The sequence below is a fragment of the Lacerta agilis genome, chromosome 13 (assembly GCF_009819535.1).
Source record: "Lacerta agilis isolate rLacAgi1 chromosome 13, rLacAgi1.pri, whole genome shotgun sequence".
NCBI lineage: Eukaryota > Metazoa > Chordata > Lepidosauria > Squamata > Lacertidae > Lacerta > Lacerta agilis.
In genome coordinates this window covers 17,283,844-17,427,519 of record NC_046324.1, presented here as the reverse complement: position 1 = coordinate 17,427,519, position 143,676 = coordinate 17,283,844, and the positions used below count along the sequence as shown (strand labels likewise).

Sequence of the window (143,676 nt, the reverse complement as noted above, 5' to 3'; positions counted from 1 at the left end):
AGGTTTTGAGGAGATATGGGAGCATTTGTAGAATTTGTACTGTTAAAATGGAAAGGTGTCAAACCATTGCATGAGGTGTTGAAAGAGGTTGGATAGTTACAATGGCATGGTCTCTGTGGTGGAGTGCACATTTTTATTCTTATTTATTTTTGATTATTACTTTGTCCAAAAATAATAATAATAAAGAGTAACAAAAATAAAAAAATAAAAAATCTCCACTCAGCCATAAAACTCTCTGGGAAACCTTGGGTCATTCGCTGCCTCTTAGCCTAACCTACCTCACAGGGTTGTTGTGAAATGAAGGGGGCAACAATGCACACCATTCTGAGCTCCTTAGAGAAAAGTTGGGATACACTGTAAATGCAATAGAAGAAATACATCAATAGAAGAGGACAAAGATGGCAGCCATTGCAACCACTCCCTGGAGTGGTTTTAAGTCAGGAATGAGGAAAGTGAGGACTGGCTGAGAGCAGCTTGAGCTGGGTGGGACACTGCCGCATTCACACATATGGACCAGCCTCCCCTGGTTTTTACATAGTTTGTTATTTACTGCATTTGTGTCCCATCTTTTTCTCCAAGTAGCTCAAGGTGGTGTGCGATTCATCCCCACAAAAACCCTGTGAGGTAGGCTAGGTTGAAAGGCAGTGATTGGCCCAAGGTTACCCAGGGTGCTTCATGGCCAGGTGGGGATTTGAACCCTGGTCTCCCAGGTCCTAGTCCAACACCCTGACCACTACACCACAGTAGCTCCCCATGTCATTGCTCCATTCAAAAGGCATGTGGTAATTTATATGCTTAGGCACACACTTGGAAGCAATCGTCGCCATTTAAACAGCAATGCAATACATCTCACTGGGGATAGGGGGCAGGACTGTGAACAGCCAAGTTGAGGGTTTCTCCTCTGTCATCAGGGTCTGGCTAAATGAAGATGGAAGGCACTAGCCGGTGAATCCCCAAGGAAAACCCCAGAGGAGGAAGGCTCAGAACCAAGGGATAGGTGGTGGGACACCGAGGAGAGGTCAGAGGGAGAAGACTGGGAAGAGGTGCCGGGTGCCAAAGGGGCAGCAGGGTTTAGTGAGCAGGTGGAGCCTGTGACAGACAGCAGTTCAGACTCTGAGGCTGAAGCAGAGGAAGGGGGTCAAAAGGCTGCTGAAGGATCCAGGGGGTCTCCCCCTTCTGCTGTGACAAGCTCCCCTCCCCACTGGTCTCCAAGAAATTGCAGAGTAATGCAAAGAGCAGAACAGAGGTCAGAGGTATGCAGATGCAGCTGGCTTGGAAAACATCTAGGAGAGGAGCAGTCTTAGAAAGGGTAGAAGGCAGGGACATTCAGTCCTCCTGGCAAGTGCTCCATAGGGGCAAGACCTGCTGGGAAGTACCGGTATTACTGAGACCACTAGGCCAAGTTGTGTGTTTGTTTCCCTGGAAAAAAGACAGAGAGTTAACTTCACTGACAACTGAGATCTGCTTCCTTTCTTGCTGACCTCCAGCCGTTACATCGGTGTAGTCTAGCCATTGCTAAGAGCTGATGGGGGAACCTGCTGCTCTCCTTCCTTGATGGTTCTTGATCTTTTAAAGCAAGCTTGGACTGGACAGGACTCAGAGGACACTTTCAAACAGAGGACTGCCCTCTGTAAAGTAGGACACATGAGCACTCTCTGAAAGACTCCACATTCTTCAGTAGCCAACTTCTTTCTTTCTCGCCCACCCCCTATCAGAAGAAATCTTGCAAATTAAGCAATCTCATGCTAATGGGCACCAATTTGCATACATTCCTGCAATTTGCTCTGATTGCAATATGAGGGGGTGGGCGCATATTACCGCCTTGACTCTTTTCTCGCCCCCCCCCTCCCCTTCAAATCCAGAAACCTGCCCTACCCCCTGGGTAACTCTGCATGAAGCGCTCTCTCCATCGCACCAGGAGAACCCCCAACCACGGCACGCAATCAGTCCCCTGGGGGTTCCTAGACAATGAATCCCTTCTTACCAGGCCATGGGTTAAAAGAGAGAGGGAAGGAGAGAGAAACAGGCAGAGACAGTGTAAGAAAGCGTCAGCTATAAAGTGGCAGCAATTTCTAAGCTGAGAGCTCTTGAAAAATCTCTCTGACCCACTCCCCATAAGTGGTGCTTGGCAGACCTCTCTAATGCACCCTTCTTACGAGCTCTCTCCATTCTGAGAAAGGAAAGCGGTCAGGCCAAGGGGGAATCTCTCAGCCTGCAAAAAAAACAAAAAAAAAACTACAGTAAGTCTGCCAAGGATCAACTAAGATGCCTGTAAAGATCCAGGCGTTGACATTCCCACACGCGTTAATAAAGCAAATTGAAAAGCTCTATAGCTGGTAGCTCTCGCTCTTCTACCCCCTCGCCCGTCAGGACCAATCGCTAGGGAATCTCTTAGTTATGAGGACTTTTGGTAACAGCCCTGAGCTAAGTTTCAGAGGATGGAGATGCAGAAAAGGCTATAAGAAGGGCATGGTCAAAGGGCACAGTCTAAGGGATGGGTAGTAGGTAAAGATAGGGCAAACATTTTATTTAGTTCATATTTAAAGGCAAATCGACCAAATTCGCAAATATGCAAAGCAATAGGCAGCCATCTCCAGAATTTGCACTTCTCCCAATTTTGCAATCAATACTCCGTCCAAGTAATGTGTACAAACATGTTTATACTAGAGTAAAATGTATATAATATGCATGCAATGGTGGGGTGGGAACTTCCCAAAGAAAATGAAGATAGCTCCAGTACTTGCAAATCAGCACTTCCCTGAGTAGACTGATTAGAAATGGAGAGATTTTGAGAGAGAACACCAAATTTGATAAAGTACTAGAATCAAACAAATCAGGGTGATGCTCAAAGATATAGCAAACAATCATCATCTGACCGCTCTAGATCAGGAGTGAGCAGACTTGCAGGATCTATTTGTTTTTCACCAGAACCTCGAGATCTACCAACCATAGCCTGGTGCAAAATAGATACTCTTAAAACAAGAGAATTCTGAGTCTGGGGATCTGTTTTGAGTACCAGAGCTGAAGAGAACGCATGGAACTTCCATACAAACAAAATGATCCCTGGTTACCTCAAGGTGTCTTCATTTCAAAATAACTGAGGACAGGGAAACGACATGTTGCTGCTTTTATTTTTAAACAATTGGGAATCTGAAATCCTTTATGATTAACTGGGGTAGATCCAGATCCAGGCCAGTGTAGGGAGGGTACACTTGACTGGGTACACTTGTCCAAGGCTTTGGAGAGCTAAAGGGGGGCTGCCAGGAGCCTGCTGGACTTACACTGTCATGCCAAGAATACCCTGTGCCTCCCAGATGACTGGGAGCTCCCACCTGGGCCCCAGAAAAGCTCCACACCAGTGGTGTGCAGTCAGTGAACTGGGGGACTAGGCTAGTGCCCTAAATGTTCCTGGTAAATGAGAGTATTAAGGTATTAACATCTGGTACCTCCCTCTCACTGGGACCCAGGGGGCGCTGTGGGTTAAACCACAGAGCCTAGGGCTTGCTGATCAGAAGGTCGGTGGTTCGAATCCCTGCCACGGGGTGAGCTCCCGTTGCTCGGTCCTAGCTCCTGCCCACCTAGCAGTTCGAAAGCACGTCAAAGTGCAAGTAGATAAATAGGGACCGCTCCAGCGGGAAGGTAAACGGCATTTCCGTGCAATGCTCTGGTTCGCCAGAAGCGGCTTTGTCATGCTGGCCACATGACCCGGAAGCTGTCTGCGGACAAACGCCGGCTCCCTCAGCCTATAGAGCGAGATGAGCGCTGCAACCCTAGAGTCGGACACGACTGGACCTGATGGTCAGGGGTCCCTTTACCTTTACCTTTACCTCCCTCTCAAAGCCCAGGAAGCTTCTCCCTGGCTTAGAGAGGGAGCCACGCTGCTCTGATGAGTCCAAGAGCCCTCCCTCCACCTTCCCAAAACCTGCCCAGCTAGATGAAGGAGGCAGGAAGGCTCCAGCCTGGCAACTCCTTCCCAAAGCCCAGGAAGGTGCTGCCTGGCTTAGGGAGGGATGCACGATGCTCATGCATGGGACGTTAAGGCATCACAATGTCACAAACTATGTCCCTCTCGCCATCGCACCTCTGGCCCTAACTGTTCCCCTACAAACAATTTGTCCACATGCCACTGCTCTACACGGGCCTGTCCAGATCTACCTTAGGCTGACCTCTACCTTAGATTATTAAGCGCAGATGCATCTAATGAACGACTGGTTGGCCCACAGCCGTAAACTACATATAAAGAATGATATATAAATACAGCTGGTTTGTTTTAAAGCACAAGCAACAGCCAAGCTTTGATCTAGAAGAAATTAGCAAGTTGTGAAGATGAAAGCATCCCACTGATTGCATTCTTGTGCTGGAGAAATCTACACCTGTTGGTGTTTTGCCTGTCAAGAGCACAGATGTTTAAACAAGGGATGGGGAACCTCAAGCCCAGGGTCTAAATGTGGCCCTTGCAGCTCGGCCTCCACCACACATTGTCCTGGGCCGTATCTCTCGCCAGCCCAGCTCTGTGCCCTCCTTGAGCATATTCGCCTGGCTGGGATGTGTCATTTCTCTGGCATGAGAAAGAACCTTCACCTGTGGGATTTAAGAACATACGAAGAACCTGCTGGATCAGGCCAGGAGCCAGCCAGATGTCCACGTGAGGCTTGTAAGCAGGATCTGAGCTCAATAGTGTTCTCCCCTCCTGAGGTTTCCCGCAATATATTCAGGGGCATATGACCCCAACAGTGGCTGTAGAACACAGCGGTCATGGTTAGTCACCATTAATAGCCTTATTAGTGGGGTAGGAGAGCTGGAAAAAGAATCACATCTGGTAACCAATGCACCCCTTTCATTTCAGATAGTACATGGGTACCATGCTTCATTGCTATTGTTTGAAATATCCCCGTGCCCTCCTGCATCTAAGCCTGTATCCAAGCCAAAGCACATGGTATTGAGACTATTGCATAGTGTTTCACTGTTTACCCCCCAATTCCACATCCCTTCTTCTTTTTCCCTCTGGACCCATCTGCACTATACATTTAAAGCAGTATTACACCACTTTAAACAATCATACCTTTCCTCAAAGAAGTGTAGTTTGTTAAGGACACTGAGAATAACTAGGAGACCCCTATTCCCCCCACGGAAGTTCAGTTTCCAGAGTGGTTTAATAATCAATCCCTAGGAGAGCTGGGGGGGGGGGGTTCCGCATCTGGCAACCCATGCACCCCTTTGGTTTCAAATAGTACATGGGTAGGCGAATTTTAAAAAGCCTGGAACACACATTTTCATGGTCCTTTAGCGGCTATGGTGGCTCATTTAACAGAAATAATGTATTTAGCATTAACTCTGGATGTGTAGACTCGATTCTGACCAAACTAAGCCTCCTGGTGTATATTTTGCTCTAATAAGTTTAGTTTGGTCAGAATCGAGGGTACTCTGCCAGAGTTAACACTAAATACATCACTTCCGGTAAATGAGCCAACATAGAGGGCCGTGAAAATTTGTGTCTCAGGCTTTTCAAACTCGTCTACCCAAAAGGGAGCATTGGTTGCCAGATGTGAAATACATTGGCGTTGTTTTCAGCTCTCCTGCCCTTCTATATCCTCCATGAACTTGTCTAATCCTCTTTTAAAGCCATCTAAGGGCCCATCACCTGTGGGAGCAAAGTCCATGGTTGAACAATGCAATGTGTGGAGAGTCTTGTCTTGCCTACCTTCCAACATCTGGCTTCAGGGGGTGTCAACAAATTAAAGTGTTATGAAAGAGGGAGAACTATTTTTTCTATCCACGTTCTCCATCCTTGCCACTTTTGTCTATCCAAACTTCTAACATGTCACCTGAAATATACTCGGAGTCAAATGTGGATTTCATGCTCTTTATTCAGCTCATAGTAGCGAGGAATGGAAGTTTCCCCAAAACGTCTGCTTTATATACATTATTTACACAATGGGCCCCATGTGATTGGCTAGTTCCGGGATTCTCCTGTAGGCCAATCAGGTTGCGGATTCACTTCCATCTGGAGCTGGATTGGGTGGCTCCTGCGGACCAATCAGACTGCTGCATTCTGAATCCTATTGTTCTAGGACCAATCAGACTGCTGCATTTTGGATCGTATTCAACTCAGTACATAACATCACCTCTTGCTAAGTTTTCTCTAAATTAAAAAGGTTCCCATGTACGTTGGAACAGTTGTCAAAGGGCTGGCACAGGCCAGAGCTTTGTTTTGTTTTTAAGCTAGGCTCCCCCTGCCCACAAAAAGAAACCCTCCACAGAATGGACATTATCTGGATTAGCCAGTTCTGCATAGAGGCACAGACCGCCTGCTGCTTTACCATTTTCCTTCCTCCTTGGCAGGAGATTTGCAGACCTTTTGAAGTCAGGTTCCTTCCGACCGAAGCAACATGCTCAGCCTGGGTTCTGAGTCTCCCTCAGACCCAACCGCCTCTCCAGAAGAACCTATTAATTGGCATCTATTCATGGCAACAATTATAAGGATATTAAATGTGTATTTATATCCCGTCACCTCCGTTCTGAAGCCACAGGGGGTTCCTCATCAAGAGGTAATTGAAAGGGAAGAGAAGAGGCACAGGGGCTCCCTCTTAGGGGGCCGACACGAGCGACAGGGAGAGGGAAACGTCGTTGGGTGTTGCTGCCATTTATAATTGTAATGGATTTTACCCCTCTTCTCTCTTCGCTGCCGAACACAAGTGTAAAAGGCAGATCTGGTAGCAAATGTGATGCAAAGCAGGGAGGGGAGCGATTCCATTAACTTTGCTACTGACACTTAACGGATGGCCTTATGATATGCCATCATAACATATCAATCCTCATCTTGCCTTTGGGAGCGACTGGAGAAGGCTGGCGACAGAGGAAGAGTTTAGAGGAACATCTCATAACTTCCAACATGACGCAGCCCAAATCGGGGACGCCATCTTCTGGGTCTGCACTCCAGCCTAGAGTCACATGACCCGTGTGAAAACACGGCCCTCCAAAAGGTGCTTTTTTCAGACACAGCACCCAAAAACATGTGTTTTGGGGCACCTTTCTAGATTGCTGCCTCATATAAAATGCCTTTGGGGGCAGCAATCTTGCATGGCACCCGAAAACACACGTTTTCAGGCGCCATGCCTGAGAAGAGTGCAGCCCAGAATCATGTGAGATTGTGGTGGCTATTTTGGCCCCTGTCCTCTTGCAAGAAAAACTGGAATGTCCTGTTTTCTTCCAGGGCAGTTGTCAGGTATGACTTTTCTGGGTGAAAACAACGATGAGAAAACATAGATCCATGGGATTAAGGTGCTCTTCCAGGCCTCTCCCTCTGCCCCAGGACACTCTTTTGGAGAAGTGTAATGTGCTGGTGAGTGTGTGTGTGTGTGTGTGTGTGTGTGTGTAATCACAAACGGATGTGGAAATGTGATTTAAGAAGAAAACTGAAAGCAACCCAAATGGAGAGATTAGTGCATCCCTAGTCTCACACACAACTTGGCCTTTGCTTGAATGTACAGAACTGCTCTTCAAAAACAAACACAGATCTGGTGTTGCTCCTTCAGGTACTGCCCTGCTTGAGGGAAGTTGCACTTTTGAGAAGAGATGAAGGACCTCTTTCTTGGTCAGCAGTACTCACCTGAGGCAGTCCTGAGCAGAAGAACGGGGAAGGGGAAAATGAGATCAATTTAGCGGCGCTCTAGATCAGTGTTTTTCAACCACTGTTCCGTGGCACACTAGTGTGCCGCGAGATGTTGCCTGGTGTGCCGTGGGAAAAATTGGAAAGTAATTATAAAATACTTTCTTTGTGTTTATTTGATTCCTATTCAAGAGAATTACTTTATATATAGTCAATATAGGCACAGAGTTAAATTTTTTAACATTTTCTAATGGTGGTGTGCCTCGTGATTTTTTTCATGAAACAAGTGTGCCTTTGCCCAAAAAAGGTTGAAAAACACTGCTCTAGATAGCTAGTAACTGAGATTTGTGCTGTAACAAGTCACCTCTGAAGCGAGCATTAAAATTAAAAAATGAGAGCTACGAGAAGAGGCTGGAGAAGGGGGAAAGGAAGACTTAAACCTAGGTCCTACCTGTACTATAAATTTAAAGCAGTATTATACTACTTTGTCAGTCATGGATTCCCTCCAAAGAATCCTGGGAACTACAGTTAAGGGTGCTGAGAATTGTTAGGAAACCCCCTATTTCCCTCAGAGAGCTTCCGTGGGAAGAGGGATTGACTCTTAAACCACTCTGCAAATTGTAGCTCTAAATGGGGGGGGGGGGGGGAATAGGGGTCTCTTTACAACTCTCAGCACTCTTAACAAACCACAGTTCCCAGAACTCACTGAGGGACGCCATGCCTGTTTAAAGTGGTATGACACTGCCTTAAATGTATAGTGCAGATGAGGCCTTAAGCCCGCATTGCCTGAAGCGGCAGAGGAAATTGTTGCCATGGTCTTCTGCCTTAACTTTGGTTAAGATTCTATACCCTAAAACTACTATTTAACTTGCCAGTTCAAGTCTTTCCTCCAGAGGATGTGTTCCACGGTGACAACACCGAAATCTGCTTGTCATATGAGATAAATCTGCTTGTCATATGAGAAAGGTTCACAAAATGGAGAAAGGGATTGACCATAGTTTCCTCTATGAAGGTTCTATGCTTAACCATGGTTAGCACAAATTACAATTTGCAACACACACACCCTTCTAATAAATCAATTTCATATCTTAGTTTGTGTCCAGTCCATAGTCAGTGTGGAATAGTGATTAGGGGGTGATCCAGATTCCACAAGGCAGGCTTAAGCAGTACGTGGACCGAGAACTCCCAGAAGTGCAAGCTGGATTTCGAAGGGGCAGAGGAACCAGAGACCAAATTGCAAACATGCGCTGGATTATGGAGAAAGCTAGAGAGTTCCAGAAAAACATCTACTTCTGCTTCATTGACTACGCAAAAGCATTTGACTGTGTCGACCACAGCAAACTATGGAAAGTTCTTAAAGAAATGGGAGTGCCTGATCACCTCATCCGTCTCCTGAGAAATCTGTATGTGGGACAAGAAGCTACAGTTAGAACTGGATATGGAATAACTGATTGGTTCAAAATTGGGAAAGGAGTACGACAAGGCTGTATATTGTCTCCCGGCTTATTTAACTTATATGCAGAATTCATCATGCGAAAGGCTGGGCTGGATGAATCCCAAACCGGAATTAAGATTGCCGGAAAAAATATCAACAACCTCAGATATGCTGATGATACAACCTTGATGGCAGAAAGTGAGGAGGAATTGAAGAACCTTTTAATGAGGGTAAAAGAGGAGAGCGCAAAATATGGTCTGAAGCTCAACATCAAAAAAACTAAGATCATGGCCACTGGTCCCATCACCTCCTGGCAAATAGAAGGGGAAGAAATGGAAGCAGTAAGAGATTTCACTTTCTTGGGTTCCATGATCACTGCAGATGGTGACAGCAGTCACGAAATTAGAAGACGCCTGCTTCTTGGGAGAAAAGCAATGACAAACCTAGACAGCATCTTAAAAAGCAAAGACATCACCTTGCCAACAAAGGTCCGTATAGTTAAAGCTATGGTTTTCCCAGTAGTATTGTACGGAAGCGAGAGCTGGACCATCAAGAAGGCTGATTGCCGAAGAATTGATGCTTTTGAATTATGGTGCTGGAGGAGACTCTTGAGAGTCCCATGGACTGCAAGAAGATCAAACCTATCCATTCTCAAGGAAATCGGCCCTGAGTGCTCACTAGAAGGACAGATCCTGAAGTTGAGGCTCCAGTACTTTGGCCACCTCATGAGAAGAGAAGACTCCCTGGAAAAGACCCTGATGTTGGGAAAGATGGAGGGCACAAAGAGAAGGGGACGACAGAGGATGAGATGGTTGGACAGTGTTCTCGAAGCTACTAACATGAGTTTGGCCAAACTGCGGGAGGCAGTGAAGGATAGGCGTGCCTGGCGTGCTCTGGTCCATGGGGTCACGAAGAGTCGGACACGACTGAACGACTGAACAACAACAACAACAACCAGATTCCAAACCGCACTTGGCCATGAAGCTCGCCAAGTGAACCAGGGCTGATGAATATCTTTCAGCCAAGCCTGCTTCACAGGGTTGTTGGGAGAAAAAGGGAAGGACAGAAAGAACTGCTTTGGCCTCTTTGAAAAAAGGCAGGACATCAATGCGATAAGGAAAGAAATAAAACCATGGTTTCAGTATTCATGTATCACACTTGCGTCATGATGGGAAAGTTTAGGAAACCATGGTTGTATCATTAGGAAACCATGATTGTCTCATGCTATTTATGGACAAAGAAAAGGAGCCTGAATGTTGTTACAAGGGGGTATTTCTATACAGAAAAATATCTCTGCCTAATAGTCTATTTGGTTTTAACACCGCGTGCTGGTTTTCATAATTCAGCTCTAAGTGCCAAGCACTGTAAATGAGCCCATTAATGACCCTTTAATTTACTTCGCTGGGGCTGAATTCATAAAACATTCATGTTCCATTTATGCAGGATTTTCCCCAATAACTCCTCAGGGCAAGTCATTGTCGAGGAACGGCCGAGATGGCCAAAAGGATGCTTTCAGATACCATCCAGTTAATGCTCTTCCTTTCCCTCTCTGCCTCTCTGCCCCTTTCCATAAACTCAGCATGCAGCTCCCCCCCCCCCCAAGAAGCTGTCTTCCTAACAAGGGTAGCAAAGAGTAGAGGAGCCTTTGCGGAGGTCAGTTGCTCTACAAATGATGTAAACAGACTGCTGCATCCTAAGCTGTAGCATAATTGAGGCTAAGCAGCTGCAGACCTTTGGTCAGTTCCTAGGTGGGAGACCACAGAGAGCTCCACATGAGATGCAGAGCTTTCAAAAAGAAGAGAGGAATGTACATCATAAATAATACCTAGAGAAGGATGGGAAATATTTTTCACCTTGAGAGCCACATTCCCTTCCAAGGTCCACATGTTAGTGGTGGGTGGGGCCAGCTTCAAAAGTGGGTGGAGCAACCAAGGTTAATTTGACCTTTGTACAGTAGAATATATTCTACACAAGCTCCTCTATATCCTCCATCCAGGCAAGCAAGAGGCATTGTCAGAGTTCAAAGATATAATCCAGGCAGGCAGAAACACTCTTTTGCGAGGACAGGCAGAGTCCCCCAAACCTCGGGCGACCCCTGAGTGGAATAAAGACACAAGACAACGTGCTTTGGGATTAAAATGGGCACGGTTGATAGGCAAATTCGGGGCCTCTGCTCTCCCTTCTTAAGGTTGTAGCTCACTGGCAGAGTGTCTCTTTGCATGCAAAAAGTCCCAGGCTCGACAAACACACACACACACACACACACACACACACACACACGGCATCTCCAGTTGGGACTGGGAATGTCCCCTGCCTAAAACCCTTGAAAAACATGTCCAATCAAGATTGCTGAACTAGATGGACCAACGGTCTGAGATGGTACAAGGTAGCTTCCTATGCTCCTACATTTAAAACACAGAGTCCACCAAATGGAGCAGCCTTTTCCAACCTTGGGTTCCCAGATGATGCTGGACTACAGCTACCAGCCAGAAGAGCCCGATGGTCAGGGATGATGGGAACTGCAGTACAGGAACATCTAGGGACCTAATGTTACAAAAAATGGAATAGGGGATTCCTTCAAATAGAGGACCGACACACAGCTGCCCTAGTTCTTAAGATAACTCAGCCACAAGGAGGCGGACATCATTCTGGCTTCCTATTCTCCCTGTGACAACTATGCAAAGGAGCCAATCACAGCCAGAGGCTTCACAGCCCCCATACTACAACAACAACAACAACAACAACAACAACAACAACAACAACAACAACAACAACAAAGTACAACAACAAAATGTAAGCTCACAGCAGTAACGCCAGGATGCTGCTGCACAGTTAATTGATCTGAATGATTACTATTCTGGTGAAGTAGTCACATGACCTCAAGCCTGGTGTACAGAATGAGTTGCTAGATGCCTGAGGTAGTTGTGCCTTGTGTGTGTGTTTATTGGGGGAACACTTTTGGATGCTTTTTGATGCTAAAAATAAAAATCTGTGCCCATTTCTGGGTGCTGCATTATAAGAAGGATATTGACAAACTCAAGCATGTCCAGGAGACAATCAGCATGGCAAAAGGTTTCTGCACGAGCTTCACGAAAACAAAGCAGCAGCAGAAATGAAGCTCACAATCAGGAATAGATCACCTCCTACAACTCTGTCAATACATCATTCCCCTTCAGGATGTCCCACCCGCTGGGACAAAGAAATGCCACCCTCCTTCATAACTCCCCAGTTGTTTATTTATTTTATTTATTAAACCTACTAATTGCTTTTCTCTTTACAAAGCTACTCACAACAATAATTAAATAAAATTTACACTAAAACCACTGGACGGGGTTGGTTGGTGGGATGTGGAGTCTAATTTGAGCTGGATAGTCCCATATGTATGCCTAGGACCTCCACCAGAGATTTTTACACAGGGGATGAGAACCTGTTGCGTTCCAGTCATAGCTGGACTACAACTGGCCATGTTGGCTAGAGCTGATGGGAGTCCAGCAATACTGAAGGGCCTTGATTTTTCCATGCCAGGGGTAGATTAGGCCTCATGGAGGTACTTGTGGCCTGATAGGTGCATAAGTGATCCCACAAAGAAGACAGGAAGGACAGCTGTTTTGAAATCAATATCTACCACCACTATGTTCAAATAAGGCTTTGGGGCCGGGTTGGGGAATCTGTGCCCCCCAAATGTTGCTAGATTCCCATTGTCCCTTCCCATTGCCCATTCTGGTTGGGGTGAATGGGCATTAGGTCCGACAACATCTAGAGGGTCACAGGTCCCCCAAACCCTGCTTTGGAGGGAGCAGCTGGCAGCTCTGCAGGTTCAGAAGACCTCCTTGTTTTCCATGAGGTCTCTGTTTTGGCTCAGAGCATATGCTTGGGAATGGAGGATACGGACCTTAAGAGCAATAAGAAGCCTAAACAAGCAGACTGGCTGCTAATCTGACAATCAGAGGAAGACCTGAATGCCAGAAAGAGAAATGGAAGGTGCCCTACACCACGATGAGAGACTCGTTGGCTGCAAGGAAGGTAGCACTTTGCATTCCTTAAGTGCTGGGCAAGCACAAATGAATTGAGATTTATTGGGAGTGCCCGGCACTTTGCTGACACCAGCAAAGTTCTAAGGGAAGAAAGTGGTGCAAGTGGGTCTTCTCCAGACACAAGAGAGAGTGGAAGGTCTGGAGCTACTCATCTTGTCAACTCTGAGGATGCATCACTGCCTTAAGCTAAGGACACCCAAAATTGACAGCTTGGGCCTACACCCAACTTTCCAATGCTCTCCAGTCCAGATTTACAACTCTATTACCATGTGCTCTGGCCTTTCAATGCCATTTAATCCTAATGCCCTGTAGTCTTCCTCTGGCCTTCAAAAACCAGAAGGTTTCCCCACAATGTGAAAGGATGAATTTTACATCAGGAGAGCCATAGCTCAGTGGCAGGGCATCTGCTTTGCATACAGAAAGTCTCAGGTTCAACTCATGTCATCTCTAGGTAGGAAGATGTCTGAAAGGCTGAAGAGCTGCTAACAGTCACTGCAGACAGTACAGAGCTAGATGGACCAATGATCTGACTCAGTGTAAGGCAACTTCCTATGTTCCTTCTTGTTTAGGACAACCTGCAGTTCAGTGGCACAGCATCTGCTCTTCCTACAGAAGTTCCTAGGTTCAATCCCCAGCATCTCCAGGTAAGGTTGGGAGAGTACCCTTTCTGAAACCATGGACAGCAGCTCCCATTCAATGTAGACAGTACTGAACCAGATGGACCAATGGGTTGACTCAGTATATAGCAACTACCTATGTTCCTATGAATTACTTGTTTTCTCATTAGGACTGCTGTTTCATGAATGTGGACCCAAAGGTCAGGTTAACAAAATTGTCTCAAAGGGAAGTTGAAGGAATATCTTCAGAGGGAAGGGTAAGATGGCTTCTCTACCAACTGGAGATTCCATAAGCAGCATAGTCAGGAGGAAATGAATACATGGTTATATAATGGTTGAATAACAACAACAACAACAACAACAACAACAACAACAACAACAACAACAATTTATTAGGTCATGGATCATGGGAGCTGGAGTCCAAAAACATCTGGATGGCACCACATTAGCTATCCCTATTCCGAGGGGTCCAAGACAGACAACTGCAAGGGACAAGATGCCTCTGATCAGCTCCCAGGGGAGAAAAAGCACATGTCTGGCTGGCCACATGTGGCTTGGCATATGTCTTATAGGGAGATGCAAGCCCATTCCAACAGGAACCCAGAATGATTTTCTTTTGGCTGCCTAGCTAGAAACGCATGAGTGTTCTTCGTTACATAGAAGGAGGGGATGCAGCCTAATGGTTTGAATTAAGAAGGAAAATATTTATAGAAAACCCCACACTTTTTCTTTTACAAGAAAGGTTCTCTACAGCTCCATGGCGACTAAAATCTGCTCTGAGCTTCAGCAAGCTGCTAAATAAACTGGATTTGGGGTTGCCAAGCCTCAACATCAACCTTTGGCAGCCTGGTTCCCTCTAGTTGTTTTGGACTAAAACTCCTAAGCTGGGCTGGCTGGGGCAGATGGGAGTTGTAGTCTACAATATTTGGAAGATCCCAGATTGACAAAGTCTCTCTACATGCACCACAAGGTATTGCTGCCTCAGTTTACCAGTCCAGTTTGTCCAGTGGTCCGCTTAACCTCGAGGAAGCACATTTTCTAGCTGTCATATTTGGGGCTCTGGCTGTTAGGCCTGTACTCCAATGTGATTGGCAAAGCACCAACTGTTTTCTGTCTCAAGCCAGTTCTGATGCAATATTTTCCATGCAATTTTTATTGATTTTCTATGGGAACTCAGTGAGGAAGAACAAGCTAGACAAGACGGCGACAGGCCCATGTTTTTCAACGAATGTAGAAAGTCCTCAAAAGAGGACCAATTGGGGGAGGAAGTGTTGGAGTACAACAACATTGATCATTCCTTGTGCAATTAAGGGGTTAATTCTGTTGGTGTTAAAGTTAACTAGCCAATAGGAGTGTGAGTGGAAGTGTTGCTTAGCAACCAGGCAGAGTGGCATGATCCTTGCTGAGGTTATACATGCCCACATTGGCCGATTGGCTCCTAATGGGGAGGGAAAGGAGGACACTGAATGGTGAAATAGAAGGCAGAACTGGCTTCTCTCTTGAGGTTACCAGTGTGTGAATCACTGTGGCCAGGCTATCCCTGTCCATCCATGGCCATTGACACACATATATCCACACAGAAACATGTCAAAGGCAGATTTATGGAACCAGCTGGGAGGAATAAAAAGCATGTATTCACATTTTTGGATGTGACACCAAAGTCCTTTTCCGGCATCTCTTCTGGAATGTGTCCCTGTCATTGTGGAAGCATGAAAAATGAACAAAACCAAACATGATCTCACACAAGCAATGATGTTGAAGTTTAAGATGTTGGCGTCCAAAACAAGTTATGGAGCCATGGACAGTCTCCTTACTGCTCCAACAAGCACTTTGCTTCCCCATGTGCTGTTTATTGCTAAACCCTTTTATGGAAGGGCCATAGCTCAGTGGCAGAACATCTGCTTTGCATACCAAAGGTCTCAGATTTGATCCCTGGCATCTTCAGCTAGGGCTGCACATGTCCCCTGCTTGAAAAATTGGAGAGGTGCTAGATAGACCATTGGCCTGAGTCCATATGAAGCAGCTTCCCATGTTCCTATAGAAGCAAACATGTACATGTACCACCAGTTGTTCCACCATTTGGGGGCCCATTTGTGTAAATTGCTTGGGGGCTGGATGGATAGATAGTTGTAGATAAATAAACGACTTCAATCTGGTTGGTAACTGTGGGCCTCACAACATGCTGCAGAAGTTGTTAGACCTGTGATCAGACCCAGCAAGACAGTTCCTATATTCTCAAAAATCTTTGAAACTACCACACTGTCAGGCGGCTGGCCAGCTGCCAGGAATGTACAAACACAAAGGAAAGTTCTTACCACCCACTTTTTATTCAATATTTACTGAGAGCAGCTTGGAACCCAGCCTCTTGGACAGGCATAGGCAAACTCGGCCCTCCAGATGTTTGGGGACTACAACTCCCATCATCCCCAGTTTACAGGACCAGTGGTCAGGGATGATGGGAATTGTAGTCTCAAAACATTTGGAGGGCCGACTCTGCCTATGCCTGCTCTTGGATAATGGCGTTGTCCCGAGTGAATCTGCACCCCCATTCTTTCCTCATTCGTCATCAGCATCACCCCCTCTAAAGGTGCTGCTTAGTGCCATCTGTCTTTGAGCTCTTTGCTCTCCTACTTTTAAGGCTCGCCAGGTTCTGGGAGATGGTGGGTCTGGAATGCTTTCTAGTGATAACGTGTCAGCTCTGCCTGCTCCAGCTCTGCCTGCTCCTCCTCTCCCATGATTTCCCAACTTTCCCCCTCATCTGCCTCTGAGCTGCGACCTCCCGCAAACCACTGTGGTAAATCTATGCTGTCTTCCTCTTCCTCATCCCTGGAAGGGTTAGGATGGGGAGGCGGTCTCCACCATTCCTCCTCTGCCCAGTCCCTGACGTACACAGAACTAGTTGTTCTTGGCACAAGAGCATCCTGGCACAAGGCCCCACTCTCTCTTCCCATCTTCCCACTGACATCAATGCTTCTTTTGGCCTAGGGGGTTTCTTTGAAGCTGCCTCCATTTACACCAGATATCCCTGGGCAAAGGCCATAGCAGACCCTCCAAGGGTCCCTATTTTCCAGAGACAGTCCCAGGTTCACAGAAGCCATCCCGGTTTCTGATTTGATCTCAGATCAAAGTGCTTGTTTATATTAAGTGCTGTTTTTCTAGAAAAATAGGTGCTGGAACTCACCATAAACGCCTCCCTTGTTCTCTTATAATGGCTATGGTGCCCACCTGACAATCTAGAGGCGATGTTGGAGGGTATGCCATAGCTCACTGGTAGATCTTCTGTTTTGCAGCTCCCATGTTCAATCCCCAGCATCTCCAGGTAAGGCTGGGAATGTCCCCCTGCCTCAAACCCTGGAGATTGACTGCCAATCAGTATCCATGATACTGAGCTATGGTCTGACTCAGTATAAGGCGGCTTCTTACCTTTGCCTGCTTGATTTTCCTTCCTGCTTTGTTCTAGTCCCAGCAGGGAAGCATATGGCTCATCGCCCCAGCTGACAGTGGGGCGGCCAGGCATCTCAGCCAATCCAAAAGAGTCCAACCGTCACGCCACCTGCCTGCCCCTCTCTGGAGACCTGGGGCCTGCACTGGTAGTGAGGATCCTCTGAAAATTGTTCAGGTTCAGTGATCTCTGCCCCACCCCAGAGCCCCTAAGGATCTGCCACCTGATAATAAGGTTAGCCCCCCTTTTAGAAGCCTCCCATGGGGGGTGGGATGCCAGTGTGGTGATGCTATGAAGAGCTCTCTGTGGAGTAAAATGTTGAAGGCTAAAGCTGGAGTCCTAAACACAGTGCTTTAATAAAAAAAAATGTTTAGGGGTACTCTCATTTTCCTACTCATAGTGAAATACTGCACCTCAATGAGGCCAAACTTAGATTCACAAAATGTTTAGGGATATGCATACCCCTGCGTCTCCCCAGGAAAAAAAAAAACCACTGCCTAAACACAAAGATTAGAGTGTAGGGATGTGTGTAACTGTCAATTTCGGCTTTTCTCCATTTCTCATTTTTCCATTCTAAAATCCAGTCCTCCACATTTTCATCTTAGTCCTTTTTTTCATTTTAGTTGCAAATTTGTATTACTCTACAAAGTTTTTGCATACAATTTTCCCTAACAGACACATTTTTTTGCAAAGCCATTTCTGTCAATGTACTGCATTTTTTTTTTTGTATGTCGCTTTTCACAAGTGTGTGCATTTTTATGCACACTCTGGGAACGCATTACAGGGGTGGAGAACTGCATTGCAAAATTCGGAGAAGTGCCAGTTTTCAAAGGATGGCTATGTTTTAGTTTGTGCGTTGTTGTTTTTTAAAAAAAAATGCAAATCAGGGAGGTTCACCTTTGAACATGAACGTAACTGAATTTCTCCCTTGTCCCTTCTTGGGACACAGCTCCATCAGCGAGAACGGAGTAAACATGCAAGGAATTGCATTGCCAAAATACTGTCCTATGCACATTTAATGGAGACTAACCAGGGTTGTGGGGGGCACTGAGGAAAGATGCTTTCAGTGGCACCCGTCCCTGAGTGTGCTCACCAGCTCCTGCTGCCCCCTCACCACTGTTGTTGCTGCTGCTGCTGCTGTGTCCCCTCGGCTCAGTCTGCATCATCCCCCATTCCAGTGGTGAGGAACTTTTGGTCTGTGGGTGTAATTTGGCCGACCAGACCTCCTAATTTGGGCTGCAAGGTTACTTCACTCAAGCCACCCTCAGCTGCCCTATGTCTCATGCCATATAGGTGTAGATCAGGTAAAGATGCATCTGGGCCACAAGGGGTTTTCAGGGACCACTAATCAGCTGGTCACCAGCACCAGCAAAGGGCTTTGCAAGCCCTCAAAATCAGGTGATGGTTGGGGCTTGCAAAGCACAGCAGTGTGCAGGCCAAAACAGGTCACTTGACATGTTGTGACAAGAGGTGAGTAACAGCTGAGGATCCCCACCCACCTGTCCACTTTGACCCATTGTGGGTGGGAGGAGAGATCTGAATTCAGCTGATAAGTGTGGGCAAAACATACAGAAGGCAGTTGTTCTTTCTTCTTGTTCATCTCACTCAATGAGGCAAGGTCAACAGATGCCGCAGCAAGGAGGAGGAGCAGGGCCAGGAGGCTCACGAGATTGTGTGGGGTGGGCATGGGGGGGGCGTTACTGAGGCATGAGCCTTGGACAGTACCCTGCAATGCCAACTCGTGGCGCCGGCCTGGGGAGTAACTATACTGTTTCACATTTCACAGGCGAAATGTGCTTATAACATCCCTGTTCTGTTCTCAAAAGCAATTGCTCGACCTGAGGCTCCCTGTTCTGCCTGGTGCATTTGATGACTCTGCAATACACCATCCCTCAATTATTTAAAGGCTGAGAGAGTGTGTTTCTTCTTTTGGCTAAAGTTCCCCCCCCCCCCAAAAAAAATGGCTTACAGTTATAGTACATTAGCAACAATTCAAAATACACCTTGTGGAAGGCAATGTTGGAAATGTTGCTGTGTGGAACCTAAGTGTCCTGGGTCCATAAATTTACTTGTGTACACATTTACAGGGAAGGTTCACAGCTTAGTGGCAGAGCATCTGCTTTGCATGCAGATGGTCCCTGGTTCAACATCTGGCACCTCCAGATAGGCATATCGGTGACCTCTTTTGCCCTTGATTTTGATGCTGCATCTCCTGCTTGGAGGTGGCTCCCGTGGCCAACCTTATTATGACCAGGTGGACCATCTGGAGTTTAGTAAGTCTCATTGAACTCATTGTGGACTTTTTTCCAAGTAAGAATGTGCGGTGAGTAAACATCTCAACCAAGCCAAGTTGGCGGGATGGAGGACATCAAACCCCTTCCCCTCTTCACAGGTATGGGGGAAAGCCCTCTACTGATGTCTCCAGTCTCTGACCTTTAGCATCTTACCCCCAAACTGCCAGTATACTCAGCCTTAAACCAGCTTGCCAGACCCGGCTCCATAGGCTAAGGGTACCCAACAAGTTGGAGTGTTGGCCTGAGTTCTGTCAGCTGACCTTGTATCCCTATGGAGAAGAACCAGGCCCTATGCCACATTTGGGAACTTCAGGCCACGAGACTGAATGCAGACCTTCAGACACATCTGCTTCGCCCTCTGATTTTTTCCCAGACCACTTTTCTCACTGGCCACACCTCATGGGTGTTTTGGCCTGGCTGAGATGTGTCCCTGAGCTCTGATAAAGCCTCTTACTTCCCTCCCTAGAGGACACAGCCGGCTGTGTGAGCAGGTGCAGAAACTAGTCCACTGTACAAAGGTATTTTTTAAATTTCTATTATTATTATTATTATTATTATTATTATTATTATTATTATTATTTCTGTTTGATTTATATACCCTCAACCCAGTATACCTGAAGGAGTGTCTCTACCCGCCCTCATTCAGGTCCGAGGGCCTTCTGGCAGTACCCTCCCTGCGAGAAGGAAGGTTACAGGAAACCAGGCAGAGGGCCTTCTCGGTAGTGGCGCCCGCCCTGTGGAACGCCTTCCCATCAGATGACAAGGAAATAAACAACTATCTCACTTTTAGAAGACATCTGAAGGCAGCCCTGTTTAGGGAAGTTTTTAAAGTTTGAAGTTCTATTCTGTTTTTAGTCCTCTGCTGGGAGCTGCCCAGAGTGGCTGGGGAAACCCAGCCAGGTGGGCGGGGTATAAATATTATTATTATTATTATTATTATTATTATTATTATTATTATTATTATTACTACTACTACTACTACTACTACTACTACTCAAAGATCTCAGGGCAGTTCGCAAAATAAAATACAGGATAAAAATAAGTAAAACAAAACAGCAAAACAATAACCCCTTTCCCACAGACACATTTAAAAGGCTGTAGAATATTAATCAACCCAAGGCCTGGTTGAAGAGGAACGTTTTTGCCTGGTGCCTAAAAATATAGAACGAAGGCACCAGGCAAACCTTCCTGGGGAGTGCATTCCGCAAATGGGGAGCTACTACAGAGAAGGCCCGTTCTCTTGTTGCCACCCCCCAGACCTCACGTGGAGGAGGCACATGAAGAAGGTCCTCAGCGGATGAACACAGAGTCCGGGATGGTTTATATGGGGAGAGGTGGTCACTCAGGTATGGTGATCCTGAGCCGTTTAAATTTTACTATCATTGCTCCGTCCACCTTTGCCTCTGGCCCTGCCCACCACAGGCATGTGGCCCTCAGAAGATTGCCCAGAAGGGAATGCAGCCCCTTGGCTGAACAAGATTCCCTGCCAAGCCCTATATAACACTTTCACACACGCTGGAATGACTTTCCCATCACTTGACAACACAGACTCTCTCTCTTTCTCTCTCTCACTCTCTCTCTCTCTCACTCTCTCTCTCTCTGCTTCCTCCCAGCTTTGCCCAGACTCATCTCACATCATCTCATCTATCTAATCAGCTGCTGACGTCCAGTTTGTCAATGGCAACATCTCCCACCTCCAGCCCTCGATTCCTCTTTGCCAGACCTCCAGCTCATTCACAACCACATCTCCTACCTCCGACGTCACATCCAGAATCCAGAACCTGTGACAGCCCCAAGCCTGGCAACACCTTGAAAAATCCAGACAAAACAAGCCCATAAAAATTAAGGCTGACGGCCAATTAAATTTTGTTCAGTTAATGAATCATCATCTCCCTTTCAAGCATTTAAGCTTAAATGTGAAATCAATTTGCTTATTACTAAAACCTTGATCCAGGTGTCTTTTTAGAGGCATTGAATGGCGTGTAAGTTAAAAGACAAAGGTCGCCTCTAGATTGTCAGTGTTTTGCAGGGGGGATTCAATCGTGTAAATTTAGGTTTCTGCAGTTAAAGTGTTCTGGCACAAGTAGTCCACTATTCTTGTTGTTGTTTTCTAAAAACACATGCTAGACTTCCTGTGAGCAGCTTAACTGGTTAGAGCATGTTTCTGATAATGCCACAGTTGCAGGTTCGATCCCCATATGGGACAGTTGCATATTCCTGCATCGGACTAGATGATCCTCAGGGTCCCTTCCAACTCTATGATTCTATGATCTTTGATTAGGTAAAACATAAAAGGTAAAGAAGCCACAGACAGTTCAGTCAAAGGTGACTATGGGGTTGCGATGCTCATCTTGCTTTTCAGGCCGAGGGAGCTTTCTGGGTCATGTGGCCAGCAGGACTAAACCACTTCTGGAGCAACGGGACACCATGATGGAAGCCAGAGCGCATGGAAATGCCATTTACCTTCCCGTCGCAGCATTACCTATTTATCTACTTGCACTGGTGTGCTTTTGACTTACTAGGTTGGCAGGAGCTGGGACAGAGCAACGGGAGCTCACCCCTCGCAGGGATTCGAAGCACCGACCTTCCTTTTTTTTAATAAGAATTTCAAGAAAAAATTAACAAACAAATAAAAGCAATACAAACATACAAATTACAAAAACAGATATACAAACTACAAAAAATAAAACAAAAAACAAAACTCATACAAAACATCAAAATTACATAAAACACATAATTAACTATCTTAATCTTATTTTAAATCTTAATTGGGGGGACTTCCTCACACCCTCTCTTCTCCGTTCATTTCAAATATAATTTAGTAACTTTATAACTACTTTAAATCTTCTTTGCTACTTATCTTAAACCTTATCTATCAACTTATATATAATACCTTATTCTTACCAAAATACCAAAAAAAAATCGAATATATCACTAACTTAACTTCTTATATACTCTATTGAACTAACATTATAATGCTATTGCCTATAATATCCACTGATTTCAATTTCAAATATCTAACTTTTCACGTTGTTTCAAATATTCTTTAAATTTCTTCCAATCTTCTTGTACCTTCTCCTCCCTCTGATCTCGGAGTTTCGTGGTCAATTCAGCGAGTTCCATATACCGGTAGTCAATCAGTTTCATCTGCCATTCTTCCACTGTAGGTAATTCTTCTGCTTTCCAGTTTTTAGCTATTGAAATTCTAGCAGCTGTTGTGGCATACATAAAAAATATTCTATCTTTGTTGGGAATATGATTGGTCATGCCCAGCAGAAAGGCCTCTGGTTTCTTACTAAATGTGTATTTAAACACTTTTTTAAGCTCATTGTAAATTTTCTCCCAGAAGACCTTAACCTTTGGGCACGTCCACCACATATGATAGAAGGTACCTTCTACTTGTTTACACTTCCAACATTGATTACTCAATCCATGATACATCTTAGCTAATTTCACTGGTGTTAAATACCATCTATATATCATCTTCATAATATTTTCTCGTAACACATTACATGCAGTAAACTTTATACCTTCCCTCCACAACCTCTCCCAATCTTCCAGCATTATGTTATGTCCCACATCTTTTGCCCATTCAATCATAGCTGATTTAACCATTACATCTTTTGTATGCCACTCTAACAATAACCGACCTTCCAATCAGCAAGCCCAAGAGGCTCAGTGGTTTAGACCACAGTGCCACCCACGTCCAGACATATTTCTCCGCCTCTCATTATGCTAGAACCCGGGACCATCCACTGAAGCTGAATGTTGGAAGGTTCAGGACAGGCGAAAGAAAGCACTTCTTCACATGCAGCAGCAGCACGTAGTGAAGCAAGGGGATTTGCCCCCACATCACGTAGCAACGGCCACCGACTCTGACTGCTTTGGAAGAGGATTGGCAAAGTGGTGAAGATAAGGCTTCCTGGGGTTACTTGCCATGATGGCTATGTTCTGCCCTCCACCCTTATTGGAGGCACTGTGCCTCTGAATACCAGTTGCCAGGATCCAATCGCAAGTGGGGAGAGCGCTGTTGCACTCCGGTGCTACTAAAGGGCTTCCCAGAAGACATCTGCCTGTCCACTGTGAGCACAGGATGCTGAACTAGACATTGGCCTGACCCCACTGGGCTCTTCTTATCTTCAGAGGAGGGGGAGAATGGAACGGAGACATTGCCCAGAGAGGTGAAAAGAGCATTTACTCAGCTGAGCAGGTTAGAACAGTGTGCCACTTCATCCAGCAAATCATCTTTCTTTTGCCACGTTCTCTTATTGATGCCGGACTAGCAGAGCCTCAGGTCTGCTTGCTGACCAGAATTTGAATGGGGCTCATTGACGGTGTCGCGGATAATAGCCTAAGAACACAAGAATCAGCTTGCTTGATGAGGCCAAGATACAGCTTGCGCTGGAGATGCTCCCAGAGCCCTGTCTATTCCTTGCTCTTCCGCTGTCAGCTCCAAGCAGAACGGCAGCTAACTTCATCCATGTGGAGAAGCAACAGAACAGGGGTGGAGGAGCTCCCCCCCCCCTACATTCCCACCTGGGCAAACTTCTGAGGGGTGCATGCCAGGGTTGTTCGGGGCCAGAGGCAAGAGTCAGCAGGGCAATGGATACAGTGGCATAGCATGGGGAGCCCACAGGAATGGTTGCCCTGGGCGCAAGATTGTTAGGAGCACAAAAATTCAATACCTTCTGCTGCCCCAATACAGCTGCGTGTTTCTATCGCTGGACTCCATTGAAAACGGCTTCGCCATGAGAACCATTAAATGACCTCTCCAGACAATGGAACGACTCTTCTTTTCTTATCTCTGCAGCTGCAGTCTCCTGGGACTGGATGATGTAGATGCCGTTAGGCAGTTGAGTGCGCATGCGTACTCCACCTGTTTTGCTCCCTCCCAACCCTGCCTCCTTGCAGCCCCGGGCACTGGCAACACAAGCTACGCCACTGAATGGATTTGGCTCTTACTTCCTTGCAGTAAGCTACATTTTAGCCACATAAAAGTCAGAGGTCTCTACACCTGCATCTCTCCATCTTCCATCCAGGGAAGCAAGAAGCATTATGACAATTCAGTGACACATTCCAGCCAGGCAAAAGCACTCACTGAGGGCGCTGAGCTGCATCCGTTCAAGAATTCTGACAGAAATGGGAATAGAAATTGACAGCATTTATTTATTTGTCCCATGTCTGGAATGGAAATCACTCCAGTGAATGTGATGGATATTCACTGTTGTGGCTTTTAGTCCACAAAGAACACACAGTTTGCATTGTGTTTCTGTTGCATTGACTTGAATGGGGTGGAGTAACATGACAATATAATCATATTGATGGTCAAAGTTACATGATTTCGGACTTCCGGCGAGGTCGCCATCACGGGCGGTCGTGGGTTGCCTCGGCAGCGAGGCGACCCATCCAGCCCGGGGGTTGGAGCCCCGCCACCGCTACGCGGGGCTCCGGTGAGGCGCGGGAAGAGCGTCCCGCGCCTCGGGCTCCCCGGCGGGCCCGCTAGGCTACGCACCCTTCCCTCGTTCCCCCTGTAAAGGGGGAGTGGGGGTGAAGGGAGCGCGGAGCCGGGCCATTAGGGGAAATGCCCCAACCGGGCGGAAAAGCGGCGAGTACTGGCCGTGACGAGCGACGACGTTCTCCCTGAGAGATGAAAGGAAAAGAAGCCCGGAGGTCGTGAGTACTTGATTGGATTAACTACTGAGCTTAAAGACTTAACGATCCGGGAGGCTTTAGATAAAGGAAGTCTGCCTCCCTCCCTTCGGTGGCAAGAAAATAACGGTCTGTGATACTGTTGCTACTGGATGGCTACATGGTCAAGATTTTTTCATAAGTGAGACTTTATAGATCTCCCTTTGGGGAGGAAGAGGATGGAGAATATTCCTTCTGAAAGTTTTGGTCTTTGCGCCCCGGTTTCAGAGAAAATGGCTGCGAAAACTCTGAACCGAAGTGGAAAATTACTGCTATAAGATGGATAACATTGAAATAGAAACTGAAATTTGATACCTATGCCCGTCCTCGCCATGTTGGGCTTTGTTTTTGAAATTGTTTTGAACTCTGGACTAACTGATGAAGAAAGGATTATTATATTGAAACTGGAACTGCTTAATCAGAAATTGAAGGTCTTGAGTGGGGATATGAAGAAAAATCTACTTCCCACAGAGGAGACCTTTCAGATATTCGATACTATGGAAGAGAGCCTTGGTAAAGAGCTGAAGGAGATGATTGAAAAACTGAGAGAGACGGCATGGCGACTCCCGGAAAAAGAAACGTCCTTCGGTGGTGGCAGCCCGGGGACGGCGAGGAATGTTATATCCAGCCCCCGAGGTGAGAGCTTGGGAGCGAAGGGCAAGAAATTAAGATATTTACAAATAGAAAAAGAATGCTTCATTGAATGGGAGAAGCCGAAAGAAGATGAACAGTGTATCCTGATGCTCGATGCAAGGACTGTTGGGGACTGTGTCTGGTTCTGTGGACGTACAAGAAAAGAGGACAATTTGAGGAGTGGTTCCGGTGAAAGATGGAGAAGGACATTGGATAGAGGGGGGATAGGGTGAAGTGTGTTAAGTGCAGAATATTAATGCTTTGTTATGGTAATCTGAAATCGGAGGGTTAAGACATTAAGTTTTATTTTAATTTTTAACAAGAAAAGGGATATTTTGAACTTTTTTGTTATTAGCAGCAGTTTAAGGGAAAGAAGAATAGCTTAGATCTGATATAAGAATAATTTGTTAAGATATAAAGTTATGTTATTAATTATTATGGATTAAGATGATTTATTCATTTAAGATGATTGTTTAGATTTGAATTTCTTTTTGAAATGAATTCAATTTTTTGAGAGATGAAGTTATTAAAATAGAATTTGGTTTGGGAACCGAAGGAGAGAAGGCAGGGGAAGTCAACTGTAAAGATTCGAAACTAGATTTTTTTCTGTATGTGTGTAAAAAAGAAGAAGAATCGTGGTTATGTCTGTTTTTGTTTTGTATAAATGTGGGTGGGTGATGGTATTATTTATTATGGAAAATACCAATAAATTCTTTATAAAAAAAAAAAAAAAACAAAGTTACATGATTTCGCCACAGTGGACAGCAAGACAAATAATGCAGTTTGGGGCAGAAGATGAGCTGCAGCAGAACAGAAACATGTAGCTAGTACAGGGCAGAATGGGAAATGATGCTTTTCTACAGCCCTGCCAGCTGCCCAACAGGCAGAAATATAGAGTTCCAGCCACCAGGCATCTCCAGTTGCTCTTATGTGTTTAACTGGTCAGTGTCCTGTTGAGGAAAAGAGATTCTTTGCTTCCCATTCTTCCTAGTTCTGCCAAGAGATTTCATGTCCATTTGCATTACCCAATGGTGTAGTTGGGGGGAGTGGTAGAGGGGCTGTTGCCTTGGGTGAAGAATGGGGGGGGCCTCAAAATTTCAAAAGAAAAATAAACCGCTTTGAGCAGGCATAGCCAAACTTGGCCCTCCAGATGTTTTGGGACTACAACTCCCATCATCCCCAGCTAACAGGACCAGTGGTCAGGGATGATGGGAATTGTAGTCTCAAAACATCTGGAGGGCTGAGTTTGCCTATGCATGGCTTTGAGGCTTTTTTTTAAAAAAAAAAAACAAGCAGTAAAATAATTAACAATTATAAAATAACTGGCCACTGCTGCTGTTACCTCCTCAGCTTCTCTCTCCCTCCTGAGAAGACCCTTCCCCACCACCAACACTGCTGCCACCCAGCCCTGCCAGGAAACACGAGATAGGGGACACAGTATTTGCCTTGCCCCGGGGTACTGGCAACCCATGCTGCACCACTGGCATTACCCACAAGCAAAAGTTCAATTTGTCACTAGCATCGCCCTGATCCCAACTCTGAAGGAATCTCTGGTTTCCACGCTGAGCCTCGGTCTGCTTTGACAGTTCCAGATTAATATTCATAAGGAAAACACAAACTTGCAGAACCCCAAGTCAGCGTCTTTCCACAGGCTCAGACCTACTGGCCTCACTTGACCCCGTCTGGAAGATCATTTCAAATCCCATTAGTGCCACAGGAACAGTCCTTGCGCATGAGGGATCTCATTCACATGGGTCAGACTACACGGCCTCCACCTCCCCATGACCTGTGGGACTATAGACTTGCGGCCAAGGGGGTGCACAAACACAGGCATCTCAGTGCAAATTCCATTCAAGATAAACTTGCCTACAAAAAGCAGAGCTCCCCACTAGTCTGGCGCTGTTGCGTTTCAAAGGAGGCTGCCATTCCGTTGCAATAACCATAATGATGTTAAAGCACAGCCATAGATGGCGGATGATATTGTTTCATTAATCTGCCTTATGCCATTGGTCCCTCTAACTCAGAATCATCTACTGTGACTGGCAGCAGCCCTCCGTGGTTTCAGTCTCTCCCATGGAAATAACCATGGACAGAAGCTGGGACCTTCTATATATGCCAAGCAGATGCTCTACTACCACTGAGCAATGGACCTTGCCCCAAACAGGCTGATCTTACAGTCATTTCAGGCACAAATCCACTCCTGATTTTCCCCTACTCCCCCACCAAAAAAATCCATTCTTTGTTTCAACACCATAATCTAGTAAAAATGAAGCCTTTTCGGCTGTTGCTTTAGTCAAACTCTTGCATGTCAGAAAGCACCCATCTGCACTATACATTTGAAGCAATATTATACCATTATAAACAGTCACAGCTTCCTCCAAAGACTCCTGGGAACTATAGTTTGTTAAGGGTGCTGAGAGTTGCTAGGAGACCCCCTATTCCCCTCACAGAGCAACAATTCTCTTCCTAGGGAACATTGGGAACTGTAGCTCTGGGAAGGGAATAGGGGAATAATAATAATAATAATAATAATAATAATAATAATAATAATAGGAATGCAGGTGACGTTGTGGTCTAAACCACTGAGCCTCTTGGGCTTGCGAATCAGAAGGTTGGCGGTTCGAATCACTGCGACAGGGTGAGCTCCCGTTGCTCGGTCCCTGCTCCTGCCAACCTAGCAGTTTGAAAGCACGTCAAAGTGCAAGTAGATAAATAGGTACCGCTCTGGCGGGAAGGTAAACGGTGTTTCCGTGCGCTGCTCTGGTTTCCAAAAGCGGCTTAGTCATGCTGGCCACATGACCCAGAAAAACTGTGTGCGGACAAACGCCGCCTCCCTCGGCCTGTAAAGTGAGATGAGCGCCGCAACCAAAGAGTCGTCTGCGACTGGACTTAACTGTCAGGGGTCCTTTACCTTTACTTTTTAAAAATAACTCTCAGCACCCTTAACAAACTCCCAGCTCCCAGAACTCTCTGGGGGAAGCTGTGAGTTTTCAAAGTGGTATCATAGTGCTTTAACTGTACAGTGTAAAATCGGGAGAAATGCTGATAAAACAGGTGGTCAGAGGAGACCTAGGTTGACTATCACCCCAAATGTTTCCTTGTCTGTTTTATTATAATAATAATAATAATAATAATAATAATAATAATAATAATAATAAGAATTCATGTTGTGTTTAACATTTACTATCATCTGTTCAGTGCTTTCTCAGATTGGGCAGGTTCAACCCTCCCCCCCCCTTCCCATATAAAGCAATGATTTCAATATGCACTGGCAGCTGGTAAACATAAGGAAGCAAAATAAGCAAACCATCGCCATTAAATACGTGTGCAAGTTGGAAGGCGTGCAACTTCTGCACGGGGGCATCATAGCGGGCTGTGGGCACAGAGCATCCGATCTGAGGGGAGAGGGAAACGCAGGAAGAGACGCCAACCTTTTGACACTCAGCTTATCCAATGCCTCTGCTGGGTGGCAACAGGTTCGCCCAGTCCGGGATGCTGGTAGCGGTTTGCAAAGCCTCGCGCTGGCAGGCTGCTCACGACCACGGTGCCTTGGCCAGCTGCATTGCTGCAGGCTGCTTCCACAGCGGCAGGAGGCAAGGATGGCAGCAGGCTGGCGGTGGGCCGCTCCGCCAATGCCAGATGGCAGATGAGATTACGAGAAATTTGATTTTGAAGTAATCCATAAACCTGGCTGAGCTAACGTCGTTCCGTATGCATTATCTTGTAATCCCGCCGAAGAGAACATTTTCAAGCAAAGAGACTAATTCCCCCCCCCCCATCCCTGCGAGGGCTCCGACAAGCACCAGATAATCCCCACTTTTCTGTTGTTGCTGGAAGTGCTTACAGGGAACCTGCAATGGCAAGAAGGGGCTCTGCCAGCTCCACAACCGAGGCAACGCCTGTCTCCAACGCTCTGCAGATCAGGGGTGATGCACTACACAGCGGACAAACAGATGCAGAAGAAGCCAGGGGGACATAGGAAGTTGGCCTTTGCAGACTCAGCCCATTAGACCTTCTAGCTTAGTACTGTCTACACTGACTGGCAGCAGCTCTCCAGGGTTTCAGCACTCCCAGTCCTACATGGCAAACCCTCCAAGTGTCCCTATTTTCCAGGGAGAGTCCCGGATTTACAGGAAGTCCCAGAATGTCCAACTTTTTCTTAGCACATCCCTATTTTCATTGGAGAAACGTTGGAGGATATGGAGTTATGCAACCCCTGAGCCAAGGAGATAAGTAACTATATTGTACATCCTTTAGAAGTCATCAGAAAGCAGCCCGGTATAGGGGTGTTTTTAAATGTTCGATGCTTCATTATTATTTTTTTATATAATGGAAGCTCCACGGAGTGGCTGTGGCAACCCAGTCAGATAGGTATAAATGATAAATTGTTGCTGCTGCTGCTGCTGCTGTTGTTTTAATTTAATTTAATTTAATTTAATTTAATTTATTGAATTTATATACCACCCTATACCCAAGGGGCCTCAAGGCAGTTCACAGAATAAAATCAAGATATAAAACCACAGAAAACATAATAAAAATAAAAACAACCCAATAGCGCCCCCCCCCCCAAAAAAACACATTTTAAAAGGGTATAGGATGTAAATTAGATCAACTGGTTAAAAAGGAATGTTTTTTGCCTGGAGCCTAAAGGTGTATAATGAAGGCGCCCGGCAAACTTCCCTGGGGAGAGCATTCCATAGACAGGGAGCCACAGCAGAGAAGGCCCGTTCTCATGTTGCCACCCTCCGGACTTCTGAAGGAAGAGGCACATGAAGGAGAGCCTCAGAAGATGATCTCAGGGTCTGGGTAGGTTCATATGGAAAGAGGCGGTCGTTGAGGTGTTGAGGTGTTGTTGAATAGGACGTCCCTATTTTCATCAGAGAAGAAGAAGAAGAAGAAGAAGAAGAAGAAGAAGAAGAAGAAGAAGAAGAAGAAGAAGAAGAAGAAGAGTTTGGATTTGATATCCCGCTTTATCACTCCCTGGAGGAGTCCCAAAGCGGCTGACATTCTCCTTTCCCTTCCTCCCCCACAACAAACACTCTGTGAGGTGAGTGGGGCTGAGAGACTTCAAAGAAGTGTGACTAGCCCAAGGTCACCCAGCAGCTGCATGTGGAGGAGCGGAGACGCGAACCCGGTTCCCCAGATTACGAGTCTACCACTCTTAACCACTACACCACACTGGCTCTCAGAGCAATGTTGGAGGGTATGACATGGAGATGTCGGGGATTGAACCTGGGATATTCTGCATAGAATGTATGTGGCCGCTCCCCAAAGCCAGTCGCCCAGTGCTGATGCCAGACGAGATTACAATAAACCATTTACAGAGCTACTACCGGTAGCAAGATCAGCCAGAAACAAAGGGCCTTGCTTTAATCTTCTGCGGATTCCTCAGATCTTCTTGACCTCACAGCTCACCTTACTACCGTTTGGAGCCTCCCAGCATCAGGGCAGGAATTGGCTCAGTGGCTTCCAGTTGCTAGTTTAAGGGGCTCACAGCTGGGAGAAAGAGCTCATAAAACTTGTTTATTGAGCATTCAGGGCTTTTTCTCAGACCGAAATCAGTTCTGGTACCTCTCAGGTAGGCACCATTGCCATTATAAGAGAACAAGGGATGTGTTCATGGTGGGTTCCAGAACCATTTTTTCTAGGGGAAAAAATAGCACTGCGAGCATTCATCCTGATTTATTGGAGAGAGATTACACAACACAGGCTCTTGAATGAGCATTCCCTCTGATTGTTTGCAGAGAGGTTAGACACTTGCATCAAAGCAAGCATTATCTTATACTTTCCATTTCTATTTCCCCACCACATACAACAATTGCAACAAGTCCGACGTTTGGAGGAACTGTGGTTTTGTTGCATGAGACCTCCACATCAATTACATATAACTGCACAGCCTGAATCTGCCGGTATGTGATTGGACCCCATCCGAAATGGCAAGAGTCTGGAAGCACCCTTAGATGCTGCAGAGAAACTGAGCCCCAGCCCCAGCCCAAAGGAAACAAAGAAAGATAAAACACCAGAAAGCAGCGAGAGAGAGTCAAGCGGCTCTGACATTGCTGCAGCAATTCTCGCCTCCCAGCCATGTGAGATCTGAATTATTCCTCCGCCAGTAGTTCCTCCTCCGAATGCCATGGAAACCACCCGTTCCAAGCAGACTCTTGGCTTGATGAAAGGAATAAAACATGACACTGTTTTCTGCAGGCAGCTACCACAACACCGACACTCTTTGCATGTGTGAATTGGGCCTACGGTGGGTCTGTCTGTGCCGCAGCTGAACTCCCCATAAAGCAGCTGTGAAAAGGGTCTTCTTGAACCCGCACAAAGATTTGCAATTTTTTCTTGCATGAAGGTCTTGGGTTTTTGCACAGAAACCTCTACCGGGCAGATAACTTCTGCCTAAGCAAAAATGTAGGCATGCTCCTTAGAGTTGCCACATTTACAACTTTGAGGTACACGCATTAACAGCTAGCGGTTTGTTTTTTTCATTTTATTGCTCCTTAATGGGAAAAGCTTCATGCTACTGTTAAAGGCACAAGAGCAAGCCAGGAAGGCTTTCTGGCCAGTTGGCAACTCCACTGGCCGAGCGTGACCGGGGCTGTGGGGTGGTGGCCCTGGGCGCATGATTCTGAGGACACGAAAGGGCACAACCAGGAGCCCCCATGACAGGTGCCCTGCGAGGAGGCAAACCACACCAGGCTCAGGCCTTTGGAGCTGGGATGGCACCTCCTTCTAGAAAGAGTGTAGCTCCGTGTTGGTCGGCCAGGCAACCCCCTGCATGGGTGCCAGGAAGGCGGTGTAGCGTGGTCCTACTTGGCTCTGGTGGGGGGAGCCTGGACAGCCAATATAGAGTTGCACTCTCCTCTCTCTAGGATAGGGGTGGGCAACCTAAGGCCCATGAGCCACAAGCGGCCCATGGGGGTCATTTAACTGGACCATGGACCCCCACCTCCCACTTGGTCGGCTCCTGTGCCCCGTGCTAAACCAGTACGGAGCAAGCGGGGACTGCCTTCCACGATGCTGGCTGGCTTCCCATTGGCTGCAGGAAGCTCCTGCAGCCAATGGGAAGCTGCGCACACCTCCTCCGCGCCAGAAGGAGCGCTGGAAATAGTGTTTGTGCATGCGTGCGTGCACACACTCTGGTCTACTACGGCATCTGCAGGACCGTGAACCGGCCCAAGCCACAAAAACTTTGCTGACCCCTGCTCTAGGAGAAGGAGGCTCCATCCCAGCCCCAAAGGCCCAGTATTGAAATGTTTAAAAATCCCTGCAGGTTGGGGATCTATCCTGGCGCTGTCCCTGACATATTAGCTATCTGTGTGCAGGGATGAGAACACAACAGAATAGATTAACTATAATGGCTGCATTCTGAGCTTATGGTTTATGTCAGGGGTCAGCAAACTTTTTTCAGCAGGGGGCCGGTCCACTGTCTCTCAGACCTTGTGGGGAGCCAGACTATATTTTTGGGAGGAAAAAATGAACGAATTCCTATGCCCCACAAATAACCCAGAGATGCATTTTAAATAAAAGGACACATTCTACTCGTGCAAAAACATGCTGATTCCTGGACCATCCGTGGGCCGGATTTAGAAGGCGATTGGGCCAGATCCGGCTCCCGGGCCTTAGTCTGCCTACCCACGGTTTATGTGTTACCACTCCCGCCAGCATTGCAAGTTCCTGATGAACAGGAATGCATTTGTGCAGTGATTAAAACACAGCAAACAAAAAAGCAATCCTGATTCAATGGATCCATCAGGTCCATATTTAATCAAGGCGCTTTAATGCATGTGCCTGTGCGCTCCTGCACACCAGCAACTTGAAAGCTGGGGAGGGGGTTGAGATAAAATGGACATGTTGGCAAACGGTGCCGGTTCCAAAATTAACTTTGCAAATTTTCCAGAGTAAAACCCAGAAAGGCAGGTGGAGAGGGGGGGAAAAGGGGACCCAGTCAATCCACGGAACGGTTTAAAAATAGGGAATGCGGAACACTGGCTCATTCATAAGCAACATACAGGCCGGTTTACAACCCAACCTCCAAATGGCAGCCAAGTTATAGATGTGGCTCATGTCAAACCCTTTAGATGTCAGCTTAGCCATGCGCACGATGCATTCCAAGCCAGAAAACAAAGCAGGATGATGGCATATGAGTGTTTGCATGTGCTTTTAATCCTGTTCTAATTGGGAACTGCAACCAGAGAGAGCTTGGCGTGTGTGTGTGTGTGTGTGTGTGTGTGTGTATATATATATATATATATATATATATATATGGGGAATTTTTACAGACACACTCTTTGCCAGTCAGTGCTTGCCCTCTAGTGGCCCAGACAGATTTGGTGTGCATATTTCAGTAGTAACCTTCAGCAGAACATTAGGTCAAACTCAAAAAGCACTTCTTGAATCAAGCCAAAAACGTGCTGGAAGCAGACATCTAATTCCATACAGCAGCGGTCTAAAAATAGGCCCCTAAGAACCTTTTAAGACAGTGGTTTTTCAGTATTCCTCACTCTCCACTGTAACATTAGAACTCGGGAGTACCCAGGAAAATTGACAAGTGTTGATAGGGCCAGGACTGGGCAGGGAGAGAGCACTTCTTCATAAGACAGCTAATTATCTTAAGGAATTCAGAAGCACAAGATGGGCCGGTGATGTCTATTAGCCTTTGGACGGGATGATTATAGTGAGTAGGTCTGTTAATGGCTATATGGAGCCTCCAGCTTCAGCAGCAGTATACCTCTGAACACAAGGTGGAAGGTTGCCGCCTAGATTCTTGCGAGATTCCTAGAAGCATTTGTTTTCATTATTATTATTCATTTTCATAACAAATCTAACAAAGAAAGAAAAGAAAAATAGAGGTGGAACGGAAGGGGGGGAGGACTCCATAGGCTCACCTTGTGAATAGATTAGCCATCAATACATCCATCTTTGTTTATATGAAATAATTGATATTTATTCACTACAGTTCCCAGGATTCTTGGGGTGGGAAGCCATGTGCTTTCAATGAATGGTTTCCTCAGAATTCAAACATGAATGGGATTTGAGGCCCATTGTATTTCCCAGGGAATGGGGGGAAATGGATGTGAATTCCTCCAGCCCCCCCTTCTCTTGGAAATGAGCAGCGCTGACAGGTCACCAAACCAATTATTCAGCGCTCACAGATCACTAAGCTGGCTAGAGAAAGACATCTCGATAAATTCCCGTTTGCCCAGAAAAAGGAGGGCGCCGGCTGTCCTTCCGAAGCTGTCCTGCTTCTTTACGCGCCCATTAAATGTGGATTAAATCTAGTTACTTTCCCAGATATTTCACTCTCCCACCCACCCGCCGTTTTAATGTTCAGGAATAGAGTGGCTGGGAGGGTAAAACCCAGCCAGATAAATGTAATGTGCGCTATTACTTTGATAAATGAAAGCGAGCAAGCGCGTGGCAAGCCGGGAGCTGCAGAGCCACAAAGATACAGTCTTTGGGAAGCTGAGGCACTGGTTCCACTTTCCACACATTCAAGGTGCTGAATGCGGCCCTCCAGGCCTCCCTATCTGGACCTCAGGCCTCCTCCCCCACCCCCCAGTGACTTCCCTTTGCCTCAAGCCACACCACTGCTTCGCACCCCAAACGTTTTTGCCCGGCTGGAATGTGCCCTTGAACTAATGCCTCTCACTGGTCAGGACAGAAGATACAAACATGTCTGTGTAGAAACTAGCTTACTTTTTACATTCATTGCTCCACCTTCAGCTGGACAACTCAGTCAGTTGGAGCATGGTGCTGATAACGCCAAGGTTGCAGGTTCAATCACCATATGGGACAGACGGATATTCCTCCATTGCAGGGGGTTGGACTAGATGACCCTTGGTGTCCCTCTCAACTCCTTGATTCTGCTTCTAAGATGATGCATGGAGCCTGCAAGTTTCAGCCTGGCAGCAGCAGCAGGCCGCAAATTATAGCATAGACATGCTGGGGGGGGGTCTGCCCTCATTTGCTCCTCTCTCCCAATCAACCTCAGCCTCCAGGACCCACCCCAGGACATCATTTAATGCATGTATTAAAGAAAACATAACAGACATCACCAGAAGCGTCTCCACCCCCATCGTTCAGCCCGTACTCTGAGGTCCAGCTCCGAGGGCCTTCTGGCGGTTCCCTCCCTGCGAGAAGTGAGGTTACAGGGAACCAGGCAGAGGGCCTTCTCAGTAGTGGCACCCGCCCTGTGGAACGCCCTCCCATCAGATGTCACGGAGATAAACAACTGTCTGACTTTTAGAAGACATCTGAAAACAGCACTGTTTACGGAATTTTTTTTAATGTTGATGTTTTATTGTGTTTTTAATATTCTGTTGGGAGCTGCCCAGAGTGGCTGGAGAAACCCAGCCAGATGGGCAGGGTGTAAATAAATTATTATTATTATTATTATTATTATTATTATTATTATTATTATGATGATGATGTTTGGGTCCTGACCTGGCATCCCTGTTGCCAAGTGTAAGGATATACATCAGACTTCACCGACCTGGGCTGGATCTACATTGATCTTCTAAACCTTATTAAATATAAGTTCTATAACACTTAATGGCATTTTCCATTGCCGGTGGCTTGCTGCTCTGCAGTGCCCTCTGGTGTCACATTTTAATAGTGCATTTTAACGTTATAAATGGCGAGTGTAGATTCGACCCCTGGTGCCCTCCAGATTGTTGTTGTTGTTCAGTCGTTCAGTCATGTCCGACTCTTCGTGACCCCATGGACCAGAGCACGCCAGGCACGCCTATCCTTCACTGCCTCTCGCAGTTTGGCCAAACTCATGTTAGTAGCTTCGAGAACACTGTCCAACCATCTCATCCTCTGTCGTCCCCTTCTGCTTGTGCCCTCCATCTTTCCCAACATCAGGGTCTTTTCTGCCATCATCTCAAGCCATCACAGCTGCCCTACCTTATGCAGGAGTTCCACATCACTTATTCCTGAACTGCATGTGCCCCCTGGGACACTTCCCAGAATCCCCTGCATCATGTAGGTGTTCCGCCATCATTCATGGACCGTGTGCCTCCTGGAACGCTTCCCAGAATCCCCTGCCTTGTGCAGAAATTCCACGGCAGACAAGCCACGATTCCTCTGCAGAGAACTTGGTGCGGATTCCGTGAGACTGGAAAGTTCAGGAAATCGCTGCCTTAAACAGTTGTGCCACCTGGCAGCCGTGAGTGGGATTAATTTTCTGACAGCATCACAGGCCCCCGTCTTAATCAGACCATGGATGCCAACTCATGGGAGAAACAGCCAGAACTCTTGGACATGGAGAGCAAAGCCATTGCTATCCAAAACTCCTCAGGCTTCTCACAGGGAAGAATTTCCAACACAAATAAACTAGCAATTTTTTGTGATTTTATTTTATTTTTCACATGAGGGAATGCCTGCCAAGACTGCTCAAAATCTTTCTTCCACTTCCACTTCCCTCCCACCCCCACCCCGTTTTTGTTCCAGCAGAATGCATGCATTAAAGAAAACAAAACAGACAGGGCTTGATTGAGTTTGATTTGCTTTTAATAAGGAGATAAGGGGAGAAGGGGAGAACAGCAGAAGCCCAGCTAAAGCGTTCCCAAAAGTACAAGCTGCTTTCTGGGAAGAGTGGGAACCTAATTCTCCAAAGTAGCAGATGAGGAGATTAACCTGTTCCTGAAGCGTATCACTTCACTTTGTCCATATTCTCATATATTTTGAATTGCCTGAACATGTCAGGGAGAAGCGTTCTGCTCTTCTCCCTGAGAGGCTCCTTTTCTACTGCAGGGAAATGATTTTGTTGCCGTATTTTGAAGCGAGGGCTTCCTCCTTCCACCCCCTCCCACCTGAAGTAGTTTAGCCCTGACACAAGTTTACCAACTCAGGCCTCAAAGTACATGTTATATAGAATATGGCAATAGACTCCCTTATGGTACCACTCCAGACTGCAGCTGGGGAGAAGCTCAAGGAATGCAAATTCCCTGCATGCAGAAGATAAGCAGGTCAAGGAGAGAGGTGGCTCAACTGGAACCCTTTTCCAGGATAACTTGGGTATTGTGCATGTGATGATGATGATGATGATGATAATGATAATAATAATAATAATAATAATAATAATAATAATAATAATAATACCCTACCCATCTGGCTGGGTTGCCCCAGCCACTGTGGACAGTATATAAGAACATAATAAAACATTGCACATTAAAAAGCTTCCTTATACAGATGTCTTCTAAAGGTTATATAGCTACTCATTTCGACATCTGATGGGAAAACCAAGTTTGTTAAATGTGCTGGAAACTGTAGTTCTCTAAGGGCAAACTACAGCTCCCATGGTTCTTTAGGAAAAATAATGTCCCTTAATGTACAGATTCAGCCATCAGGATTCAATATTAGACCGTGGAGAAAGGGTACTACTAAAATTAGCCATGCGGTTCTCGCCCCAGTACCTTCCTGCCCCCACAAGCAGAGCTTTAGTTATCAGACCTTGGGAAACTAATTTGCAGTTCTTTGGCCTGAGCTTCATACCCGCCTTTTATTTATTTCCCCCATTCCAGCCTGCATCACTCTTGCCTGCCCAGGTCTCGGCAGCTGAGCTGACTCCCAGGGTGGTTTCAGAACAGAGGAAGGGATGAGGAAGGGTGTGCTGCAGAAATCTATTTTATTTATTGCAAGCCTCCAGCTTCGTAGCAGCAGCCCGACTTCTCCAAAATAAAAGGCTGCCGTGCCGCACTTAAAGGCAGCTCGGCAAGTGATTAAAAAAAAAAAATACTAGACTTTCTTTCCTTTTTAAAAAAAGTTTGAGGCCTCTAGCAAGACAGGTTCCCAAGGTGGGTTGGCAAAATATCTCCAGTAATTTTCAGCTCGGAGCTCCATGGTCCCCGGGTAATTAAATAATGGGTCCTTCCTCAGTGCTTGAGAAACTCACACGCACAGAGAAAGCCGCAAAATTGCCACTGCAGAAACTCAGGCTAATCGCACCTTGGAGAAAGTAGTGTTCCATCAGCAATAGAGAGAGGGCCACAAGATGACTGAAGGAAGAAAACCCTGAGGGGGAACAGAAAGAGGGGATCTCAAAGCTGCACCAGTAGCACCTGCCAGCACCTCATATGATCTCAGTAAATGTCGCCTCAAAAATCTGCAATGTTCAGGGCCTTTATTTCAGGTGGAACTTGCAGCTCAGTTACGACACCTCTGGGGGGGGCACCATTGTCATCCTGTCCTTTGGAAATGTCAAAACAAAATAAAAAATAAAAAAAAATCCTTCCAGTAGCACCTTGGAGACCAACTAAGTTTGTTCTTGGTATACAAACTTACCAAGAACAAACTTACTGTACAGTGGTGCCCCGCTAGACAAAAATAATTCGTCCTGCGAAAATTTTCGTCTACTGGGTTTTTCGTCTAGCGAAGCGGCAATGACAGCCGCGCTCCGCTAAACGGGGGGAGAAAAAGACGAATTTTTTTTCGTCTTGCGAAGCAGCCCCATTGACTTTTTCGTCTTGCGGGGCAGCTTCCGCTAGACGCATGCCGTTCGTCTAGCGAGTTTTTCGTCTAGCGAGGCATTGGTCTAGCGGGGCACCACTGTATATTCTGGCATATAAAACTACTTTTTAATCCAGGAAAATCTTCTCAAAAGTCGGGGGTCGTCTTATACGCCGGGTGGAGAATCTGCGGTCGAGTATATCTCAAACTCTATATTTTAACTGGGAATGTTGGGGGTCGTCTTATACGCCCAGTCGTCTCATACGCTGGAAAATACGGTAGTTGGTCTCTAAGGTTCTACTGGAAGGATTTTTTATTTATTTATTTTTTTGTTTTGACTATGGCAGACCAACACAGCTACCTACCTGTAACTGGAACTTAGAAAATGTGTTGTTGTTGTTTTTGCCAAACACAAGAAGAAAAGTTTGAATGCCTCATCTATAGTTGTATAAATCATTTAATGTGTCACTACGAATGGAAGTCATTAAAACTGCAGTTGCGAACCAGGAACGGGTGGGGGAGGCAGTTAAACGACTTCCCCCAAATCCCAAGTCCCCACCACAACCTCTAAGGCCAATATTGACCCAGGCACCACACATACACAACAGCAAAGAAGCTCAGAAAAGTAGTCTATGAAACTGTGGCAGTAAGTGGATACCATGTGTCGTACTGTTTCCTCCAACTATCCAATATAGAATCAAATATTCACCAAAATTCAATGGTTTGACCCATTTCCTTGGTTCCAATGGCTAATGAATCCTCTGGAAGAGGGGAATCCGGGTAGTCCCTGAGGCACAGTCAGGTACACAGCATCCCTCCCTTGAGGGAGGGAAACAATGGACATCTGATGATGCGTTTGCCAAGGCCAGGAGTTCCCAAAGCCCATCCTCAGGAAGGCTGGAGGGCAAGGATATGCATGGATATGTTTGTTGTTCTTTGGGTGGTGGGTACTTAAGGTGTCTGGGACTAAATCTGATAAGAGGAGCAGGTTGATGAACTTGGGTGACCTCAACATCCCTCTCACTCTTTGACATGTTGCTGATGTATCAGTGATGTATCAATGATGCTCCTGGAAAGGTATTATGGGAAGGGGGGAAGGTCTTAAAAGAGCATGTAACCTATGTTCAGGGTTCTTACTCCGTGTGGGAACCTGTTGCGCAACAATAGAGATTGTGGTCTACTGACCGCTGTTTTGCGCCAAATTACTTGGCTGGAACTTCCTTCTTTTACTGATCGCATAGACCTGTGGGCGGACTTGCACCCCGACGAGCTGGGCTGCTGAGTAGTCCCTCACCCCAGAATTTTTCCTTATCACAATATAAGGGATTGTTATTTTGACTGGAGCATAATGGAAATTATAAGATGTTGGAACGCAGAAATAAAATAAACCATCAAGCCATCAATTCTAGCACCTAAATTGTATAATTTGGCATCTCAATGATTGGTATTACTCATTGTATTATAATTTGGCGTTGTTATAATGAGGCTATTATTGGATTGTTGTAATTGAAAACTAATAGAAATTATTATCAAAAATAAAATGTGGGGTTTTGGGGCTGGGGGATTATTGGGTTTTTGTTTTTATTTTGATAATATATTTTTGTGGTTTTAATATTTTGATTTTGTTCTGTGAACCACCCCGAGACCTCTGGGTATAGGGTGGTATAAAAATTCAATAAATTATAATAAGAGAACAAGAGAAGTGTTCGCGGTGAGTTTCGGCACCTCTTTTTCTAGAAAAAGAGTACTGACACCGTTTTGTGTCCCTGTCCACTTTTCTGCTCTCTCAGCCATTTTATGCTATGCCACACACCCCACGGAAGCCATTAGGTGAGCGTCACCCACACATCCTCAAAATGCCAAACATTATCCGCTGGCCCGAAAAGTTTGGTGACCTCTGCTACAGGGAGAGCTGTGAATCAAAGAATGTAAAAAGGTCCATCTAGCCCCAAATCCTGCTTCACATAATAACCAACCAGATGCCTCTAGCAAGCCCACAAGTAGACAGTGAGTGCAATAACACTCCCTTATTGTTGACTCTACACATGCACACACACACACACACGGTTGGTAGGCAATCTTCAATTCCAGGGTTTCCCAAACTTGAGCCTCCAGCTGTTTTTGGACTACAACTCCCATCATCCCTACCTAGCAGGACCAGTAGTCAGGGATGATGGGACTTGTAGTCCAAAAAAATGCTAGAGACCCAAGATGGGGAAACTTATTCCTTCTGAATAAGAAGGTTCTCTTTACGTATTACGGTGAGCAGCTGCTAATAGCCCTTCTCCTTCTCCACAAATTTATTCAAGCTCCTTTTAAACCCATCTAAACTTGCGGTTGTGACCATGTCTCGGGTCACGAGCAACATTAAAGGCACTTAAAAGTATCAGTATGATGCCAGATGAAAAGCTAAGATGCTCCTATCTTAGGAACTCTAAAATGTCATTAAAAAATCAATCCTAAAAGAATGAAATGGCAATGTCTCTGAACAGGCTAAGCAACTTTTTTAAAATTGCTCTCTCTCTCTCTACATACACACACACACACACACACACACACATATATATATGTTGCAGAAAATAACAACACAGTGGAACCTTGGTTCTCAAACAGCTTAGTTGATGAACAAATCAGCTCCCGAATGCAGAAAACCTGGAAGTGTTCCAGTTTTTGAACGGTTTTCGGAAGCCGAACGTCCAACGCAGCTTCAGCTTGAGTGCAGGAAGCTCCTGCAGCCAATCAGAAGCTGTGCCTTGGTTTTAGAATGTTTCGGGAACTTCTGGAACAGATTAAGTTCGAGAACCAAGGTACCACTGTATATGACAATCCAGTGTCCATTGACAAACACCAGATTTAGCGTAAAACAAAGAAAAGTAATGGGTTGTATCATTAGTCCTATTCAGAGTAGACACGTTGAAATTTATGGATGAACTTAGGCCATATTCACAATGTACATTAAACCAGAGCCTAGGGCTTGCCAATCGGAAGGTTGGTGGTTCAAATCCCCGCGACGGGGTGAGCTCCCGTTGCTCGGTCCCAGCTCCTGCCTACCTAGCAGTTCGAAAGCACATCAGTGCAAGTAGATAAATAGGGACCGCTCCGGCAGGAAGGTAAACGGTGTTTCTGCGCGCCGCTCTGGTTCACTGGCCACGTGACCCGGAAGCTGTCTGTGGACAAACGCCAGCTCCCTCGGCCAATAAAGCGAGATGAGCGCCGCAACCCGAGTTGTCCGCAACTGGACCTAATAGTCAGGGGTCCCTTTAACTTTACAGCCAATGACAGATGGAGCCCAATGCTTCTAGATTTGTCCCCAACCTTTTCACTGTGGAGTTCTGCAAGGGCAACATTGAGAGTGAGGAGAAGGAAGTAGAGTCTTGACAGCCAGGGGAACCCCCTGAACTGGATGTAGTAAGGCAGGCAGGTGGGAGCTGGCAAGCCGAGGCTGGGGGGCAATACCCCATTTGCCCTAATTAGTTCAGGTTCCTGTCTGCTCCCCCACCTCTTCCAAGTTAAGAGAACTCACTGAAGTCATCTTTGCAAAGGCCTCTAAAATTCCCTGTACAGGTGAAACTCGAAAAATTAGAATATCGTGGAAAGGTTCATTTCTTTCAGTAATTCAACTTAAGAGGTGAAACTGATATGTGAGATAGACTCATGACATGCAAAGCGAGATATGTCAAGCCTTTGCTTGTTATAATTGTGATGATTTTGGCGCGCAGCTGATGAAAACCCCAAAGTTGAGATTGTTAATTTTGGGTTATCATCAGCTGTACGCCATAATAATCACAATTATAACAAATAAAGGCTTGACATATCTCGCTTTGCATGCCATGAGTCTATCTCATATACAGTGGTGCCTCGCAAGACGAAATTAATTCTTTCCGCGAGTCGTTTCGTTTGCGAAAGATTCGTCTTGCGAAGCACGGTTTCCCATAGGAATGCATTGAAATTTAATTCCCATAGGAATGCTTTGAAATTTTCGTCTTGCGAAGCACGACCATAGAAAAATTCGTCTTGCGAGTCACCTAAAAAATCGCAAAACCCTTTTGTCTAGCGAGTTTTTCGTTGCGTGAGGCATTCGTCTTGCGAGGTACCACTGTATTAAACTCCAGTAGCTAATGAAAACAATTGCTTGCGTAAATTGACTTTTCCACGATATTCTATTTTTTCGAGTTTCACCTGTATTCTAGAGCAAACAAATACATGGGAAATCAAGTCACAGAGAGGGCAAAACAGAAGGCACTAAATCTGGAACTGTTGCTAGAGTTGCAAGTGTATCGAACCTCCTCCAACCCTATAAATTTTGCAGTCCAAATATATTACAGTTTGCTTCCACGATCCAAGTGTAGAGGAGGTATCTCTTTGTCATCTGTGAAATGGAATTTTGAATTTTGTTAAAACATTTATATTTGAATTGCGGAAGAATGATATTTTTAAATATTTTTTGCTATTTCCATTGAGTACCACAATATTGCCTTACGATGGGCTACTAAGGAGTTGGGGAACCACCAGTGAGATCTAAAGTCTTCTCCCTGGCAACTTCAGCCCATCATCTGCTCCTAATCTTCTAGGTGCTTTAAAAAAGCAGTAAAACTCAGAACATGTATAAAAAGAGATGGGAAGACAGACAGGTCTTGAATGCGCCTGGAAACTGGAATAGGGGAAAATATATAGAGGAAAGTGTATTGTTTGGATTACATTCTGCATCAAGAAATGTAGATGCAAAGGGACTGGACAGGAGGTCAGATTTGTGGAATTATTTTTTATATACTTTTTTTTCTCCCCCCCCCCCTCTTCTTTTGTGAACAGGAAGATACACATGCATTATGCATACCCGTATGCATACATATAGGAGTGTTAAAGAGGGGTTTTGTTAGTTTTTTGTGCTTTTTTCTTTTTCTTTTTTTCTTATTTTTCTTTTTCTTTTTTCTTTTATAGACAAGACAATGTTGTAAGTAAAAGTTTATTTTGTAATGTCATACAATACAGTTGGATTAAGATGCTTTTTCTTTGTTTAACTAAAATAATCAAAAAAAATTATTCAAATAAAATGGAAACTGGAATAGGTGAGAAATCCAATTAAATCCAATTGTTTGCTTGTCCCATACAGGACTGTGCAAACAGGAAGCGGCTTTCACCCCATTCACATATAAGTGGCAGAAATCAGTGTGTGTGTGTGTGTGTACATGCAACAGGTACCACACTTGAGACTGTGATGCCCAAAGGAGAAAGGCTGTTTTACCCCAAGAGGGTTTTCTCAATTAACCTGAAGCCTCTCTAATTCTTCTACATGAGACAGCTGTCTCTACTGTCTATTGTGCTGCACTAGCCTTGCCAGGAGGTGTGTGTGTGTTTAAGAGCACACAGCTTAAACATAGGGCAAATTCGTTGATTCTTGGACTCTTTTATTTAGCGAAGAGGAAAATACGCACACAAATGGGATCCTTGTCCAGGGCCAAACACGGCTCTGCAAACGTGAAACCCAACGCTGAACAAATTCTTCACCTAAGGTAGTTCTCTGTAATCTTGACACAGGGATAAAAACACCATCTCCAGCACTCACAGGTCCACAAGAAAGCGAGCAACCTGGGAGTGGTACTTGGGTTTCAAGTAGTCTGCCAGCTCCCCTTTGCTGACCCAGACGTAGTCCACTTTCTCACTGGCCAAGGGCAAGTGGCTGCCCTGCAGGAGGGCTTTGAAGAAGAAGACCTTGGCTCCCGTGCCACCTTCTGTCTGGGCCGCCTTGGGGAACTTGTACTTGTAAAAGCCGCATGGCGCATTGCCTAGGAACTTGGCCTCCGTGTGGCTTCCTTGGAGGTTCAGGAGTCAGGCAGGAAAAGAAACAAGGGAGGAAACATATTTGTAAGATCAGGTGATACAGAGACAGCAGAATATACCTGGTGATGAAGAATTTTGCCCCTGCACCCCATTTTAAGGTGCCTGTCTTTGGCTGGAATATATGCACCCTGGCACCAACTGCCTCAAATATGCTGAATAATGTTTAACATTTGTGCAGCATGCTGAAAGCGCTTCACACACAAGATGCACAAACTGCCTGGAACAGAGTTTCTCAGACTTATTTGGCCTACTGCCCCCTTTTTAGGAAATATATATATATATTACTCAGCACCCCCCCCCCCCGGAAATCTACTTTCTTTAAGCAAACGAATAGAAAGATGCAGTGACAAATGTGTAGTTTTTTATGTATCTTTACTTCTACCTACGTCCTACAACATAGTAAAGACGTTGCTGTAAATAAAGACACCTTTAAGCTCGAAATTATAAAATTATTTATTAAAATCAAGCATAGTAACATTATACAAAAGATGAAAAAATTCTGAATGGCTTTTCAAAATTTTCTTCTTTCTTTATCCTTCCACTGCCCTATTTTTATTCAATGACCCCCCCCCCCATTGCACCTGAGGATACTACCGCCCCCTTGGATTGTTCCAGTGCTCTCCCCAGTGCTCTCTTCTTCTTTGGGAAACACTGGTCTGGAACCTCCCTTCTCTATAGATTCCTGCTCTGCCCCCCCCCCACAAACCCCCACTGGGCCCAGCAGTAATTTAAGAGATAAGATTGGTAACATGTTCCCTGTCCTAAGAGGCTTGCAATCTACCCCAAAAATGTGACAAATAAGACACAAGGGAGGATACAGAGAAAGGAAAGGGAAATAGAGGTACCGATCAACAGGGGAAGAATGTGAGAATGTTTCAGGTATGCACACCTTAATCACTGACCTGAGAGAGAGGCCAAGGCCCGTTCTGCTGTGGCTCGCAGAGTCTCCCCTTCTTGCCACTCTGTTTGAGGCAAGAGCCAAACGTCTTGGTCACCAAGCTTTTGCTTAACCAGGAGCAGAAGGTTCTGGTCTAACTTCCTGTTCAAAGATGTCCGGTCATTTTCCTTGTCGGCCTCTGCCAAAGAAAGAAGCCACGAGTCAAAGTAATTCAGCCAGCCAGGGATGAATAGATCCAAATGGGATTCCCAGAAGTCTTTGCTGAAAAGGCCACATGAAACCATGTCAAGTAGCAACACTCGGTTCAGGTTGCCTAGACAACACGCTAGGAAGAGCTGGGACGCCGCTTGCAACCTGAACAGCATACATCATATTTTGCACCTTCGGGTGACAAGCAGAATTGTGTATTCCCCCCACCTCTCTTTTTATTTTAAAAAAAGGTCATTGAAGTAGTTCAGTGTCTAATCTTATTAGACTTATTAAAATTGGCTTTTAGTTTGCAGGGCTCAGACAAAAATACCTGCAGGGGGGGTGCAAAGATTCTGAAGTACATGACCTTTTGGCAACGTCTACCTCTAAAAATAAATTGCCCTTCTTTCTCCCGCTCAATTCACAAAATCATTTAAGGCAGAGAAGCTGGATTTAGCCAAATTTAACACTGTTTGTTTCAGACAGAGAGCTTGAATGTGAGCATTCCACTTCTAACTGAAGAGTGGGCAGCTGGATGCTCAACAGAGGGCTGCAAATAGCCACTTGCCTAGCCGCCTGTGGCGAACAGGAATTGCCTCCAGGTGAACAAGAGGAGAAATCATGACCAAGTTGGTCCTTATGCCACATCTGATTATTTCTTAAGGAAAGCAGAGAAATTAAAGGACTCCTTGCTCTGCTGATAGGATGAAAATCAAAACAGGAACATTAAGCATCAAAGACTCATTTCTGTGTCCTTCTTTGAACAGTGGGGTAGAAAACTTTAAATGTGTTTATAAACCACAGCTTTCCTCAGTACTTTGAGAGAGGTGTGTGTGTTTGCTGTACTCTTTTCAGCACCTGCTTTAAAACATTTTGTTTAGAATTTTTTAAAAAACTTTTTTTTTCAAATTTTAGTATTTCTGATAAATCCTGCAGAGGTTTAACTAGAATCAAGCAATATATAAATGTTGTTTAATTCATTAATCATTTGGAAGTGATATCACTGGGCTCTACTGTTTCCTGTAAAGAACGCAACACTCCCTGTGGACACAATCCAGTTTCTCTTACTGAAAATATAGTTAATGAAAGTCTCCCCCTTTCTAGCAGACTGCCCTGTATTTTATTCTCACCAGATTAGAATTAATCCAAGCCTAGTTAGAAATAAGCATCCCCAACAACAGGGCTAAGAGACCCTTTTGGGCCAGAGGGCTATGTCCTTATCTGGCCCCACCCCATGGGCCCACTTTTGACACGTGAGTGGGACAACCCACCTGTCAATCACCTTGTCATCATGCCATCAGATGGGCAAGGCAACCCACCTGCCAGCCATCTGATTTCCTTATGCCATTGGCTAATTGGCATGTGGCCTGTCCCACCCACTGTCTTAAGTACATTGCACAGAGCTTCCCAAGCACCCAAAAATGGGCACTCGGAAACTGCAGCACAAGCGACTTAGCTGCTCCTGTAGCAACCAAGTTGTTGGCACTGAAACTGCTGCTAAATCAGTGGTCTTCCCACCTCTGTTTTAGCAGCAGTTTCAATGCATACCAGTTGGTGCGACTGGAGCAATATGCTCCTGTCTTGCTCATCAGCTGAAGCAAGTCTTGCTCCAGCAAAGTAACAACCCAGAGCTCACTTTCAGCTGACATATGTTAGGGGGGAGGTGGCTGCAGCTTAAGGAAAATTCAAGCCAAAGGGGGAGGCCTGATGGGCCAAGTCTGGCCTTCAGACTGGAGGCTCCCCTACCACTGCCCAACAACATCCCAATGAGGTAGGTGGAGGAAGCATTGGCTCGAACCTGTTATCCGTGGGGCAGGATTGAACTTCCGGAATTTCTGTTCCCACAAGTCTTCCACATCTTGAATCAGCACGATCTCCTGCCCAGCGTCGTCATCGTATTTTTTCCTCTGCATACGCTCCTCCTCTGCAAAGCGGCGGAGTTCGTGGTCTGAATAGAGGCTTTTCTCCATCTCAACCTGGCAAAGCAAAACAAATAGAAAACCATCCGATCCAGAGCCCAGCCAGCAAGCTTCTGCAAATCACTTTCCTGAGTGCTGCATTGTTTAAGATGAGGTTGGGGAATTCGTGGTCCTCCCACTCTCATCAAGTATGGCAAATGGTCCGAGATTATGGGGAAAGCCGTCCAGCAACATCTGGAGGGCCACATGTTCCAAGATGTGCAAGGAAGAGATTTTTGATTTCAGCATGCAAGGTACAATATCAGTAACACAAGATGTAGTATGTTGAACAGAATCCAGGGAACCTCGGTCATCCCCCCCCCCAAAAAAACCCCACCTTGTCCCTTGAGTGGTAATTGTGAAAATTACCTCTTACAAAAATTAGATGTGTTATTTGTTATGCTGAAGGTTTTTTTTTAGCCTTGTTACTATCAGCCAAAGGCCCTCCAAACACAAGCCTTACATGCCTCAGAACTGTTGCCGGGACCCAAAATCTTTATTTCACCTCCCTCCCCTTCCTCAGACATCCAACTCTTATTCATGTCTCACTAAACTGAGCTCTGCTGCATGATGAAGTCAATTCTAGAGTGGCTTTCAGAAACAATCATTCAGGAAGCAGGCAGGATCTGCTCTGTCCTCCTTCTCCCACACTAGCAGATGCTTCCAGCTGCTGGAACCACATGGAAGAACAAACACTAGAAATCACCAGCCCCTTGGGAGCCCCATCTGCACAGCTTCATCCTCCCCTTCAATATCTGCATTCACTCACCGAGGACTTAATTTGACTCAGCTCAAGCACCTGCCTTTCAGAGCATCTTTCTCGCTCCACTGAATCTCATGATAATTGTTTGTACATTTATCCTCCCTTTCCTCCCTTGGATGTGGGAACCTTTGGTCCTGTTGAACTATAGCTCCCATCTGTCCCAGCAAGCACGGCCAATGGGCAGGGTTGGTGGTGGGAACTGTAGTTCAGCAGCATCTGAAGTCTTCCACACCTGAATTAAGGCTATACCCAACTACCCAGAATATACCCATTGAATCTAATGGTCTCAACTTAATCGTGTCCATTGTTTTCAACAGGTCTATGAGTTAAATATGAATACAGCCCTAATTGATTAAATTTCTGTTGCACTTTTCCTCCCAAAGAAGTCCCAGGCAGCAAATAGTAAAACAATTTTTTAAATTAAAAAATGGGTGGAACTCTGTCCAAGACCCTGGATAGCTGCTGCCTTTTTAAGAACAGACAATACTGTAATGCAACCTTTATTTTTTTATTGTCGTTTATTAAATTTGTATATCACCCTTCATTAGAAGATCAAAGGGCAGTTATAAAAGTATAAATTATCCTAATAAATAAATGCACAATTCCTTTGACAAGGTAGAATAATTTTCCATATTATCTTTTAGATAAAGATAACGGGACCTCTAAATCCAGAACATCAGACCACTGCATGTGAACACCAGTTACTGGGTTGGGGGGACAAAGCAGGAGATTACTGCTGTCTTCATCTGCATGCAAGTAGACATCCAAGTAGACGTCTCAGAGGAATCTGGGTAGCTGCTAACTGGCTGGGGAAGGAATGGTGCTCATTTGACCCTCAAGATGTCATTCAACTCCAACTCCATCAGCCAGTGTGGCCAGTGATGATAGGAGAAACCCCTGCTGAATTTAACTGTACTTACTTACTTCTGAGCAAAGCTGATTCAGATTGCAGCCTAAAGCATCAAGAGGAGACCTGTGGTTCCGCCAGATGTTACTGGATTCTCAGCTCCCATCACCCCCAATGACTGGCCACAATGGCTAGGGAAATCCGAGATGGGAATCCCAACAATTGCAGGTTTCACATCACTGCTTTAGGCTAGATTGAACACAAGCCATGCCTACTCTGAAGTAAGTCCAACTAACTTGCTAAGATTCCTGCATTGCAGGTAGTTGGACTAGATGGCGCCAGATATCCTTCCAGCTCTACCATTCTGTGATTCTACACTGTCAGGTAAGTGGGATAAGGATTGCAGTTTTATCAGTCTAATCCAGCAAAATACCTTTTATATGGTTTCGAATTGGGGGGGGCAATTTTTTATTTACAAAATTAAAAGATATGTGTGTGTGTGTGTGTGTGTGTATTGCTTTTCTTTTTGTTGTGTGTGTATATGTATATGTGTGTGTTAATTATACACAAACACACACTATATATCTTTTTATTTTTATAAACAACAAAATATTACATGGGCCACTCTGAGACTCCCCTTTCCAATTCAACACCCTGCTCCCGCCACCCGATGTGCGCATGCGCCCCTCTGCCTCTTTCACCTGCTGCAGCAGCTCCGTCATTTCTTTCTCCTCCGGACTCATCTCCTGACTGACTCTGTGCGGCCTTTGCAAGCAAAGCGCTCCGAAAAGCCTCCATTTCGGCCCGGCTGCCGCGGAGCCGCCGGAAAGACCCCTCCAACAAGCGCGGATCGGCCAGTTCGCCGCAGCCCCGCTCAGCAGCACCCTGCCAAAGGGCGCCGCCATCTTTGTCACCGCCGGACCACAATGCACCGCGGTGGCAACCCGACCTTAGAGGTAGGAATGAAGAGTTACACGCTGCCGGCGATAGAGGGCTGTTTTAAAGCACACTTTTCTCGACCACCGCACAATCGGGCAAAGAAAGCATATTTTATTTATTTCATTTTCACATTTATAATTACAGTTATTTAGCCTTTCCCCCAAGAAGTGCAACGCGATGCACACGTTTTGCCCTCTCCTTATTTTATTTTCACAACATCCCTAAGAGGCAGGTTAAGCTGAACAGGCTGTGACTGGCCCAAGGTCACCTAGTGAGTTTCATGGGCGAATGAGGATTTTAACCCTCACCTCCCAAGTCCTAGTCTGACACTCACCATAATAGCTGCCCCTGCTTTATTTTTAGAATAGTTCTTAAAATTCCTATTACTGTATTTGTGTCGTTTTTCACACAGACAATAAAGTCTCAATAACACTCACAAGAGGGTAAAAGAACTTAAAAGGAATTTTCCCACGAAAATGGACCCGTGTTCGAACAATAATATGATCACTCTTCCTTAATATATTTATGACTTTTCGTTACGTTTAAGTCCTGTCGCTCTAGGAAATTCCCATCTCCATGGTGGAAATCCGTCTCTAGTTTCCATTGCTGGCTAACAGGGAGCGACAACGCACCATGGTCGAGGCCTGGGCGCCGTACGTCTCTCTGCCCACGCTGTACGGTATGTCTTTCTCCATGCCTGGGCGCCGCCATTTTAGGATCAGTCGTAAAGCAGAGGCTCTGTACGTAGAGAGGGCGCCGCCATTTTGCCATCGCCTATAACCGCGAGAAGAGCTTTGCGCTGTAGCGCCGCCCCTACCGCCCTGCGAAAGCTTCGCGGTGCCCGGCAAGAGGGATCCAGACGGTGGCGGGGAAGGATCATGATTCCTTGGTTGGCGCTTGCCCGGCGAGGGCTTTTGGGGGGCGGCTCGGGGTAAGAAGTCGTAGGCCGGGGTGGAAAGGGCTGGGTTGGTCGGGGGTGGGGAGATCTGGAGCTTCAGTTTGGGAGGGCTGCTGTTGGGGATGCCAGGTGGGTTGTCTCCCTTCAAGGCCCTTCTGCCTTTGAAGTCAGTAGGTAAGGCAGAAATCCAACAGGTGGAGCATCTGCCATCACTGGGCAGGCTGCTGTTAAGGATGCCAGGCGGTTTGTCTCCCTTCAGAGCGCTTCTGCCTTTAAAATTGGCAGGGAAGGCAGAAATCCAACCGGTGGAGCTTTCACCCATGCCTCCATGCTTGGGGACGTCTGTAACCGGTGACTCTATTAACGATTTGCAGCATGGTGGGTGCACAAGCTAGTGGGGGAAAGTGTCGGACTAAGACTTGGGAAGATCCAGGTTCGAATCCCTACTTGGCCGTGCTCAATGACTTCCACCCGTGTGCATCATAAGCAGCGATCTTATTATAAGCAGGGTAAAGCTGAGTACCACCACCGCAGTCACTTTGGGCGCTGCTACCCGATTCAGAAGCCGCCGCCCCCATCTCTGCTATAGTACAATAATCTGTTTATCTCAAGAACAAGGGATGAGAGCCTGCTTTGGACTTTATCAGCCTGACTGAGAGAGTAAAGTGATTTAGTTAAAGGATGGACCCATAGATCTGTGTGGGGAGAGCACTACAGAAAGTTTCGGGTTCTGTCTCAGACATCTTCCATTAAAAGCATCCTAGGTAGCAGGTTTGGGGAAATGCCCCTTGCCCCAGCCCATCTGGAACTACTGGCAGAAGCACACAGCATTTTAAAGACACTGAGAAACTGGGCTCAGGCCTGATGGGTCACTGGCCTGATCCAGCAAGCTCTTATGTTCTTAAAACCTAGTCAATGGGAACGCTCCTGCCACCAGGTTATCCCAGATGTGTTGGATACAGAGCAGATTCATATGATCATACAGCTCAACTTTCCCCAACTTTGTGCCCTCCAGATGTTTTGAACTACAACTCCCATCAGCCCCAGCCAGCAGTTGTAGTCCAAAACATCTGGAGGGCACCAAGTTAGGGATGGCTGATAACTCACAACTTCTGCTCATTTAACTTCTGCACATTCAGCTTTTATGTGCTTAGCAAAAATAAAGGGGCAAAAAGGGGGCAGGCATCTGGAGGGGGGGCACGACTGGCAATCCCCACCACCATTGCATCCAATGTGTTCCAGCTATACACAAGTTTAGCTTTATGTGCTCTCCTTGGAATGCAGCCTTTGCATAAGCTGAGAATTGTCTGTAGTTCAGTAGTATTTCGGACACATCTCCCTTCCAGATGCTACCAAATTTCTCGTCTGTTGGGGGAAAGGTGACAGAACCATTAATACTGTTTTGTTGTGTAGGTAGGTGCTGTAGACCGGGGATGAAGGTATTACAGCCCAGGTCTTGTGAAGGACCACCTTGACCTATATAACCCTGCCCATACACTTGAGATGTACCAAGAGTCCTTCTTCAGTGCCTGCCTTTTAGGATCATGAGCAAACGAGATGGGTGCTACTCAGCGAAGGTCCTGAAACAATCATGGACTTGCCCCTTCAGCTCTGGCATTGGGGAGGCCTTTTGAACACCTTCCTCTTCGTGGCTGCAACTTTTTATTAAGCACTCAACTCTGCTGTACTCTTTGTGAGGCCACTGTCGCACTTACCAGCAGGTTAAAAATACTATTAAACCCAATCAAGTATTTAAAAGTTCCCAGAGCTGTGAGAGGCATTGTTTTGTGTTTTTTTGGTTTGTTTGTTTTTTAAAATCCTCCCAGCTCTTCTGATGCCACAGGAGTTGGTGGCTGTTGCAGCAAGGCCGTTGGTTCACATGGAAACGCTTGCAATCTACTGAAGCGATAGCAATCTCTTCCTCTCCCTCCACCCTCTTCAGCAAGGTTATAGCTGAGCTCATTTAATTAATTGCTAGGAGTGGTTGCACAATGTTGCGTGGTTGGACAAGGTCTGTAGGTGACCTTCCATTGTGGGTGATATTCTTAATTGTATACGCTCTTCATAACGAATGCTATTGAACTAGCAATACAGATTTGCAGTGAAAATGGCCCTCTTCCTATGGAAGTGACAATGCATGGGTGTCCCCCCCCCCTATTCTTTCTAGACATCATTGAATCAAGAAGGTGTTTTCAGGCAGTGGGTTTTAAAATACACAACTGATTGCCCTTTTTATTATTCTTAACTAGTATTTCAAGTGTTGTCTGGTTTTTAATTCCCTCTTTTGGTGCGCTGGAATGACAAACGTCTTGCAAATGTATCGAACAATTCCGATGGGATTTTGAAAACCACTTTTTTGGGGGGGGAGCCTTGTGAGGTGGATCAGTTTGAAAATCAACAGTAGGGCTTTGATCTATATTTTTTCTTTCTGTGGAAACCATTAGTTGATTTATTTACTACTTTAAAAAAAAAACCTTAAGCATCCTCCAAATTGTTCAGGGCAGTATATGTAAGTTTTCTTCTCTTGCCCTCGCTCCTGCTTGTTTTATTCTCACAACCGCCCTGCAAGGTAGATCATTTACAAGTACTTTCCTGCTCAATTGGACCAAGACAGCTATCAAATCCAGAATCCGATTCTCACAGTAGCCACCCGGATGCCTGTAGGAAGTTGAGAAGCGGGACTTGAGTGTGACATCGCTCTCCCCACTTGCGATTTCCAGCAGCAACTGGTATTTGGAGGCTGCACTGCATCTTGTGGCAGCGAGTTCCATAGTTTAACCCAGTGCTGCATGAAGAAGTACTTCACGCCTTTCTGTCCTGAGTCATCCAACATTCAGCTTCACTGGGCGGTACCTAGGCTCTAGTATTATGCAATTAGGGGGGAGCGAAAATCCATCTATTTCCTTTCTTCATGCCACAAGAGAGTGTGACAGGCTTAGGCTACCCAGTGAGCGCAATTGCGGGATTTGAACCTGGAACCTGTTATCCCACTGTGGGCTCCTGCGTAGACAAAATGGCACCATCCACACTCGGGAAGGATGCTTTGGTGAAATTGGGTGAGCTTCAGAAGTACAAAATAACTTGTGGAAGGAGGGCGTTTGCTTGGTAGTCACAGAATACTCAGGGGTATGGGGGAGAGAGAGAGAGAGAGAGGCTAGGGGAGAATAGATGGAACAGAAGGGAAACTAGAAGGGGGAGCATCCTGGAAAGGCATAGCTGGGCACCCTGAAAACGAATACTCTGCACTGCAATACTTTTGTTGCAGGTACAACCTTTGCTTTTTTAAAGTGCCCCAGTCCCTTAAATCGAGCAACTATCAGCAGGTAGAATTTGATTGGCCAGTCCTGAAAGTTAATTTTTTAAACTCCCATCAGTCTGCTGTGTTGTTGTTTTTTCAGTCACTGCTCTAGCTATGCTAACCTGCAACCTCCGGCTTCTCTCTCCTTATGGCAACGGCAGGGTTTCCCTGTCTCGGGGTGTGCAGACAAGCATCCAGAGACTTCAAGGGCTAACTGGGGATTCCGCCAGCCCAGCTGCTGAAGAAGAGGCAGGAGCTGCGAACAACAGCGACTTCAGGTGAGGCGCAGTTTCAAAAAAAGGGACGAGGCATGGCTGTTGTGACATCCAGAGTGCGCAGTATCCTGTGACCCAAAGGGACCACTTGGAGAAACCGTATGAAATTTGAAAACAGCTTTTGGAGTCCCTTTCCAGAAGATCACTTACTGATCTCGGCTATTCTGGAGTTGCATCTTTCTGCCTGTGGTTACAAACTGCCTTTAGAATTGTGTGAAATGCTTTGAAATGGTTTTGTTTAAAGCTTACAGTAAGCCTCACGTGTTTCAATTGAACTTTGGGGGAGAGAGCCAGTGTGCACCCAGGAGGTCCCAGTTTGCACACATCCCTCTCCTCCTTGTGGTCCTGGCAGTGACTTCGCTCCTGCTGTGTGCCTCTTCTTCTTTTGTGTCCATGCGAAGACAGAGTGAGGGCTAGAAGGACTGCCCTCACTCTGATTTGGCTTCAGGTGTCACTGTGCTGCCAAGCCTGACCACATTGAGGGACAGTACCTATAGGATCCTTATCCTTATCCAAATCAGACCATTGGTCCATTTAGCTCAGTATTGTCTGCACTGACTTCCAGAATCTCAGGCAAGGGATGTTCCTGGCCCTACCTGGAGATATTGGGAATTGAACCCGGGGCATGCAGGGCAGACACTTTACTTCTGAGCTACGGTCCCTCCCCTAGATTTCCTGCCCTTGCTCTGCATCTTCAGGTAAAGAAAAAGAAAATGGAGATGCTTACTTCATGTCTGTTCTGGAAAATGGCTTGAGTGGGGTGTTAGAAACGTAGATATATACCATATTTTTCCGTGTATAATACGCCCCCGCGGACGGTCTGAGAATCAGCGTGTTTTTACATGAGTAGAATGTGTCCTTTTATTTAAAATGCATCTCTGGGTTATTTGTGGGGATAGAAATTCGTTCATTTTTATTATTATTATTTCAAAATATAGTCCTGCTCCCCACAAGGTCTGAGGGACAGTGGACCGGTGCCCCCTGCTGGAAAAGTTTGCTGACCCCTGGGTTAGAGTGTCAGACTAGGACCTGGCAGATCAGGGTTCAAATCCCCACTCAGTCATGATGTTCACAGAGTAACTTTGGGCCAGTCACAGCCTCTTAGCCTAGCTCACAGGGTCGTTGCAGGGGTTAACTGTGGAGGGGGTGAACCATGTACTCCTTGGACGAAAAGGTGGGCTATAAATGCAATATATAAGCTCTTCTGCTTGCCTGTTTAAGAAAGCTGGAGGCTGCAGGCAGATGGAGATGTCAGTCGCTAATCTGGCATCCAGAGATCTCCACAGGGTCGCAATTGGAAATGCGCCTGGCGCCTGGCTAATTTCTAACACTGAGTGAGGGGGCCTCCGAGCCACCTGTGAATGAGTTGATGAAGTTAGGGCGGGGGGGAGATGCCTACTTAGTCCCAATTTAATTTTACTAAAGCTGAGCATCTTAAAGGTAGGAGAATGGGCAAGGTGAAGCAAGAGTAAGCCAAGTGCACTGTTTGCTGTTGAGACTTCTTAAACCTCCCCCAAGCCGCACGGAGGTTCTTCTCTGAATGCCTGGACCGTTTTAAGCTTTGCATCAAAACTTCACATTCTCCCTTCCCATTTTACTTTTCAGCTTTTACCCCCCGGCACCAGGGAAAGGGAGCGCTCAGCGGTGGGATGGGAAGAAATTCGAAGAGATCCCAATAGCTCACATCAAAGCTACATATAACAAGTAAGTGGCAAGTTTCTCCATCTGTGGTGGATTTGCCCCGAGCGTGCAGATTGGGGTGGGGATCTGTCCCCCTTTAGCGATGGGGTCGGATAAAGACAACTTGGAAATGTCTGAGGTGAGAGCCAGCCGGACTTAACTGTGGATGGTTTTACACAATGTTTTGGGGGGGGGGGAATCTAAAAAAAAATCAAATGGGGCATAGGTTTATACATAGCATTAAGGTTCTGTATAAAGAAAATTATGCTTCAGTTCACACTAATTCCTATAATTCTATGAGACTCATGAGCAGGACTAAAGAGGGATGCCCCCGTCTCCTTCCTGCCCCCAATTATTTACTATATGTTTAGAACCATTGGCTGTCAGCCCTCTGTAATGTTAAAGATCTACAAGGAATAGCGAATTACAGCTAAAATTAAAACATGTACGAGACCGGAGTTATTATAGAATATGACTCCCTTTGGCGGACATTCGAGGGTTAAGTATATTATGGTTAGACTGTGAAAGCTGACTGGTAATGTATTTACAATCTTCAGCCATCTCTCTGTAAATGCATAACGCTTTGGGGAAGAGAAGGGAGGGGGGTCACAATTTTTATCGGGGTGTTTCATGATGTTATTGTATTTGTTAAAACAAAATAAAATAAAAAATTCCTTCCAGTAGCACCTTAGAGACCAACTAAGTTTGTTCTTGGTATGAGCTTTCATGTGCCTGCAGGTGTATCTGAAGAAGTGTGCATGCACACGAAAGCTCATACCAAGAACAAACTTAGTTGGTCTCTAAGGTTGGTCTTAGTTGGTCTTAGTTGGTCTACTGGAAGGAATTTTTTATTTTATTTTGTTTTGACTATGGCAGACCAACACGGGTACCTACCTTGTATTTGTTGTATCTCTTTATCCTTAATCTTTTTAAGAAAAGGATGTTGGGGAGCTGGAAAAGGTGCAAGCCTTATTGTTGTTGTTGTTATTATTTATTTATTTATTTATTTATACATACCTCGCCCATCTGGCTGGGTTTCCTCAGCCACTCTGGGCAGCTCCCAACAGAATTAAAAGCACAATAGAGCATTAAACATTAAAAACTTCCCTAAACAGGGCTGCCTTCAGATGTCTTCTAAAAGTCAGGTAGTTGTTTATTTCCTTGACATCTGATGGGAGGGCGTTCCACAGGGAGGGCACCACTACCGAGAAGGCCCTCCTCTGCCTGGTTCCCTGTAACCTCACTTCTCGCAGGGAGGGAACCGCCAGAAGGCCCTCAGAGCTGGACCTCAGTGTCCGGGCTGAATGATGGGGGTGGAGATGCTCCTTCAGGTATACGACGAAGGGGGTGGAGCAGTTCCTGCTGTGAGGTTACAGCATTTGGGTTTTTTTAGTCTAAAGGCAAGCGAGGAGTGACGTGACAGAAGTGTGGAAACCATGCCCTCTTCTCTTCCCTCCTTGCAGCACTCACATCCTGATCACCTCGCATGAGAACGTCGCCTTGACCCTGTCGACCTGCGGTAGCGAAGGGTTCAAGAACGCCAGGAAGGCCACCGCCATTGCGGCACAGACCACGGGGATCGCAGTAGCAGCTGTGAGTGAAATCCAAGTCGCAGCACCCCTGGAGGCAAAGTTTTTCCCGATGGGGAAGGGCGAGGGCCAGTTTTCCCGCCTGGACGTATCTTCTTGACGCAAGCAGCGAATCCCAGTGTGTGGGCTCTGTGTTATTTGCACAGAGCTTCTCACTTGCATCCTGCACCTAGATGATAACCACAAAACTCTTTGCTCATTTTAAGAGCTGTAATATATACCAGTATTTTTATTAGATGTTAAATTTACTGGTCACTTGTCACCCAAAGAGTCTCCAAGTGACTTACATTGATTTTTTTTTTCATAAATACAGTGGTACCTCGGTACTTTCGAACATCTCCATTGACGAACATTTAGGTTTTCGAATGCCATAAACCCAGAAGTACCATATATTCCGGCGTATAAGACGACTGGGCATATAAGACGACCCCCAACTTTTCCAGTTAAAATAGAGAGTTTGAGGTATACTCGACTACAGATTCTCCACCCGGCGTATAAGACGACCCCCGACTTTTGAGAAGATTTTCCTGGATTAAAAAGTAGTCTTATACGCCAGAATATACAGTAAATGCTTTGGCTTTCAAACACACCTCAGAAATCAAACAGGAAATGCAACTTCCACTGAGTGCAAGATCCTGAGGCCTAGCTGTTGGCTATTGGGTTTTTGGTTTTTGACCGTTTCAGAACTCGAACGTCTTCCAGAACGGATTACGTTTGAAAACCAAGGTACCACTGTACATTGTGCTGTAGAAAAGTGGAAGGAGGGGTCAAATAACATGTTAATATTTGAAGGTACGTATGAGGGGGGGCAGCCCCCCCCAGTAACAGTGATAGAAAACATTGGCAGCACACCTCCAAGAAACAAAACAATATTCCCACCCAGTAATCAGCAGATATTTTTTTTAAAAAATAACACCCCCCTTAGCATGTCAACCTATGATTTTGCTATTGAAATCTTCCCCTCTCCACCCAGAAGACATTGGAGCCCTCAGTTCTCAGCAAGATCTTGATCACAAAGATGTTTGCACAAGTGATAGAAAACAAGCCGTTCGTTCAGTGGCAAACCCAGGCTTGTGGCTGCATAATGTAAAAGCAAATATCTGAGTACAGCACCAAAGCCAGTGAGAAAAGGGCTGCAGTGATGACTCTCTCATTGAAACACAGCCCCCTTCTTATTTGGGGGCTCGTTCCCTCACTTGATTGACTCATTAACGCATTTAGTTTTGCACATTCTTTCAAGGTGGAAATTGGCTTTCTCCTGTATCTAGTTCAGTCCAGAGTGCTTGTGAAGAGCTTCTGCGCAGAGATGATGGATGTGTATTGTCAGTTCTTGCTGTCCCAAGGGTCTTGCTAACAGCTTTCTGGGTGTTGGTATATGTTTTAAGTGGGCTCGTAAAACTGGAATGAGCATTATAAAGGGAAAAGGTTCAGTGCACCCTGAAACGGGTGGCTTATGTTGAGCACTGCTTTTTGAAATTAATGGGCCTAAGTCAGCCACATTCATTAAATTCTGTGGGATTACTCTGGGTAGGACAAACAAGTGACTATCACCCTAATTATTGTTACAGGTAGGTAGCCGTGTTGGTCTGCCATAGTCAAAACAAAACAAAACAAAGAATTCCTTCCAGTAGCACCTTAGAGACCAACTAAGTTTGTTCTTGGTATGAGCTTTCGTGTGCATGCGCACTTCTTCAGATACACTGAAACAGAAGTCAGCAGACCCTTAAATATAGTGAGGGAGATTTATATTTATTGCTATAGAAGAAAAGCCCACTAAAATAGCCACTAGATGGCAACCTTCCCATATTATATTCAGGGTATCCCATATTCTCTCTAGAAAGTTGCCAGTAGCCAGTTTGGAAGTAGGAGACATTTAACAGCGCCGCCAATGTGGTAGGTAAAGCCCCAGGTTGGGGAGAAGAAGAAGAAGAAGAAGAAGAAGAAGAAGAAGAAGAAGAAGAAGAAGAAGAAGTAGTAGTAGTAGTAGTAGTAGTAGTAGTAGTTTGGATTTGATATCCCACTTTTCACTACCAGAAGGAGTCTCAAAGCAGCTAACATTCTCCTTTCCCTTCCTCCCCCACAACAAACACTCTGTGAGGTGAGTGGGGCTGAGAGACTTCAAAGAAGTGTGACTAGCCCAAGGTCACTCAGCAGCTGCATGTGGAGGAGCGGGGACGCGAACCCGGTTCCCCAGATTATGAGTCTACCGCTCTTAACCACTACACCACACATAGACATCTCATCAAAGGGAAATGGAACAAGGAGGGAAGAGGAAAGCAAGCTGCTCCTTCTCTGGTCAGTGGGTGGTCTGTGTCTTGCTTGCTTGGATTGTTTTCAGGCACCTTCACATTGTGCTTGAGCCAAAAAGCATCCCTCCCCACCGGAGCAGCTTACTAAATCTATACGAGAGTATGACCGTGCTGGCAGGGGCAGTCTTTATATATGCAGCGCTCAGAAAATGCCAGGTGCTTGAGAACTGTTTAATAACAACAGCAAACATGGAGACCGAACGTGGGGGTGGCTCTTTGGCTAAATGTGCAAAACATCTTTGTTTTCCCCACCCAGAAAGCATCGGCGAAGGGTGTGTCCCACATCCGAGTTGTGGTGAAAGGCCTAGGACCTGGCCGCTTGGTAAGTGCCTGCGTTTCCTTACTGAGGATTTTCATTGCTTCTGCTGTGCTCATTGAAATTAATGGACATTACAAGCCGAAGCCCATTCTCTTTTAAGTAGTTGAAATCCACCCTGGCTGCTGTTGGTGCAGATCAAAATAGAAGAAGGCACGTCTCTGTCCCCTGCCCCCAAGGAACACACAGCCTTTTAAATTTTGAAAGCAGGAGAGAGGCAACAATGAAAAGGTAGAATCAGAAACAAAAGGGGAGGGGGACATTAGCCGATGGTTTCAGTCAATGGTGAGGACCAGTGGCGGTTGTCAAGAACTTACACGGCTCAAGACACAGTTATAGGTGAAACTTTGCTTAAAACGTGCCTTTGCTAATTTATATGCATAGGTGACTCTGGGAAATGAAGGGTCAAGAATTTTTTCCATTGAGAAACTGACCTGTGGCAAAGGAAGTAGCCTCGATTTGGAGTCTTGTTTCTGCCTGAACTTGCAGGCCACTAAGCCTCCCCATCTCTCCTTAGCTGCTGTTCGTTCTCCCCAGGGAGATTCAACAGGCACCTTCCTTATCAATCTTTAGGCGCCAGGCAAAAAGTGTTCCTCTTCAACCAGGCCTTCGGCTGATTAATATTCTGCAGCCTTTTAAATGTGATGGGGAGGTATTGTTCTCTTGTTTCTGTTTTAACTACTTATTTGTGCTTTTATCTCATGTTTTTAATCTTGTGAACCGCCCTGAGATCTTTTGTTGAAGGGCTGTATAGAAATCCAATACATAAATACATCTTTTCTCCCCTTCCCACACCCCTGCAGCAGTTAGGCTTGGGGTGGAGAGTAGACCCTTCTATTGGGAACTTATAGAAGGGTCCCATCCTCCAGACTAAAGCTTAATTGTCATACAAAGGGTGCCATTTTCACAGGGGCGACAGCACACGAGGAGAAGCCTTCCCTCTCCCACTGTAGCCACCCCTGTAAACATCCCTGGGGGGAACCTTCGCTTGGCTCTTATAGAAGGGTTTTCCCCACAAACCAAATTGTAGTCGAGGGGAAGAGGGTGGAGAGGACACCACAGACTGGATAGGAAGGCACCGAGGTAGTCAGGAAAATTCTTGGGTTCAATATACAGCATCTTATTCATCTATTGCATTTATATCCCGCCTTTTTCTCCACAACAACCCTGTGGAGTAGGCTAGGATGAGAGGCAGTGGCTGACCCAAGCCTCATGGCCAAGCGGGGATTTGAACCCTGGTCTCCCAGGTTCTAGTCGGCCACTCAAACCGCTACACTACATTGGTTCATCTCCAGGTGAGGCTGGGAGAACAGGGGCCAATTAGTGTGTAGACCCAGGATTCCCCAACCCCATGCCCTCCGTCTGTTTTGGACTACAGTTCCTATCACCCCCAGGCAGTATGTCCAGTGGTCAGGGATGGTGGAAGGTCTGGAAAGCCTGATTTTGACAATAAATTGGTCTGGTTCCATATAAGGCCCAATTGGCACTCTGCTTTAAACAATCATGGCTTCCCTCCCAAAGAACCCTGGGAAGTGTAGTTCATTAAGAGTTGTTAAGACTCCTTATTCTTCTCACGGAGCTGCAATGGTGCAACCATCGTTCCCTCTTCCCAGGGGACTCTTGAGAATTATAGCTCCGAGAGGGGAGCAGGGGGTCTCCTGGCAACTCTCAGCACCTTTAACAAACAGCATTTTGAGGGGAAGCCATGATTGCTAAATTGGTTAAACCACAGTGCGTTTCTTTTTTTAAAGGTATAGTGCAGATGGGGCCTGAGTCAGCTTCTTGTCTTCCCGTGCAGGAAGCTAATGTTGTGTTGTCTGAAGGGTGGAAAAAACACTTGTCTCTCTGTCTCTCTGTCTCTCTCTTTCAGGCAGCCATCAAAGGACTTACCATGGGTGGCTTGGAGGTGATTTCCATCACGGACAACACCCCGATCCCACACAACGGCTGCCGGCCTCGAAAGGCACGAAGGCTGTGAATTGGGAGCAGAGGGTCAAAAAGAGAGACTGCGTTCAGGGCTCATGCAAGTCTGGTTCTGATGCGCCTCTTGTAGCCATTTTGAGGGGGCGGCGCTACCTGCCCCTCATTCCTCCATCCATATGTCAAAATGGAGATGGCCTTGAGCTTAGCCCACTCACAGAACAAGCAAACAGCTGTTTTTATCATCCAAACAAGCCTTGCCTATAAAATCTGTAGGTTAAAGTTGCCGCCTCTAAATGTCTCCTTTCTCAGGCTGCCACGTGGGGTTGCGTTTTTATTTTACTCTTATTTTCTCTCTGGAATTCCCCAGGAAGAGGGATTTATGGCCAAGCCACTCCGTCACTTGCTGCTCTGTGAAGGGAACGGGGTCATATCCCTACGTTTAAAGCCCGCAGCATCACCCCCCAAAGAATCCTGGGAAGTGTAGTTTGCCCCTTCTCAGAGCTGTGGTTCCCAACACCTTTAGTGAACTACTCTTCCCAGGATTCTTTGGGGGGGGTGAAGCCATGTGCTTTAAATGTCTAATGTGGAGGAGAGTCTCTTGTCCAAAGAAGACCGGAAGGAGAGAGGGCTGTTCCTGGAACTTCTCAGGGAAGTGGAGTGGGTGGGTGGCACACAGCTCAGAAGGTAGGTTGCTCCCAGTCCCCCCCCCTCCCCAGTTCCCCAGTTTAAACAGCCCTGTTATCTGTTCCCGATAACCTCGCAGCTGCGAGCCACACATGTTGACCATTGCAGTGGGGAGGTTGGCTGATTACTCAAAGCCAGCCTTGCAAGAAAGCTGAGCAGAGCCGCTGCTTATAGTTAATGAACAGCCAGCAAACATACTTTGTTTTGTCATGAGCGCTAATGGGGCGTAGATTGCTCCCCTTCGGTCCAGCTGCCAGCTCCAAAGTGAATGTTGTTGTGTCTGACTCCCTCCCCTCGATGCCATTATTTTTCCTTCTTTGGTTCCTAATGTTGTAATCAACTCTGCTCTTCTTTAAAAGAAAGGGTGCCATGGCAACCAGGCAGCCATTTTAACTCCTGACTGCCCTTGTTATGTGTTGCTGGAAAAAAACGACTCTTTTCCCTCCCTCCCTCCCTCCCCAACTTTTCTTGCTTCTCTTTTTTTTATTTATTTGTGTTTGCAGAGAGGGGAAGGACTGGAATCAACTTGTTTTGCTTTAAGGCAGTTACAGAGATGGGGTTGGATTTGAACCGGTTAGGAAGATTGCAGAAAGGAGCCCCAGTGGCCCACCCAGTCAGGACCGCAATATCACAAGGACTGCCTCACCCCATATGAACAAACCTGGACCCTGCGGTCATTATCTGAGGCCCTTCTTCATGTGCCTCCGCGAGAGGTCTGGAGCACAGCAACACGAGGACGGGCCTTTTTGGTGGTAGCTCCCCGCTTGTGGAATGCTCTTCCCAGGGAGGCCCGTGTGGTGCCTTCATTACATCTCTCTAGGCACCAGGCAAAAACATTTCTCTAAAACCAGGCCTTTGGCTGATTCAACAAGACCTCCTGCACCCACAGTATGAAACCTAAGTTGCCTACAGGGGTGCATGTCGAAATTTGAACGCAGTTCTATTCCTGAAAACAACCCAAGTGTCTTTGGGCTCCTTAAAAGACAAGTTTATGATGGCATAAGCTTTCGTGGACTACATTTGATCTGATGTGTGATTTTCATGGTACATATATACACATCTGTGGGAAGAAGGCAGCAATTGTAAGAAGTGAGGTCGGAGATGCCGAAAGGTACAGTGATAATCTTGCACTTGCAGGAATAATTCACAGAATGGCACACAGAATTCCTGGCATTGGAAAGCCAATTTACACAACATGGGCTAAAAATCTTTCTCTCTTTTTTTTTGTTCTATCCAGAGCTTTTTTCTTTCCAGCCAGAACTCAGTTCCGGCACCTCTCAGGTGGGCGCCATTGCCATTATAAGAGAACAAGGGAGGCGTCCGTGATGAGTTTTGGCAGTGGAAGTTTGTTGCAGAATATGATGCACAAGCCGGTTGCCTTTGACTCTGTTCCACAATAGCCTGCACAACTTCCTGTAATGAGTTTCCGCTAGCACAGCTGTCACATTGGGTTCCTCTGTCGCACAACATCAAAACGCGCCCTGCCACAAGTGGACAGAAAACCCGAGTCTCGCTTCAATCCGCTAGTATCGAAACACCACACTTTTTCCAGAGGTTAACGCGTGAATGCCCCCGAGATGCAGCCCTCCAGCTTCCCCCTTTTTAAAATAGCACCGTTAACATTTGTGTAAGCCGCAAAGCTCGGCCTGGCAAGCCAGCCTGCCGCCGTGAGGAACGTGACCCATTATTGCCTGGGAGCAATCTGGTGCCTACCCTTCTATACATTTGTGTTTGCTTTGCTCTTCAGGTCCTTGTGCATCTCTCGCTTGGGCAAAGGCAGGCTTGTTACCTTTCCAGCTGCCCATTAGTCCAGGGAAATGTAACATCATGACATGTTTGCTTCCTTGCAGATCCTCCAGCTCAGCATAATCTCCAGTAGGGGTTTGTAAACATTGGCCTCTCTGCCTTTGTCTTTCAGACTTAGTGGGGTATCTTGTGACTCCACGGTGGCGATATGGCTAATGAAGATAAGCTCCTGAGAACTTTCCTATACTCTGGAACTGGCTCTAGCTAAAGAACATCCCTGTTTTTTCTCATAGCCCTGCTGCTGCTGTCGAATTTCCCCTCCCTTTTTTGAAAACTAACCCTATTTTGGGGTTCGCTCACATTAAGCTGAACTTTTGGTTCAGTACTTATTTGAAGTAGCTTTGCAAACCGCAGTTTGTTGTGATCACCAAGGTTTGGTGCAACATTTTCAACTGTCAAAGTGTCCTGACAGACATTGTCTCGCCACAAGAAGCCACTGTAGAGCTGGAAATACAAAGTGAATCGAAAACAAAAGCAATGAGGAAGCTCAGTCTAAACCATGGTTTGCCCATTGTACTTTTGGAAGCGCAGACCATGGTTATTCTAAACAAGGCACCCCCAAACTCGGCCCTCCTGATGTTTCAGGACTACAACTCCCATCATCCCTAGCTAACAGGACCAGTGGTCAGGGATGATGGGAATTGTAGTCCCAAAACATCTGGAGGGCCGAGTTTGGGGATGCCTGTTCTAAACTATGGTTAGTGCAAACTATGGCTTAGCAGGCTGTCTGAACTTCACCTCTGCCATCAAACCATGAAGAATGACTTGAGTTAAGCCTGCCACCAACATCCCCAAAGTTTTTTAATGTAGTTTGCAAAAGTGTTCTTTTGCTGTTTGATCTTTTCCACTCGGCCTTCTTTGAATTACTCTCACTGGTCGGTCAACTTGTTGATGGCGGTGGGGGGTGGGGAGGACCCCACATAATCAATAATCAACTTGATTTGCCTCACCAGGTTGTTTTGCAAGGAAGGGTGGGGCGTAAAATAAATAATACCTATTAAGTAAAATTGAGGAGGAAATATGAAGGGGGAAAATAATTGTGCCAAGTCAATCAGCAATAGTTTTCTTTTAAAAATAAAATCAAAGCTAGTTGTCATCCTTCCCTTATTTGAGATTTCAAACTCCTCCCCTCCCCGCCAAAAGCATCTCCGCTTCCCTTTCTGTCAGTTAAATGTGTCAGGTGTTAAATTCTGGTGCCTATTCAAATTTTCAATTACAGCGTTAATTAAAGGTTAGTGCCTTTAAATACCTGGCAGCACTAACTACAGCAGGCGGGGGAGAGGGCGACACTGGGAAGGAATGAGGACAGATTGGAAAAAAACAAACTGAAGTTTCAGGAGAGTTCTTTGGAAAGGGCTTCTCTCTATGCAGGTTAGGCTGAGGAGGAAAATACAGCAGCTTCTACGTGAAAATATTTGGATCGCTTTGTCCTCCTGGATCACATCAGAGTTCCATCTGGTTCAAATGTTTTGGGACTGGGAAACACTTCAGAATATAAATACTGACCAGTGACACCCAAAATGTTTTAGAGAAATTAACACAAAAGCTAAGGTCACTAAGGGCTGACCAGGAGGCAAAAGATGAAGGACTCGTTTGAGGAAAATAAGGGAAGCATTTATTGATTAAACAAATGCAAAAGGTGCCCCCCAATGTATTCTGGATTGTGGATCTTTTGGTTTATTTTCTCTCTAAGGAAAAATGAATGGTTAATCGGTTTGTATAGTCACTGAGCTTTTTTAAACCTGTTAATAGTCACCTTTTTTGTTTTATCCTTAATTAGCATTTTTTTAAAAAAAGTTTAATATAAATCTGTTTTCAAAAAACAAAAGCACGTTTTGTTCCCCGGCTGGGCCCAATAGACTGCAAAAGGGATGCTGGTGGCGCTGTGGTCTAAACCACTGAGCCTCTTGGGCTTGCTGATCAGAAGGTTGGTGGTTCAAAACCCTGAAATGGGGTGAGCTCCCGTTGCTCTGTCCCAGCTCCTGCCAACCTAGCAGTTTGAAAGCACACCAGTGCAAGTAGATAAATAGGTACCACTGTGGCAGGAAGGTAAACGACATTTCTGTGCGCTCTGGTTTCCGTCACTGTGTGCCGTTGCACCAGAAGCGGTTTAGTCATGCTGGCCACATGATCAGGAAAGCTGTCTGTGGACAAACACCGGCTCCCTCGGCCTGAAAGCGAGATGAGCACTGCAACCCCACAGTAATTTTGACTGGACTTAACCATCCAGGGGTCATTTAACTTTACTTTTTGCACCCAATAGTTGGACATTCTCAAAGGTCCTGCATGAAGTGAAGGTGCTCCCATTGGCCGATTTTGCCAAATCTCCTGGCATTTGGAGCTGAGATGTCTTTTTGGCAGGGAGGCGAGGAAAGCAAGTTCCCTGAAGCGGTTTCACGCCTGGCCAATGGGATATGCGTAATGCAACAAAGGAACCAGCCTTATACCCGAGTCAGACCATGGCTCCATCTAGCTCAGCACTGTCTCTGCTGACTGGCAGTGGCTTTCCAGGGTTTTAGGTGGAGATGCCACGAGGGGTTGAAGCAGGGAAACTTATGCATGCCAAGCAGATGCTCTGCCCCAGAGCGACTGTGTTTCTGCAGGGACAGGTTGGTCTGCTGAACATGATCTTCCCGTCAGGCAGGAGGTGCCCACATCTCGTGGCCCTCAGTCCGCTCCGACTTGCACCAGAGTGCATCTCCTTTTGATTCAAGAACACAGACTAGCCGGTCAAAAAATATTTAAGGAGAGTGCAATGCAGGCTCTGTGAGAGGTGTGGCCTGGGGGGGGGGAGGGAAGGGAAGGGGCTGGCTTGAGATCCTGAGGGCCAGATAGAAAGGCCTGAAGTGTCACTTTCATGTCCTGGGCCTGTGGTTCCCCATCTCTGCGTTATTTTCAGGAGGGTGGTACAGGGTTGAGGACACCTCCCCTAGCACTACTTCTCTGAAATTGAAAGCTGCTTAGAAATAGAAAAAAACACATTCAAAACCTCCAGAGGACCAACTGCACATCTCCCATATCTCGTCGCTTTCAACCCTGCACAGCATGCGTAATATTTTGGTCCTCTTACATCCCATGCGGGGAACGTAAGCTCTTTGGGGCAGAGACCCATTGTCCTGATGTTCCTCGGTCAAAATGGCGGTGCGGTGCGAATCACAACAAACGTTCAACCTTCGGGAGTCGCTTCCGATTGCTTTTCACAAGCCCAGGTGGCATTTATTCACCCGGCTCGCCCTTCCACATTCCTTAAACACATTTTTCGCAGGGCAAAGAAGATCAAGGGCCCTTCAGTTGTTTCTGTACTTTGGCTACCCTCTCCACTCTCTGCAAGACACCCTGGCTTTAATTGGTGTGCTCTTTCCATCTCTGGAGCTGCTAGGGTGCTTTTGTTACCAAGCCGGCTAAAAGCATCCAAGAGGCCTTGCCTTGATGGATGAGTTTGGTAAAGGAGGCAGATGGAAGAAGCAGGCAGCTTCCTTCCTTGGTAGCACTGAATGGGGAGGGCAGAAAGACCCTCTACTACTACTACAGACAGACCCTCCAAGCGTCCCAATTTTCCAGGGACAGCCCGGAATTACAGAAGCCGTCCCGGTTTCCGACTTGATCCCAGAATGTGTGCAAGTGCAAAAACTGAGTCCTGTTTATATGGAAAATAAAATCCCTGCACCAAATGAAGGAAGCGGTGATGCTGAGAAGCCCTATAATTTGGAAGGAAAAGGTCACCAATCCACTTTAAAAGTCTTTCACTGCAAAGGCAGACATTTCTTAGGAAACACGGAGAGTGTCGATTCCTTTATTGTAAATGGAACCTGACATCGTCTACTCAGAAGAAAGTCCCACTGTATTCAATGGAGCTTACTCCCAGGTAACTGGGTCAAAAACTGCCATCCAAAGCATTTTGACTAAAAACTTTAATCCCACATAGTTCCATAGGAGTTACTCACTGGTATGTTCCTGATCATTCTCACCTTTTCTATCATTATCATCATTTCATGCTTTTTTCCATGACAGGGACAGGCAGCTTCCCGCTATAATTTCATTTCATTCCCTTTATCTGTGGAAGGTGTTGTACACAATCCCTTTCCTCATACAATTTCTCTTTGCAACAACCCTGTGAGGCAGGTGATTAAGATAAAGGAAAGGGGAAATATAGCCCAAGACAGCTATTCAAAGATGAAGAAGGGAGATACATCGCAATTGAAATTAACGTACAAGGCGAAAAATTTTTGATTCTGGGACTTTATGCACCAAATGATGGAAAGTCGATTTTCTACAAAAAAATACATGATTTGCTGCTGGATTATCTGGACTATAAGGTAGTTTGCCTCGGAGACTTTAATGGGGCAGTTTCCACATTAATGGATAGATCTCAAAGAACAAAACTAACAAATGATGGGAAACTCCCAAAGACTTTTTTTGAAATGGTGGACAATCTGAATTTGGTGGACTCTTGGAGATTAAAAAACCCCACAGAAACAGAGGCAACGTACTTTAGTGAATCGCAGCAGTCATGGTCGAGGATAGATTATATCTGGATCTCGAATGAATTGGCTCCAAAACTACAAAAAGCAGAAATCGGTCCCAAAACGCTTTCAGACCATAATCCGGTGCAGGTAAACCTAAAAATGATTTCCAAGGATTCTTTCAGGTGGAGAATGGATGATGCATTGATGAGAGATACCAAGCTAGTAGAAAGAGCGGCGAAAAAGATGAAAGAATATTTTCAAATTAATTGGAACTCAGAAGTGGAGAAAAGGATTGCTTGGGATGCAAGTAAAGCAGTAATGAGAGGATTCCTCATTAGTGAAAAGGCAAAAAAGAAGAAACAACAAAATGCAGAAATGGAGAGATTGTTGAAATTAATCAAAGGAAAGGAAAAAGAATTAAGAGGACATCCCAGATGTGTCAAAATCCAAAAAGAAATTAAATACTTGCAATCTCAATATGCGAATATTATGAATCAAGATATCGAATGGAAAGTGAAAATGATGAAACAAAGAACATTTGAATCTGCAAATAAATGTGGAAAACTACTAGCTTGGCAATTAAAGAAAAGACAAAAGGCAAATGTCATCAGTAAATTGGTAGTAAATGGAAAAAATGTAGAGAAACCGGAGGAAATCAGATGGTGTTTTCAGAGATTCTATAAGCAACTGTACAAGGAGGAGAAGATAGATGAAGCAGAGATAGACCGATTTCTGGAAAAGAATGGATTGCAAAAGGTCCCAGAGGAAAAATTAATAACTCTCAACCACCCAATAACGACACAAGAAATAGAAGATGCAATAAACAACATGCAATTGGGGAAGGCTCCAGGACCGGATGGATTAACAGCAAAATATTATAAGACATTGAAAGACTGGCTATCACAGCCGTTAAGAGAAATTTGCAATGGAATACTAGAAGGAAATAGGGCACCAGAAACGTGGAAAGAAGCCTTTATCACACTGATTTTAAAACCAGATACTGATAAGACTCTAATGAAAAACTACCGTCCAATATCCCTTTTGAATGTGGACTATAAAATTTTTGCAAATGTTCTGGCTACAAGGTTGAAAAGAGTGCTGAAAGACCATATTCATAGAGATCAAGCAGGTTTCTTACCAGGAAGACAAATAAGTAATAATACGAGAATTATTGTGGACATTCTAGAAAAACTGGAGAGAGACATAAATACAGATGCAGCACTATTGTTTGTTGATGCAGAGAAAGCTTTTGATAAAGTATCTTGGATATTTATGAAAAAGAATTTGGAAAAAATGGGAGTTGGAGAAAAATTCTTAAATGGCATTAAGGCCATTTATACAGAACAAAGAGCAAAAGTCATTGTGAACAGTGTGATATCGGAGGAGATTGAAGTAGAGAAAGGAACAAGACAAGGGTGCCCTATTTCCCCTTTACTTTTCATTACCGTCCTGGAAGTCCTTCTAAATATGATTCGGAAAGATAAACAGACAAAAGGAATTAAAGTGGGAGAGAAGGAATACAAATTACGCGCCTTCGCGGACGATTTGATGCTATCCCTGCAAGAACCAGAAAGCAGTGTCCCCAGAGCCTTGGAATTAATTGAACAATTTGGACTTGTAGCTGGCTTCAAATTAAATAAGCAGAAAACCAAAGTTTTAGGTAAAAATATGAGTGCAGAACAGATTCAAAGAATTCAAGAAGCCACAGGCCTCAATTTTGTCAAATCTGTAAAATATCTAGGTATCAATCTCACAAATAAGAACCTGAACCTGTATAAGGATAACTATGAAAAATTGTGGATGGAGATAAAAAAAGACATGGAGATCTGGACAAGACTTAAACTATCGTTAATGGGAAGAATAGCAGCGGTTAAAATGAATGTCCTACCAAGGATGCTGTTTTTATTCCAAGCCATACCAATTTTGGATAAACTAGACTCTTTTAAGAAATGGCAAAAGGACCTATCGAAATTTATATGGCAGGGCAAAAAGCCAAGAATAAAATTTAAGATTCTAACAGACTCTAAAAACAGAGGAGGCTTTGCCCTGCCGGACTTAAGACTTTACTTTGAAGCAGCGGCCTTTTGCTGGCTAAAAGATTGGTTTAAGTTAGAGAACGTCGATGTGTTGGACTTGGAAGGTCATGATAATATGTTTGGGTGGCACGCATACCTTTGGTACGACAAGGTTAAGATCCACAGAACTTTTAAGACTCATATAGTTAGAAAATCCTTGTATCAGGTTTGGACTAGATATAAAGGCTTGTTAGAGAGAAAGACCCCTAGATGGATCTCTCCAGTGGAGGCCAAGGCCTATAAGAGACCGAACATGTCTGCAAACTGGTTAAGATATATGGACATATTGCAGCAAGAAGGGGACTCTTTTAAGCTAAAAAGCTATGACCAGGTGAAAAGCCAGGTCCCCGACTGGCTGCACTATCATCAGGTATTTGAAACATTTAAGATGGACAAAAAAGTTGGTTTTCAAGTAGAAAAATCAAAACTGGAAACAGAACTGATAGAATCGAACTTTAAGAACCTTTCCAAAATGTATAATCTTTTGCTAGAGTGGCATACGAAAGATGAACTGGTTAAATCATCAATGATAGATTGGGCGAAAGATATAGGACATAATATCATGATGGATGACTGGGAGAGATTGTGGCAAAAAGGTATCAAATTTACTGCTTGTCATAGTTTAAGAGAAAACATAATGAAAATGGTTTATAGATGGTACTTGACACCAGTTAAGATAGCTAAGATGAATACCAAAATGTCAGACGTATGTTGGAAATGTAAACATGCGAAAGGTACCTTTTATCATATGTGGTGGCTGTGCCCAGCGGTAAATGCTTTCTGGGATAAGATTTACAATGAGTTGAAGAAGGTAATGAAAGTTACCTTTTGTAAGAAACCAGAGGCATTTCTTCTGAGCATGACCAACGAAGAGATACCCAGTCAGGACAGAGTGTTTTTTATGTATGCCACAACAGCAGCTAGAATATTATTGGCAAGAACATGGAAAGGGGAAGAGATACCAACGGTGGAAGAATGGCAGATGAAGATGATGGAATACATGGAACTCGCAGAACTGACCGGCAGAATCCGGGACCAGAGGGAGGAGACGGTGTCACGAGAGTGGAAAAAATTTAAAGACTATTTAGTTAAATCAGTAAAATTGAATATTTGAGCAGAGATAAATTAGAGGCTTTAGTAGGGTTATATTTGATAAAACTGGCAAAAGAAAATCTTTGAATGAATGATTTATTTGTTTAATAGGAGTTAAGTTTTGACATTAAGATAAGATTTATAGTTGATTAAGATCATGATCGTGTAAAGCTAAGCATATCAAAAATTCGAGCAATTGTTAAATGAACAAGATATAAAGCTACCTTTAAGATGTTTTTGACTTTGAAGACAGTGGAGGGAGTGGGGGAAGTCCCCAAATTAAGAAGTTAGTAACAAGGAAAGTAGAAAGATAGGTAAGGGTTAAGGTATGTATATGTTCTTTTTTCTTTTTATGTTTATTGGTATTGTTATTGTTATTGTTATTGTTTTTATTGTTGTTTTTATACCTTGTGTTGTTGTTTAATTGTGCTTTTTGGTGTTTTATTGGAAAATAATAAAATCTTATAAAAAAAAAAAAAAGATAAAGGAAAGGGAAAAAAAGGCAACTGTGCCCTGGTCTCTTGGGTGCAGAGCTCTGCACATGCTTAGAGGCCTCCAAGCCTAGCAACTTTGTAACTCAAAGGGAAGTCCCCTTATTTGCAAACCCTTGAAATGAGAGCGCAGGAATTTGCTGGGGCAAGATTTAGTGGCTTGGTTCTTCTGTCTTCCCACAAGGTCCCATGGCGGATCCTTGAGTGAAAGCGAAGAAAGATGATCGCAATATTTTCCTCCTGCCCTAAGGCGACCGACTTTCGCAGGGCAATTGTCAGAAACGGCCCTCTTGCCACTCTTTACGGAACAACCGGAGGCTTTCATTTGCTTCTGGTGCGGTTTATGGCAGATGTGCATCAATTCATTGCCTTGTCAGCACTCAGATCTGCCCAAGCAGGTCTGTACCGGACAGATGGGAAGGAAGATTAATTTGTAAGGTGAGCTGCCGAGCAAGGCTGAAGATTTTTCCATGTGCTTTTCCCCCCGCTGTGCAGCAAATGCAGCTGCCTCCCGTGTTCATCCCCTCCAAGGCATATATAGCAAAAGAGATAATTTGGAGAGCCCGGTTTAGTGCTGATGACCAGAGACACAGAAAGACATTCCTCACTGGTCAACAGAACAAGAATTACACTGGCAAGATCCAAATGCATTCTTCTTCCGTGTCCTTTTGTCTAGGCGACTGATCTCTCATCCTCACACTTCAAGCTTCCTAACACCGTTTCCAGTTATCACACACCCTTCCCATTTACTCTGCATCTACTGCTGGTTTGAGAAGCTAGTTTACATACCCACTTAGCCACAACCCACATTTATTTATTTCATAAAATTAAAATAGCACTCGGCTGTAAAAGGCAGCAACCTTGAAAGTGGTTTACAAAGAGAATGAAACAACGGAATTATCAGTAAAAAAAACAAACCCAAATTTAGAATTAAATACAGTTTACCCTCGCTAGATACAACGTGCTGCCATCTGCCTTATTGCAGGGCAGATTTGGGGGTAACCATACGCGGAACAAGTCTGCCCCAGCGGCTTGATGGAGGTAGAAACTGTCTCTCATGCTTGATGGAGGTAGAAACTGTCTCTCATGCTGTCGTTTCTACGGGGATATACGCTCGGCATTTATCACTCCCTGCTACACAAAAATCTACAAATGGGTCCGAACTTCGATCTCTAAAATCCCTGGTAGAGGACAAGATCCAGAGATCACGCTAAGGGTGGCCAAATTCTGTGTGACTGCTGCCATAAAACTTAGGGAACAATCTGTGCTACCATAATGACCAAGGCCTTAAATGACAATTTTAGGTTATATTTTAGTGGTTAAGATTTAACATATATTTTTAACTGCTGCTATGTCTGTATTGCTCCTGTTATACCCAATGGCAAATTCAAATGTATCCCTACCATGTTTTATGACTTCCCTGATACTGTATGTGAGCTGGAACTGGTCTGTGGCCATGTAAGACGCCCCCTAATTTTTGACATTTTTAGGGAGGGAAACCTAGTCTTATACACAGAAAAATATGGTATTTAGCATCTCAAAAGGAATGGCCAGACTGCCCAAGTAAAGCAATCAGTGACCATTATCAGGTATCCTGGCGAACAGGATTTCTGCTGTAGACCGCCTCCTTCTGTGATGTATGTATGATGTTTTTTTTGGGGGGGGGATCTTGAGCTACACGGTGGGCAATTTCAAAAGTATATAGGGGCCTGCACACCATTTCTTATGAAATCCTGCATCTGGATGCATTTTCCATTAAGCAGCTTCAATCTGAGCTGAGAGGGGAGGGGAACATTTTAAACTTGCAGTGTGCACACAGCCTTCCATTGCAATGGGCTAAGGGATTAATGAACTTTGCATATTAGCAAATCTGTGATTGTAGGTACCTTTTTGAAATGCTGGTGGAAGTGTATGATAAATGACAATGCCATGCCTTGGCAGAAGGCAAGGGCATCTTCATTGAACAGGTTTTTTCCCCTTCTCTCTCTCTCTCTCTCTCTCTCCCCCCCCCCCCAAATCCTCTACTATAGCAAGAAACTGGAATTGAAATAGACCAACTTTTACTAACCTGATGCCATATTATTAATAATAATAATAATACCCTGCCCATCTGACTGGGTTGTCCCAGTCACTCTGGGTGACTTCCAACACATATAAAAACATTTTTTAAAAATCAAACATTAAAACTTTCCCGATACAGGTGACTTCAGATGTTTTGGACAACTCCCATCAGCAACAGGCAGCAAAGCTGGATAAAGCCTGCCAGATTACAGGCAAATAATTGTACGATTTCTGTGCTAGGCATCTTTAAGATTTGAATTTTTATTTGTTTGTTTCAAAAGAAACATCTGCACCTGAATGGGCAGAGCTGGGTGATTTGCAAGCAGGCTAGCTTAAGGGGTGGAGGGTAAGCTGCCTGGCTCTGTCCTCTCCCCATCCCTCAGTATCTGCTGCCTGAGGCAGCTGGTTCCTTCTCCGTAATGGTAGGGTCATCCTTGCCAGGAGCCAAACCCAAGGAAGGGCCATAGCTCAGTGGTGGAGCATCTGCTTTGCATGCAGAAGGTCCCCAGTTCAATCCTTGGCATCTCCTGGTAAGGCTGGTGAAAGACTCCTGCTTAAAATCCCGCAGTCAGTGCCAGGCAATGCAGACAATACTAAGCTATATGGACCAATGATCTGACTCAGTGTAAGGCAGTTTCCTATGTTCGCATGTTCCTTGGTTGCTCATGAGGAACGATTCCACTGAAAAAGGAGCATGGTGTGGATGCTCCAAAGAGAATCTGAAGGCGCTGCCTCTGGGTCCCTGATCTGCCACAATGCAATCTTCCACTTGATGCTGCGGCCCCCAAGCAATGGGCCAGCAAGGCTGAGCAAGCTTTGAGGCTTCAGCTCTCCATAGAACTGAATGTCTGAAAATGGGCTAGTTGGGGCTGGTGGTCATCCTTCTGGCTGCTCTTCCAGCAGATTTTCGAGAGAAGGAAGGCAACGTCTGGCAGGAAAGGAAGGGTTTCCCCTGAATGGAACGGAGCCAAAGCAATTCCCTCCCCGAGATTTAATTTAAAGCGTTAATCAGAGAAGCAAGCCATGTGCTGAGCCTTCCCTGTACAACAGGTGCAAAGCTTAGAGTTGGCCGTTTAGTAGCTCTTAGATGCTCGCCGGGGACTTGAAAACGCAGCAGCGCCAGGATTATATGTACCTGTTGCCCTCGGAGAGCACTTGAGGGGATAGGGAGAGTTTGCCCTTCTCCCTCCCACTGCCACGCCAGGATGGAGCTCTTGCTGATCACAGTCACCATGGCAACCAGGAGAGGCAGCCATGCCGGATCAGCTCCCAACACGGAATGTTCCCAGTGCAGCTCCGAGTTGAAAAGAGTGGTTGTTTGTCCACTCGATGCATGCAGACTCACCCATTCCCTTGTATGGATCAAGTGCTTTGTGACCTGGTAAGGCGACCTGATAAGGCGACACAATGGATCTTTTAAAAAACAAACAAATGGAAGACTATGCTTGACACCCAAGTAGCAACCATCCAGGTTTGGCCCTACTATTATATAATGGGAGGCAGCTGCCCCACCAGCCCTGCAGATCTTCTAAGAGGTGCCTGCCCATGGTTATGGCGGAAGCTGTTGCCTTATCACCAGCGCTGGAGAAAGAGCAAACGGCTAGTTTGGTCAGATTCTGTACATGCAATTGTGGAGAGGGCGGGAACCATCTTGGCCTTGTTGTCAGACCAGCCCTGGAGCCCTTGCAAAGTGCTGTCTGGTGGGTCCACTCTGACAATGATGCGCCTCCCCACTGGCACTGCCTCCTCCCAGTGGGCTAACTGGCTGCCTTCAGCTGCTAGTCATCAAGAGCTAGTTCACACGTGAAGGCTCATCCCTTGGCTGACTGCAGCGTCCTGCTGTGTGTGAATGGGCATGGGAGAATGGGCTCCCACAGGAGGGGCACTTGCATGTCATTTCATGACCCTTTTCAGTTTATACGGTGGTACCTTGCATTCTGGAAGTCCATTCGACTTCCACAACGTTTGCAAACCAGGACGCGGCTTCCGATTGGCCCTGGAAACAATGCCGACAGCCGAAATGGACGTTCGGCTTCCAAAAAATGTTCGCAAACCGGAACACTTACTTCCGGGTTTGCGGTGTTCAGGAGCCGTGTTGGGAGCCAAGCCGTTCGGGAACCAAGGTACCACTGTACATTCATTCTGCAGCTAGCCTTTAAGATGACGGCAGACCAGTGTAGAGAAATCAAATGACATACATTTGTGAACACACATAATCCTGTCCCGTGTCAGTCATGTGCTTTGCAGAGCACTTGGGAGTCAGCATGGTACTGGTTAAGAATTTCAGACTAGGACCAACGAAATCAGAGTTCAAATGGTCTTAAGGCATGATGAGTTGATGCTATGAAGATTGACGAGGGATCTTTGGTCAGCCATCCTCTCCAGCCTAACCTAAGTTTTTCTTATAAAAATAGATGCAAGCAGGACACAGATGTGACTAAAGAAACTTGGGTGTCCCTGTTATGTCTAGCTTCACCCTTACACTTCATGTGTCTGGATGCTATGGAAAAACACGTTCCTGGAACCTCTGCAAAAGGTTCTGGAACAGGCATAGGCAAACTCGGGCCTCCAGATGTTTCGAGACTACAATTCCCATCATCCCTCACCAGTGGTCCTGTTAGCTAGGGATGATGGGAGTTGTAGCCCCAAAACATCTGGAGGGCCAAGTTTGCCTAAGTCTGTTCTGGAACCTCTGCAAAAGGTACGTAAAAGCGAAGGAGACAAAGCCATATTAAAAAATAGAATTCCAGTTTATTTTGTTTTTAGCATCGCACAGATAACAAATTCACACCCTATCCCTGGAGGAAACAAAAATATCAGGTGTAAATATTATCCGTTTGGGTTTCCTAAAGACAGCAAAGGGGAGGAAGAACACACACATTGTTGCAGATAATACAGTGATAGGCTCTGCCCTGCTGCACTGTGATGCCCACCTCCCTTTAGCACACACTCCCAATACTTCATAGCTGTGAACACAGGATCATAGAGTTGGGAGGCACCACAAGGGTCATCTAGTCCAACCCCCTGCAATGCGGGAATCTTTTGCTCAATGTGGGGTTCAAACCCACGACCAATAGATCAAGAGTCTCATGCTGTATCAACTGAGCCATGCCAGGTCTTATTCGCAGCACTTTTGGGTAAGATAAATCTATCAATAGTTGCTAGCCACCGCTGGAGGCAGTATGCCTCTGAATCATGCCAGATGCTGTTGTGCTCAGGTCTTGCTTGCGGGCTTCTGAAAACAGGGATGCTAGACACATTCATTCTTTGTCTCCGGAAGCTAAGACCCAAGGATGTTGATTGCATGTCACTTTGTTCCACAGAAGCAAAGAGAATCTTCTAAAGCTAAACAGCTTTCGGGGTGAGGTGAAGAGTCTGATTGAATGAACGAGGCAGGTGACCCTGCTCAAAAGGACCTTCCAAGACTGAGAGACAGCAGAAAGTTACCTATTGCAAATAAGGGTCGTAGCTCAGTGGCAGAGCATCAGCTTTGCATGCAGAAGGTCCCAGGTTCAATTGGAAGCATATCCAGGTTGGCCTGGGAGAGAACCCTGCCTGACACCAAGCAGAACCACTGCCTGTCACTGTAGACAATACTCAGATAGATGGACCAATGGTCTGACTTGGTACAAGGCAGGTTCCTAGGTCAGAGTTAAGATATTGCTCAGTGACGCTCATTTAGATCTCATGAGAATTCACCCAGGTCTCCCAAGGTCCAAGCGCCATGAAGGACCTGTGCATAGTTGTTGCACCTACTCACAGCAGTGGGGAAGTGCAATGGGAGAGTGAGATGAATGGTGCTTCATCAGTCTGTCTTTCCCCTCCATTGGGAATGCCCCCCCAAATATACTCTTGTTAACTCCTGATGAGAATTGGCAAGATACAACCAAGGCTGATCCTCAGACAGCTGGACCGAGATTTAAATTACGGAGCTGTGAATTTGGGGTGGATGTCCAAAAATGTGCTGATCATTCAATGTGGCTGGAGGGAAGATGGCTCTTTGTCTTGACCAATGGATCAGACAGGGCCATGTCTGTACTGTGGTCTCCAGTGACCAGCGCAAGTTAACAAGGCCATCACTTTGTGCCTGTGATAGTCACGGACAGCCACTATGCAGTTGAAACAACATGGAAGGCATACCTTTTGCGTTTCCAGTTATCTGCAACATTAAATCCCACCTCAGCACTGCAAAGCATGTCCCTCCCCTTTTATGTTTTATTTTCAAAAAGATTATATAGTGTTTGATTGTGGGGGGAAATACCACAGACTGGCTTGCACAGAGATTACTCCTTGTTTACTCCCTTTGGGTGGGTAGATTTAGGCAGCATTATGGCAAAGGGAGAATGGAACTAGGGTAGCAGAAAGATAAAAAACAAACTTGTCTCTGTTTTTTTAGAAAGAAAAAGAGAGACAAGTTTGCTTTCTATCTTCCTGTTACCCATGTTCCGTTCTTGGCTAGAGTAGAAAGACCCTGGAGAAGTGAAGACTAAGGAAAAACAAGGGGGAGAATAGAAATATTGGAGTGGGGCGGGAAGAAGAGAGACAGGGATTTCTTCTCCCTTAAGAACTTGTTTTTTTCACACAGAAGAACTGGACATTTTGTGGAACCCTGAAAAGAAATTCCATTGAAATGTGTTCATTTTTTAAAAAATAATAATTGTGATGGCCTGGAAGTCAGACTCAGATGCTGAACTTGAGGGATCCCAGCCTGCACAGGATTCCCCGCCTCCAGAACCAGCTGAGCCAGGGCCAGGGCTTGAGCCTAAAGGATCCCCACCTGTGCTGGATCCCCAGGTGCAGGCATCAGCAGAGTCTGCTCTGGCTCCTGATGGAAGGAAGGACCCACTGCCTGCAGGTGCTCCACTCCCAGACTCATCAGAGGAAGCCGAGGCGGCCCCTGGGTCCAGTAACCCACCAGCCTCTCCTGAGCTGCAGAGGTTCAGGGCAGAGAGGCAAAGAGAGCTAAGTGCTTACAGGAGGAGTGCTCGACTCCAGGCCCGGAGGAGAGGCAAGTCTCCAGAGGACCGGGGCCGCCCTAAGCATAGGGCCAGATAAAAGCCAGCCAGCCCCAGCCCAAGTTGCGTGAGCAACTTAGCTGCAAACGTATGCTTGACCTGCAACCTTGTGCCTGCACCTGCCTTGGACCTTGACCTGCTCCCTGCCTCGCTCCCCGCCGGACTGACCTCCTTTGGACCCCTAGACCCAGGACTGGACTTGGACCTCGCTTCACTGACAAACCCCTGGGGCCAGAACAATAATAATGAAATGCTTTTTAAGGCAAGGTTTTAAATATTTATGTGTAAGCCAACCTACAGCAGGGATGGGAAATTTGTGGGCCTTCAGACTCTCAGCACCCCTAGCTGGCATTGGCAATCGTCAGGGTTGATGGGAGTTATAGTCCAAACCTAACATATACTGTAGTGATAAATGACAACACTCAAATCCAGAAGCATTTCTGCACCTAGAGGGTGCTGCTATCTTCATGAGAGGACCTTTATTTTGTTTACTTTACTACAAAATTTGTGGTTCCTATTTTCAACTTTTATTCCCCCCCCCCTACTTCTCAGATGGCAAAAAAGTAAGATACGTGTGCATAAAGTACAGCAGTTTGCATCTCTCTCTAGAATTGGGTATATCTGCAACTTTGCTTGCACAAAACTAAGGCATTTTTTTTACTTTTGAGTCTGCAATCCTATGCTTTGCTTACCTGGGAGTTAGCATCACTAAAGAGTGGGACACATACTTCTGAGTAAATATGCACAGGTTTGTCCTATCATTTTCATAAATACGCCACGTGATATAATTTTGTGTGCCAAGTTACAAATTATGCATTTTATGTCGTTAAAGCAGTAAAAATACATTTGAGTTTGTTAAGAAAATAAATATTGCATATATTTCAAATGTCCTCAAAAATTACGCCACCCTCTCCCTGAAAAACAACACACACATGACATTTTTCCAGACCTTTAAAATTTCCATAAATTTTACACCTCTACTCTGAAGTGATGAACTCTGATCCCACTGTTACAAGACTGCAGTGCAGGAAGAGGGAGAGAAGGAAAGATTAAAATCTTTGGTGTTAAAAGGAAATTGTTCCACTGTTGTATTTTGCTCACGTAGCAATGTCAATCTTTTTAAAAAACAAAACAATGCGAGGCATTATTGGAGCAGAAGTAATTTACAATATAATCTGTTTGCTTATTGAGAATGGCAGAAGGGCTGAAAGTCTGAGAAACATGAGGAAAATTACGATGACTTCATCCGCACTCAGGCAATGCATCAAAGATGCACATCACTCCTCTAAAGATGTTTGGTTTCCTAGAGCATGAGTGTCCAGCTTTGGTGTGCCTCTGACAAAATGCGTACACTCAGTGCCCATGGCGACCATAAGGGGAAAGCGTGCTATGTGCAGCTGTGTCTCATATGGAAGTTTACCACGTATTCTGCATTAGTCCGCTGCACCGAAATAGCAAAGGGCTCGAAAGGGTGGAAGGTGAATGCAACCAGACGTCGGACGGTATGATTGATGGGCCGGCCCAGGAGTCCCGCTTGGATTTCAAACTTTAGAAGCCCGGAATCTCGGGCATAGAACCTGCAAGGGAGACAGACAAGACAGACAATGATGCTCGGAGGCCAGTCTTAACTGCATGAAACTGAGTAAGAGGAAATCTACTGTGACTAAGCGAGCAAAGAAAGATGCCACGTTGTTTTGACTGGTGATCAAAAGAAAAAGCGGGCAGTACGACAGAATTGCGAGAAAGTTCTCATGAATGCAGTTCGGAAGAAGTCAAGGCCAGCTTTTCAGAAAATGGACTGTAAGGGGCCTAAAGCACACTATGGGTTAGCTAGTGAACAGCCCATGAAATGGTGGAAACTTATGATGAATGAGAACATAAAGACGGGCTGCAGCAGGGTGAGCGCAGATTGATGCTCCCCTCCCGACATCTAGCAGTTCTGTACCCTTTTGCTCCTTGGTCTGCAGAGCGTAACAGTCTTTGCTGCTTGGCTGCCAGGCATTCAAACATGTTTGAAATGAGAGCAGCATTAAGAGGCCCATCTTGCCAACCTGATGCCCACGGGAAACGTACAAGCAGAACCTTGAAACGACTCAATAAGAACTGAGCAAAAGAATGCCGTCTGATTTGGGGTTGTGAGGGTGAGAGGCAGGATGGGACAGAAAACCAGAGCAAGTGGGTGGAGGAATTCAGCAGAGTAATCTAGAAAAAGGCATGGCACTCTACACTAAAACATGCTGCAGAAGGTCCCACTTATTATTATGCCAGAAGATGTAGCGAGTCCTAGGTTCAACTCCCAGCCTGAAACCCTGGAGAACCACTGCTAGTCAGTGCCATAGGCAATGCTGAGCTAAACTGTCTGGTTGGATAAGGCAGCTTCCTCTGATTCTATGAAACCGCCTTTGAAGGAGGTTTGATGAAACAAGATTCCTGGAGGAGGAGAAGCCTGTCCCTAGAACATGCCCAATAATGCTCTATAAAATAATGCTCTTAAAGGGTCATCCCTGCCCTTATATACCCAAGCAATCGCTGTTACATGCAGAAGAGAGGCTCCTGCAGATAGTGTCTCATAAGGTGGTCCATTCCATACCTTGTAGGAATTAGGTCTTCAGTATGGCGGCGCCTAACCTCTGGAACTGCCTCCTGCTACATAGTAGGCAGGCACCATCTCAGTTGCCTTTTTGGCCCAAAGTGGAGACCTTCCATTCTCAACAAATCTTCGAAGTGGATGTCTTTATCCCAGTCTGTATCTGCATTGGATTTGTGTGTCCCCCATCCCCGCGGGCCACATATGGAATTGTTTTTACAGGTGGAATTGTTTTAATTGTTGCTGTTTTTACTGTGAAATCACTTTGAGGCACTTTACGGGAAGCAATTCGCAAAAGAAACCAAAGAAAGAAAGAGCTGGGTTTCTGTGGCAGATGCTGCGGTTTATTCCTTGGCAGATGAATCAGTGCAGAAAGTGCTCCCCAAAGGTAGAAAGTTTGAAAATTGCAGCTGCGCAATATAAGCAAAAGGCACAGACCAACCCTGCCCTGGGGGAGTTGCAGCTGCAACTGCAACGAGCTGCTTCTCTCCCTGCTTTCAGCTCAACATGTCTCCCTCCTATAGAAGCGGACGCCATGTGCTTCTCCCAGCAGGATGTTGGCTCCTGGGCCAACCACTTCAGCTACTGAATGGGACCAAGGATGCTCTTTCAATAGGTAGACACCCCTCCAGGTTTGGATAAGGCAGCCAGCTGAATTCCTCACATTCTCTCTGCATTGCCATTGTTCGTTCTCTCTGTGTCTCCTCTTGAAAGCTCCAGCTAGCCTGACAATTAAAGGAAACAGACTGGGTGGAAGAGCAACAATCTTGATAGCTGGCTTTCTAAAGGGTTTCCTCCTCCACAGGAGCAGCCTTCTGAACTGGGGGTGGTGGAGGGGGGGGGGGGAGGGAGAAGAGAAAAGGAAGTGGAGCTAGTGTTGTTTCCACCCCCCTCCCATGTAAAGCATGGGTCTGCTGCCTGCTCCTCTCATTCCAATTCAGGGCAATTTACCATACTCAAAAAGAACGCCCTGTAATCTCCAAGATGGGCTCCGTATTTTTAAATCTATTTTTGAAGAGTGCTCTGCAATCAGAGGCCATTTCCACAGACTCACATGCGGTGGTTAAATTAGATGCTGAAATGCAAGATGCGTGTCAATAAGAACAGTAATATTGAGCATCTCCCCCACCCCACCCCCATGCCAATTGTTATGAAAATGGAAAGTTGTTTTGCTTCTTAAAAGAAATGCTCCCAAGTAGGTTGCCTATTAAACATCCTTTGCGTCTCCCAAGCTTTCTAACAGCGACAGTGGCTGAAGACGGGGAAGCCACACCATTGCTTGTGCCCCTATTCCCTCCGTGCCCCCCCCAAGCCTCATCTTTGAGCTAGGAAACTCCTGAAAAATAACACTTCAAGTGGGGCAGTCCGGGGGGGGGGGCAGAATCTCTCCAGTCATCCCACCACCTGGCACAGGTGTTAGAAGAAGCAAAAATTGGTCGTTCTGCCAGCTGCAGCCTGATGTAGGAGGAGAAACACTGTGTGGTCGTGGGAGGGCAGGGGGAGAAACCAAAGGTGCAGTGGAAGTGTGGCATGGAGCAATCCCACAATGCAGAAGAGCAAGAACAGCAGCAATTCTCTTTGGGGGGGGGAGGCAGGCAGGAGGAGAGAGTGTGTCACTGGGATTCAGGAGCAATGATGGGAGAGGGTCCAAAGCTGCCAGCCTGTTAATATGATTAACTGGCCACTGTGATGGGGCCGAGGCAGCACAGCTGAAGGTAAAAGGTTGGCGCTGGCACAGCGGCGATGTTGTCATCACAGCCCACCAGCATCAAGAGCGTGCAAAAGAGTAGATTCAGGCAAGCTGAAAGTGGACAGGGATAAGTTTCTTTCTCCCTCTCTCATAACTAGATCTTGGCGATATCCAACAAAAGTGAATGCTGGCATATGCAGGTCAGGTGAAAGAAAGTAGGTTTTTTTTCCACATACAGCATAGTTAAAACCAAGGAATTTGTTCCCACAAGAACAAATGACGGCCACCAACTTGGATGGCTTTAAAAGAGGATTGGGCAAATCCACGGAGGACAAGGCTATCAATGTCCACTAGCCATGGTGGTTTTGTTCTCCCTCTGCTGTGAGAGGCAGAATGTCCCTGAGCTGCGGGCAATCATAAGTGGAGAAAGTGCTCTTATGCTCAGGTCCTGCTTGTGGGCTTCCCATAGGCTTCTGGTCGGCCACTGTGAGAACTGGGCGCTGAACCGGACTGGGTTTTGGCCCAATTCAGCAGGGCTCTTTTTATGTCAGTTTCTCACCCACTCAAGAACACGACAGTAGCTCCCCTGAAGTCTCCTGTTGCCTTCAGGCCCTATTTTTTCTGGCTCCCATTTGGTTGGCCTCCGTGGGGAAACAGGATGCCTGGTGAGATGGACCTTTGGTGTGATGCAGCTGGGCTCTTCCTATGTCCTGCGTCTGGAATTTTCATCGCCCGTTTGAAGCTCCATTAGAATGCACATCTTTGATTCTCAAGTTAAAGTTGAAAGGGTGGAATCCATCCTCTTCGCAAACACGTTTCATTTGGGATCGTCCCTCCAAAGTGGAATGCCTTGAGAAGTATTGTACAACCCCTTCAGTTTTGGCAAGTCACCCTTCCTGCCTGTATAACTCCCTGAGGACCAGAAGGTCCCAGGTTTAATCTCTAGAATCTCTATAGTCGAAATGTTTCTTTAGTAGCACCTCCAGGATCTAGGGAGAGCTGAAGCCAGTAACAACAGGCAGTACTGGGCTAGGTGAGCATAAAGCAACTCCACAGTTCAGGAGTAGCAGACAGACTTCTCAAGTTCAATTGCCAGCATCTCCAGGTTACAAAGGGAGGAAAGACCTCTGCGAGAGACGTCTGGAGAGCCATTCTCAGTCTGTGTAGACTATTCTGGGCTAGCTGGATCTGTCATGTGTTCACAGGTGTTAATTTAAGGGAAATCCACAAGCAAATCCTCCTAATTTAGAGGCATCAGCCAAGTCAGCTGATTTTGGGGTACCGTGAAAGGGCAGCAATACCAACCAATTATGTAGCAACTGATCATTACTACTGATCATTACTACATATTGCCTCTAGCCCTATACAACACCAGCTGACAAACCAGGTGAAAATGGCTAACTGCTTTGTTTACAGAAGCTCATTATTAATAATATCTGCATTTTGTCGGGAGAAAAAATATGTTGCCACCTACAGCCCAGTGGAGCCTTCCTATAGCATCAAGGACAGCAGCAGAAAAACAAGCTGAAAAGTAAGATGGGGTGACTCATATACATTAAGTGCTCTTATGACTGGGAGGCACACTGAACAGGGTTAAATGGTTCAAACACTCCCCCAAAACTGCAGAGAGAGCAAAGGAGGCACTACCATATCGTGGGCAGGAAGGAAATCATTTTGATCAAAATTCCCAAAAAAATTCATTGGATGGCTTTCAAATCACTATCCACCTCTCCAGATCACAGAGTGTGGTTGGGGGGCAGGGGAGAGAGACTCCTGTATGCAGGTCACATCTGGCCAAAATTTCATATTGCCCTCTGGGGGGGCCCAGTTGTCCAGGGGAGCAGAAAGGACTTTGATGTCCTCTGCAAGGCATTTGAGTGTGTTCCCAGCAAATATGCAAAAAGTAGCCTATGCATTTTGCAACTGCATGCATGAAGTTTTGGGGATGCAATTGCATTTTTTAAATCTGAAGATTTAAGGAGCTGCAAGGCAGGTGGTTGCTGATTTTCCTTTTGCACAGAGGGTGCTGGAAAATTCTCTTTTCAAGTACTATTAATAATAAAATCTATGAAGAAAAATGGAAAGTGAAACAAATGGCTTTTCTAAGAATGCCTGTTTCCATGGGAAATAGCTTTGTGGGTATGTTGGTACATAATTCTCTGTGTGTTAAGGGAGTGTTTGTGTGTGGGTTTGACCCTGCTCACTTTGGGAATGTGGCCCCGGGCAACTTTCCACCATGGTAACGTGGCCCCCAAAAACATTATCCCACCCACCCACCCAAGAGAGCCTGGGAAAGAGGAGGGAATCAATGCTGGCATGGGTGAGTAACAATGGTTCTTAGAAGTCTCTCTTTAAGACACCCACCAGCATCACAACAAGCAACAATCTGAATGTAAGAACAGTGAAAGCTAGATCAGGCTAAGGCTCATGTAAGTCAGCAGCCAGCCTTCCCCTTCACAATACGCTAGATATACGAAGGTCTTGTGTACTAGACCTAAGCATGGACCATCATGGGGGCATGACACATACCTGATAGGGTGGTCCCCACACGTCTTGGGGCGCTCCATGACAGACACCCACTTGTCGTCATAACTGAAGAGGGAGAGGTCGAGGTAGGGGCTGCCACTGTAGGACTGAGCGCTGATGGGAAGCTGCCCCAGCAGCCGCCGCACGGCTTCCGTGTGCCCACCGTACTTTGCATTCACAATGGTGTCCTTGAATCTGAAGGCAACAGGCAGGTTGGCGGTATAGAGATGAAAGGCATGAAACAAAAATCACCACCACCCACAACACTAAGTCTTAGCCTTGGAAGAAGCAGAGATAGAAAGATACAAAGGGAAGGGACGGATCCATGTTTCGATGGAGCACATCCCTGCCACGTCAAACTAAAAGTATCTGAGGAAGCAGCAATGGGAAGAACCTCTGCCCAAGGCGTTAGAAAGTCGCTGCCAGTTGCTGTATAGAGCACTGTCACATCCAAACCATACATTTAAAGAAATATGATGCCCCTTTGACAGCCCTGGCTTCCCCCAAAGAATCCTGGGGACTGCAGTTTCTTCAGAGTGCTTAGAGTTTATAGAAGACCCCTTGCTGAGCCACAATTCCCAGCACTTCTACTGCAATTTCAAGGATTTATTTTTTGGCCAGGGTGTGTGTGTGTGTGTGTGTGTGTGTGTGTGTTAAAAGCTAGCTGTTTCATATGCCAACCAGTTACAGTGGTACCTTGTTTGTCAAACTGAATCCATTCTGGGAGTCCGTTTGACTCCCGAAACGGTTCGAAAACAAAGGTGCGGCTTCCGATTGGCTGCAGGAGCGTCTTGCACTCAAGCGGAAGATGCACCAGACATTCGGCTTCCGAAAAACGTTCGCAAACCGGAACACTTACTTCAAGGTTTGCAGCATTCGGGAGCAGAGCAACTAAGCTGTTCGAGAACCAAGGTACAACTGTATAGCAGGAGTCGGGGACCCTCTAGATGCTGTTAGACTCCCAAGTCCCAGCAGCCCCAGTCAGCAAAGCCAATGGTCAGGGATGATGGAAGATGTAATCCAAAAACATCTGGCGAGCCAAGGATTCCCCACTCCAGAGTTACACAGTATTTTTTGCTGACAAACCATCTGCATTTTAAGCAGCAATTGTTTGGTGCAACTGTGTTCAAAGTTCCAGTTACAGGTGGGTAGCCGTGTTGGTCTGCCATAGTCGAAACAAAATAGAAAATTCTTTCCAGTAGCACCTTAGAGACCAACTGAGTTTGTTCTTGGTATGAGCTTTTGTGTGCATGCACACTTCTTCGGGTATCTGAATTCCCATCATCCCTGATCACTGGTCCTGTTAGTTAGGGATCATGGGAGTTGTAGGCCAAAACATCTGGAGGGCCACTGTTTGGGGATGCCTGAACTAAAGCTTTAGTTGATTAACCTAACAGTCAAAGCTTTCAGCCTTGCAATAATTAAAAGCCTTTATAACAAACTGGCTGCCTTATTCCCCTTAAACAGCACTCATAGTTTGCTTTCTGGAGATAGCCTTGAATTTAACTGATACAGATTGGCTCCTTCCTAGGTTCAAGAGCCCCTAAGCTATATAATACGGCAGAAACTAGAAATGTGGGAGGAAAGAGATGGATTAGGAACCCATCAAATTAATACAGGTTTTCTCTAAGAGCTACATGAAAGTGGAAAGGTTTAAAACTACAGATGGCTCCTCCGAGGTCGAAGGATGATGGGGAAATCCATCCTCAGCTGTTGTTGTTTAGATTATGTAAAGGTGAGGGACAGGCAGGTGGAGGGCAAAGAAGACCTTGTTCTTGTTGAGCCTCCTGGAAAATGCTTTCCAGTACACAGTCTAAAGTAGTTTTCTTGCCTTGGAAATAGAAGAGAGCGTTATGCTCTCATCACTGGACTCAAGTGTACAATTCACAAATAATCAATATTTGCCTTGTTGTGCCTTATGCGTGGACCTTGCTTGCTCTCATGCCACCCACCCCTCTTATTTAGACTCCCAGCTAGAACATCTCTCTTCCAGGATCCCTTTGGTATACCCAGTTCTTCCTCAAAACAGACAAAGGGCCATAATAATGCAGTGGTTAGTGCAGAGGCTAGCAGAAAACAGATCTGCTAGTCCTCTGGGTGATCTGCAGGACAGCAGGAGTTTCTCACTCCCAATAGTTGAACAAAAGTGTGTGTGTTTGTGTACGGCATGGCTGGCCGTTTGCTAATTGCTTCTGTCTCAGCCTCAGTGTTCCTCACTTGTAAAACAGGAATATTAATTGGTTCCCTTTGATCTCGTCTTTGTGTAGTTCTGCTGTCTGATTTTATTCTAACCCCCCCTCAAATCTACAGAGTTGCTATAAAATAACAAAACGGGTCAACACCAGTCATGTTAAGCAATTATCATAAAGCAATTCTAAGCATAAAACGAACCTTTTAAAAGTAATTCATATACAATGTACAAGGCAGCAGGTGAAACATATAATCAGCATCAGGCCACAACTCATCCAAAAGTGTGAATAAAAGATTCATCTTAAACTGGCACCAAAGCCAGGTAGAGTTGGCATCAGATGCATCTTCGTGGGGAGGGCATTGCAGAGGCAGGGATGCACCACAGAGAAGGCCATTTCCCACATCACCACACCTTCCACTTCACCTGGCAGTGCAACCACAAGAGGGCCTATCATGCAGACCTTTAAGCCTGGACAGGTTGGTACAGAAAAAGGTATTTGTGGCCCAAGTCATGGGGGCGGGGGACGGGTCCTGTGTCAATGTTAACACTGTGAACTGAGCTCAGAAACACACAGGCAACACGTTCAGGCTCTTTGGAACTAGTGCTATGTGGTCCCAATGGGCTGTGCCATTCAGCCAGCCACATTCTGGATGAGTTGCCGTTTCCAGACAGTCTTCAAGAGCAGCCCCAAGTAGTGTATGTTACAGTTATCCAGTCAGGTGGCTACTGCAACATGAAACAGTGTTTTTGTGCTACAATTGATAAGTAATTACTAAGTAATTTTCAGTTGCATATGCATGTAACATGTTATCCCAGTATTTGCCTCTTGGGGTACAGGAGGTAATCAGCTCCACCCTAGGCCACCATTTGCCTATGGCTCCACTCCCGTTGTACACACTATGGTTCTGACTAAGGGACCTCAGTCTAGTAAAAAGCAACAACGAACAAACCCTTGTCTCTGCCATTAACTTATAAGCTGGCCTTAGGTAGCCCAGCATCCCCAGCCTCACTTTCTGCAATATGAGGACAAAACTACTGGCTTACCCTATAAGGCTGTTTAAGGGTGACTGATAATGTATGTAAAGCACTTGGAACATGTTAAAGCACTACACTGAGGGCATCTAACGTGCTGACAGACTACAACTCCCATTATCCCTGACCACTGGCCACATTAGTTGGGGTAATGGGAGCTGAAGTCCAGCAACATCTGGGGGGGGGGCACCATGCTGGTTATCCCAGCAGTATATGCTTGTCGTCGTCATCAACATTCCTATTATACCCATGTACACCAATGGCACTATAGCAATAAATTTAGTTGAGCCAGAGAGCTCAAATTGAAGCCAGTTTTTAGCCTCTCCAGCTTCACTGGCTTTGCAAACTAACTGGGCAACCATGCACGGTCCAAAGGGCTCACCGGCGTTGGATCTGCCTGGCGAAATTGTTGCTCGAGGCTGAGCAGGGGAACTGGACCGCCTCGCTGTGCAGTGTGGCATTCCGGAACAGGTCGCAGAAGTTCTCGAAGAGTTCTAGCAGCTCGTCCGACGTGTTCTCAAATACAGCAATCACCTCGGTGGTCACCATGTTGTACACAACAAAGAACGAAGGCTGAGCAGGAGGAAGCAGAATTGACGTCAGCCAGCTGAGCCCAGGTGGAAGACACAAAGGCCATGTTAAGTGAGCAACTTGCACCACTAAGCCATTAAACCAACCAAGATAGACGCTGTTTTGTGGCTGGATGGGAGGATTCTGCATTTCACCTGCCAAGTTCATTGTAACTTCCAGCCATCGCAATGGGTGAGAGATTAACTATGCTATTAACTACCGTCAAATTATTAACAAAGCAATGTGAAATTCCTCCAATTCTTGTTTTGTTTATTTCAAACTGGACACATCAATGTTTCTGTTTCCTTTCTCTGCCAAACATGAAATGTTTTTTCAGAGTGGCAGATTTAATATTAGCTCCTGCTGCGAAGTGATTTTTAAGCCAGGTGGTGGCTGGCAATGAATTATTTCCCCCTGTATATGCAGAAAGGTGAGAGTTGGTAGGCTTTATTTGGGGAGGGGCTGGGGGGACACACACTTATTTTCTTTTCCTGTCTTAATATTTCCAACATGCCGAGAGGAGCCTTTTAAAGCGCATTGTGCTCCACTGTTGCCTGTAAATGGTGTACCCTTCAGGGTCCCCCGCTGCTGGGGAAATGAAAGACTGAGCGCCATTAACTATTTCTTTTGAATTACTTGCGTTCTTATCCAAGAATGTCCAAAAGCTGCATTTTGGTTTTGCAATCAGTCACCTAGGTACTTGTGAAGAAATCTTTCCCTAGGTAACATGCTACGGACAAAAGATCAGGTCTATGTTTATTTCTGCATGTCTACAGACCGATTACTCAAGTCTGCACAGAGTTTGGCATCTCCAGAATCCTTGCATCCTTTTTTTTCTTTTTATAAAAGAAAAGTTTCAAGTCCATGAAAAGTCATGGAAGAGGGAAGGAATGTAGCTTGTTGTTACAACCACCATGCCAGGGTCAATTGTCTGCTACTGGCAATCTAAGCCCTACCCTCCACATTCTCTCTTGCTGTTTCTCTGCTACTCCAATCACTGTCAAAGATGGGGGTTGGGGAGTGAAATCCTGAAAGCACCACCTAGCTTTCCTGGACCTGCATATTCAACCTTTAGTGGAACCAGTGACATTTCAGATATAATCCAACAGATCAGGTATGGGGAACCTTTGACCCTCCAGATATTGCTGAAATGAAACACTGATAAGTCTCTGGCCATGCTTGATATGGCCGATGGGAGTTGTACTTCAACACACCTGGAGGCTCAAAGGTTCCCCACCATTGCAATAGGTGCTTGCAACATTTGGACAACCAAATTTCACTTAGCACTCTTTATCACAATAAATGTGAAAGACCTCTAATGGATCCCACACAGCAACTAAGAACAACACTTCACATTGATTACTCAACAAAATGTATCTGGAAGTGCCCAAGGACCCTATTGATTTCCCCTTAGGAAAACTCTAATCTTGCAGGGAAGTGCTTGGTCCAACTTGGTGTCTTACAGATGCAGCTTATTGACCTCAAGAAGGTAGGATTCTGGGGGGTGCAGAAGAAGCCCCAATAAATACCTCTCCCTTCTTTCCTGGAACACCACAACTTTTTCAGACAGGTTATTCCATTGATTCTAAAGGCCCTTACATCCCAACATTGAGTTTACCCATAAGTTGCTTCTTGTCCTGTGTATAACAGAGCTCACACTCCCCAACAGTATTTCCAACATATATGTTAACTTTAATCAGCATGCTCTTCCATTAGCAATTTTAATCTGGTATCCAGGTTACATATATCCAGACCCTTTAAAGTCCTTTCCACCCACAGCTTGCATACTAGACTTTGTCTCATTCTTGCAATATTCCTATGAATCCCTACACAAAGCCAGTCCTGTCAACGAGTACTATACACTTGTCAGACTGGCTTCAATATTTTCAGTTAAACCAAAGATTGTGTATAGATAAGAAGGAAGGTCTTGCAAAAGAAACATCCAAATTCGAGAAAGAGTTAACCCACAACAAAGGAAAATATATTTCACGAATTTATGACTATTTATTAGAATGGGAAGTTAAAGAAGAACGAGTTAAAGTAGTACAGTAATGGTAAGATGGGCGCAGGACCTTGGATACAACATCTACATGGAACAATGGGAAAGATTATGGAGGACAGATATTAAATTCACGGCATGCTACAACCTTAGGGAAAACACAATGAAGATGGTATATAGATGGCACCACACCCCTTTAAAGCTCGGCAACATGCTGGAGATGCAAAAAGGACATAGGGTCATTTTTTCATATGTGGTGGAACTGTGCAGTTATCCATGAATTTTGGAATAACATTTATAGTGAACTGAAAAAAACTATTTAAATTTACATTTAAAAAAAGACCAGAAATCTTCCTACTAGGTATATTACCAATAGAATTTTATATATATTTTATATAATATATATATATAATATACCTATATTACCAATAGTAGTAGGAAGATTTCTGGTCTTTTTTTAAATGTAAATTTAAATAGTTTTTTTCAGTTCACTATAAATGTTATATATATATAACCATTGTTTATGTACGCAATCACAGCAGCCAGAATAATAGTGGCAAGAAGCTGGAAAAATGAAATTTTACCAACGATAACAGAGTGGCAGATTCTTATGATAGAATACCTGCAACTAGCAAAACTGTCGGGAAGAATTAGAGGAGTGTCAAACCAGAAAGTATATGGAGAATGGAAAATATTTAAAGAATATCTAAAAACATATTGTACAAACAATAATAAACTTGCAGAACTAGATTGATACCTGTAAGTAAAAAAATGTATTAGATACATAATCCACACTGGATTATATATATTTTTTAAAAATGAAATAATATAAATCTGTGCAAGAAAATATAGACAATACAAGCAGTATGGTGAGAATGATTGGAAGTTTTACATTTAACTTGTTATTTAATTGTAATATGTTGTATTTTTCTTTTTTTGTTTATTCTATTTGCTTTCTTATTTGTATTGTTTTTGTTTTGTATGATTTGTTATCTATGTATTTATGTTTATGTGGGAAATTAATAAAGATTTATTTTAAAAAAATAACAACCCAAATTGATCAACCAGCACAAAGATCAACCAATGTAGTACAGTATTCTTCAACCTTTTCATTCCCATTTTTAAGTCTAACCTGCAACACAGGCCTACTTTCAATGTCTGGCCATATGCCCATGTTTCCCTATGCCCACTATTCGTCTTCCTCTCTCAAGTCTCTGCCTTTCTACTCTCCCTGTCTCTTAAAAACACTTCGGGGAGGGGGAAGGGGGGAAGAGAAAATTGTGGCCTATCTGCTGGGACCCATTGCACAACTGAGTGGGTCACAACCCATCTGATGTCTAATGAACCTAAACTCCTAAGCCCTTACAACAGATCGTAAAATAATAGCACCATGGTAATCAATGAAGCAACTGTTAAAGGCAGCACTTTAAAACAATTTTAAACAGGAGTTTAAACCCACCAGAGATTAAAGAAAGAACACTGCTGGTGCTAAGCCAGCCTCCCTGGAAAATGAATTGCACAAGTGGGGTGCCACAAGGCCCTGAGAAAGCCCAGCCACAGCCTAGTCTACCAGATGTTAGGTTGACAAGACAGTTTCCTCAACCTTGGGTCCCCAGAGGTTGCTAGCTTCCCAATCAAATCATGCCTAGCCATCTTAACCAATGGTCAGGGATGGTGGGGACCCCATTTTTTTAAAAAAAGTCTTTGTCAGTGGCAAACAACCACATAGCAACATTTTGTTCTCTGTTTATTTTCTTACATTTATACCCCACCTTCCATCGTGGGACCCAAGGCTCCCAGGTGGTCATGCAGCCACCACTGCACAAACCCAGACCTGCATAGCTTCCACAAGGTGGTGGCCCCATGTGCTTTCAGATCATGCCCTATATTAGAACATTAATGCTGCCATTTGACTTGCAGCTAATAAGTGTTTCTTAGCTCTGCTGACATCTTTCCACTTTGCAACCTACTGCAGTTCTGTTTAATGTTATATCCCTCATCACTCATTGTGCATGGGTGAGGGTATAAAGAAGGGGTTCTGAAGACAGTATCAGTGCCAAGCAGGTTGATGTGGGGGGACAGACCCATTCCCGGACACCTGGGTCCCAGGTCGTGTAGGGCTTGAAACACAAGCTCCAGCACTTTGATTTGTGCATGGAAATTGTGCCAGGAAGGACTGTAATTCTGTGGCAGAGTATGTGCTTTGCATACAGAAGGTCCAAGGTTCATTCCCCAGCCTCACCGGGTAGAACTGGTAGAGACTCCTGCTAGAAACCAGCCTTTGCCAGTCAGTGTAGATAATACTGAGTTAGATGGGCCAATGGTCAAATTTGGCTTAAGTAGCTTCGTATGTTTCTATGAAGCACTGTTTCAGCCCATTCTTGGCTTGCCTAGGAAGGGAAAAGAGCTCCAGATGAATCAAAGTAACAGGACATCAATCTTGCCTAATGGAAGGAGAGGCATGACTCACAATTGGCTGGGGTGATTTAAAATAATAATAATAATAATAGAGCAGGGGGAGGGGACATTAAAATTTTAACCTTTCTACGCCAATCAACATCACAAACAGGAAGGAAATGAAAGAAACAAAAAACAGCACAAACAAGCAGCACAAACATGCATGCCTCCTTTCTTCAGCTGTTTCCCACTCTGTTTATGGATTCTTTCTCCATTTTGGAAAGGAAGCTGCTGCAGATTTCATAAGAGACAGTTGGGAAAGAGTCACCATCAGAATGCTACAGCATAGGCTCCCCAGCTGAGTGGTTGCAATGAGAAGCCACATTTTTATAGGCAGCCTTTTTGGCTAAAGAGCAGGGTACAAATGTTTTAACTAAATAATAATATATATGATTGCAGGTTTCCCCCCTTTTCACAGACTAGTGAAATTTACATTTGAGGACACTATTTCCTTTAGTTCCAGCGGCCAAACAGTATCACTTGGTCTATATAGGATTCAAGCTTATATGTTTCTAGAACCTTTGTTCAATGAGCATTCAGGGACACAATGGTATATATACACACAAACAAACAACACTGCCATTGAAGCAAAGCAAAGAGATGCAATAGGAACAGAGCTTCAGGAATATGAATTATATTGAGTGCAGGTTAAATGACAACTTTAATATAAATTCTTGTAACCAAAGGAAAGAGAAAGGTCATTTTTATTTCAAATATCCTGGACTGGTTCTAAGGGTTAGGAACCTGACTAGGAACTTGACTATATAAAATACAGGGGCTGGAGGGATAAGCAACATGGGAGTGCTATCGCCTTCATCCTTGCATGTTTCCCAGAAGCATCTGGCCAGCTACTATTGGAAAGAGGATGGTGGAATAGAATGACCCTCAACCTGATCCAGGAGCTCTCTCCTTGTTATTCACACACAAAAACTCAAAACAGCATTCTGATGGAAAGCCTGGATTTCTAAGATCAATAGCAGTATTTCTAAGATCAATAGCAGAGTTTCAATATCCTGCCAGAATAGCTCCCACAAAGGCGAGATCCATACCTGTGAAGGGTCTGTCACCCGTAACGTGACGACGTCTTCACTTGTGTATTTGATGAAGAGATGGTTCTCATCCAAGAGCTGCATCTTCCACATGCGCAGCTGCCTCAGCTGGTCAAAATACTGGAAGAACCTCCTTTTAGCTATAGCACTCCCATCCTGCTCTGCCCTTCGCCACAAATAGACCAGCAGCCTGTGCTTCAGAGAATTTATGAACGGTTCTTTGTATGGGTTTGCCATGCCTGTCTGAGAATCCCGCTGAACTTCTGGATAGACAGCAGAGAGTGTGAGGAGGTCATCTTCATAGCAAAAGCGGCCTATGGTTCGTACATCAATAAAGGTGCCCTCAGGTGTTACCTGAAATACATGGATGGTTTGCTGCTGTACAGACAGAATGGCCAGGATATTTTTATATAGGTAGAGCCCTTGGTTGTGGGACAATATGACTTTATCACATTTGAACGTCCTGGTATCGCAAAGCCTGCCTGTGTGAAGGTCTATGATGTGCAAAGAGTAATCTTCCAAAGGTGATCTGGGGTTAGGTGTCACTGATTCACTGTTGCGGTAAACCTCAAAAAAGGGAGGGTGGGGCTCCTCAGGCAAATAGGCAGCAGAGCCAACAATGACATAGCGACAATCGTCTGTGAACAAGCTACATTCACGGTTCAAGTGTTCGCCATTAGAGGCCACGTTGGTAATGTGAAGGAGAACAAAGAAACGTTCAAAGAGTCGCCCACGGATGTTGATGGACCGCTGGTCATTGCCGTTAGCCAAGATCTCCCCATCGTAGCCCTGGAGGAGGTCCTCTGCTGCCTGACACCCTTGATACTCATAGATCTCCAGTGAAGTCTGATCTGAGGAGAAAGCAATGAAGTATCTTCCATCAGGGGAGAACTTCCGCAAGAAGCAGGGTGGTTTTTCAACATTGACCACAGTAAAATTGGGGAAGACATTTTGGTGGAAGATGCGGACCTGGTGCCAGTGGGTGCCAGTCTTGCCAGAGGTGATCCTTCGACGTTCTAGACGGTAGATGACATTCTGGTTTTGGATCCGACGAGGCCTGATAGTTGGGGCCTCATGATCCATAATATCTTCAAGTGGAAAAAGTCCCAGGGTGGCTAGAATCTGACAGAGTCAAAAGGCATATCAGGCTGTCCAAGAAAAGAAGGGTGTGGTTGCTGTGAAAATGAAATTGTAGAGATCAAAGGAAATAAAAGTCAGTGTTAGATTCGCACACAGCATCTCTTTAAGAATAAATGTATCATGGTTCATATAACAACAAATACTATAGCTAAATCTAGTATGTCAAATGGGGTGAGGTGGGACTCTGGCCCATGAAAGCTTATGCAACAATACATCTGTTAGCTTAAAGGTGGCACAACACTCTGTCCCATGGATGGAAAACCTATGGCTCTTGAGATGTTGCTGGACTCCAACTCCCATCAGTTCCAGCAAGCACAGTCAATAGTCTGGGATAATGGGATTTGTAGCTACATCTCAAAATTCCCCATCAATGTTCTGTCCAGTTCTTTGTATTGAGTGCCAAAGGAATGTCTGCCTACCCACTGGCCAGCAGCTGTTTACATGTATTCAATATACAAAGCCTGAAGAGGATACCTGGGATTTTACAAAACATGTATTTGAACTGAGCTTTGCCTTATTCTTTGTAGGAAAGCCAGAATTGTAATAATACATTTGTTACAAGCATTTAAAATTTTGCAAGAAGGAATTGGCTGGTAAGAACACTCCTTCCCACTCTTGCAGTAAAGTACCTGTAACAGACTATCTGGCCCAACAGAACAGCTAGGCAGCTATATCTATTAATACAGTGTCTCGGGAAATATGAGCTGAAATGAAACATGAGGATTCTCTAGAGTGACATGTATGTATCATGAAAATGAATGCCTGCTATTATACAACAAAAAGTACTCTAGAAACAACAACAGCACAGAACCAAATTACAATCATTCTAACATATTATACTAGAAGCAAGCTTTAACAAAAAATATCTTCATGCTGCCATACAAGAGACACTGAGGTTAGAGATGACAGAAAAGCAACTGAAGCATGGATTTTCAATGCTTTTCAGAGTTCAGGGCTCCCTCTTTTACACCTTTATCTTCGCATTGACCACCAGAGAAAGGATTAGGCTGAGGCTAGTGAGTGGCCCAAGGTCACCCAGCCAGATTCAGGGCTGAATGGGGATTTAAATCCGGGTCACCTGGGTCCAAGTCCAAATACTCTTATCTAGTGTTCCCCAAAGATCTGACATAAAAGTGTGCCTTGGTAGAGCTAAACTTGTGTGTGTGTGTGTAGCATTTATGAAAATAGCCATAGCACCATGGCAGTGCACATACTTTGAATTCAAAGAGTCCTGGACTGAAACACTCACATCTGAAGATAGGTTTGAAAAGATCTGTCTGCAGCCTTGGCGAACCAATGGTTTGACTCAGTATAAGGCACCTTCCTAGGTAATCAGCCACCCTCAATGACGCTCAACCCACCTTGGTTTCTACAAAAAGTCAGTTCCATGCCCGCCAAAGGATTGGAAGGAGGAAAGGAAGGCAAAGCCTAGCACAGCAACTCCTGCAGAGATGCAACATGCAGCCTCCTCGAAGGATGGGCGGTTCTGCGCATCTCTATATTGTGAAACAGACATGGGCAAGCAGCAGATGCTGGTTCGAAGGAAACACGGGCTGAGGACAGCCAACCCTGAACAGAGACAGTGGGCATCCTCCTCCTCCTCCTTCTGGGAGCTTTCAACCACCAGATTTATTTATGTATTGTTTTAAAAGGCGGGGGGGGGGGCAGCATCCTCGACACGACACTGGCTAAATTGCTCAAAGATGGGTCTTTCAAGGGGATTTCTAGGTACTGCTTCCCGGGTAGTCACTGAACGTTTCAACTTTCTTGCTATTTTGGGCAGGTGCGGACCAGAGGCCACGGCGAGGGGAGAGGGGAGCAGCGCGAACTCTCCCCTCCCAGCCAACCCTTCCCGCCCCCAAACTCGGGCTTCCGCGGGTGCGACGGAAGGGTCGAGCAGGGAGAGGTCCCGCCTCGCCGCTTCCCACCCAGGCCTCCCCTGACGGGGGAAGAACGGCAGCCCGCCTCCACAACTCACTTCGCGGAGGCCGCCGCCATGTTTCCGCCGAAGAAAGAGGAGGAGGAGAGGGGTGAGTGACGTCAGGCACTACCAACGAGTCCCCATAGCCTACCGCACCGCGAGCGGAAGGAGCGTAGCCGCGGTAAAGCGGAGACTTACCCAGGAACCACCGAGCGACAGCTTCAGAGGACAGAGTGTCGACCGCCCTGGTTATGTTTTCGGTGGCTGCTGTTCTCTGTGTTTCTGCAGCGGCCCCTGGCGGACGGAGGTCGCGGAGGTGGCGCCTCGGTACCCCGCTGCCTCCGCCGCCTCCCGCTTGGCTGCCATGGCAACCGCATCCTCGCCTAAGACGGCGCCATGGCAACTAGCTTCCTAAGAGGGAGGGCTCCTCGAGGCAGACGTGGAGCATCCCTCTCTCCTCCCCATGGCTACTTAGTAATACCCGGGCAGCGGGCATGAGCACCACCATGTTCTCCACTGACGTGGCCACCTTCAGAGCTTGGGCTGCGTACGGAACACGCCCCATAAAGGAACCTCTGTGGGGCCATTTCTGCCCCACCTCCCGGTGCAGCATGGGGAGGAGGAAGCATGGTGCCAATTCCCCCCCCCCAGGTTGCCATGCCAACTGCTCTCACCAGTTGGGTGCCTTGCCACAGCCTAGTAGGGTGCCATGGCAACCTTAGGTACCATGGCAACGTCTCTCCCCACAACCAACCACAAAGCACACACTGCATCTGCACAAACAGGCCATGAGGGCAACAATGACTCTACCGCACCCCAAAAAGGCACTGGGCCACCCCAGATGCACAGTGGGACTACTACTATCCCGGTGGGAGCTTCCAGGCACCGGAAAAGCTTCAGCATGAGTGTCAGAAATAATTCCTGATGTTTAGGCGTTGTCCCTGTGGGAAAAGTACAAAAACTGATTTTCTCCCTCAGGATTAAAAAAAAAAATACATACTTACATATCTTTTGAGAGGCCCCTGGCTTTGAAGCTCAATGAGAAGACACAGACTATTCCATTTTCCACTGGGGAAACTCCTGAACAAATACTGCGAACTCTTTACATTGCAAAGAATTCTGGGGCTTGTTCTAAGGCAAGAGTGGGGAACCTCAGGCCCAGGGCCAAATGCGGCCCTAGAGGTCAGTCTATCTGGCCATCTCCCTAGCCACACCTTTCACTGTTCCTGCTTTGCATGCTCATTGGGTGTTTTTCTCCTGGCTGGGCTATGTCCTTGAACTCAGTTAATGCCTCTTACTTGCCTAGATGGAAGGAGAAAGGGGAGTGTAGAAACTGGCTTCATGTAAAATGTCCACACATTGCTTTGGCTACTTTTGCCTCTGGCCACACCTGCCACTGGTATGTGCCCCCCACCCAGAAGGCTGCACTGCAGGAAATGTAGCCCTCAAACTGAAACAGGTTCTCCATCCCTCTTCTAAGGTATGCACACTGCCTTCACATGGGGCATTGACCTGACCTCTTGGGCTCCATTCTTGTTCCACCTATTTGTACCCTGGGACATACCCAACACTGTGTATCATAGGGAAATTGTAAGCTGAGGGTGGTAAGCTGCCTTTTCACTTCCCTGTCATGACCAACGTTATCTTGAGAAGTCCTTGTTTAGTTTTCTGAGAACTTCAGGGTTCCTGGAAGTGGAATGCAGTTTGAAAACCATGTTGACCCTTGCTTCTGGATAGATCTCAGTTTTTACTAACAATTTGAGTTGTTGGGAAGTTGCCCCTTTTGTCATCACTGCAGCTTTGTGATGGGAAACATAGCTTCAGTTCTATCAGCTGAACATCTTCCAGTTCTTAAAATAATGAAATAGCCTTGGCCATGGCCAAATTTTAGGCCTTACAAACAGCACCCATGCCAAAGGCGTATAGTAATTGGCAATGTAAGCAATACATTATATCCATGATAGAGAGCCTGTGGTCCTCCAGATGGTGATACAGAGAGGAGCAGGGAGAGAATATCATGGCACAGTGAGTGTTAGCCAAACAGGTTACTGATTACCAATTACTGTTTTTTTATATTTTTAGAAATTTTTGTGGTTGAAATGCCTGACTGAACTAAAATGGGATGTTTATCCAGTTGTCAGTTACCATCTGTATCGGTAACAAGAGACAAGGACGTAGAATGCCTTCTCAATGCTTTATTCACACTTTGATTAATACAGTTCTCATATGGAATACATTCCTTCAATGTACACAACTTATGCTAAAAATAATCTAACACGTTAAGCAAACAGTATAGTATCCCAGACTATATGGTTGATGAAATCTAGACTATTTGATTGATGAAGTCGACTAATGGGTAGGAGGAGTCTTACTAAGCCAGAAGGTGTTGTGTGATCAGATGCAATAAAATCTCCTCTTAAATGGTCAGTTGTGACTGAATGCTCCCAAAAGCCCCAATACTTGCCATTTTAGAGGTTTGCTCCAACCATTCTTGCTCTGGGAATCTCCCACCCTTTTGCTACCATACGGCATATAAGAGACTCGTGCCCAACTTGTGTTTTCCCCAATGTGTCAAGTCTTCATACTATCTTGTTTTGACTAAATGTATGACTAAACTTGTTTTTTACTATTTAATTTGTTTTTCTATCACCCTTCTACATATCTTTCCACTAGCAGCCCTAACATCTTTCCTGTTTCCTGCTGTCATCTTCTCAGAAATGGCCATGCTTCAGTTGACCTGACCCATCCCAACTATTTCATCATCTATATCCTTAACTTACCCCACAAGTACTTTCGTTGGAAGCCTTCCCCATAGCTGGTATCTTTCCAATGTCGTTTTTAAAGGCTTCCTATCAAAAGCATATTTCTGAAGTCTTTCTTTTGTAGTTCTCCCTAATATCATGCATATGAAGCATCAAAAATGGATCAGTTGCCCTCTCAAAAGCTGCTAAGGGCTTTCTTGATGGCTTTTGCAACCAACATGACCCAGCACTCCTCAATCAAAGATGGCCACATGCTCTTGATTAACGGAGCTTCAAGTTCATCTGCTAGTCTTTTATCTGTCTGATTTTCTTCTTAATCCAGCATGTTAGGGAAATAAAGGCTATAATGAGTCCTATTTCAAGGACACAAATCAAAATCACTCAGGGAGAATGGGGTGGCGCACACACACACACACACACACACACACACACAAAGAGAGAGGGGGGGAGAGGGAGAGGGAGAGAGTTCTATGCAATCTTGTAAACTCTGCCCACTTTTGGCTCTGGCCCTACCTACTGCATGTGCCCTTCCCCCCCAAAAAAGTATCTCCAAGGGAATGTGGCCCTCAGCATAAAATAAAAGGTTCCCCAAGCACTGCATTGCATAGGCTACAAAGGCTTTTACAAACAGTTCTTACAAACTGTTCCACCCGTGCACATGCAGGTGATGGAATATAAGAGCTACTACACGTGCACGATATCATTTTGGATACCTTTCTATGTAAGTGGTCAATAAACACTTGCAGAGGGTGAGAAAAGAAGTATCTCTGATTCTGTGCTTTTAAATAGGCATATATTCCCCAGAATAAAGCACCATCCACCTAGGAAAATATTCCTTTCTTGAATTTGTCTAGTTAGACAAATTGCAGGAAAAAAAGACTGTTATTCAAATGGGCATGCTGAACCAAAGGATTAGGATATGGTGTTTAGGGTACAATCCTATGCTCTAGATACAGCAGCTGAGGAACTTTAGGATCTTGAAGAAGCTCCTACTCTGGTGTATCCAGATATATGCCTCTACTGTAGTAGGGAAAATACACCAGTGCAATTTCAGGAATAAAGCAGCTGAATGTTACACCTGCATATCCTTACCACTCAGGCAGTTCTGCTGTGAAGGACCCAAAACAGTGGTAATGTATGTGATAGGAACATAGGAAGCTGCCTTGTTCCATTGGGCCATCTAGCTCAGTATTGTCCACTCTGACTGGCAGCAGCTCTCCAAGATTTCAGACTGTGGTCTCTGCCACAGAGAGCAGAGCCAAGCAGAGACACAGCCCTTCCCAGTCAAATCCAGGCTGCGCCCTAGACTCGTCCAACAAGGCCCTGCAATGGCATTGTTCTGCTGCACTGTTGCAACGGGGACAGGGTTGGGCACAAATGGAGCACCACTCTTTATTTAATGGAGAGCCAATAACATCACTTCCCAGGGCACACTTCTGAGTCCACCAGAACTCTTCAACAGACTGCATGTTAAACAAAGCAGAAGAGGCACACATGCAGGGGTGTGGTTTGGAGGCTGACTTGGAACTGAAGCCACAATGTCTTCATTGGTCAAAAATTGAAAATGACCTACAACACTTGGGTGTGTGTGTTAAGGATCTGGACAACTGGCTAGAAAAGGTTTGTCGCTGCTGATCTAAAGCTCTCCAAGAAATGGTTCGCTGCAATATTGGGGCCATTTTAAAAGAGATGTGATCTGGACTTAGCAAGCTCCCCAAAATTTATAATGTTTGTGATTCATGTAGGACCCACATTGTAGACTATTGGGATTTCATGCCTTGTGAAAACAGAACAGCAAAAGCCACTTTGCTGTCTGTTCTGTCAACAGATCGAGATTTTCATAAGTCTGGGAATAAGTGTTGCAACTTGAATTCTTCTTTCAGTGCTTGGGAAATATGTTTTAGTGGGAGGTTAGACAAATCAATATCCCTGCTGTTTACTGAGTGTTCGGATCCAACTTAAAACTCCATGGGTTCCCCTGCATTGACTGAAAGTAGCTGAAATCAAAGAGTTCCATTTTTTGAATGTTATGAAATAAGACAACCGTGGGACCCAGTATGGTGTTAGCAACCCTAGGAACAACCAGTTTGAGATCTGCAGTGCTATCACAGCAAATAACCAGGAAACTTTTCTCCATCCCATCCCATTCCTCCCGAGCCTTTTCAATTATTGGTGGGAGGCCTATTTACTCTTGACCTCATGCCTAGCGTTGTTGACATGAAATGAGATTTCCTACATCTGCACACACACACACAACCCTATCTTATTGTTAGGATTCATATCCTCAGTTGTGTGTGTGTGTCAGTGCAGAGTGCTGACCTTGGAAAGAGGAAAGCTGTTTTCAGTACAGCGAGAGGGCAGGAGGAAGATGTAATTTTCTGTTGTGGTGCTAAGGATGTAGAACGCCCGAGATCTTCCTTTTCATTGGGCAGTGAAAACCATCTATTGCAGCAGGATTTGAAGGTGGCTTTTAATTTGATCGCATTGTACCATATTGGGGCCGCATAGAAAGGTGGGTGCATAAATAAATAAATGCTAATTCTGCTTTTGTGCAATAGGCTGATTTCCAAACACACACAGACTGTCCATCTTCAAGACAAGCAAAAGTATCAGAATTCCAGGACACATTCCAGCCTGGCAAAAGGTGTGAAGCCAGTGGTGTAGCTGTGGAAAAGGTGTGTTCTAGGGAGAGACCCAAGGGCCAGACAGAATGGCATTTTGCCCCCCTGGACTGAGGTTCTCCATCGTTGTCTCCAGCGGCTTAGCGTGGGGGGTGCAGGGGGGGCCGGCTGCACCGGGCGCAACATCGGGGGGGGGCACGCTCGCACTCGCAGCTCTCTGCCCCTGCCTGGCTCACTCACGCTCTCTCACTGCAGTGCTGGCTGTGCGAATCCGATCCGAGCCGCCGGGTCGCCGCCCACTGTGGAGGGGGGGGTGCCAGGCGTGCGGTGCGGTGCGGAGAGAGAGCGAGGGACTATCTGGGGGAGGGACAGTGCAGCGGCCGCCCAGCGCAGCGCTGAGCGCGGGAGAGAACCACACCAGACCAGACCAGGCAGCAGCATAACAAACAATACATGTGCTTAGGGGATAAGGGTTTCTTTAACTAATCTAGTGGAAGAGACTCGAGTGCTAAAATCCACGGGTTAGGGGGCGCAAATTACTTGCCTTGCCCTGGGTGCTAACAACCCACGCTACGCCACTGGTTGTCTCATATTGTTGTTTTGTGCATTTGTTAAAAAAAAAATGTTGGATGTTTTGACTATTCCTGAAACAGGAAAGCAGAATAGAATTGATGCTTGGAAATGAACAATACCTTCTTACGACAGTTTCACAGCTCTCTGCATCCCTGAGTGGCTGCAGGGTGAGCTTGTTTGAGTTAGAATCTCATAGTGGATTTGTATTATGTGCTTATTTTCAGATATTCATGGGTAGCAAAGAGGAACTCACATTGCCATGGGCGTAGCCAGGGGGGGCAGGGGGGACAGGTGATTAAGAATGGACGCAGAGCGTTTTTTCACCCAGAACTCACCAGAACTCAGTTCTGGCAACTCTCAGGTGGGTGCCATTGCCAGTATAAGAGAAGCGTTGATGGTGAGCTCCGGCACCTCTTCTTCTAGAAAAATAGTACTGAATGGATGGATCTGTTAATTTCGGTTCTCTCCGTTCCTAATTTTCCCAGTATTAAATTCAGTTATCCACAATTCTTTAGCAATTTATTATTTTTCAAAAATCTGCATGAGAATCAGTATTTTAGTGCAACTGTCTGGTACCAAACACATTTCTGTAGGCGGTTTTGACTATTGTACACATTTTTGCAAGCAATTTCCCCAGTTATTTATTTAAGGCATTTGTATACAGGTATTGCTTCATCATTAGCATTTCTAATGGTATACTATGTTATTTTCACTAATATATTCATGGTTGTTCACAATTTCCCTTAATGTATAATTTTTTTAAAAGCATTCATTAGAGATCTGTATAGGAAAATTCTGATAACTGCACATTTTGAAGGACGCCTGTGTTTCAGCTAATCCCCCTCCCCATTTGCTAATTTGGTAGATTCACCTTTAAATGTCAGCTGAATCAAATTTCCCCCTCTTTGTTACTCCAGATAGTATCTTCAGTTACAGTAGATCCACAGACATCTGTTCCCCCCTGGATTTTGAAATAAGAGACAGGCACTCTCGATAAACGACTGCTGGAACACCTTGAAACAAAGAACACCGACCCTCAATGCCAAAGGAAATGGTGGAGAGATGTGAGATTTTGCGGAAGGGAGATGATGTGGGGAGATCATAAGCAAAGCATTTATGGAATAGCATTAATGTCGGAAGGCCTGGAAATATCCATGTTGAAGATGTTGCAGGCGGAGGAAGCACTGTTCATCACCCGTCTGTGGCTTCATCTCATTCTGCTATTCATGCACTGCTCAACCAAGGACAGTGAAGTACTTCTCTAGTATAGCTGCAGTTGGCCTCGCTCATTCACTCTGACATGCGCTACCCTCATGCCGTAAACCACAGGGTGCACCATGCTTGTCTGATGCCGCTTTCTCCGTCCCCTACCAAAGCAAGCTGCTTACATGAGAGCAGCGAGAGAGGGTGAAAACCAGCCTAGGGACCCTGTTACTGAGGAATTCACCCAGCGACAGATATATTATTCCCCAAGTTCTGTGGCCTGATAGTAAGAGGGCCTGGTTTCATCATCAACTCAATCTCTCTCTTGTTCAAAAAGGGTTTCTCAGGAATAGAAACAGCAGCCAGCTACCCAGCAAATGATACCCGAGAGCTATGAAAAAGAGAGAGAAAAGGGGGGGAAGGGTTCTTCCCTTAAACTGATGTGGCAGGCTCAGGGACAAACAAGCAGCAAAAGGTCAGGCCTCTTACACCTCTGACAATTTTCTTCCTCCTCTCCCATCTCTGGCACTGGGAGAGAGGGTCCATGCAAAGCAATGCAGCTCCCAGCCAATTTCTATTGCAATCATTGAGGGTCTGACCTGGCTATTGTTCAGCCACCCCCAATTATAAGACTGCTGCGAGCTAGACTAAAGCTTCTTCCTGCCAGCTTGCAGTACTCCAGGTGAGACATTATGAGCTTGTGGGGTGAGGAGGGGGACAGGGAGAATTTCTATATGGGTTATAGCACTGGTCTGGAGGAGTGCTTTATTCATTGCATTTATATTCTGCTTTTCCTCCAAGGCATTCAATGTTTCCTCAGCTCCCCTTTGCAGACCCTCCAAGTGTCCCTATTTTCCAGGGACAGCCCCGGATTTAAAGAAGCTCTCTCGGTCTCTGATTTGACCCGGCTTAGGACATCCCTATTTTCATCAGATAAATGTTGGAAGGTACAGAGTTATGCAACCCCCAAGCCAAGGAGACAAGTAACTATAAAACCATTAGAAGACACCTGAAGGCAGCCCTGTATAGGGAAGTTTCTTTAATGTCTAATGTTTTGCTACGTTTTTATATATGTTGGAAGCCACCCAGAGTGACTGGGGCAACTCAGTCAGATGGGAAGGGTACAAATAAGTTGTTGTTGTTGTTGTTGTTGTTGTTGTTGTTGTTGACATCCCTATTTTCATCAGAGAAATGTTGGAGGGTATGACTCAGTATCCTCACAATAACTCTGTGAGGTAGGTCAGGCAGAGAGACCGTGGCTGGCCCAAGTTCTCCAAGTGAGCTTCGTGGCTGAATGGGGATTTGAACCTAACTCTCGAACCACTACACCACAAAGGCTATATAGCAGCTGTGAATATATAAAAAACCTCCTTATACAACCACCATAATTTCCAAATTGGGGGGGAAACAGGAACCACACTAGGAGATTCAAGCTGGACTCTGTCCCATCCTGACCTTCAGCAGAAGCAGACATGGTGTGATGGAGCAAAGCAGCCCTCAACTGCAAAACTTCAGAGAATACCAAGGAAGCAACTGGTTGTGACGTCAGAGGATCCTTTATTCCTGTGCATGCAGCCTACTTGTCCCAAATTTCTGCATCTCCTCAGGTGCAATGGTAACTGGTAGCCATTGGTGGGGCAGAAAGCAGAGAGGTCATGGAGAGGTGGAGGCAGAGCCAAGGACACAGCCAGCTAATTCTAGTTTAGTTCTATCCTCCTCCCTGCTGAGTTCTGCAAGGGACTTAGGAGGAAGGAGTCAGGAGGCAGGGACAACCTGTGAGCAGGTTGTAAGCAATAAGGCAGGTGGGTTGGGGACTGGCTTAAGGCGAACTGAGCTAGGTGGGGCGCTGCCCCATTCACTCTAATGGGCCCAACCTTCACTAAGGACTTGGAGCCTACTCAGGATTGTGACTCTTCATTGTCACCTCACTGTCAGTCTCCTTGGTTGACAAGCAGTTTAATAGGCTTGTTAAGTGTGGTGTGTTTTGTGGGGTTTGTGTTCTTCAGGGCAGGGTAAAGCTTTAAGAGTCAGTGCCTCTGAAGGTCTCAGTTCAGCAGGGCTTGGCTCAAGGGTACAGCGGCCATTTGCCTTACTTTAACAAAGGCCACCTGGTCGCAATCTACCCCACTATGGTGAAATGTCTTGCGTGTTGTTGTTGTTCAGTCGTTCAGTCGTGTCCGACTCTTCGTGACCCCATGGACCAGAGCACACCAGGCACACCTATCCTTCACTGCCTCCCGCAGTTTGGCCAAACTCATGTTAGTAGCTTCGAGAACACTGTCCAGCCATCTCATCCTCTGTCGTCCCCTTCTCCTTGTGCCCTCCATCTTGTTTCCCAACATCAGGGTCTTTTCCAGGGAGTCTTCTCTTCTCATGAGGTGGCTAAAGTACTGGAGCCTCAACTTCAGGATCTGTCCTTCTAGTGAGCACTCAGGGCCAATTTCCTTGAGAATGGATAGGTTTGATCTTCTTGCAGTCCATGGGACTCTCAAGAGTCTCCTCCAGCACCATAATTCAAAAGCATCAATTCTTCGGCAATCAGCCTTCTTGATGGTCCAGCTCTCACTTCCGTACATTACTACTGGGAATGTCTTGCATATTCCTATTTAAATCACAGTAATTCTTTCCAAATAGCCACCGACAAATATAAATCAGTAAAGGCAAACGTATGCCAGTGGGTGCCCTCTGTGCTTGATGGTACATAAGACTCCAACCCTACCTGGCCAACAAGCTCACCTAGGAAGCTGCGGCCCGGATTGGCACCCAACACCTTGGCTTCTGGTGCTGCTGGTCCAACTAATCTGGCTGGCTTTTCCTCATGTGCTTCAGAGCCACTGTCTGAGCTGCTGCTCAAGATGAGCCCCCGAAGCACTTGTTCATTCCCCAACCTATTCTTGGTGGATGTTGAGTTTTCAAAGCTTCCATGGCCAGGAGTAGCCAGGGCCTAATTTAAGAGCCGAGCCTTACTCAAAGAGCTTTGGTTCCTCATGCCGGAGTTTTATTTCTCCATAGATAATAGAACAGATTCTTTGTTTGGCTGTAAGAAGCTGCAGCTGCCTTTTGACGCAATTCAACCCCAGTCTTTTTTGCGTCCTTCAGTAAATCAAAACAGGCACTGAGAGCCTCCGTTCTCTTAGCGTGGAGAGCTGAGGGTAAAAGCTACAATGGATTCCATCTAGTCACCGTCAACAGCCTCTCCTCAAAACATGTGCTTAGAGGAGTCTTTGTCAACGTGGCAAAACTCTGAGGTTTCGGACTGCAGCTGCCGCCAGCCATAGCCTGCACGGGACACAGCCTGATTTACCACCCCAGGGCTCTAGCACTTCGTTTCCATCTGTTGCATGTGTAGTGGCAATTTGACACTGAGCTGCTCTGATTATAGAAGCAGGAGACACAGTCTGCTCTGTGCTGGATCCAAAGCTGTGATTTGGGGGCTTGCTTAGAATCTGAATGGAGAAGCAAAATGTTGTGGGGTTCATGCTGTGAGCCCCCCCACCTTGTTGCCAAGTTGTATAATATATGTGTAAATAAAGCCATTCATACGAAAGGCACCACAGTCTCCTCTGACCCTCATTCCAAGGAAACTGAAAGCCTGGAGAAAGTGCTTGGAATCCCTGGAGTCTCTTACCACGCAGAGATTGGAACAATGTGTAACAACAACAACAACATCCAGCATTAAGGTGCACTCTAAACCTTCTCTGTGCTGAGTTGGGATTGGGGGCTGGATTGTCCTAGGACAGGCATGTCCAACAGGTAGATCGTGATCTACCGGTAGATCACTGGATGTCTGTGGTAGATCACCAGTAGATCAGTGGCTCCCCCCAAAGAAGCTAAAAAACTTTGGCTCCCCTAAAAAAGCTCAACATCTTTGCCCTGCACCCCTAAAATGACCTGAACCACCAAAAATAGGGCTTTCCTTCCTTAAAAAAAAGCTCAGTGTCGCTTTCCTCTTCCCCAAATAAGCTCAACAACTTTTACGTGAACCCCCCAAAACAGGGCTTTCCTTCCTAAAAAAAAAGCTCAACACAAAGGGGGTAGATCACTGCCAGTTTTAAACTCTGTGAGTAGATCGCAGTCTCTTGGAAGTTGGCCGTCCCTGTCCTAGGATGTCACATTATGGGGTTGGGCTTGACTTGGGCCTGGTACAACAATTTCTCCTTAGCGCAGGTTGCTGTTCATGGCACAACTGTGGATGCCCTGTCAAGCAACATCCAGGGTGAAATCTACACACATAGAAAAGACATTGTAAACATGCTTTTTTTAAAAAAAAATGGTTGGAAAAATATACAGTATTGAATTCGCCATAGCTCACCATCACCATCTAGTATCACGTTTGCATAATGCACTCTACAACACACTTTGTTGGTGTCTAGTCGTTTAGTCGTGTCTGACTCTTCATGACCCCATGGACCAGAGCACGCCAGGCACTCCTGTCTTCCACTGCCTCCCGCAGTTTGGTCAAACTCATGTTGGTAGCTTCGAGAACACTATGCAGCCATCTTGTCCTCTGTCGTCCCCTTCTCCTTGTGCCCTCCATCTTTCCCAACATCAGGGTCTTTTCCAGGGAGTCTTCTCTTCTCACGATGTGGCCAAAGTATTGGAGCCTCAGCTTCAGGATCTGTCCTTCCAGTGAGCACTCAGGGCTGATTTCCTTAAGAATGGATAGGTTTGATCTTCTTGCAGTCCACGGGACTCTCAAGAGTCTCCTCCAACACACTTAAAATGTTTAATTTGCAGCTGTGTAGCTGAGTCCCAGGTTTGGCCTATGTGCCCTTAGCAACTCACCCTGTGTTGTTTTCGCTTTGCCTTGGCACCCAAGCCCTCAGTAGATCAGACAGTAATTAAAAAGCACAAGGCAGTCCTAATCGTTAACACACGCAAGGGTCCAACTCCACCAATCTGTCCATTAAAAGTTCTCCGTACCGTTTCACCAATGCATGCACTTTGAAGGTCAGAAGGGACCACTAGGCGCGTCAGGGCTTGCGCCTTGTGTAATGTAGGCAATTGAATTGCTTCCAATTGTTACAATATCAAGACCACTAAATTGTGTTTGGCTAACAATGTGTCTGTTGGCTCAAGTCCTGTGAGTCAATAGCATCAGTGGGAGTTAGGGCAGCGTAAGCCGTGTTGTTAGAACAGGTGCACGAAACAATGAGCCGCAAACTGGGATGAATTTGTCACAGAGGGAGATACATTCCTGGCCCTGTGGCAACCGATATTATACCACCAAAGGTCCCTTTCTTGCATCTCTTGATTGTCTGTCTCTAGTGCATCCATATTCCATTGCAAGCCGTGCTTTTCGTCAGAATCGTTTCCAGATGAGTGCAACCTGCAGGTCCTCCATTGTCACAGGATTGTTCTAGGAAGGCACCCCCTCATTCTTAATAGCTTCCAAGCCCACAAATGGCTTCATCAAATACAGTAGTTATTATTTTTAAGATAATGCTCCTTGGCTCAATTCCCTCCTCCTGGAATAGCAATGAGAAGGATCGGCATTAAGCATGAAGATGGCTCCTCTAATGCCTTGCATCCTGTTCTTATAGCTATAAAATGGCAACGGGGAACCTTGGGCTTAGGGCAGAATGAGGCCCCCTATGCCTCTCTGTCAGACCCTTGGGACCTTTCCCAGGCCACATACCTAGGGATGGGGGAGAAGTTCGATTCAGTTTGCTTTTAAAGACAAACTTACATAATTTATCCTTTTCTAAACTACACATGAGCCCAAACTCGGCCAGCCTTTGAAATCTGCGCTTCTCTGAATTTTGCAAAGCAATTACCCAGCTGCATAATGTATACACAAAGTTCATGCACTAGGGTAAAGCACACCCTTTAACATTTCTCTGAAGAAAAATGGGACATCCTAAGGAAAAGCAGGACATCCCGGCATCAAATCAGAAACTGGAATGGCTTCTGTAAATCCAGGGCTGTCCGTGGAAAATAGGGACACTTGGAGGGTCTGGTAAAGAGTACATGAAAAACGCCTTAAGGAATGTTGCTTTGTGCAAAAATGTGTGTATTAGCCATATGTGTGCATATGAAAATGTGTATGTTAGGAGAAATTTGTAAGAAAATGCTGGCAGATTTTCATGAGGACTTAAAAAAAGAAAGAAAAAGTATTCACAAACAGATGTGGAGACTGGGATGAATTGAACTAGAGGCTGGAATAGGGGTCTCATAAGAACTCTCAGCATCTTTATCGAGCTGCAGCTCACAGAATTATTTGGGGGAAGCCATGGCTGTTTAAAGTGGTACCACAGTTATTTACGTGTATTGTATGAATGTAGCCCTAGTCTAACCACCGCAAAAGCTTTGTGCAAGCATATCAGGATGAATGCTCAGTAAACAGGTCATCTGGGAGAGCCCTTAGCCTACTGCACGAAGGTCACAGCCAGAGCCGTCTCGTCATAGGGGCTGGGTGGCGCGGTGCGCCAGGGCGCCGGGCCCCCCAGGGGCGCCCCTGCGAGCCCACCGGCATACCGGGTGCCCCCTCCCCAACCCGCCCCCATGGGTGGGTGGGCGCTCGCACACCAGCGAATGAGCTGCAAGCCGGCCGCCCTCCGCAGCTCCAGCTGGAGCGCTGGGAAGGGCGCACAAAGCCCCGCACCGCTCCAGTGCCATGCCCCTCATCCCCCGCTCGCCCACCCCGCCTCCCGAGGGGCGGCCAGCACGGGAGGGACGTGGGCGGAGAGGCGGCACGCCGGGGGTGCCGAGGGATCGTTGCGCCACGGCGGCCGATCCCTTTAAGACGGCCCTGGTCACAGCCGCAGCTGTGTCTGAGTGTGCATGCATGTGCACTGAGGCAGGGCACATGTGCATGGTTGTAGCCTCTGCATGGTGCCCCCAATATCTTCCCCAGGTTGCAGATGTGCCCAGAAAGGTTGATGACCCTTGACAGAAAAATATGGCAGATGGAACTGCTCTGCCTCCACCCACTATAAACAGAGAAATGTGTGGGAACTATGGCAACAGAAAGGAGAAACCATAAGAAGAAGGAAGGAAGAGACAGCGGTTGCTTCAGGGATTACGGTAGTCAGAAAGGGAGCAAGGGGCAGGGGATTTTCCTCCAAATTCCCCACCCCCACCCCACTACCCCATTTGCTTCCCCAGGTTTCAGTCAAATATATTAACATCTAAAGATACATAAAGGTATTTGAGATAGTTTTAAATTCCAAGTGCCTCTCCCATTTTCCCACTCTTGATTAGGAACAGAAAGAAATTCAATTCATTTCACATTGAAAGGTGAAGCTACCCAAGTCACATTTTCTGAAACAATGTGAGACTTGAAACGCAGCCCTCCTTAGAAATTTGCATGTGTCTTAATTTTGTGGGGCTACCTTTGAAGGTGACCCGGAAACTGCAACTAAGTCAGAATGTGGCACCTAGACTGGTGACTGGGAGTGGCCATCGAAACCAAATAACCCTGGTCCTGAAAGACCTACATTGGCTCCCGGTACGTTTCTGAGCACAATACAAAGTGTTGGTGCTGACCTTTAAAGCTCTAAACGGCCTCGGTCCAGTATACCCCCATCGTCCAGTCTGGACACTGAGGTCCAGCTCCGAGGGCCTTCTGGTGGTTCCTTCCCTGCGAGAAGTGAAGCTACAGGGAACCAGGCTGAGGGCCTTCTCGGTAGTGGCGCCTGCCCTGTGGAACGCCCTTCCATCAGATGTTAAGGAAATAAACAACTATCTGACTTTTAGAAGACAACTGAAGGCAGCCCTGTTTAGGGACGTTTTTGATGTTTGAAGTTTTATTGTGCTTTTAATTCTGTTGGGAGCTGCCCAGAGTGGCTGGGGAAACCCAGCCGGATGGGTGGGGTATAAATTATTTATTTATTTATTTATTTATTTATTTATTTATTATGTTCTCCAGCCAAACAAAAATGTGACTCTGGTTATTTGACTGGGCTCTGCTGACCCTTAACTGTTGATGGGCAACTTCAAGGCCCCTCCTCAAGGCTTCTCTGTTCTGATGGCTCATACCTTCTGTTCCGTAGGACACAGCCAGATCTTTTGAGAGCCAATATTCCCAATCCTGCTACCTCTGAACATGTGCTTTCCATGCAGAAAGACAGTTGGGTTTGCCCTGTGCCGAAAGGGGTGGGCATGCGGGAGCAGTGAGCGCATTTCATAGAGGGTGAGTTTGGAAAGCTCTTTTCAGATTTGCCCTGAAATCCAGAGCGGACATGCAGCAGGGCTTTTAGCTGCACTTTCCCCTCCGTCCTTTTGCATTAACAATGTAGGAGAGAGAGGGAGGAGAGACAGAAATGGGAGCCAAGAGGGGTGCTGGAGGCAGAGGTGCTCGCCTTCTCCCCTTCAGTTCCTCCGTTCTGCTTCTTCCCCCCTTTAAAAGGGAGAATGTCAGGGGTCTCTCGAGTTCCATTTACTGGCTGCTGGCCTGTCCATTTTCTCTCCCAGGCTCGAGTGGCTTATTATGCATTCCCAGCACCAGCCATCCAGGCACTCAATGCTCCTTTATAAGTGGAGTAAATATAAAAGAGATGGGGGCCGGCGGCATTGTGGTACGGGGAGAAAAATCCAAGGATTGGATTTTATTTAATTATTTTTATTGACTGGTAAGTGGGACTGGAGTGCCTGCTCCCTCTTCGGAGGATGGTGCGAGGGAGATATTGCTGTGCGTATAGATCTTCATCACCATAGGTGATGGCTCATGGCTTTCAGAAGAGAAATCTTGTGGGATGTAAAAAGAACAGGGGCAGTCAAACCCAACTTTTTCTAGAAGGTTGTCTCAGTCCTCAAGCCGGAACTTCCTGTCTTCCTGGACTGAGACAAAACTTCCTTATATGGAACTTTACAGTTGGGAGCGGCCAACTGTAACTCAGGCCGGGCTCCATTTTGTCGCTGCTCAGTTGTCGTGTTGATCTCTCTCTCTGACAGTTTAAAAGCATTACTAAAAATGTACCGTTGCCACTAGGCCAAAAGTAGAAAAGGGGGACTTTCTCTCATAAGGAGAAAGTCACCACATGTATATTGTTTAGCAACTTTTAAGCCTGCCTCTAGGATCCTGTGTGTGACTAGATGATTACTTGTGAGTAAACGTTTTTCACTTGACCGAAGACTGTGAAGTGTCTTATTGAAAGAGGGATCAAAAGGGGAAGACACCAGGATAACATTTTTATGACTCTAGCGAGTCTATGCAAACTATCCGCTGTGCATGGGAGGTAAAAAGGGAATGTTAGCTCTGCTGATATTATCGAGCTTGTAAACGCAAGTTGGGATAGGATATCTAAAACAATATATCCTCTCCCACATCCCTCAACATTCCCACAAATCTGACCACTTAAGGTGAGCTCCATCATGTCCAGAGGACATCAGCTTTTGGAAATCAGCTGCCTGGGCAGGAGAGATAGGCTACTGTTTTCACATCCAGCTTGGGTGTGGGGCTTCCTGGAGGCATCTGATTGGCCACTGTGGGAAGCACTAGGACCACATCCACACCCAGCGGCATAGCGTGGGTTGCCAACACCCAGGGCTGCACAGAGGGCAGGGGGTGAGAAAGAGGGAAACGGATGGAGTACGCATGCACATTCAACTGCCTAACAGCGTCTGTTGGAGGGTACATCCCTATTTTCATCTTAGAAACACTGGAGATATCCAAACCCTGAGCCATCTGAAGGCAGCCCTGCATAGGGAAGTTTTTAAATGTTTAATTATTATTTTTATATGTTGGAAGGCGCCCAGAGTGTCGGGGGGCAACCTAGTCAGATGGGTGGGGTATAAATAGCAGCATTATTATTATTATGGATTAAAGGTAAAGGGACCCCTGACCGTTAGGACGACTCTGGGGTTGTGGCGCTCATCTCGCTTTACTGGCCAAGGGAGCCGGCGTACAGCTTCCGGGTCATGTGGCCAGCATGACTAAGCCGCCTCTGGCGAACCAGAGCAGTGCACGGAAACGCCATTTACCTTCCCGCTGGAGCGGTACCTATTTATCTACTTGCACTTTGACATGCTTTCGAACTGCTAGGTTGGCAGGAGCTGGGACCGAACAACGGGAGCTCACTCCGTCGTGGGGATTCGAACCGCCAACCTATGACACACTCTGTTCTCCAGAGTGGATACCAAGGGGGAAATTGGGTGTTTCTGGTTAGTTGCAGGTCTCTTCTGTGAAATAAAAAAAAAATTAATGTGTACTTTGATGCCAAGTCTGGATGAGCCCTCAGAGGCCCACTGCCTCTGAGTGAGGAGGTATAGCATAGCTGCCTTGACTAATGGTCATCACCACTGGTGGCTTTCTCCTGCATGAATTGGTCTAATCCTCTTGTAGTTGCAGTTGTTCCTTCATGACACAGGAGCCTTTGTAGAGGAAGATCTCTGGGTCCCTCTTAAGGGGGCCCAAAAGACACAGACCACAGCCGTGCTTTGAGACAAATGCCGGGGAGAAGCCTCGACTGCGTCTGTTGCCTCGCGTGTCCAATAAAGGGCAGAGGAGGAAGGGAATTGGCCATCAACGCTTGTGCCTTGCCGGGGCTCCGGGGGAAAGTGCTTTTCTTCACACAAGGCCAGCAATGAAATTAGAGGTAATTGTGAGGCCTGAAGATTCAATAAAACCCAGGGAGGATGTCAGGTGAGAGAAGGGGGCTGTGCAGCCATTTCTGTAAATTGAACAGATGTTCCCTGCCTGTGCCAATAATCAGTTACTGATGACGCTGTTAAACAAACAACACCGAGGCAGCCTCGGGTGCTCTGATGCTGATAGGGGACATCTGTTAGCACCACCTTTGAACTTTTTTTCGCCGAGCCGTGGAGGCTTCGCTCGCTCGAACTGGGTTTAATGAGGCCTGGCACCATTAAGTAAAGCTACCCAGCCGCTACCTCTGCTGGGGCTTGGGGGTGGAGGGAGAGAAGGAGAAAAGGGCTGCCATTGTGGGGCTGGCGTCACACCTCTGTTGACAGTCATCTGGGGCAGGAAAAGTTAAGGGCAGCCTGAGAGCGGTGGGGGGGGGAGGAAAAGGGGGAGGCTGGAAATGGTGGGCCTTGCATGCTTGAAATGCATCAGACTCCTCCAGCCTCAGCTTCCCGAAGAGAAGGATGTTGCCAGCGAGAGCAGCAGGTCTTTCCGGTTAAGGTGCGAAGAGCCGAGGGGAGTTTGGAAATGGGACACAGTAGTCAGGGCAGAGAGGAGAGTGGGGCATTTCCCTCTACTTCCAGTGTTCAGGGGGCAAGTGGAGGGAAATGACTCGCTCTCTTCTCTGCCCTGACTAGCCTACTGTGTCCCATTTCCAAACTCCCCTACTTGGAGATGCGGGGAACTGGACCTGGGACCTTCTGCTCCACCACTGAGGTCCTTCCTTTGCTGCCAAAGTAGGGAGCATAGCTGTCAAGTTTCGGATTTGAAAATAAGGGATCAGCAGTCTCACCTGTCCCGGGGACAGTCACATGTCAGTGATGGGCGGAGCCAAAAGCAAAAGTGGGCGGAGCATCAATGTAAACTACAAGCCGGCTCGGGCTCGGAGCGGAGCAAAGAGGAGGGCAGCCAGCAAAGAGGAGGGCAGCCATGTGCTCCGCGCAATGGAGCCCCATCGTCTTCTTGTCTGATCCCATCAAAACAGGACAGGAAGCAGCAGCTGCTCAAAGGCAGCCAGGCTCCGCCCGCCAGCTAACCCTATTGGCCGGCTGAGGGGCTCGGCGGTAACGGAAACGGCTCCCACTTGCTTTGAGGGCTGAGGCTTTTCTCTCCAAGTAGGCGAGGTCTTCCCACCCAGTCCCTGGCCAGCAGGGGAGGAGCTGCTTCCATTAAAAACAGGAAATTTAAGGGAAATAAAAAATAAGGGAATGCAGCGTGAAACTGCTTGAAATAAGGGAGAATCCCGGGGAAAACGGGATACTTGACAGCACTGGTAGGGAGCTGTTTGCTGAAGACCTACATTGGCTCCCAGTGCACTCCTGAGCACAATTCAAAGTGTTGGTGCTGACCGTTAAAGCCCTAAACAGCCATGGACCTGTATACCTGAAGGAGCGCCTCCACCCCCCATCGTTCAGCCCAGTCAAATGGGCAAGGAAGAACCCAGTCAAATGGGCAAGGAAGAAGAAGAAGAAGAAGAAGAAGAAGAAGAAGAAGATCTGAGGAGACGGTACAGCCCCACAGCTCCATTAGAAACACAGGGAGCTGACAAGACCAGACAATCAGTCCATTTAGTGCAGTGCTGTCGACACTGGCTGGAAGCAGCTCTGCAGGCTTTCAAACAGGGGTCTCCTCATGCCATAAACTCATCAATTGGCCTTACTTATAACTTTCTCCTGCTCTTGGGCACTGCCAGACAGTCATCATTTTGCAGGTGGGGTTCAGTTGCCTACCAGCAGGTTCAGGTGGTGCAATTAAAGTGGATTCTTGCTTACCAAAGTGCTTCAGAAAAACAACAACCCACCAGCTTTCTTGCAGTAAGGAAAGCGATAGGGGAGAGTCGCAGGAAAGTGTGGGGTTGTAGTGCGAGTGGGCCTCTCCGAGGTGAATTAGAGGTTGCTAAGTATAATAAAAGTGGCATCTTGAGAATGTGAGCCTGCTTGCCGTGCCTGGCGCTCCCTTTAAAGATAAACTTTCCCCTCTTACCCTTCTTAAGGGGCTATCTAGCCAAACCAAGATTTACGCTAAGTGGTGTCCTTGCCCAGCTGGGAGGGAGAGTTAAAGATCAAACAGTGACCATTAGAGAAAAGCAGCGAGGCTGGGAAAATTGGGGAGTATACAGACACCCGGAGCCGCTGTTAAATAACATGCATACAGCTGCGTTAACTACCTGACACTTGTGAATTATGCCTGAGGTCCTTAGGGATTGGAGGATGTATATTCAAGCTTAAATCGGGTTGGATAATTATCGGGATACCACGGGGGATTATTATGTATATTAATCCCGCGTTTAGAGATGCTAATTGTCAGAGACCGGTGGCTGGTTTTGACCAGGAGGCTGTAACTCTCAGCTGGGGGCAAGCGGCTAGCTGCCCCGGGAAAACTCACTCTGTGTTCGTGCTGGATAGCCGAGAACAACTGTCTTTTACTTTAACCAAGCCTTGTGTGAGTATGTTTAGTTAGTTATATTTTACAACGTTCTTATTTTCTGTTTGTACTCTTTTCTAAGAAACGTGTAACCTTGTTTTAACTTCTTTGCTTTTAAATAAACTTTTGAACTTTAGTTCTGTTGCCTTGTTTTGCCTTTGGTTAATAGTGAAGCTGAGTCCAGCGTCTGACCATTCGGACCCTACCAGGTTCTTGAGTATCCTTTGGCTACACCGTAAAGTGGGCCAAGGTGTGAAGCCTGTGTAATTAAGGTGGAGGTGTGACTCCCTGACACCTCTATCGGCTTCACAGCAAGGGAGTGGTGGCAGCGTACCTGTACGTATTTGGTTATGCTTTTTGGGGTCCCCACAGACCTTCCCCCGCCTAGCTAATAGCTCTACGGGGCTCAGAGGCAGATAATAGCCGAGAGGAGGAGGAGGGGCTGTGAGAAATCCACTACATGTTGGCAAGCGGTGGGATTTCGACTTCGCTGATCAAAGGCAAACTAAGAAACACTAATTGTGTAGGCACGTATTTCTTGTGAAGAGTACAAACGTTTTCTAATTGGATTAGTAAGTTAGGGATGGCAGGAGTGTCAGACCCGACCGAGACTTTGCAGACTCTGGACCGATGGGGGTCGAGAGAAAGTCTCAGTCCCCCGCCTTATGGGACAGAGTTACCAAAGAGACCAACTTCAAAGGGAGCGGAGGCTCCGTTGTTCTCAGATGACGACTCGGAGGGGGAGGAAGCTCACCGTTCCGGAGGGCCTCTAGCAGAAGCCGGGGAAGAGGTGCAGCAGCAATTCCAAACTTGTTGGGAGGAAGAGGTTCGTGCAGCCAAGGTGCACTTAGAGGGAAGATATTCCACAACTTCCGAGCCGACAGTACGCCCTAAGCAGACGGTGTGTGTGCCAGGTCGAGGCTGGGGTTCAGGCAGCCTTATGGACGTCCAGAGAGCGCGTCAGCGTCACCCTGCTGCAGCTGGACCAGCTAGCGTGGGGGAGCGGATTCAGCAGGAGCTGCCGAGATGCTTCAAGGAGGGCCGTGCCAGGGATGTGGATGATTACCGCGAGCCGGGACATCAGCCCAGGGGCCGTGCCAAAGACGTGAGTGACTATCAGGGTTTGAGACCACAGTTTAAAGGGCAGACCACGGATGTGGGGGACTATAGAGAGGCTCGCAGAGCCACTGCCCAGCGGGAAGAGGAGATGGGGCACCCTGTTTATCGAGAGGGTAGCCCTGGGAGAGCATATTTGCCGGATGGACAGAGGGGACCCAGGGGGCTGCCTCAATGGACTGAGCAGGGGGAAGTCTATCTGCCACGCCCAAGGAACCGGCAGGACTACTGGGAAGAACAGGCAGAGCGTCCGGAGGGACGTAGGGCGTATTACCCCCCTCCTCGAGAATACAGCCAGGGAGAGCGTCCCCGGGTTGCCCCAAGACGATCACCAGGCGAGGTGGCGTTGCAAGACATTAATTTGAAGCTCTTTCCTACTTACAAGCCACCCAATGATGTGTTAAGTTTTTTAACACTGTTCGAACTGACTTGCAAAGAAGTGGGTGTGCCTGAGCGTCTGTATATGACTGTTTTGCGATCTTTAGTCACAGCAGAGCTGGCTGATTTGTTGGGCCAGATGCCAGCGCAACAATTCTTAAATTATCGCCTTTATAAAGAGCTTGTGCTTCAACGTTATGGCCGCCAGCCGGAGTGCTATAGACGCGCCTTTCGAAAGGTGGACAAGTCAGCGTCCGCAGAGAACTTTCCTCTTGTTGCAGCAAAAGTTGCGCAGCAGTTTGATTTTTGGTTGTCAGCCGCAGAAGTGGATACCTTTGCAAAGTTAAGACAAACTATGATTTTGGAACAATTTATGCGCTATCTGCCTGCAGAACTGGCTAGCTTAGTGGCAGACCAAAATCCAACTACTTATGAGCAGGCTGCGAAGTATGCAGAATCGTTCCGCCTGAACAGGACTAATTTGGGCAATAAAAGCCAGCCGGCCGGAGGCCGATCTGCTAATTTAGGGTCGGTGGGGAAGGCTGCTTTTCAACCCAGAGAGTGGGAGGAAAAACCTGGAGTGGTGCCTAAGGACTCTGTGTCGGGGGGAGGCGACAAGGCTAAAATCACCCCTGCCTCGGGACTCTGCTTCTATTGCCGGCGCGGGGGGCACGTCAAGGCATTTTGTCCATTTTTGAAAGAAAAGCGGGGCCCCGTAGCTTCATCTACTCCGGCGGTCCGTATGATCCAACCCCCTGAGGAAGACTGGGATGCAGAAATCCAAGCCCAGATGGCAAGGGAGACCACCGACCTGGACGGGAGGGAGCAGGGTTTGAAGCCGCCTGCTGTGGCTCCTAGAAGTATTATGTCTGTTGCCTCTGCTCCTAGTGTGGGACCTGTTGGGACTGGGACAAATGTGGCTGTGGCACCACACATAGATTGGGCGAATATGGAGTATTCTGCACCCATTAGAATTAATCGCATTACAGTTAACTCATTTCGTGACTCTGGAGCTGATATCACCAGCGTGGCAAAGAACTTGGTTCTGCCACAGCAGATCCAGCCAAAGCCTTTGAAAGTGTCCCCATATGGGGTGGACGCTATCTACCGTCCTACTGCGATTGTGCCAGTGTCTTACCAAGGATATGAGGGGGATCATTTCGTAATCCTGCATGATCCTGGGGAATGTAAGACAGCGGCTTTGATTGGGAATGATCTTGGGTACAAAGCCTATCTGCAAACTTTATCAGAGTGTACCCCAAAGACGGAGATTCAACTAGCTGAAATGCCAGAGGGGGAGGAACAGAGCCATTCTTGTCAGCAGCTGGCTGAGAGCCCTCAGGAGGAAGGGGGGCCGCCCTTTCCACCCAGCCAGGCCGCAGTGACTGAGTTTGGGACTCCTGCCGTGCTGGAAAATCTACAAGTGTTTGCAGCTGAGCAGCAATCTGATCCTTCCTTGCAAGATTGTCGGGAGGCAGCAAAGAAACCCTCTCGAGGGGAGAAACGTGTGGGGTTTTCGTATCAGAAAGATCTGTTATATCGACAGTTCTGGCCGAAGAGGAGTGCAGACCAGGACTGTGTTTTGCAATTAGTAGTCCCTATGTCCATGCGTGAGAAAGTCTTAACTCTAGCTCATTCTGATGCTTTAGCTGGACATTTTGGGGTAAAGGGGACTCTTGAACGTGTCTCTCGTTATTTCTATTGGCCTGATGTTCATAAAAGTGTAAAAAATTATGTAAGGTCTTGTGATGTGTGTCAAAGGGTGGGGAATGCTCGAGATGTTAGACCTAACTCCTTGCAGAGTGTCCCTTTGGAGGCCCATGTGTTTGAAAAGTGGGGAATTGATTTATTGGGGCCTTTGCCGAAAGCTAAAGGCGGGAAGATGTACATCTGTTCTGTTTTGGATTATGCTTCTCGCTATTTGTGGGCGGTGCCTCTACCTAATACCTCCGCCCAAAGTTTAGTGAAAGCTTTGATGCAGGCTTTTTGCACTCTGGGTATGCCTAGAGTCATTGTTTCAGACCTGGGTACGAATTTTATGGCAGGACTGACCCAAAAGGTTTTGCAGGTTGCTAAGATTTCCCATCACCCTGCAGTGGCTTTTCAACACCAAGGAAATGGGGCGGTGGAACGGGTACAACGAACCCTGGGCCAGATGTTACGGAAATATGCCTTGGCTCATGGTCCCCATTGGGATCAGAACTTGCCCTTTGTAGTAGCTGCATATAATGACTCTTACCAGAGAAGCCTGGGGTTTGCCCCAAACCAAGTGGTTTTTGGGAGACTTTTGAATTCTCCTCTGTCCATGCTCAGGAGCGAGTGGGAGGGGACCGAAGGAGAAGAAGGCATTAAGTTACCCTCTGTGTCAGAATATTTTGTAAACTTGAGAAAAACTCTGTCTGAGATCTGGGAACTTGCCAAAGAGAATTTAGAAGGGGCACGTGTGACCCAGAAAAGGGATTATGATGTGAAAGCAGTACAAAAGGATTTTGAGGTGGGAGACAAAGTCCTGATCCTGAAACCCGGTCGCCCACATAAACTGGATGTTAAATGGAGTGGACCAGGGGTGGTTACAGCTAAGCTAAGTACTGTGCGCTATTTGGTGGATTGTTCTGAGTTGCACGAGCGCCCAAAGGAGTACCATGCTAATTCCTTAAAACGGTACTTTGAGCCCGGGGTCCCTGTCCTAGCCATTTCAGGGGGTTTAGGGGATACCCCTTCTGCACCTATGGATCTTTTGGAAGAATACAAGCAGGCTGGTGCTATTTCAGATGTTTTACGGTTGCCGGGACTGTCAGAACGGCAAGCTGAGGAGCTGTATGAGGCCCTCAAGCCTTTTGAGAATACTTTTAGCACCAAGCCTGGTCGAACCCATTTGGCGCAGCACCACTTTAATACAGGGGATGCTGCTCCTATTGCCTCTCGTCCCTATAGGGTCAGTGAGGCGCATGCCCGCAGTGTGGAGGCGGAGTTGAAAGAAATGTTAGAACTAGATGTCATAGAGCCTAGTAAGAGTGCGTGGTCGTCTCCTATAGTTTTGGTGCCCAAGGCCGGGGGCGGAATTCGCTTTTGTGCAGATTATAGGAGGTTAAACTTGGTGACTACCCCAGATGTTTTTCCCCTGCCCAGGGTTGATACCTTAATTGAGAAACTGGGAGGGGCCAAGTTCATTTCTGTGTTGGATTTGACCAAAGGATACTGGCAGATCCCTCTGACCCCTGAAGCGGCTGAAAAGTCAGCTTTTACCACTCATGTGGGGCTGTTTCAATTCAAAGTTCTCCCGTTTGGACTCCGAAACGCACCTGCCTGTTTCCAAAGGTTAATTAACTCATTAATTCATGATATGAGTGAGTACTGTTGTGCTTATTTGGATGATCTTGCCATTTATTCCAATTCTTGGCAGGAGCACTTGGAGCATGTACAGAAAGTCTTGTCCAGACTAACGGAAGCCAACCTGACGGTCAAGCTTGCTAAGTGCCAGTTTGCTCAGGGGGAGGTTGTATACTTGGGTTTCAAAGCTGGCTCTGGAAACATCAAGGCTTTAGAAGCTAAGATCCAGAGTGTGCAAGAGTGGCCTCGCCCTCAGACCAAGAAGGACGTGCAGAGTTTCATTGGTGTGGTTAATTACTATAAAAGGTTTATTGTCCATTTTTCCACACTGGCCAGTCCTCTGACTGATTTGTGTAAAAAGTCCTTACCCCTTAAGGTGAATTGGACTGATAAGTGTCAACAGGCTTTCCAGTTGCTAAAGCGAGCCCTAGTGAGCTCTCGTGTGATGCTTGCTCCAGACCAAAGTCGCCCCTTCGTGGTTCAGACTGATGCCAGTCAGACAGGATTGGGGGCTGTTTTAATTCAGCAGGATGAAGCGGGGGAGTGGCGCCCAGTGGTTTATTTGAGCAAAAAGCTGCTTCCTCGAGAACGCAATCTGGCAGTTATTGAGAAGGAATGCCTTGCTTTGGTGTGGGCTTTGACAAAATTGCGCCCATATTTGTGGGGAAATGTCTTTGAGGTCCAAACTGATCATTCACCTCTGTGTTGGTTAGAGAGGGTGAAAAATACAAATCAAAAACTGTTGAGATGGAGTCTGACACTGCAAGACTACCAATTTACTGTGACCCATCTTCCTGGGAAGAAAAATATTGTTGCTGATGCTCTTTCTCGTATGTATCAAGCTGTAGAGTGATGCTGCTAAACTTAAGGGTGCTTGTCACTCACAGCTTGGCCAGATCTACCTCATTGTGTAAATAGTGCTGAAATTTCGGGACTTCACCCCAAATTTCATCTTAGACGGGAGGGTGTAGTGCGAGTGGGCCTCTCCGAGGTGAATTAGAGGTTGCTAAGTATAATAAAAGTGGCATCTTGAGAATGTGAGCCTGCTTGCCGTGCCTGGCGCTCCCTTTAAAGATAAACTTTCCCCTCTTACCCTTCTTAAGGGGCTATCTAGCCAAACCAAGATTTACGCTAAGTGGTGTCCTTGCCCAGCTGGGAGGGAGAGTTAAAGATCAAACAGTGACCATTAGAGAAAAGCAGCGAGGCTGGGAAAATTGGGGAGTATACAGACACCCGGAGCCGCTGTTAAATAACATGCATACAGCTGCGTTAACTACCTGACACTTGTGAATTATGCCTGAGGTCCTTAGGGATTGGAGGATGTATATTCAAGCTTAAATCGGGTTGGATAATTATCGGGATACCACGGGGGATTATTATGTATATTAATCCCGCGTTTAGAGATGCTAATTGTCAGAGACCGGTGGCTGGTTTTGACCAGGAGGCTGTAACTCTCAGCTGGGGGCAAGCGGCTAGCTGCCCCGGGAAAACTCACTCTGTGTTCGTGCTGGATAGCCGAGAACAACTGTCTTTTACTTTAACCAAGCCTTGTGTGAGTATGTTTAGTTAGTTATATTTTACAACGTTCTTATTTTCTGTTTGTACTCTTTTCTAAGAAACGTGTAACCTTGTTTTAACTTCTTTGCTTTTAAATAAACTTTTGAACTTTAGTTCTGTTGCCTTGTTTTGCCTTTGGTTAATAGTGAAGCTGAGTCCAGCGTCTGACCATTCGGACCCTACCAGGTTCTTGAGTATCCTTTGGCTACACCGTAAAGTGGGCCAAGGTGTGAAGCCTGTGTAATTAAGGTGGAGGTGTGACTCCCTGACACCTCTATCGGCTTCACAGCAAGGGAGTGGTGGCAGCGTACCTGTACGTATTTGGTTATGCTTTTTGGGGTCCCCACAGACCTTCCCCCGCCTAGCTAATAGCTCTACGGGGCTCAGAGGCAGATAATAGCCGAGAGGAGGAGGAGGGGCTGTGAGAAATCCACTACAGGGGTGACATTTGTTCAAGGTTGCATGTAGCAGAGGTGGTTTTAGGGCAGCGAGACCAGTTGGCCAGTGCCACAGGGGATGCTGCAACTAGAGATGTAAAATTTCTGGAAATTTTGAAGCTCGGAAAAAACCCGTTTTTCCCCGGTTTTTTTGGGGGGGGGGGAACGGAAATTTTTGGAAAAAATGAAAAAATGCTACATTAGCACTTCTTCTTTCTTTTCCAGTCATTCTGTTACTTTAGAAACATAAAATATAACTATGGACAATTTTTATGGGCATAAAATTATCACAACTAGCATATTAAAAATATAGTGTATCCAAACAATTACCCGGTATTACAAACAGAATTTACTATTAAAATAATATTTATTTGTATTTTTAACAAATGGAGCAACAATCTCCTGAACTGTTTACTAGTTTATGTGGAACAAAAAAAAAATTCCACAAAACAATTTTTAAAAATTCAGAGCTAACAATTATTCATATTTCCTCTCCACAGTATTTAAAAAAACATTCTCATAAAAAGAACTGAAGAAGGAATTGGGACTAAGTTTCAATGAATGGGCATGAAATTTAATCAGAATCATTTTCTGAGCTGTAATTAAGTATATACTTTCAGGCCCTTTTTGTTGCTCTATATTTTCTTCCAGTGCTTTGAGGCCTAGTGAAGAGGAACAGAACCAATGCATACCACACACATGCAAAAACAAAACTGAAACCTTTTTCTTTTCTGGAAACAACAGCACCTCCTAAAGGAAGAAATGTATCTTGTTCTTGCATTTGAGAGTTCAGTTTGTAACCTAGGACTTGCTTGTCCTCACAGAAATTAGAATAATCTGATATACCATACATATTTTCAGGAAATGTTTTATAAAATATTTGAACCCCTTATCTTAAAATATTTTATTCATCATGTTAAAATAAAACATTCCATAATATTTTTTTTATTTTTTCAATTTTTCGGAAAAAAAACAAAAATGGCTTCAGGAAAAAACCGAGAAAAACCCGTCCCCCCCCCCGATTTTCCCCGGGTTTTTTCCCCGGGCCTTCACATCTCTAGCTGCAACAGTGATGTCGAATGGAGCACAATAGGCAGGTGTGTGTGCATGCACCAAATTTCAGTGTCGCACACGTTGCTGCTGAAATTTGAGAGCCCAAAGGCTACCACTGCCTGTAGCAGCCATCTTGCAATATATATTTTAAAGCCGTCCAAGTTAGTGGCAATCACTGCTTCTTGTGGGAGTGAGTTCCACAGTCCTGAATAATCCGACTTTCAGCTTCATTGGATGTCCATGAGTTCTAGTATTAAAAGAGTTGGAGAAAAACTTTTCTCTGTTGGCTTTCTTCATGTCCTGCAACAATTTTATAGGCTTCTAGCATGCCACCTCTTACTTGCCTTTTCTGTAAACTAAAAATTCTGAAGTGCTGCGATCTTTCCATCGCCTTGATCACTTTGGTCGCCCTTTCCTGATGCCTTGTTCCAACTCTGCAGTTTCCTTTTTGAGGTGAGGCGAGTGGAAACTTTGGTCTAATGCAACGGAGCTCATTTTTTTCTGTCCTTCAATCTGCAGCCAATCACAGCAGAGTGATTCATATTCAACCACAGATGCATATCAAGAGGCCACGGGCAATACTTCAACAGAAATGTTCCTCTCCTTAAAAAACAAGATTTCATTCTGTAAATGGAAGCTGTCAACTCACAAATGTAAAAGCTTGTTTTCCAAGAAATCCTAAGATGGTGTCAATCATTGCTTCAGGTTGGATGATGTCTGTCTGGCTAAATTGTTGTTATAGCCTGTGTGTGTGTGTGTGTGTGTGTGAGAGAGAGAGAGAGAGAGAGAGAGAGAGAGAGAGAGAGAGAGAGAGAATATTGGTAAAGAGAGAGGAGGAGATACTGTTCATCATCTAGGGCTATTAATTCTTAAATCAAATTTTATTTGTTTTAGCCATCGGTTATAACAAAGTTTCATTTGGAAAGATGCACAGCAGGGTATAAAAAGAGGGATAGGGAGATGGAGGGAGAACAAATGACACAGAGCTCCAAAATAAATAGCCAAACAAACCATATGGCAATCAAACATTAAATGCAAGAAAATTGAGCACATTTGGTTAGGAAGAGAAAGAAAGAAAGAGAGAGAGAGAGAGAGAGAGAGAGAGAGAGAGTTCCATTATAACAGCCTCCCGTGACTGAAAGATGGATAGTTTGATGGTCTGGTTTTGCATATGTCGTGACTGGCAGGGAGAACGTATCATGAATGATTAAAAACAACGACTATCCTTAAAGCAGCAGTGGCGGTTGCCCGTTGAGACTAGTAGGTGGAAGGAAGAGAGGCCAGCAGTTAGATGGAGCAACGGCCAATGACAGCCAGGGATAACTAATTCTAGTGCTGTCCCCATCCTCACCACTGTCTAGGGCAGGCATAGGCAACCTTCGGCTCTCCAGATGTTTTGGCCTACAACTCCCATGATCCCTAGCTAACAGGACCAGTGGTCAGGGATGATGGGAATTGTAGTCCGAAACATCTGGAGAGCCGAAGGTTGCTGACCCCTGGTCTAGGGCAAAAACGGAGGCTAAAAGCCACAGTCACACTATGCATTTAAAGCACTACTTTAAACAGTCATGGCTCCCCCCCCTCAAGAATTTTGGGAGCTGTACTTTAAGGGTGCTAATAGTTGTCAGGATGCCCTTATCCTGCTCCCAATGCTACAGTTCCCAGAACTGCATACAAGCAGGGATAGACTGTAGAACCACTCTGGGAATTGTAGCTCTGTGAGGGGGTCTCCTAATAACTCTCAGCTCCCAGAATTGGCCTAAGGAGTGGGAAGGTGGTGCTGGCTAAGGTCATTGGCTGAAGCAGGTAAAGCGGTTCCCATTTGCCCTAATGGACCAGCCTCTGCCTCAGGTGTGCCAACAGGAATAAAATATGGGGGGGCAGGTAAGCCCTGCATAATCGATCACATGACATGGTGCATACACACCATTTGAATGGCAATGCCCATCAACTTTGGGGGGGGGCCCAGCTCCCTCAAATATTTTATAAGGGGGCCGAGGGGGTTTCAGGGCCTAGGAGTTGGCTCCTATGCTCTGCCTTAAAGCTGTCTGCCCCACACATACAATGGATGCAAGCTTTATGGTCAAGAATTTCATGTCACAGGAAATAAACAAAATGCAATAATTAACTGAGGCTGAACTGTTATAGCAGAGTAAGTCTCGTCAAATTTAAGTCCGGACTTACTCATGAGTAAACACGCAAAGAGGTTGCACTTCAACAATGGAAAAGAGGAGGGGAAACACTGGTGATTATTTCATTTATGTAAAAGATTTCGCAACTTCTTGTCAGGCAATTGTCCCCCAAAGTGCTTTACAATAAAACAGACATACAAGTCAATAATAATAATAATAATAGTATTTTGCTTCCAACAAAAATACAAATAAAACAAAGCAAAAAACAAACAAACGAACAAACCATCAAACATTAAAAGCTTGCCAAAACAGGGCTGCCTTCAGATGTCTATGGAAATTTATATAGTTGTTTAATTCTTATAAAACACAACAGAAACCACCAGGCACTAGAAGAATCAGTTTCATAATCCTAAAAATAAATGGAAAAATGAAATCGCTGCATGCACATACCCCTCCCTTTAACCAGTACTTGATTTCTCTGGTAATGGATTCAGAAGCTGACGTATTAACCTGGGACACCTCAGGGCTTGAGAGATTTTCCCAGCACAGCAGTTGCAACCTGATGACAGAATTAAGACAAACGGGCCTTGCGTTCCTGTTTTCTTCCTCGTAATTAATTGGGATCCACCTTAGCGATATCAGTTTAACTACTGAAGAGCATCCGCTAAATGCATAGTATGTGGATGGAAAACAAACAATCACTGCCAGGTTTAGAGAGGAAAAGAGGGAAATGAATGAAGAGGCAGCACATGACTCACGAGCTTTAGCGAGGTGCACAAAGAGAACCTAGTCTTCACTTTCTGGAACTAAGCTGAATAATTCACACATTCAGTCTTGCCCACGCCAGGAAAGCATAGGCCTGTGTCTAGAAATGTGAAGGAAAAAGTAAGTGTATATAAGCCCTAACAGTCTCCCTCTGGTCAAAGCAAGAGAGTTGCTTTGACCAGAGAACTGGGGAAGGTGCATAGCTCAGTGGTAGAACAAGCAGACAGGTTCAATCACAAGCATCTTCAGGTAGAACTAAGAATGTCAACTTCCTGAAATCTCGATCGAAAAAAATCTACTTTCCTGCAGGTGATGGTGGTGCAGAGGTAGTTATGAAGGCCAACCTTAATCATTTGTTTTCGACTCCCTAGAAACAAGCCTCTGATTTTGGGGCGATCATTTTATGGTAGCTTCAGTGAGTACATTGCTGCTTTCAGATGCATGTCTTCTTCATCATAGGTGTTACTTATCCAAAGCAGTCCTCTGAAATGTTCTCCCCCTGCAAAAAAAAAAGGGGGGGGCGTGGATCCAGAATAAACCACAGAAATCAAAGCAGTTTTCCTCAAATTGCTTTAGTTTTCTGATATATTCTTAGCACCTTCAGTGAACTACATTTCCCAGCATTACTGTGGGGTGGGAAAGAAGCCATGGCAGTTAAACTAAAGAAAAACCGATAGAAGCTGGTCGTGAAGATGTGCCCACAGAATCAGGCATTGCTCTGCTAGACTACTGGCACCCTGTCTCGAGTCAGAAATATACTGCACAGATCACTGGCAAACCAAAGGCCTATATCACCTAACAGACTTTTATAAAAACAACAAATCTTTGTCAACACAGGACAATACAGGACAAACTAGAAGACACCCAAATGCCCTGGTTATCACAACACCAATTACATGCCCTCTTAAACAATCCAACAGTAAAATCAGCAGCAACTAGACCCCGACAACCTTCAAAAACCTAATCCTAATGACAAAGGGACAAGGCAAAGGGATGGTATCTGCAATATACAAAATACTACTCAAAAATCCCACAAACTCCCTACACGCAATCAAAAAACAATGGGAGGATGACATAGGATATGAAATCAACCCCACCCAATGGACCGGAATGTGCTGTAAACCCCCCTTTAAATCCATATCAATGAAAAGAGAAGAACTCACCCTGAAACTAACCTACAGGTGGTACCTAACGCCAAGAAAATTAGCGCTAATATGCCCAGGAGCCTCACCAAAATGCTGGAGAGGGTGCACCTCCACAGGCACATACCTCCACATGTGGTAGGAGTTCCCCAAAATCCAACTATTCTGGACAACAACCATACGAGAAAAAGGTAAGATAACCAAGCAAGTGCTAGAAATCACCCCAGAATTGGTCTTACTAAACATCTTCCAAGACAATAATGCCCACTTACAACACAAAGAACTCATAATCCACCTACTCTCAGCAGCCAGAAACATCATAACCAGACACTGGAAAGACCTGTCAGGAGTAAGTATGGACCAATGGTACCAAGTAGTATGGGAAACAGCCCTACTAGAAAAACTAACCAGTAACTTGAAACTGACACAGGGACAAACAGAAGAAGACACCTTCACCCCAGTATGGTTCTCTTTCATCACACACACAGGCCAACAAGACAATGACAAAAATCTACCGACAGCATACAAATCAATATGGCTAACCTGACCAAAAACACTCACCCACCCCACTCACACAGGAAACCAAAGACCACCACAGCCAACCACAAATGAACAATCACATGCTACACCAAGCCCGACCTCTCTCACTGCCAAAGGAGCACAAGTGAACAACAGAGAACCTGCACAAACAATGCTGACACCAAACCCTACATATATTACATAAAATAGAAACATCGTCACCCCACCCCACCCATCTGACCATCCCACCCACTTCCCCCCCTTTTCCTCCTAATGTCTCAACAAACGAAATTCACTTGTAAAAATGTTATATGGAAAAAATACAAGAGAGACATTGCGCTACCTTTGTAAATCAAGAAAATCTTTAATAAAAATACTTTAAAAAAGAAAAAAGGGGGGAAAGAAATATACTGCACAGACCATCAAAACCTACCGGGCAAGAGGAAGGAATTCAGAATGCCACAAAAACATTAAGTGTGTCTTCTGCACCGTAGCAGAGAAAATATAGCTTTCCCTGAGATTTGCCCAGAAAGACGTTTGGACAAACACCATCAAGCAGCTGAGATCACTTCATTGGGGAAATGGCATTTTCCTTGCCAAAATCTTGTCTGCCTCCCAAGGATCAAATTCTCAGAACAGGGCTCAGATTTCTAAATTACATTTCTACCAGATGCTGCAAATCTTAATCATCTGAAGGAGTGCCCAACAGGCTTATGAAAACTTTTGATTCCTCTGCCTACTGAGTCATCTGCCACTCTGTTCTGTCACATCCTTTCTTTACCCAAGAAAGTTGCAGAAGTGCATGTGGTCCCACAGGTACAGAGCATACATGGCATGCATCCCTCCCAAGAAAGGATGTAGCTGAGTGGTACAGCAGCTGCTTTCTATGCACAAGGCCTCAGGTTCCATTCCCAGCATCTCCAAGCAGGGCCGGGGATGTTCCCTGCCTATGACACCACAAAGCCACTGCCAGAATAGACAAGAGTGAGCTTGATGGACTAATGCTCTGATTCAATATAAGGCAGCTTCTTTGGTCCCTATGACTGTGACCTGAAGTAGCAACCAGGACTCCAACACAAGCAGGGTCTGAATGGTTTTCCTCTTGATCAGTATATCCTCCAACATTTCTCCAATGAAAATAGGGGCATCCTATTCTATTATTATTATTATTCCCCTCCAATCTTACATAGGTGGTACTGTGGTCTAAACCACTGAGGCTCTTGGGCTTGCCGATCAGAAGGTCAGCAGTTCAAATCCCCACTCCTGTTGCTCTGTCCCCGCTCCTGCCAACCTAGCAGTTTGAAAGCACGCCAGTGCAAGTAGATAAATAGGTACCGCTGTGGCAGGAAGGTAAATGGTGTTTTCATGAGCTTTGGCTTCCATAACAGTGTTTTGTTTGTTCTTGGTTTAGTCATGCTAGCCACATGACCTGGAAAGTTGTCTGTGGACAAACACCAGCTCCCTTGGCCTGAAAGCGAGATGAGCGCCTCAACCCCATAGTCATCTTTGACTGAACTTAACCGTCCAGGGGTCGTTTACCTTTACCTTTTACCCATCTTACTGGGTTGCCCCAGCCACTCTGGGCAGCTTCCAACATATAATTTTTTAGATATAAAACATTAAATAAACTTTCCTACACAGGTCTGCCTTCGTATGTCTTCTAGAGGTTGTATAGCTACTTATCTCCTTGGCTTGGGGGTCATGTAACTCCATATACCATCCAACATTTCTCCAGTGAAAATAGGGATGTCCTAAGGGAAAGTGGGACATTCCAGGATCAAATCAGAAACTGGGATGTCTTCTATCCCGGGAAAATAGGGACACCTGGAGGGTCTGGGTTTCCCACCTGTCCTGTTCCTTTCCCAGGGAAAACCTGCTCTTTAGTGCTATATTGGAGCAAACGTCAAACTGGAGAAAGAACACATTGCTGATTGCTCTGATTGAGTGCTAAAGAGCTGTTTTCCCCTGGGGAAAGCAATAGGTCAAGAGGAAGTATGGATAAGCCATGGAGTTGCAAAGCTTCTCACCCAACACTGAGCCTGTTAGGCAAGAGCCCCTTGAGCCTTAGCCACACATTCCACCCCTGCAAAGAATATGGGGACTCCAGGGCCTGCTTGCCAGTACAGGCAGTGCCCAGAGCAGATGCTAACAGAAGGAGGATGGAGTGTTTGGCTCCAGACTTGGACAGGCTACCCTTTTAAGGCTCTCCACTCATCAGGAAGGCTGCAGGACCCAAGAGAGAGAAAAGGTTCTAGATCTCAAGAGGCTTCAGATAACCTCAGAGGTACAAATCAGAGTTCCTTGTGAGGAGGGATTGATCATTAAACCAATATGAAAATTGTAGCTTTGGGATGGGAACGGAGGGGGGGAGGGGTCTCCGAACAACTCTCAGCACCCTATAGAAACTACAGCTCCCAGGATGCTTTGGGGGCAAGCCATGCCTATTAAAATGGTATCTTAGTGCTTTAAATGTAAGGTGCAAACATGGCCCTGCTTTGGGTTTTATTAGAACTCCAGAAACTACAAGCCAGAGAGACACTGAAAGATTTGAAGAACAAAGGCAGGGTGCCTCTGAGCACATGCTAAGCCTAGGAAATTGCTTTCAGTAACAGAACTCAGCTACATTCACAGTCCATTTAAAACACATCGAGAGGGTCACAGGTTTCTCAACACATGCTTTAAAACAATTGTGGGCTGTCTGCTTTGCACTCGAGTGTTCCATAGCTTCCAGGCTGGGCCTCGCACTAGCTGCTGGGGGTAGGGGAATAAGTCATCTCTGTTCATCTGCTCTGCTTTCTTGGGGTACCTTAGCTCCTATTGAGACACATTGTTTGAATGTCAAGGGTTATCAATCATTTTTTTTTTAAAAAACAACACCAATCAAGCCTTGCCTCCACACCACTACCTCTACTCAAAGACAACTTAAGAGCCAAGAATGACAGCAGTAGGTGTGATCACAGCAGTGATCCCAAGGGTACCAGTGTGGTGTACTGGTTAGGGCAGGGGTCAGCAAACTTTTGCAGCAGGGGGCCGGTCCACTGTCCCTCAGATCTTGTGGGGGGCCGGACTATATTTTTTTTTTGGGGGGGGGGGAATGAACAAATTCCTATGCCCCACAAATAACCCAGAGATACATTTTAAATAAAAACATGCTGGTTCCTGGACCGTCCGCAGGCCAGATTTAGAAGGTGATTGGGCCAGATCCGGCCCCCAAACCTTAGTCTGCCTACCCATGGGTTAGGGTGTCATGCTAGGACCTGGGAGACCAGGGTTCAAATCCCCACTTGGCTTGATCTAGAATCATAAAACTGAAGAGTTGGAAGGGATCACAAGGGTCATCCCGTCTTCCCCCCTGCAATGCAGAAATATACATCTCTCCTATATGGGGATCGAACCTGCAGCCTTGGCACTATCAGCACCACGCTCCAACCAACTGAGCTATCCGGTATGCATGGGTAGTGGAGAATTGTGTGCTCCACCTTTAGCTCCTTGGAGAAAAGTTGGGCTACAAATGCAATAAATAAACCAGACAGATCAGTCCCTGCCCCCACAACTTATGTCATGTACTTTGGACTCAGCCACATTAGTCAAGAAAACAGTGTTTTGAATGTGTTATAAACATGCAACACCAGATGGCACTGGGGTGTAAAAAAAAATCTATTTGATTTCCCATAATGTTTTTTTTTGTTATAACGACTTAATTTCTGATTTATTTATAGGATCCACACACCCACCCCCCCGTGTAGATCCACCCAATGTTGATGCATCCGCATTTCCCTATTCATGTCAGCTGTTATGCAGATTACATGAGGGCATTCCACTGCATCCTTACTCACTTACTCTCAAAACAAGAAGGAGTAAAGAAAGCTGTCTTAAACAGACTTTTTGGTCCATCTACTATTGTGGATGCTGACTGACAGTGGCAGCCCAGGTTCTGAGACAGGGGCCATTTCTGGCCCTACCTGGAGATGCTGTGAAATGGACCTGGAATCTTCTACACACAAAGCATGTGCTCTGCCGCTGGGCTACAGCTCCCTCCCCTGACCCACCCTACCCCAAAATGCTAGGAAGCTGCTATACTGTACATAGTTAGACTGTTGGCCCATCTAGGTCAGCACCATTAACAATGACTGGCAGCAGCTTTCCGGAATTTCGGAAAGGGAATCTTTGCCAGCTCTACCTGGAGATACTAGGGCTTGAAGCTGGAACCTTCTGCACGCCTAGCAGATGCTCCACCAATGAGCTGCTGCCTTTCCCATTGAAATAAACATTGCCAGCTGCTAACATTAATGTGAATATGCTAATCACATGTTGGCAGAGCGGGGAGGGGGGGAATCAAGGTTTCCCGGGGGCCTCCTTGCATCGAACGTGACAGTTTGATTTTCAAAAGCACTCTCCAGTCCTCTTTCCAGGGCACTAGTGTACCCTGGAACACCATTTAAGAACATAAGAAGAGCCTGCTGGATCAGGCCAATGTCCCACCTAGTCCAACATCCTGTTCTCTCCGCAGATGCCTGTGGGAAATCAGCAGGCAGGATTTGAGCACAAGAACACTCTCTCCTCCTGTGGTTTCTAGAAACTGGCATTCAGAAGCCTTGCTGCCCCTACATGTGGAGGCAGAGCACAGACATTATGGCTAGTAGCCTCCAGTAGCTCTCTCCTCCATGAATTAATCTAATCCAGTGGCATAGTGTGAGGCGGCCCACAGGGGTGGTTGCCCCTGGGTGCAAAATTGGTTAGGGGTGCAGAATTTCAACACCCAGTGCCGCGTCAATGCAGCTATGCGCTTCCATCGCTGGGCTCCATGCGAACCAAAAAGTGACCTCTCCAGATAACGGAACAACTCTTCCTTTCTTATTCCTGTGGTTGCGATCTCCTCGGTAACACAGGTGCCTTAGGCAGTGGGATGTGCATGTGTACTCTGTCCGTTTCCTGCCCTCCCCCCCTTCAACCCGCTCCACCTCTACATGGCTGCGGGTGCTAGCAACCCACACTACGCCACTGGTCTAATCTTCTTTTAAAGCCACCCAAGACAGAGGCCATCGTTGCCTCCTGTGGGACTTCCGTGCTTCATGAAGAAATAAGGAGCAACCCCTTTCATGCTGCTCTTGTATGTCCTGGGTGGGAAAGAAATGGCATGTCCAGTGGGTGAACTAGCCCGTTTCGCTGTTGCTTCGTAGAAGCAGGACAGGTTGATGGGGAAAGAGTGAAGTAGGGAGTGTTTGCGGTATCTACCTACTACCTGAGGCTTCACAGAGACATAAGTGATAAAGGTCAAGTGTTTGTAGCTTCTGAAACAGGAGGTGCAGTGGTGGCTGGTGGCCATTGGAACTGGTAAGGCGGAAAACAGGGAAGCCAACCGTAGGTGGAGCTAGAGCCAATGACAGGTAGGGTCATAGAACCATAGAATTGTAGAGTTGGAAAGGACACCAAGGGTCATCTAGTCCAACCCCCTGCAATGAAGGAATCTCAGCTAAGACATCCATGACAGACAGTCATCCAACCTCTGCTTGAAAACCTCCAATGAAGGAAAGTGCCCCCCCCACCAATATGTTTGGCTGGAATCTCCTTTCTTTTAACTTGAATCCCTTGGTTCAAGTCCTACCCTCCAGAGCAGGAGAAAACAAGCTTGCTCCCTCTCCTGTGTGACAGCCCTTGAGATATTTGAAGGCGACTATTGTATCTCTTCTCAGTCCCTTCTTTTGCAGGCTAAACGCATAGAGCTCCTTCAACCATTCCTAATAAGGCATGGTTTAGTCAACTATTAGGCAGCCAATTCTAGTTTTGTTCTCATCCTGTTGAGTTCCACAACAGCAACGGAGACTAAGGAGAAGGAAGCAGTGCCACCGCCTGGTCTGACTGTACAGGTAGGCAAGTGGAGGCTGGCTGAAGTTAGTGCGGCACTTCTCAACTCGCCCAAATGGACCAGCCTCCACTGTGGAGGTGAGGCAAGACTGAGGGAGAAACCATTTTCCTCATCAGTGAACTTCACGCAGATGGTTTTCCTGTGGCCAAACATGGTTGATGTTCAGAGTTAACAAGGGTTGTATGATTAACTCTGACCTCACACCCTGGCAGCATCCCTGACTTGTAGACTTGCAACGATGCCAAACAGGATAGGTATTTGGCCATCCATGTGTGTGTTCTGGCTCTCATGCGTTGCTTTTTCTATGGCCTATGGATTACGTTTGAGTAGCGCAACATGGTTGAAAGCCAAATTGTTAATTCCTTTGGCTGCCATCCTATGTTGATGGCTGGTACTTAAGTCGCACAGAACTTAAGGAAGCCTAACTGAGCCTGGGATTGAAGCCATCATGATTTGTAAAATTTTGGACCAAGTTCACCTTGCTAAGAAGCTAGTGCTAAAAGTGAAGGAGAAGAAAAGAAGATTGTTCTTGGTGGGATCTTCTGCAAATGTTTTTTATTTTGTTTTGTTTTGATTTTAATGCATTTATATTCTGCCTTCCTCCCAAATTAGGATTCGAGGCAGCTTCCAACATTTAGAAACACCATTATAAAATGCCAAGTAAGAACAACAAACTGGTCAAAAACAATAATTAGAATGCAACAGGACAAGTTCAGAAGCAGCAACGAAAATGCAGTTTGCCCTGGCAGCAGCCCGGGGATTAGCATCATCGGCACCTTAGTTTTCAAAGTTCTGCCTGAATACAAAGGTCTTGGACTGATGGTTGAAGGATAACAAAGGGGGACCCAATCTAACCTCTCTTGGGAAGGAATGGGTTGCCTTTAGTGTAACATCTACTCACAGTAGACCCATTGAAATTAAAGGACATGGCTAACTGTGGCTCTACCCTTAGTATAACTTAGCTGAATACACCCAATTGGGTGACTTGTGAATGAAGCCAGACAGGATGTTATGTGGAACTTGCTACTACTTTAGGATTGTGGAGGACCAGAGCGCCAGCATTCCAACAATCAGAGAACTTAGCCTGTTTGATTATGAAGTGTCCAGCTTACCCCTTGGTGGGATCTAGAGAGAAATGGCATATACATGCAGCGATGTGAGTGCAGGGGCGAAGCGCTTCCAAAAACCCAAGAACCAGCTGTAGAGGACCTGCCACTGGCTGCGGGTTTCTTCTTTTGAGATGGCATTTGTGCAACCCATTCATCATCACGCCGGCTGCACACTGAGCGCATTCAGCCACCGAAGCTAATGCATACCAAGCCACATCCTTGGTAATCAGCGCAGTCCTGCGGGAGCAATTTGCACCTATTCTTTGCCATTTACAACTGTGGCCCGACAGTGTGTGTTTTGACCTGTGAAGCCCTAGCTGGCTCCCTGCCTGCCTCTGTATCAGCAGGGCTCAAAGTGGAACCTTACCTTATTTATTTATCTTTATCGATTTCTTTTTATACATATATAAGAAAAAAAGCCCCAAAGACTGCTAAATTCGAAAACTCTCTCAAGTGCCATGCATAATAAATTTAGAAATAAAACACAGATAACATCACAAAGCGGTTTTTAAAAAGTTTACATAAAATAATCATCAATTAAACCAGGGCTCTCTCCCCCCCCCCGCCAGAACTCACCAGATCTCAGTTCCGGCACCTCTCAGATGGGCACCATTGCCATGCTAAGAGAACAAGGCAGGTGTTCACGGTGAGTTCTGGCACCTCTTTTTCTAGAAAAATAGCAATGAATAAAACAAAGACGGAACCAGCAAAACTTTTGAAAACAAAACCACGTAACTAAATTATAGGTCTCGGCCTGCTGAAATAAGGAAAAGGGTTTTTTGAGTTACAGGTAGGTAGCCGTGTTGGTCTGCCATAGGCAAAACAAAATGCATGCACACGAAAGCTCATACCAAGAACAAACTTAGTTGGTCTCTAAGGTGCTACTGGAAGGAATTTTTAATTTCTTGTTTGTTTTTTTTTGGTTTTTTTTTGCTGATGTGTAATTCAATACTGTATTGTGAGAGCACCTGTCTGTCAACAGGCCGTTGTTTCAGCAACCCCAACTTACTTGGGAATAATCCCCAGTGAATTCAACAAGACTTACTTCAGAGTAGACATGGTTAAGATTCCCTGTAAGTTGTCAAGACTGCTTTTGAGTATGAGAAGCTCCTGGAAGCATCATCTTCAGACTACCGGCTGCCCCCATCATACCAGTGTGACGATAGCAGATACAGTACCTTGCAATCCGTTTGGATGACAGGCAGCCTAGAAGCAGCCCAGTGAGGATGGCACATGTTCAGTGGGCATGGGAGGCTGACTGGCTGCTGGGAGCAAACACAGAAAACATGGGGAGGGGAGCAGGGTTGTGGAACAGCTGGAAATCCGAACAGGGACAAGTCTACACTGCACTGTTCCGTCGCATGTCTCACTAGGTTTATGGTAATTTTCATTGACTTACGTCATTTATATAGTTTCTGGGGAGAGGTTAATTAGAAAATGAAATTTTCTTTATATCATTCAACAATAGTACATCACATGTACATAAATGTAACATAGATTTTTTAAAAAAAAATGCAATACAGATATTGGACAAGAAAAAATAGTAATACAGAATACAGGTAGGTAGCCGTGTTGGTCTGCCAGTCAAAACAAAATAAAATAAAAAAATCCTTCCAGTAGCACCTTAGAGACCAACTAAGTTTGTTCTTGGTATGAGCTTTCGTGTGCATGCAATTTTTTAATTTTTTTTTGTTTTGAGTAATACAGAATGTCAGTCGAGAGCAGTCATTGTGCTTATAACACATCCTTGATAGTAATATATTTTCCTATTACATAGCCAATTTTAGATAAGCACAAACAGAACATAGGCTCAGTTACAGGTGGGTAGCCGTGTTGGTCTGCCATAGTCAAAACAAAATAAAAAAAATCTTTCCAGTAGCACCTTAGAGACCAACTAAGTTTGTTCTTGGTATGAGCTTTCATGTGCATGCACACTTCTTCAGATACATAGAACATAGGCTGGGACTTTTCCCGAAATTTTGTGTTCCAATGATTTAAGCAAGCTTCACTTCTCAGTTAATTTGTTTGTCCTTATTTGCTCTGGTTATAGAAAATAAGTTGTGTTAGTGAAACTGTATCCGAACCCAGCAACCTCAGTTTGCCCTCACCTATGTTCTTACTTACAACCAGCCAGGGGGTGGTTCTGACTGCCATTGGCTCTGGCGCCACCTAGTGTTGGCCTCCCTCCCTGCCTTCTGCCCTACCAGTCTCAAAGGGCACCAGCCACCAGCGATTCAGAAATAATACCACTTCTAACTTGGAGACCACGTAAGCTATTGCTGACAACCAAGGAGGTTCCTAAAAGCTGGTCTACAGTACTGCTTTAGAATTTGCAGCCAATACTTTTGAGACTTGGGCCAGGAATATTACTTTTTTATTATTTAAAAACTGGGGGTGGGAAAAGGCATAGCTCCCCCATCTTTGCAACTTCAGGGCGACTTTGCTACTTCTTTCGCCTTTTTGGATTCCAGCTCAAAAAAGAAGAAGAAGAAAAGAAAAAAGAAGAGGAGACTGAAAGAAGCTATTGGGTGCAAATGATAGGCAGGTAGAGAAGTTGCCCAGAGTCTTTGACATATAAAGCTGTGATCCTCCTGCTTGTGGGAGAGAGAAAACAGGAGAAAGCTCAATGGTTATAGCATCCACCTTGCATGCAGGGTATGGAGTTATGCATCCCCAGAGCCAAGGAGTTAAGTAACAATACAGTTGTACACTACCTTGATTCTCGAAGGGAATCCGTTCCGGAAGCCTGTTCGAATTCTGAAAACGTACGAAAACCAAGGTGCGGCTTCCGATTGGCTGCAGGAGCTCCCTGCACTCAATTGGAAGCAGCTTCGGACGTTCGGCTTCCAAAACACGTTCGGGAGCCAAAACGTAGGAGTAGCCTACCAATGCGTTGACAACCAAGGTACGACTGTACAACCTTTAGAAGACATCTGAAGGCAGCCCTGTATAGGAAAGTTTTTTAAATATTTTATGTTTTTATGTTGGAAGCTGTTTTTATGTTGGAAGCTGCGGGGTAATAATAATAATAATACTAATAATAATAATGGGTGTTCCTACTTTCATTGGAGAAATATTGGGAGTTCGTGGAAATGCAATAAACAAAAACCTTCCCCAAACCCTGCAGTGCCACTGCTTGCGCTAGAGGGCGCAGTGGTCGACTTGACTGCATGAAGCAGCTTTTGCAATGAGATTCCCTTCCATCCTTCCAGCCCGTTTTGCAGAGGAGGACAACCTCGTCTTCTTCAACGCTGCAAAATGTCCGCTCTGGAAGGGGAGAGCGCGGCGCATGCGCGCCCGCACCTGGCCCTTTGCGGAGCCGCGTTGCCATAGCCGCGCGCCGGGGGTCTTTTGTTCTGAAGTGGGTTTCTCTCTCTCTCTCTCTCTCTCTCTCTCTCTCTCTCCCCGCCCCCTTGAGGATGACGTCATGGGCGTCCGCGGCAGTGACGGGGCCACCTGTGGGTTGAGCGAGGCTTTAAAGAGACAGGCTCCGGCCGGGGAACAGGAGACCTGGCTATTGTCTCTGCACCTGAGCAGCAGCAGGAGGAGAGCGGGGGAAATTCTCCCTGACGGAGCCAGTCGTGCTCTCGTTTCACACACACGTACACACACACACCCTCCACTTGATTCAGGCAGCCCGGGTTGCACACGCGTTGAATTCGCGTGTACAAGGAACGCAGAGCGTCGCTCTCGTGTACACGCGCGCGCAACACATGCAGACACGCAGAAGAATCCCTTAATCGAGAAAAGGCTGCCTCCATCAGTGGCAGCTCCATGCCAGAAAGAAATCCCTTCCTGGAGGCCGTGGGAATGAATGTTGTGATTCATTCATTCCGTTGCAATTCATTCATCCGCCCCAGAGAGGTGAAACTGGAGGTAAGATCTCTAAATTTCTTCTCTCTCTCTCGCTCTCTCTCTCTCGGTCTCTCCTCCCGTTTTTCCTCTCGCCTCCTTCCTCTTTAGGATGGTGGCAAGGGGATCTCCCCGAATCTGGGAGCACAGAAAGAAAAAGAAAAGGTTTTCTCTCGCGCGCGCCTGTGTTTTAAGCTGTGTGTGTTTGAGGGGAATATTCTGTCTGGTTCAAACAGAGAAGGCATTCAACAGGTAGGGTAGCTCTGAAGTATTGTTCTCTGAGCTCTTGGGCTAACACCCATTTCCCATCTTCTACACCCTGGGAGGCTCATTTTAAAAATCTTTTTAATATTGTGCAATATGGAAAATAGTGTTTTTGTTTTTGTTTTTGTTTTTCAAATGCAGTGCAAGAAAAAGAGAGGTGGAAAAATCTTAGGAATATAGAATATATTATTTTGTTTTGTGGGTAGGGT

General features: G+C 45.9%; 3 protein-coding genes across 7 annotated transcripts; 1 reads left to right on the top strand and 2 right to left on the bottom strand.

The window, feature by feature from the left end:
• Positions 1–44,595: 44,595 nt before the first annotated feature.
• MRPL46 (mitochondrial ribosomal protein L46) lies at positions 44,596–50,620 on the bottom strand. The gene is made up of 4 exons (XM_033167566.1): positions 50,402–50,620; positions 47,931–48,108; positions 45,948–46,121; positions 44,596–45,017 (listed from the first exon to the last, which is right to left on the bottom strand). Exons 1-4 carry the CDS (start codon positions 50,603–50,605, stop codon positions 44,767–44,769), a joined length of 807 nt encoding a protein of 268 aa, XP_033023457.1. The 5' UTR covers positions 50,606–50,620; the 3' UTR covers positions 44,596–44,766.
• An 806-nt stretch (positions 50,621–51,426) lies between these two features.
• MRPS11 (mitochondrial ribosomal protein S11) lies at positions 51,427–63,209 on the top strand. The gene is made up of 6 exons (XM_033167525.1): positions 51,427–51,570; positions 54,997–55,113; positions 56,716–56,814; positions 58,254–58,383; positions 60,945–61,010; positions 62,875–63,209. Exons 1-6 carry the CDS (start codon positions 51,518–51,520, stop codon positions 62,980–62,982), a joined length of 573 nt encoding a protein of 190 aa, XP_033023416.1. The 5' UTR covers positions 51,427–51,517; the 3' UTR covers positions 62,983–63,209.
• A 17,646-nt stretch (positions 63,210–80,855) lies between these two features.
• DET1 (DET1 partner of COP1 E3 ubiquitin ligase) lies at positions 80,856–99,997 on the bottom strand. 5 transcript variants are annotated; one of them, XM_033166695.1, is made up of 5 exons: positions 99,978–99,997; positions 96,719–97,893; positions 91,026–91,216; positions 87,424–87,615; positions 80,856–82,194 (listed from the first exon to the last, which is right to left on the bottom strand). In XM_033166695.1, the coding sequence occupies exons 2-5, from the start codon at positions 97,799–97,801 to the stop codon at positions 82,005–82,007; spliced, it is 1,656 nt and encodes a 551-aa protein (XP_033022586.1). In that variant the 5' UTR covers positions 97,802–97,893; positions 99,978–99,997; the 3' UTR covers positions 80,856–82,004. The 5 variants fall into 5 exon arrangements, with proteins under 5 accessions (XP_033022586.1, XP_033022585.1, XP_033022584.1 ...); XM_033166694.1 differs by lacking the exon at positions 99,978–99,997 and adding an exon at positions 99,837–99,936; XM_033166693.1 differs by lacking the exon at positions 99,978–99,997 and adding an exon at positions 99,220–99,456.
• Between the last annotated feature and the right edge of the window lie 43,679 nt (positions 99,998–143,676).

Excerpts from the sequence above, each read along its gene's own strand:
- MRPL46 (XM_033167566.1), bottom strand. The coding sequence starts at position 50,605 with ATGGCGGCGCCCTTTGGCAGGGTGCTGCTGAGCGGGGCTGCGGCGAAC. Across the intron at positions 48,109-50,401 it reads TGACGGAGCTGCTGCAGCAG|GTTGAGATGGAGAAAAGCCT; the intron begins GTGAAAGAGGCA and ends TTGCTTTGCCAG. Across the intron at positions 46,122-47,930 it reads TCCTGCCCCACGGATAACAG|AGGCCGACAAGGAAAATGAC; the intron begins GTTCGAGCCAAT and ends TTTCTTTGGCAG.
- DET1 (XM_033166695.1), bottom strand. The coding sequence starts at position 97,801 with ATGGATCATGAGGCCCCAACTATCAGGCCTCGTCGGATCCAAAACCAG. Across the intron at positions 87,616-91,025 it reads GCCAGGCAGATCCAACGCCG|ATTCAAGGACACCATTGTGA; the intron begins GTGAGCCCTTTG and ends TGTTGCCTTCAG. Across the intron at positions 82,195-87,423 it reads TGTGGGGACCACCCTATCAG|GTTCTATGCCCGAGATTCCG; the intron begins GTATGTGTCATG and ends TCTCCCTTGCAG.
- MRPS11 (XM_033167525.1), top strand. The coding sequence starts at position 51,518 with ATGATTCCTTGGTTGGCGCTTGCCCGGCGAGGGCTTTTGGGGGGCGGC. Across the intron at positions 51,571-54,996 it reads CTTTTGGGGGGCGGCTCGGG|GGTTTCCCTGTCTCGGGGTG; the intron begins GTAAGAAGTCGT and ends TGGCAACGGCAG. Across the intron at positions 61,011-62,874 it reads GCCTAGGACCTGGCCGCTTG|GCAGCCATCAAAGGACTTAC; the intron begins GTAAGTGCCTGC and ends TCTCTCTTTCAG.